Source organism: Blennius ocellaris (genome assembly GCF_963422515.1).
Source record: "Blennius ocellaris genome assembly, chromosome: 2".
NCBI lineage: Eukaryota > Metazoa > Chordata > Actinopteri > Blenniiformes > Blenniidae > Blennius > Blennius ocellaris.
In genome coordinates, this window is record NC_137651.1 from 7,091,047 (window position 1) to 7,235,225 (window position 144,179).

Here is a 144,179-nt window from a genome sequence, read left to right on the forward strand (position 1 = left end):
TTGTGGAGTTTTTATGTTCTCCCTGTGCCATTCTCCTCAGACATGTGAATTGGGGTTTCCAAGCTGACTGTTGAAGGGAATGTAGTTGTGGTTCTTTGTTGGTCTCTGTGTTTGGACTGGTTGGATAGAAATCAGAAGCACATATACAGGGGACTGAAGATTTTTTTTTTTTTTTACAGGCTATCTGTGAGGGCAACAAGGTTAAATAAAAATAGGTTGGAAACCACTGCTTTAGACAATTTGAATACACTCCCAGTGATCAGGTTGAGAAGCTCTTTGTTGGCGAGCCATTTGAGATCTTCTTGTGTGATTTCTTTTCTAATCACTGAATATACAGCTAAAACTTTGCCTTTCAGCAAAAAAAGAAATCCTCATTTTGCTATTTAGTGTTTCTACTGTCATGATGAAGCTGTTGATGAAGGACTTCATTAGTTACTATGGTTCTCTTTTACAAACCCCTGTGTTTTCTGTGGTCGAGATCGACCACGTGTTTCGAGGTTACTTCTGTTCTATATTGGCTGATTAGCTCGCCGGTTCTGGTCGAGAAATCATTCTAGATGCGTAGTAAGAAAGCAATTTCATTCAGTTTGAACAGTCCATGGCAAAGTAGTATCAGGTTTGCACAGTCCGAACGTTCAAGCTTACAGTTTTGTGGTCTTCTAAGGGTTATAATACCTGGCACTCAGTCTTTGCAGGCAAGTTAAGATCATAGTGACCATGATGATGATGATGATGACGATGATGAAAACAATGTTTGTAAGTAATAGTAAGGCGTTGTCAAAGGGGGCGTGGCTTATTGGCCAACATTGTCCAATGAAGACAGGGGAAGGGTGCAGAGTTTGGTTGTTTTTGTTACCCCCCCCCCCCCCCCCACCGTCGTCTGTGATCATCATCTTTATCACTGTCATCATGATCAGTTTTGTGGTAATGTTCACAGCTCAGTTCATTTTGTGTAAATTCTGTGCTGGCTCTCCTCTTCGTCTGGCGATATTACGATGGCATCCTCCGGACATTAAAAACAAAAGACAAAAAATGCTGCAGGCAAGTGTGATGCCAAAGTTGTCTTTTGTTGATTTTTTTTTTCTTCCCCTCCCCCCCAACACTGTTCACTCCACAGCTGTATTGAATTTGTCTCTTGTAAAATAAGTCAGTGGCAGCAGGGAAGTGAGATGCTGATGTCGCGCATGTTTGTCTATTCAAGTGTGTAATAATGTCTCGTATTGTATCTGAGGATTTTCTGTGGGTGTCCGTACCCATAATCGTGTGTATGTATGAAAATGGGTGGTTTTGTGGTTATATGTGAGTGTGTGTGTGTGTGTGTTCCGGTCAAAAGTCTGTATGTGTGTATGTCGTTAAGGCACGGCAGGTGTTTTTGGTTTTCAGGGCAGTCCAGAGGAGATCACTGCAAGGCCAGGGTGTCGGAGGGAGTGGTGGCCGGCATGCACAGCTTTGGGGCAGTCTGGCGTCAGGACGCGGCCATTCTCCCCCACACTTCCTGTGATGGACAGACGGGCCTTGTTCCGCATGGCTTCGGAAAATGACAGCTGTGTGAGGAAAGATGGATGAGAGGGAAGGAGAAGCAGAATGGAGATAGCAGAATGCAGATATATGAAATAAGACCCGTCTTGGCGACAGACAAACTGCATTTATAATGCAACCAGTAGCATAAAGATGCAACATTTCCTTAACAATTACATGCACCAACCAACAATCATGCACGCATGTGCCTGTGTACACCCAACAGAGAAGAACATGTCTGAAGGTGCAATCACACTATTAAATGGAACAAATTGTGTAAAGGTTATGGTTTATTGCAGGTTTGTGTGCATTTTATTGTTATCTACAGTAGTATTTTTGATCACAAATTTGCACAATATTATGCCTTTCCAGCTATCGCAACTCTCCAAAAATGTATACGCTATGTTTTACATCAAATTCTAAGGTTGGTTGAATGCTGAAAATAATATTTCTGGTAGGTTTTGGGATCTGTAGCCATTGGAAATCACATTCCTCTTGCGCTACATGAAATGCTTTTAAATTGCACGTCTTTAAATCTGTAACTTCTATAACATTTACACTTTTCTATGCAGTTGAATTCAAGTTTACATCATGAGTTGACATAGTCTGAATTGCTCTCCCAATATGTATTTTAAAAGAATGACAAAAAATTTTTTTATCTTGTAGTGAAAAGGCATCACCATGAACACCCCAAGATTTGTAAAGCACCTGAGGAGCGTAACACAGCACAGCACATTTTAACTCTATGATTTTGTTTCTTTCAGTGTCCTTATGAGCATCCAATACTTTGACTCCAACTGATTTACAATTTGAACTCTCTTTTTAGATATAAATACATGGGTTATTTATATATGGGATTGAGTATAAAGACTACTGAAGGACAAGAACTGCTCCACACTACTTGTCTACGTGCTTTTGTTGCTGAGGTTATGATTTGCTGCATTGGCTGCATTCTTAGTTATCAAGTTGTATTCGTCAAACAAAATAGGCGCACAGAATGAAAAAAAACAATGATCCGGACGACTGCTTATAAAAGCTCCACAATAAACCTTAATGTTTTTTTTATTTTTCTTGCATGTCCAAGTTTGAGAGGCAGAGAGGAACTGATCACTTTAAAATAGCGTAAAAAAGTGTGACTGCACCCTAAACGTAGACATTCAAACATCACTCTGCAAATAACACCTTAAAAATTGAAGGCAAGGCAGGCAACAATCAACATTCAACAAACAAACAGACAGACAAACATACATCGTGGACAGGAGGGTTTGGGTTGTAGACATCTGCATTTCAAAGGTGACCATGCATTCTTGGGTTTTGGGTTTCAATAATCTGAGAGATTGAGGTGTGGATTTCACAGGATAGGTTTGGGAATGTGAGGATTTTGTAAAGACAAAAGGGGAAACATAAAGGAGTGATTTGTCTATTGAGGGTTCAGATTTATAGAGAGGGCGTGACTGACTATACTGCTCAGAGTCGGGTGACACTTCACAAAGACAGGCTACTCTGTGATGCTTCCGCTAAAAGAGCTTTCCTGAAAACAATGAAAGAGATCAAATAATCGAGCAAATAATCTGAGGAGCAGGAGGGATATCACGGGTCAGTTTGAACACTATCGTTAAAAAAACCCCCTGAATAATTTCATGCTGTGCCTGTCGACAACCAGACTCGGCCACTTTACAGAACTCATGAGTTTTAGATTATGTCACTACATTAAAAAAAATAATACAATTGTTTCATGAGACTACTAGATTCATGGACAAAATGTGTGTTATCTGCTCTTAAAAAAAGGTTTATCTTACAATATTGTATATTCGTTGTATAGGTATGATTCAGACAAAATCTGATTATATTTGTGATGCACATAAACTCACAAATTAATAGTGTTGATGTAAACTGGACAGTCTGATTTATCAATAAATAAGAATCGGACTGACACCTGATAGTGAAAACTGACCAGATTCAATCGAATTTCAAATACAGTACATACTTTGCCTGATTTTATTAAATACATTTCTGGTCAATTCTGAACTTCTTATATCTTCTCATGAATTCATACTTTTTTAATTTACTCTGGGAAATAAGACACATAAAGTCCTGCTATTATTGGAGCTGTATTACATAGCCAACTTCTTTTTAACAATTTCTACTCACAAATGACATCAAATAGGCCTGACGGAAAGAGGCTTAACTCCTCACTTCTACACACCCAACCTTCAGCTGCAGAAACACCGTTCACGTCTTTGACATCCTGGTGAGAGCGAATATTTAGCGTTCTGCATTAAGCCTGACCCTGCCCATTACTCCTTCGGTGATCACTTGGGATGTTTTAATGTCTCAATAGTTTGTTGAGCAGAACAATAAAATGAAGGTTGTGTTTTTCTCTCACTTCACTTAATTGCTCCTGCACACTTGTTAACAAGAGACGTGTTTTTACAACATCACTAAGTAGCCGTTCTCTATGAAGTGTTTGCTTCATCAATTATTCCTCTACATTAACACAAAGTAAGTAATTCGGCTGTTTTTTTTTTAAGTGATTGGGGCTTGAATAAGTCAAAGAGCCTGCTCAGACTGTCTGCAGCAGGGGTGCACAACTCCAGTTTATGGATGACGCAATAAAGGTGTGCAGGGTATGGATAATAAACCGTGTGAGCTACCAGCTGCGACAGCTTGGAAAGGTCAATTCAGAGGAAATACTAGAACTCCAGTTATTGTGCACAGATCATTTTTACACTCTGGCGGATTTTTGTTTGAAGTGAATTAAATTCACATACATATATGTACAAAATAATATGTGACACTCAGCAAACTGAATAAAATAGGAACATTGGATGAAGAAAATTAATTGATAATAAAGAAAAAGATCTGCATTTTGATTAGATGAGCATAGGTTGTCTAATATGTGTAGCAAGAATCAAATAAATAAACAAAAAGAGCAATTAAATACACCTTCTTTAATTTGGTCCCTGAAGGATTTACGCTTTGCTGATGGAAGGCATTACCTGAGTGGACAAGATTAAATCAGTATTTCAGGGGTTTGCTGGGCAGCAGAAACTTGGCTCAAGCTGTCAGAAGACCAAACTCCTTCTAAATGAGTTTGAATTGGCTCAGCGTGAACAGGCCTTAACAGGCACTGACCGAGCAGTGCGCTCACAGCTTTACTTCCCTGCTTGTTTTTTTCCTTGTGCTGCGCCGGCGCCCCAGGAATCACTGAGAAGTCGAGTTATGAAAGATAGTGTTGAAGGACTGGACGTCCGCAAACATAAAAATATCTTAGTAATGTTTTTCTTTGTAGGGTATCTGTCATGTTATGGATAAAAATATTTCAGTGCGGCTAAAATCCATGATAATTGGTGTCCACACGGTCGCTAATTAATTCGTAGCTTGAAGCGGACACAGATTTTTAATGAGGAATGCCACGCTAACAAACTTGTGCTGGGAGGAGAGTGAAATACCCAATTAGCCTATCTCTACAACTTTCTAATAGCCGAACTAAGAAAATACTTAAACACCAGTCTGGAAAAATGGTTTTGGTATTAAGTTGAAACTTTAATAAAGTATGTTTTTACTGCAAGAGTTGAGGAATCAAGCAAATCTGAAGCCATTGCTAAAGGATCAATTAGTTTTAAGGTGACTAATTCAAAAGGACTTTTGATAAGTTTGGCTCCAAATACATCATAAACTGAATGTGTTTTGAGTTTTGTAAATTTGAGAAGAAATCATTAAACTGAAATTCAACATTAGAGTTTAGTTAAGCTTTCATTTCTTTGTAATTTGAAAAAAAATATCAGCAGATTACAAGATGACAGGAATACAAATAAAAAAAGAGAGAAATGCATTGGTGTTGTGCATCACTGCTTCATTAATATGTTTAACGCATTGAACTAAAATTACAATGCAGGTGCCTCGCCAAGTCATTCGCCAAGAGCATCACCATCACTGTCATCATCATCATAATCATTATCATCTGCAGCCAAAGACGGTGGAACCAATTCTTTAGTCACACAAATCTAACCCCAACTGAGCCTGGGCAAAAAAAAACAAAAAAAAACAACCCAAAAACAAACCCATTTCTGAAATTTGTAGGGAAATGTTTGTCCAATAAGTGAAAAAAGTTTTCAGTTTTTCAAAGTATCAGTTTTTTAAAGGTACATTGGTTCCACAATGCTTGGCTGCATCCTCATGACCACATGGAGAACAACACTGTAGCGCATGGCTGCTGTGACAGCCTCAACAATACAAAATCTACAGCACCACCACCATGATCAAAACCACCAGTACCCCACCTATATGGGAGCCTCTAAATCCTACCCCTATATCTTGACCCCCTCGGAGCCGTACACGTTGTACCCCTCCCTATAAGTGGCTAGATTCTGGGTGCTGGGGGAGGGGCTGGGGCAGTGGGGGGGGCTAAGGTCCACCTTCATGCGCTTGGCTTCGGCCCGTGACTTGTAGCAGAACTCAACCAGGGCCACCAGCATGGCCAGGCCCAGGCCGCCCACCAGAATGTAGAAGACCCCGGCCACGTTGGACAGGCTCAGAGCCTGGGACGACTTGTCCTGGAGACAGGGGCAGGAGAGAAGCCAACAGGTGGCAAAGTGCGTGGATAGATGTAGGAGAGAAGCGATGGGTGGGAAAGAAGGAAAAAGTAGCAGGAGAAGAATGAATAAACAGGGAGGTAAAGGAAGAAGAGCAATGGGATGATGATGATGATGAGAAAGGGTTGAGTTTGATGCATGAAGAAGGAAATGGTGTGATAAGGACACAGACAGATGGGGGAGGAGGCGACGGATGGTCGTAGAAAAGAGAAAATATTGGAAAAAGCACAGAGACAGCAGGGAAGATATGTTAGGTACAAAAAAATGGAGATTGCCACAGAAAAAAACATTGCAAGACAATTTCTATTTACTATACGATTACAGCTCTACTTTCAAATGCTACAAAATACTGTTTGTCTATGAATTAGCACATCACATCGTTCTACATTTACAAAGCATAAAAAACATTTGCAAACTAACTAGTTATCACTACTGCAACAATAAGAGCTATGACACACATTAACTACTGGTGCAATTAATACAACTAATAAACATTTTTACAAGTCTAACAATGACATTGAGTGCAATTACACAAGAATGTAAATCACATATCAAATAATGTGGGTCGGTTTAATGCTGAGCGGTGATGACATTTTGCTGTAATAAAGTGTAAACGCTCCAGTAGATATCCTAAAGATTATAAAAGTAAATTCTAAATGATAAAAATAACCTGTCTTATCAAGTTTAGTGTACATGTAATGCATGCCACTCAACTTCAAAATTGTTCATTATCGTAAAAGGTTAAATGAATTTTAGAATAACTGTAATGCCTCATCCCAAATGTCCTTCATCCCAAATGTGTTCTTTGTTACATAAAACTGGCATTGATGTAAGAGCATGAGAGGGATTTGGAAATAAAGCATTACAAATAACTGAACGTCAAAGTTAGTCGGACAAGAACATTATTGATTAAATGTCAAATATTAAAGATTCAATGTGTTCTCCTGAAGCAAATGTGATTTAAAATAAAATGGAGTGGAAAGTGGTTGATGACAAAATTCAGTTATTATTCTAACTTTCATGAGGATGGGATTGCCACAGATTGCTACACAAACTGAGCAAGAATTTTGTGTTCATTCATGCAAATAATCCCTATAAAAGTGTGTTCCACCATCCAAGCAGTAATAATAGCAATGTTAGAGTCTGCAGGAATGCATTTAATAAGCAGTCAACTTTGATGGAGCACATTCAATAGGCATGTTTTGGGAAAATTGTGGTAAGTGTTTTGGTTTTTTTTGTAAATTTTTTTTAACAGTAAAACAGTAGTTGCACTAATCTGGAGCGTATTCAGGATGAGAGTTTCAGGCTAGCGTTCTGTGGGCCACAGCAGCGTGAGACTGACCTTACTTCCAGAGTCCTTGGGTCCACACTCTCCCTTGTCATACCACCATTTGTTTTTCAGTTTGTCTAAGACGCCTGCTTCGCTCAGTTTCAAAACTGCAAGGTTTACCGGGGTTCTTCGCGTGTAAAAATAACATAAATAACATCATAGGACATGTTATTTTATGTTATTAGGGTATTTCACATTTGCATTGCATAGCTCAGTCACATAGAGAAAAAAGAACTTTCATTTAGATCGAGTGACCTAGCGTGGATCCCACTGAGTACATGTGTGTATGCTCGTTTCAGGAGGGGCTGGGGGGAGCGAGGAGCTAAGGCGAGCTACAGACATATGAGTGGGACCCATCTTTGTCACTTCAGGTAACACACCCATGCTGCCCCAGCTGATCCCACCATGAAAGAGAGGGGGACACTGTTAAGACAGGACTATTGGCATCGGGTTTGCTCTGTGCTATGACTGGGAGAGGAGATACACTGACGCAGGCCAGATAAGCCACCTCTCAGTTGCAATCATCACAATCTCTTTTTTTTATTGCTAATAAAAGAAAGCAAGCCATGTTCTGGCATAGCTATAGAATTGAAGTGAACAATCTAACATCCCCACCCCCATCTAATATCCCTTTTATATTACTTTATGTCCGTATTGCCTTCTGTGCAGCCTGCTGGCCAAGATGTCATTGCAAATGAAACAAATCTCAGAAATTCAAAAGATGGGTTGAAGAAAAACTATACTGCAGTGACTCACTGTTGCTATCTATATAGGCTTTACATACTACGACTTTAAAAATGTATTCTTCATTGACAAGGCCAAAACAACTCACTACTCTCAATGACATATTCAGACCTTTATATAGACTAGATGCTCAGCAGAAGGCCCTTATGTGACTTTGGCAAATAGTTGACAAGTTGTTATTTTTACAGCAAAATATGTGAACATTCATGAAGACGGCTGGTATAAATAATGAATGCAAAACACCTTGCCATCATCAAGTTGACAATTGTTGACTTTGACTGGAATATATATAGTAAATTGCTCATGAATATAGCTGTTAACTTTGCCAAAGCATCCAGAGGATGACAAGGATAACAAAAGAGCATTGTAAATATTTGATAAAGAAAACTGAACTGAGAAAAGAATTGTGCAGAATTGTTGAAGTCAGACGCACAAGCCCGAGATGTAGAAAACTTTATCCCATAATTGTATTCTGCCTCTATCAATTATTCATCCCATCCGCCTGAAGTCAACCTGAACCTGAAACAATCCGAGAGCTACGATTTCACTTGGGCTCTCTCTTTATTTTCATCTCGTCTGTAGTGGAGCAGCAGCCAGTGATGAGGTTTAGTCTGTGGTTTCTGTTTTTCCTCATTATTTGACTCGCTCTCCTCTCCCCAGAGCTGCCACTAGGTGGCAAATATTCTTGTCTTCACAGCATTTTCTCTCTAGCTTTTCATCTAAATATCCCTCTTACCTCTTTACTTTTCCTTGCACTGGTGTCCTTTCAGAGGGACGTTACCATAACAGTGCTGAGCACATCAGAAATGATTATAATCATTATGAGACAAGCTTAAATTTTCTTGGCTGCCACTCACCCGCCAAAGTGGGCATATTTACCAGCATTAAAATGAAAATGAAGAGATATTTTTGGATAATTCAACATTACATTTTATGAAGGCGGGTGCAAAAGGCACAACCAATCAATTCTTTTAGAGAAGGTATTTTTCATGGGTTCCTTTACTAAAACAAAAAAAAAAAATATTGATTTCATTTGAGAAGTCGACTACTTTTGTTCCTGTGTAGAATTTTTTCATGAAAACAGGCACACACAGCATGTCTATTTTCACTTTCATGCTGCAGCAGTACACTGTGGAGCTGCTTCGCCGGGGCAGATGCATGTGTTACACTCCCAGGACGGGGGCCGTCACAAGCTGCTCAGCTGGTGAGCGGCCCCCGTCACCTAGTGGTGGGGGGGCAGACAGAGAGGGCTAACCTTGGAATCCCCTCCCCCGCTGCCACATTCTCCTTTGTCATACCACCACTTGTTTTTCAATTTGTCCAACAGGCCCTGCTCGTTGAGTTTTAGCACGGCCAGGTTGACCGCGTTTCTTTAAGTAAAAAAGGGAGGAACAGATAAGATAGTTTGGTCAGAGCAGAGGATGAAGGGACAAACAGGCGAGATGGACGGGTGCGGGGGGGGGGACAACAGCTGGGGGTAAAACGAAAGGGAGAAAGGAGGACAACAGGGAGTAGAGGAAGGGGAAATTGGGGTTGGTTGAGGGTAAAAGGGTGAGTTCAAAGGGAAAGACGCACCCCAGACAACACTCTCTCTTATTACTGCTCTTTGACTCTTTTCCACCTGTTGTTGTTCTTTTTCGAGTTGGATGTGTGTTTACTCCATCGGACTGCAGGCGTAAAGTGAATTAACCACATCTGTGCAACCTGCTGATGGTGCTCTTGTCCCTTCCCTGCTGCTTCCTTCCCCGATAGTCTTTACAAGTTGTTTGTGTGGTTATGTGGTTCCAACTCCTCCTGCTCATACCGCTTCAAGCAATTTCGTCTACAACAAAGCTCAGGGACACGGGGCCAAATGCATGGTATTCATGCAGTGTTTGCAAACTTAGTGAGCAATAGTTCCCATTTCATTACCATAGTCTATTCAAATCAATTGATTGAATTTCTTTTCCTTCTTTCTTCAGATATGAAAGTACACGTGAGAAACACATTGAACACTCCAGCATACATGAGGAGGTAAAGAGGGAGGACATCTTCAAATCCACTGGTGTCCACATGTCCGCTGACCTCACCTGGACTACAAATGTTTACCGCCAGGAGAGTAGACTGTACCTCCTCAGAAGGCTTGCCCTGCTCGGTAATCCACCTTAGAGACTCCTGAACCACTACTGCGATCTGTCCTTCGAGTACTATACAGTGGAGGACCAGTAGCAGGTGGTGAAGGTGGCATAGACATCATAAATGGATCACTACACCTTCCCTCCCAGACATTTAGGGCTCCTTTACACGACTATGCTTCAGAAATGTTTCATGTTTACACAGCATCAGCAGAAACACTGAAAACTATGTAGTGAACATGTTGCTATAAACCTTAACACTATGGAGAGTACCTGTATGGGCAGATGATGAATTTGATGCTATTAGGAGTGAATTTCAACTATAAAACAGTCAATATGGACTATAAAACTCTAATACGGACTGAGATTTTTGCCACTCCGGATACCAACATGTTAGTCACCCGCACGTGAGCAGAAGAACTATTTTCTGCAGCAGTGGTGCACGTGCACGGTAACAGTGCTCTGTAGCCTACACAACAAAAGTGAGAGCAGCCTCATTTTAATGGATCTCACCCACCATAGACACCACCCATTCCCTGTGCTCGTCATTGTATATATAGACTCTTAAAAAACAGTTTATTCTCTATTCTACTAACTCTCCAGTAGAGTGTCTGAAAACCAAAGCCCAAGAAGATGACAGATTGTGTCAGTGTGTCCCCTGTTTGCCTTCCATAAATTAAATTTATGTGTGTCTTTCTTTGACTCGTGGCTGCTGTCCTCCTTTTCTCTGCTGACCATGCTTTTGTTTGTGAGTTGCTGTAATCATCTGGGTTGATCTCCACAAAAAGGTCACCGCAGTCACAGCGTACTTGTTTGCCAGTCCGTCCCCTTTGTCTATACACTTATCTAGAAATCAACTTGAGGCCTGATGGTAAACTGCAGGGAGGAGATGGCGTATGTCTGACAGTACCGTATGTCAGTTCAAGATTGTGTGAATTAAGAAAAAAAATAAAAATAAATTACACCCAGTCAACAAACATGACAAGATTGCCTGTTCACAGTTTAAAATGACTTTCCTGAGAGATGATAATCAAAAGATTCGGGGCGAGAGAGTGTCCTCTGGAGTGATCTAATCTACAGGTCATGACTAATTTAATCAACAGAAGAGGTGTGAATGAAATACAGTTCAAACATATCTGTAAATCAGGATAACAGTCAGATATCATCAGTCATGTCAAAAATAGCTACACTTCAGAGAGCATACAATATTATCAATTTTCATTTTAATGATCAGAGCACTCATGCGTCCTATCAACATCACCAAGTCAGATTAGCGTGATTAGTGCGCCAGGAGGAGAGGCAAGCTCACTCGACATGCACGCTCGCAACAGCCACATGGGTGCTTTTGAAAAACGACCGTGTTTCCGCTGATTGAGAGAAGCCAGAGACAACCATGGATAGTCCAAGAAATGTAATATGGAGGGGGGCTTAAAAAGGAATCCATCCACATGCTGTCTGTCACTTTTCCCCCATAAACGGAAAAACTTTTTTTTCTTTTAAGGAAAAGAACAGGTAAACTACAGGGTGAGTGGGGTCTTGAGCAACTTTGCACCATGTGTAGAGGGAAGTTATAGGACAGGATGTGAGACTGATTTGTTGTATTTGTTTTGCCTTTCGTATTGCAACTTGGAAATGCTGACTGAGAGAGATGGAGGGAGAGAAGAGAGAGCAAGTGGTCCAACTTTGCTGAATTTAGTCAATTATTTTTCCTCAGTAGGCACTTGTCACAATGAGAAGACAAAGCCTCTCTCGGCTGCTGTCACAGTCACCTGAAAAGGGGATGATGTGCATTGCGAGCATATTTCGATGAAAACTATTTTGACTGTTACTGTAATTTTAACAAGCCAGCGAGCATGTGTCTGCTGAGAGAAAAACAACAGAAAATGACCAGTTTCAGAACTTAATTTCAGGTGATTTCTTATCAATTTCCTCCATCTTAGATTCTCGTTTCTCAGTTTAATGCACACTCTTGCATTATTAAACATAAACTACACGCTAATTTGTTATTTAGGTTTTAATTCTACATGATGGAATCAAATTCAAATGAAGAGCAATTATGTGTTTTGTTTTATTTAGTTATTGGATGTTGGGATCCTGTTTATTTTAATATTGATCTTTTTGTCCCCCCATTGGCCAGGCCCCTCTGCTTCCTGTTTCTCACTTGTTTCCCCCATTTCTCTATAAATTCCCCCCATGGCTTGTGATGTCAGCGCTACAGTCTGTGGTGCTGCCCCTCCTCATGGTAAACAAGTATGAAAATCATCATCATCATCATCATCATCATCATCATCATCATCATCACCATCATCATCACCATCATCATCATCATCATCATCATCATCATCATCATCATCATTAAACAAAAGGACAAGACAGGAGACAAATGGACAGTGTTACCTTGAAGGTGGCCCTGCGAAGAGAAAAAGTGACTGGATGTGTGACAGCAACAAAACGGAGGATGCAGTCATAAGGAGGTGCACGAAGAGACAGAGACAAACAAATGAAGCTGACATGCTTCTAGTGGAGCTTGTAGGAAAGAGGTCAGAAAAGAAATCATAATGGCGATAACACTTAATAGCAAAAAGAGAAAGCAAGCCAGAAAAGGAAAGCAACTTAGCACAGTATGATGAAACAGACACTTTCCTTCAACACACTCATCTATAAGTCACTGCTGCTGGGTGAAAATATGTGACGGCGAGTTTGTTTTTGTCATCAAAGCGCAACACAAAATTCTCACTGAGGTTTACAGCCAAATTATATAACCGGTGATTTTTAGAAGCGTCAAATGTCCAAAGAAAATGGAAATGTTTGAGTTTCAATGGTTGACTATTTTTCACCTGACAGCAGTGATACTTTGATCTCAGAGTAGAATAAAAGACACAGCAGGGTAGGTGGAATATCGCAGCAATAGTACAGTATCAGCATTGTTACTGTTTCCTATTGTTACACTATTCCACCCACCTTAACTGTGAGCCTTTCGGTGTGGCAATGCCATATCCTTTGGAGTCGAGGTTCCCCCCAACTTTCATGGTGTCACACGGCTTGCGCTGCTCCGTGTATTCATTCATGGTGGACTCCAGCAGGAAGGCGTACTTCCCCTTGGACTTGCGGACCCTCGCCACTCCTTCTGCTGTGGTTTTGGTGAACACCGTCGGTTCGGCAGACTTCATATAAGACCACATCTTCTCATATACAGCTATTTTGGACCTCTGGCATGGCGGGAGGGGAAAAAAGGAGAAAACAGAAGTTTATGAGGATCAAATAGGCAGGTCTACTCCCGGGGAAGAATCTGGGTGTCGGGGGATAAATTGCACCCTTTTTTTATGAAATCAAGAAAAGAAATAAATAACTATCAACCATTTTGAGCTCTATGAGGTCAGCTTATCCACCCTCCCCATTTACAAAACCACTGATTCAGATATGGTCCCCCCCCCACACACACTAATGGATAGGGCATTGTATTGCTGGATACAGTTACATAGAAAGAAAAGACATTGAGAAAAAGGTGACCATGAAGAAGAAAAAAAATGACGTTAAGTTTTTGACACATCGCATCGCACTGTTGCCCGAAGCATTAGCAGCTTTTCTTGAAAACAGACTGAATTATTCAAATCAACATGCGGTTTTTATGGAGACAGAAAGAAAAGACATCAGAGATTTAAATCTAAGAGAGGAAGAAACATGAAAGAAACAAATCACAAAAAAGCGCCCCAAAACGAAACACTAGTTTTTGGTTTTGGATTGCGAGACTACACTGCATTGAGACACTCTTAAATATGTTTTTTTTTTTTACAGCATTTCATTTACGGCGGCACTATCTTATTATGTGAAGTAAAATGCCGCAGCAGATTTTCACTCGGAGAGACCTTGAATAAAATTGTGCCGCTGATGGCAAGCTCTGTCTTCCATCTTCCATTTTGATCCTCTGGCATATAATGACATTTATAACCACATTTAAAATGTAACACTATGTCTCCCTTGACAAGTCAAGCATCAATCTTACTTTAAATGAGTTTAAGACGGGAATGGTGGCATGCTAATCGGCTGCGCAGTTAGGAATTCAGAAGTGCTTTTCAGAGGACATCTGTGTGGGTACAATGCATTGCCTCTATACCCTCCAGAGGTGTGTGTGTGTGCGTGTGTGCATGCGTAAGTGTGTAGCTATGTGTTGGTGCAAACTGATTTTTTTTCTTTTTGCGCTTGTATGTGAACTATGTGTAGTCAAGAGTGAAAATAACAAGCAGAGGAGTCAAAACTGTCACCCTGAACAAGCGTCCTGTTTCTTTCTTCTCATCCTCTCACGGTGATAAAGTGTAATTCTGTCGCTCCGCAAGCAACAAGCCAGGCTCTCAGCCACTGAAACCAGCACCCGGGGGATGGTGCATGTACGTGCCCGAGTGTGCCACTAGCGCGTGACGGACACCTATCCCATAATAATGTCACTCACATCCAAGAGGACCAATAGGTCCCACCTCTCTGCACCCCCCCCCCCCCCCCCCCCCCCCTTATTTCTTACTCCATCAGCCAAAGTCATACATTCTCATCAGGGATTTGTGATGCTCCTCCCCTCACACCTCCAGTCCTTCCATCCATCCATCACAAAAAGTGAGACTGATAGCAGTGCTGGTGACGGCTGTGCATTTATAAAGCAGCGTTCAGCATCTGAGGGACGGACAATGTGACAGTGCAGCTTGGCCCCTTTCAGACTTGTTAACAAACGGACGGTGCAGGTGACCTTCACGCGCCCACAATATGGACACACGTTTAATATATGCATGCATGTACTGTATATCCTCTGTGTGACACATGCCACTCTAAAATCATACATATGTTGTTTAACACAGAACGTAGACACACACACACACACACACACACACTCACACACGCTAACACACATGCACACAGAGATAATTAATGGTGGTTACGAATCCCCCTCAGCTGTGTGAGAGTAAATTGCTTTTTCACCCTCCACAGATTTCAGCCCCGCTCGTTATGTTGATGATGCCAGAGCCACTCACAGAAGCACAAACTGTCTGCCACATCCTCCCCCACCCCCACCCCCACCCCTTCCCCAAATACAAGCACAACTCAACACATCCGTACAATGCACAAGCACACAAACCAATCTCAATAATGAAATGATGACATAGCAGGGCCGATTTCCGATTTCAAAAGTGATGACGCAGGTTTTTGGCCAGTGTAGCAGAAAAATTAGGTGTGCATCGACTTTGTTTGCATGTGTATGGGGCTACGTATCAAAGAGGTTATATAATTGAATTCACATGGGTGAAAAGGTCAAGGGTTGATGCCACTACAGGTCTCCTCTGGGCTACCTGTGTACTCATTATTGTGTCCTGTTTCACAATTTAATTGCAACAGCATCCCTATAATGTATTCTGCACCTGCTTTGTCCATGTTTGTATCCTACCATTTCACCTCTACCTTCAATATCCCAAAATGATTCACCTGGAATCACAATTAAATAATACTTTGTGGGCCCTGGACAAAAGTAGTTCCAACTCCCACCCGAATGTGGTCACAGCTTGGCTTAAGTTTGTTAATGTGTCACATCAAACCATCTTCACAACATTCACCAGATGAAATGTCAAATTTGTCTTGTAACAGTGAAACCATCATGCAATAATTGTTGAAACACTTGAAAATACTGTATATAGGTTTCAAATGTGGCTCAAGATCCCACTGACAAAAAAAAAGACATTAAGAAAACTCCTTCATGAATAAATTACTAGTGTCAGCAGTGTTTACTTGGGTAATCAAAAGGGATTGTCAAAACAATTTGAAATAGAATTTGATGATAAATTCCATATCGCCCTTAATCTTTGGTAATAAATGCTTTCTGTTAAACTATGATCTCTGACAACCAAGTTTTAGAAAGAAATTACATGTGAAGTCAAAGTCAGACCTTCGTCTTCTAAGCCTCTTTCAATTCAAGATTAGAAAGAAGCAATCCATTCACTCCCACCCTCCCACCTGTACTATTGTAAATCGGTTTATACTGTTATTAGTCACCCATCCTCATCCTACTTCCAGTCAGAGCATAATTCTGCTTTTTGGCTTTCACCTGGCTTAAAAAGAGACAATACATCCCCCATATCAACTTCTTCTTACTGGATTAAATGTTGAAAAGTTAACTAAATTTTTACATTTGCTATTTTTATAAGAGCAAAACAAAAGCCAGTAATGAATGCCTTTGCCAAAACGAGTGATCACATTTCCCCTGTGCATCCAAAAGTATAATGTACTGGAGATGGACCCTGATAAACCATCACAATCTCCATCGTGGCGTGAAATCAGCAAGTAAACATTTTGTTCTCGAAGTTGTTAGAAGCCAAGCATCAGGATTCAAGTGAGTTTGACAGAGGCCAGATTATGACGAATCAATGAGACTGAGACAGAGCATCTTCAGAACTGTAGCTCTTTTTCTCCAGATACTGAAGCGGTGCAACCTGATTGAACAGACAAGCTCCTGTAAGCTCAAACTGCTGCAGAAGTTAATGCTGGTCATGATATACATGTCAGAATACACAGGGACTCATAGGACCCATTCAGACCTGGCATTAACATGTGTTGTGTGTGATCCGAGTCCCAAAGACAGGCATGCACCAAAACGCTTTCACTCAAACTAATCTCAAGGTGGTCTGGGACGTAAGTTTTGTAGTGTGAACATCAAGCATCCCGACAGTGGCATACGTAAAAGTGCATCAGTGGACACAATGTTTTTGTTTAAGAGAATGTGTCGGTCTGAGTGATAAACTCTTGAAAACGTTTCAAGGAAACTATGGAAAACAACTTGGACATCCATGCCTGAGGGTCTGCAGAGACAGAGTACATTACGGCAGCCTGGTCAGAGGATACTGTCCAATGCAAGCTGGATGGCTCATAACTGCGTGGAAGTGATTTAGAGGCGGCGACACAATATGATCTCAAGTGGTTAGCCCAAAATGCATGATACGGACAAGTGTAAACAGGCCATCGTGAGACGGGTTAGTTTTACCCTACTGATGTTGTGTTGTTGCAATAGCGATCTACCACATTTGATCTGATCCCCCGAATCACAAGTTAACACCCAGCCTGTATGGGCCCATAGCGTGTTGGGTGTGAGGCTGCAAAAAAAGAAACGCACACAATGGTAGGCCATAAAGTTATGGTTGATTGTGTAAAGTTTAAAGTGAAGTCATTTGTGTATGCACACAGCTGGTTGCATTTTAATACGAGTATTAACAATGAAACCAGCAGGTGTCATTATTAAATCGTCATCCTCCACATCATCCGAGACCTCCTGGCTCCTCTGCAGCAAATTAGCCTGACTTCGTAAAAGCATAAAACCTCTTAAGCAATCAAAGGAATGAGCAAAGTGTGATCAGTTCATACCCTGAAGAACTCCTTAGTGGAGCCTGAGTCCAGGGTGCCGTAGGCGATCTCTGTCTGCTTGGCCAAGTCCTCTGCACTCTCTATAGGCGACACCATCCTCTCGACAGTGAGGAATGCAGCCAGGTTGGCAGTGTAGGAGGATATGATGATAAGAGTGAAGAACCACCACACACCTCCAACAATTCGCCCAGACAGGGACCTACAGGGAAGAGAGGCAGGAGCGAGATATTGGGGGGGGGGGGGGGGGGGGGGGGGGGGGGAGGGGGTGAAAAAAAGGCAAGTTAGAGATGGAAAGATGAAGGTGGTTAAGACGGAAGCGGTTTAAGGTAATATGGAAAGATGGGAGCATTAAGGTGATGGAAGTAAAGAAATAGAGTTAAAAATTAGCAGCAGGATGTGATGGTGAAGGTAAAGACAAGGGTAAATGTTAAAGAAAAAAAATGATACCAGAGAAAGAGAAGAAAACAAGAAGGAAAACACAATTACTGGTAGTTGCAGAGCAAAAGAGATGCAGTACAGGAAACAGTTTCAGAAAGCATTTTAAACACAACTGACAGGACTACAAAGTAATTGTATTTTCAATCAGAAAGAATTCAGAGCAAAAAATAACAGAGGCTACATGAAATAGGTTGTTTATCTCTTTACCTTTCTCCATATATGCAGTTTTTTTCAACCTCTGCAACTCAGGCCTGATGAAACAAACCTTGTTTTTAATCTCATCTTTTTTTAACAAGCATATATATTTTAACAATATAGATATTCTGCAAATCCACCAATGCTTTAAATGTTTTTAAAAAAATACTTTTTAAACAGTTTTTGCATTTTAAAATGTTCACAGTACCTGTGGTGTCCTGAAATTTGGTTAAAGACTAAATGTATTATTCTTATTCTTAATATGAGAACAATAGAAAAGATGGGGAATCATTTAACATTCCTAAGGAAGAAAACTATGTTCCTTTGTCAAGTCTCATTTAATCCGTATTAAAATTCTAGGATAAATATGAATTATTGTAATTTTATTCCTCTATATTCATTTTCACATGGCAGTGTTTTCTTAAAGGAACAGAGTTGGATCTTATGTAAATGTTTTTTCATTTTTTAAACATGATCATATATTAAGGTTGCTTGTTTGGTTAAAGATTACAAACACAAAAACCTCGTCATCATATTTAAAATTTCACATTAAGCAGACCAACTTAGAAAAGCCCAAGTTATTCATTTGTAGTTGATTTCTTTACGTTGTAGCTCAGTCTTTGGTTTCCACCAACAAATGAACATTTGGCTTGTATAACCAATGATGCTCTGTTATCTGGCTGATGCAAATCTCTGTTGTTAATATCAGTCACATACTGCAGGTTTTGACACAGCAGCTAAATCCTGGTGAAATCAGTGCTATGAAGCAAAGATGCACATGCATATGCAGAAAGTACTGAGCTGAATTAAACTGTAAAAAAAAAATTGTGACTTCAATATAAAGAACTTGTTATTGAACATAATTTACTGCTTTACTATAACTTAGATCACAGCCACTTTAATACCATTAGGCTGATCATCATATCTACATAGAGACAAGTGGAAAATCAAGTATTATGTTTCTATTGTTATGAATAGTTCAATTTTAATGAGCATATTGTGGAGGGCAAAGAGGAGTGAGAGAGCCAAGAGGTGCTTCAAAACCTGATTCGGCATGAATTCATAAATTGCCACCTATCCAAGTGACTCTGCATTTTGCTTCCAGTGAAGAACCAGCATGTTTCTTAATCCTCACAAATACAAATGCACTCACACAAACAAATATGAATTGATAGTGTTTGTCCTTGAGGCATTGATCTATTTGCTTTAATTAATGGCCCTGGCGTGTAATGTGATGGATCATCCTGTGAAAAAGTTGCCTGGTTTTATTTTATCATTATTAAGAGACAGCATAAGCATTTTATCAACCAAGCCCAACTTTGAAGTCGACCAGTAGAGACACAAGTAATTTAAAATCAGAGTTCACTTGTAAATACAAACAAATCTTGTTGATTAGATTGCATAGGATTGGTATTTTTTTATATTACTTGCAATAAGTTAGTTTAAGAGTGTTAGGTTTTAGGTGTTGTGTCTTCACTTCTCTTATGAAGGTCATTATTTTGCTGTACATGACACTGTAAAGTTTCTCTCTTTGTCCTGCTTATGGGCAGACTTTACAACGCTGGCAGCTCAGCCAGTGTCACAACACTACAACTATACAGCTGTATGCACATTTTGATTACATCCAAACAAAGAGAACCTCCATTACTCAGCTACTCTTGAAATAAGTAACCAAGTTTCAGTTCCTTGCACAGTATTGCTGTTAAAGTTTGTTTTTTCTTTCTCCCCGGGACTAGGTAAGAAGAATCAAAGGATGGCATAATGGAGGTCAAACTCATTTTCATGGGTTCTACAAGGTCTCCTGGAGAGACTAAACCATCTGATTGGTTAGCTGGTAAACGAGCTGCGACAGCATTTTATTCTGTACCCACAGAGTGACTTTTTGAATTGAGTTGACATTGAAACAGGTAAAAAAGGGAGCAAAAGAGGATGACAAATGCAGACAGCAGGGAGAAAGAGAGCGGGTTCAACTGCAACACACTTATCTGCTGTCCAACCCTCCATCCATCCATTCATCCATCCATCCGTGACTGAGCTTTACAAACTTTACTTTAACCTCATCTGATTGGGCATTCATAACTACTACAAGAAACATTTAATTAATCATGTATACTCCAGTGTGTAATGACAGTGCATCCCAATGCATTTGGCAACTTCACCCAGGGGACCAATAATTACTGGCTGCTGTACAAACAAGGAATGAATTACATTATGCATTGTATTGAACAGTTTTGGTAACATTTACTATTGCAAATGAATTAATCCATTTAAAGACCAACACTGTCTAAATGATCATTGATGACTCTGTAATGTGCAAAATGAAAGGCAAATACTTTCATTATTCTTAATTCTATTTTTTTTTTTACCATAAGGGTGAGAAATAAGGAGGAAGTACATGATGAGCGTTCGAACATCTGTTGAGAAACATTTATATTGTTGCTGTACAACTCTGTATGGAATGCACATTAATCTTACAGTTAGCCACCTGTTCATAGGAAAGGATTACGTTTGAGCTGGCTGTTTAATTTTGCAGACATCACAAATAAAATAAAATTGTGAGAATAATAGAGAAATATAAATGGAGGCCGTTAAAGCGAACACTGTAGCACATAACAACTGGCGGCCACAAACCAAACCACACGGCTGCACCACAAATAGTAGTATCATCAATAACAGGCTGAACTTTCATTTGTATTCCTTGATGAATTAATTCCTCTGGTCCATAAATTCACTTGGATCCACTGTATGCATACAGTGCACTCTGAGAACAAATGTTGTTTGAAACTGAGACAAGAATGCATTAAAGTTTTACAGAAATGTGAAATAAATCAAACTCAAAATGCTAAATTTGTTGCGACTCAAGTACATCTGTCATGTCAACCTCAGTTCAGGAGAAGGTCTCAGGCACCAGAGACGTTTGTGCGTGGCCTGACAAAGAGAACTCTGGGGTTTGGTCATTTTCTCAGTATTGAGTTTTTTATTTTGGCAAAAAGTGAGGGCTAAAACGAGTCATCAATTTTAGTAAAACACACATTTCTTTGAATAGAAAGAAGTTAAAATGACAGGTTTAGTGTCAAATCTTTAGTGTAACAGCGATATTCACACTATATATAAACAGCAACTAGATAACTATCGCAACAATTGTGCTTTTTATTGCATGTGGACCCCAAAAGGCCATTTTAACCTAATGTTGCAATAGCTAGCACTTGCTAGAACTAATTTACCTTCATCTGCAGATAAAGTATGCAAATAAAACACAATTCCAGTGAGAACTGATTAGATTATTTTCCCTCTTATTCTGTAACAGGGTGATACAGCAGTCATTTCTTAGTAGAGGTGATAAAGCACTACAACTTTCCACTTCAACCATGCTCAGGATTCAGTCACAAACTCTGACAAAAATCATACTGTGAAACCCCAGTTTGGTTTCCTCTCGTGATACACTATAATAACAAAAGAGACTATTACTTGTTACATAGGCAATCAGCATTTATGATAAAATAAAATCACAGTGAGATGCCACACTATATATCCCTGGAGCCTTTAATCTAACAAACAACGTCCCAAATGGTTTTGTATCTCTGAGGTTTTGATAGATAAGCATCCTGCTGAGGGAGGGGAAATAGATCGGTTCAGGACAGAATGATTAACATCCTGTCAATTTCCAAACGTGCAGTCCTTGATTTGTTTTGTGTGTGTGTGTGTGTGTGTGTGTGTGTGTGTGTGTGTGTGTGTGTGTGTGTGTGTGTGTGTGTGTGTGTGTGTGTGTGTGTGTGTGTGTGTGTGTGTGTGTGTGTGTGTGTGTGTGTGTGTGAATAGCAAAGGGAGAAGAAGGTATTAACCAGTGTCTGGCCTTGGAGCAAAGTCAGAGTACATTCATCCCCCCGTTCCTTGATTTAGATGAGGCCATGTGCAAGTGCACAAGTGTAAATGTGCATGCGCGTGTCAAACACGCACCTCTATTTTCTGTGATGTATAAGCATTTTGCTACACATGGGGGATCTTTGGGAGTGATGTCTTTGATTCTTCATGCGGCGCGTCTGTGTGAGCACGCCGCCTGTGTGTGGGACAGTGTTGTGTGTGTTGGTATGCAACAGGCGAGTCTTTCTATAGCGGGTCATGTATCATCTATGATAGCCAACAGATTGCCTCCCCAATCCTCTGTGTGAAAGATTAATGGCATGCAGGTTCTCTTTCTCTCTTAGACACACACACACACACACACACACACACACACACACACACACACACACACACACACACACACACACACACACACACACACACACACACACACACACACACACACACACACACACACACACACGTACGTCACTCTGAGCGCTACACTTTTGTTTTCATCCAATGTGTCAGGATTTTCACACCTGACAGAAGTCATTGTAATGTCAGGCAGTGAGTGTGAGTCCGTATGTGGATGTCTTTGTGATCCAGCGGGTGTTTTATTTCATATCAACTAAATCTTATTCAGAGATCACCTTTCTTCTAATTACCAGGAAACCATAATCGATATTCCATACGCAATCTTTTCTTGATCCAATTGAGTTCATTTTGAGTTTGTACATGTACTAATGTACTTTATTATTATTATTATCATTAAATGCTATAAGGGTAAAGCTTTTAGTTTAATTAAAGTCACAAGACCTCAAAGAAATTGAATCACATCTTGGAGTGACTTCATGATCATACTCTCCCCTTGACTCGACTGCCTAATCTAACTATGGTTATTAATAGTGGGCATCTACGGCATAAATATTTTTGGGTGTGTCACGAAAGGTTTCAAACATTAATAGCCATAAGTTCCTTATGTTAGCAGACCTTAAGGTCCAAGGCTGTGGCTCAGTGATGTTCTCTATGGTGCTTTAACAACTGTTGGGAGTCACATGAGGTCATGTGGTGGCAAAGAGACATTGATTGTGATTGAAAGTGGCTCTTTGAAGCTGGATAGTAAAAAAAACAAAATAGAACAGCTGATAATGAGAGAGGGTGTCTGAACCAACTACATTTCAATATTTCATCAATACAACCTTCAGTGGTAAATGCCAGTCTGGCTGCTGATGCACGGAAGCCACATTTGCAATAATTGCTGCATTTGTCTATTCTATCAGATACACACACCCATTTTCTCAAGATGACATGAGGATAGCTTATTGGGAAGAATTGATAAGGTGACAGTGACCTTGACTTTTAGTTCAAGTGATTTATGTTCAAGAGAGACTATAAAACAGTAAAAAATAAAACAAACAAGCTGGTAGAGATAACCTGAAATCATATTTCTTCCTCTTTTTACAGAGTGGATACAAAAAGAAAATCGATATAACAATCAGTACTGTGAAAACTCCTGAGAATTAGTACCTGATTACAGAGTTATTTCTTTCAAGGGTAATGGAGGTGTTAAATAGTGACCACAAATAAGGAGTAATAGGTTCGGAGTAACTTTTGTTCTAGTTTTGATTGCAAATTCCAATTAAAATGTCTTAATATTGAGCATGTATCTTTATTATTCTCATGTTGCTGAGCTGTCAGCACTGTGTGGGTCAGTCTGAGGACTGACACACTTTTCAACTTAAGTTATATTATTGAGCAATTATTAATCAATTTATAGTATGTAACACCATAACATCGTGCTCACAGTGTCCAGTGTTGACAGCGTACACATCGATGGGGGATTATAATTTTTCATCTAATATCTGGCACTTCTTGTAACTTTAGTCTTGTTGAACATGACTCTAAACTGGGGCTGCTCAGTTAATCAAATTTCAATCACGATCACAATTTAAACTGTGGGCTCTGCTGCACATCGAATCAAGCACTTTCTCAATAGTCAGCCAACCACCAGGGGGCGAACGTAAGGGTAGGGCTTCATTAAGCTGTTTCACAAGCAAGCGCACCCTGCCGCTTTGAGTTATTCAACAGTGGACTGATGTGAGAGTGAAGCGTAATGTCGGGAGCAGAAGGTGACAGTACAGCAGCATCTGGAAGTTTAATTTTCAACTGACATAATTGTTCACATATTGTTTATTTTAAATTGGAAGTATAATATAAAAATATGTCTTCCCTAAAATAATGAATAATCTTGATTATTAATCATGATTTCAATATTGATCAAAAATAATTGTGAATTACATTTATCGTACCATAATACAGCCATAATCATGTAGCCCTACTCTAAACCCCTTTAGATCTTCTCCCCATATACTGTTCAAACAACAATAACAGACACATTCAAAAAGCATCCAATTTGTCAAACTGTGGTCCAGCACAAATGTTTCACTGGAACACAGGAAATGATGAAAAAAAAAATGAATGCAGATGGAAGACATCTTTCTGGTTTATTCACTTATTTGATTTTGCAGGGACTTCAGGCGTGAAATAAAGCTAATTGACTAATTGATTGAAACAGAGAGATTCGACTTGGAGAGGAGAGCAGGATAAAGGGTATGAAAACAAACAGACATGGAGAAATTTGAATAATAGATTAAAGATGACTTGCCGCAGAAAGGTAATGAAAAGCATAATGATAGAAAAATAACCCAGACTATAAAAGGGAGGTTGAGATGATGTCGCACATCCAGAAAGAGAGAGGCGCTGAAGAGATTATGCGCAAGATGCAGCTTAAGGATTATTCGTGAAATTCATAAATGCCATCGGTGACCTTGAGACCAGTCATTAATTACTCAGGGAGAAGCCTTAGTGCCCCACTGCAGTTAGTTAGTCATTCCATTAGCCGGATCTGTTGCTACCATTAACTATTCAACACACCCACAGCCATTTACTCAATACTTACACATGACACTCACAAACATAGGCTCATGCACAAACACACAAGCACACAAGAGAACAAAGCTGTAATTTCAGATGTTTATTGACAGAGACAGATTCAGTCCCTGTGAGATGTTCTCTGTTGATCGGTTCACCTCTCTTCCTCCTCTTCTCCTGCTCAGACTTGAAGCATTTCCTCAGTGTAAACACTCTCACTTTTCTAGCGCTTAATCAGCTCTGATTTTAACAATTCCAGCACCGTCACCTCGTGATCATTTATTCGCCACCCATCGTATTATGACCAGGCCAATCACCGACATCACCAACCGAGAAGCCTGAGCTGAAAGATGATAGGTGGGAGGTGCGAATGCCCTATCAAGGTCACTTTGACAATGTGTGCGAGGGCGTGTAAATATGTGCACGTCTGCTGCCAACCATTTACCTTGTGCTTGAGAGGAAAGGTGAAGAAAACACAGGCTGACGTGTTTGCAGGAGAAAGAGCGTGTGGGTTTTTCAGAAAGAAAAGTTACCTATTGCCCTCATGGGCGTCGAGAAGTGATACATGTGAACAAACAAAGGTGACGATCAGAAATGGTATGGATGGACGGATGGACGAGAGATAGATAGATAGATAGATAGATAGATAGATAGATAGATAGATAGATAGATAGATAGATAGATAGATAGATAGATAGATAGAGACACACAGACAGACCAGCCCCAACAGAGTTGAAATAAAGTGGTAGAGCTCAGAAGACGGGTGTGTGTTAAACTGTGTCTTCCAGACTGCAGAGATGACTGCAGCACTGAGACAGAGACTCTCACTGAATACCAATAGACCCACAATGGCAGCTCAATACACAATACACATCATGCAGAGCATATAGACTGGTCCAGTCAGTGTGAACACATTAACCACTTGACCGACAGACATTCATAAAGCTTGCGAGACAACAAAGTGCGACGGCCGTTCTAAAAGGGGAAACTTATATGCTTAAGTGGCTAATCAGACAGATTGCAAAGCTATCAAACGCATTAACATTCATGTGTAAACCTATACAATAGATGGAGAAGCATTCAACCGGTCAGTAAGGTTGCATTTCTTCCTGTAGAAGCTGCCTCCTCCGATTTATTCCTGGCTCCACAGTGAATATCAACCTCGATACTCTGATCCATGCTGACTAGTTGGGCATGATACAAGTGGCAGGATGGAGAAGAGGGAGGATGAAACCACAGCAAATATTAAGCATCCCATGATCAATGTGGACACATGGGTGATGAAAAAAGTAATGATATGTAGAGAAAAGTCTATTGTGAGTGAAAGTATCATGAGCATGCGAGTGGATATCAACTGAGGAGTGAAAACAAGGGAATATTACGAGGATGATACAGCTTGCACAATTTAAAAGGTGGAGGCACGGTACACTCTGGACACGTCGCCAGTCCATTAACAGGCAAACACAGAAAGACATGTGTGTGTGTATATATATATATATATATATATATATATATATATATAAAATGACTTTCCACCATCCCTATCCTGTAAACCCATAACTTATTAACTTTAATAAATTGGCTCAAAGGCCACAAAGAGGTTAGGTTTTGGAATTAGAATGCCTCTGTGCACTGATCTGTAAAAATGCTCAATGAAAAAGTGAATACGAAGGCAATGATGTACTGTATGTGTATCCACAGTGATAAGCCCCTATCTCACTTGGCTTCGACAATTCATGACGAGCTGAAGTGACAAAAATCTAAGACATCTGACATGTTAGTGACGAATCACCTTGAGTGAGCACCTTCTGCATGTTGCAGAAATGCTAAATGCTAAATGACTGTCTCACTCCCTGGGAAGTTTGGCTCAAAATTTGCCTAGAGTTCACATTCATGTCATACATGAATCCTTCTGCATTGCCATGATACGAATATGACATTCCTAAACACAATTATTGTTATGGTGATAGGGACTCAGGCAGAGGAATTAAAAGACAGTCCAGTGGGGTGATGTATAACAGAGCCTACAAACGTTTGAGGTATGTGGACGCTTCAGCAGTGGAGGTGTTATATAAATGATAACCAGTTTTGTTGAAAGATTCAGAATTGTCATTGAGGATGTTGTTAGGTTTTCAAAGTTTGAATGCTCAGTGAATCGATTTAACCATTGAATTATGTTTCCAATTTAATAACAGTGTTTTTTGTGATGGTCAATGTCAGTAATTAAAAAAAAGCATCAAATATTGAGGCAGATGTAATGTTAAAGTATCAGCTAGTGGTGCAATTGTGAGACAGACCGGAATATTGAGCCCCAGTATTTCCAGCAAAACCAAATGATGATTTGCCTGAAGCATGTTTGTGATACATGTTTTACATTGGATGAGTTGTGTTTCGGAATTGCAGGTGTGGCGCTTGCTTCGGTGTGCAACAGTTGTGCGAGAAAATGTAGATTTCTGTCATCAGATGTCAGGCTGTGTGGAGCACAGGCCTTGTTTACGTGACATTTTCAAGTGAAAATAACATTTTGGGGGGGAGTTTCTTGAAAGGACACTTTTGAAAACATTTTCCAGAGTTGAATGTTTTCAACGCAGCAAGTCTGAACAAAGAAAACACAACTTATTGGGAATGCTGAGTTGTGACCATGTGCAGTCAATAGCTTTTCTGTCAACGCACAAAGGGACTGAGAAAAATAACGATAAAGAATTCCAAGAATTTTTGCTGTTCTCTCTTTGAAATGTAACTTCTTCAACAACGTGAGTATTTATTACACCATATTTTGGTCTTACATGTGCTCGACACTGTGTGTTCCAAGAGGAACAGCTAAGAGAAGCTTGAATGTGCATTGTAGTGTGGTTGTTATAAAAAGCAGGAGTGACCTAGTACAAAACTAGAGATTTTACACTATTTTTCACATTCCCGTGTAACCCGTGGCAATGATTTGTAATTTTTCTGAAATGAATACAGAAAAACTATCTTGGTTCCAGTAGATCATTCTGAGTCCCTTAACCTGAATGAAGATTAGACTGACAATGGCTCATTTCTTGCACTTTCTAATTTGCAGAAACTAAATCAAGAAAGGTTCGAGACATGGTGGAAACATCTGCGGCAACTGTAAGACCATTTTTTTTTAACCAGGAAACGTGAGTTTTTAAACAATTCGAGCAATATGTTTGCAAGGCCCTGTGACTTATTCAACAAAATTGTAAATATTTCAAAATATTTTGCGAACTCCATTGCAAAGTCCATCTATAATTTGTCATAGCCTATAGAGAAGGAGTTTAACTTGCAGTCACTGTTTTAACGCATTTTGAATCACGTCTAATAGTACTTGAAGATCATTATTGCCATTTGGATCACAGCTGAACTGAGTATGATCCCAAGCACACTCACAAATCCATTTTGGAAACATTAAAAATTAAGAAATACTCCAGTGGGTAATGAGATGGCCAAGTCAGGATAATACATATAACCTTAGATAAACCTCTAAAACAATGCGTGGCTTTTGAAGAAAAAAACTAAACTGAAGGAATTGTATATGTGAAAGTTGTCATCATGGCAGTATGACGGCAAAAGCATTCATGAGGAAATGGGAGTTGAGAAAAAAATGGTTCTGAACCCTCAAAGTGGGAGGTTTTAGAAAGCTCCCAGAAGCAGTTGCTGCATCTTTCAACACTGCTGAAATCTTGTTGAAAGTTAAGAAACCCACTTGCCTCGTGTGACTTTTTCATCTTAAATTTGCTCATATTCTGAGACATAAATCACCCCCCCCCCCCTCTCTGTCTCTCTCACCACATCAGTAAAACACATGTGCCATTTGCAAATATGAAGCTTTGTAGCAACAGTTAGAAGGATTGTCAGATATGTTAACGGCACAATGTGAAGCCAGTACAGCAAATGTGTATGAATTGCAGAAATTGTATCGCCAATGCTTCCTTTTATCTCTCTTTCAGTTAATGTGTGAGATGATAAACTTTTTTTTTCCTGTACCCCGACAGCCATGTTATGCCATGCACTACTAGAGGTGGCTGTGTTTATTGTATGTTATTGTCAAATTAATACTGTAAACTCGGAAAATTGACCTTTACCACAAGTAACTATGCCAGATCCCATCTGGAATGTACTTTTTTCAAAATTTTATTAACTGGCCTTGTGGATTATAATTTAGGCCATTTGGTTATCAGCTGTGGAATAAAAACCGTAAGACGGATGAAAATATTATGTGTCATCGTTTTATCACTGCGTTGTTTGCAGAGGTGTATTGAGGGCTATTAATTACTGTTAGTTTTATAAATGCACGATTGAAAATACTCCCGAAAAAGTGCAAAGTACTTTAGTGTTAAAGAACTGAAATGTGACTTAAGGTATCGGATCATTTGAATTCTATTTATTTCAGGCTTGATGCTTAGTGCTCTGGTCTCATTGGAAGAAGGGTTGTGGGTTTGAATGCAGGCCAAGCCTTCTGTGTGGACTTTGCATGTTCTCCCTCAGCATGCATGGAATTTCTCTGGGTACTCCAATTTCCACGGATGACATGGCATGAGTCTAACTCAATTTGGAGCGAATTAAAATCATAGGAAAAAATATTAATTCCGAATTCATGTCTTTAAAAGCATTGTTGATTGCCAATTCAAGCACAGCAAAACAAAATGTTATGGTGTTACAATGTCAGAATATACAATGTATTGTATATAACATCTGAAAAAGGTACAGATATATCATTTAGAATGGGCATTGTTTTGGTTAAAAGCAAACTCAAAAGAGCTGCACAGCACTATAATACATCATGTAGCTGTAGCTGTGGCACATTTTTGCTGTCAGGTGCGACTGCAGTTGCCATTATGATTGTGCAGGCTTGCAAGGGTGAACAAGAGAATGAGGAGATAAAAAGGAATTGAAGGAAGGGGATAGAAAAATGATATGACAATATGATATGCATGACACATCTCCTTTTCCCGGGACATGATATAGTACTTCTGCAAAGCACATTGTCACAAAAGCTCATCCATCACATGTTTTTTTTATGGCCAAAAGCCTTGCAGGAAGACTTATTTCATCCCTTTATCAGTGACTCTGGTAACCGTTTAGCTCCTTGACCAGTATTACATTATCTTTTTCCACTTCTGTTTTCTCATCTCTCTGAGCAAATCCCAATTTTAAGTAGTGGAAGGACTTGTGAGGAGAGGTTGGATTCAAGATTAGTTTAATGTCAAATACACAACAATCCCGCAAGTGGCACACCGAATGCAAGGAAATTTGGCTTCTTAAATGACGAGCTCTAAGCACCATATCAAACAAGAAAAAAAAATTCCACTGCATATAAAAGAGAGGACGCACATAGTAAAGCATCCCGATCCCCGCAGCAGGCACTTCAACTTGCATCAAGACAGATCAGTAGTGACGACAACAAATTTCTCCTCGTTCAAAGACCTTCAGTACAATCAGCAGCTACAGGTCAACGTAGAGGAGGACGTAAGGTTAAAATGGTAGGTAGGAGGAGGGAAAGAACTAACACATGATAATTGTACTGCAGGGATGCTCAGTCACTCAGCGGTAGAAGCTTCAGGTGAACAAAAGAGTGAGCAGAGGCGTGACAGATTAAATAGATGAGTGCTTCCTCTTTTATTATAAAACTCACATCACAATGGTACAAGTGCCTTGATGCTCGCTGGACAAAATATAGGCTCACATCTGACAAATTATTTGTCCTCTGGAGCCACAAATGTTGCAAACCAGTTTTATAAGCCAATAACCCCTTTGTGTACACGCCAAACCTCCACATCTGAGTGTGTTCTGAAGAGCCTCGGTGCACACGTGGTGAAGTTTTATGAGCTGCAAACCCTTCTTGTGACCAAACCACTTCTAGTCCTGGAAGCATTAATGAAATGAATATCTATGGTGCCACCCTCATTGCTACTCCTACTGCAGTCCACGTGTAAGTCTCAAGTGGTCTGCAGGCAAACAATGCGGAAAATATGGAAGAGCCTTTAACACTCTCCCCTCAGAACGAGTCGATTCTTATTCTGATCTGGTCCTGGGGGCTTTTCTATGCAGAGTTTGCATGTTCTCCCCGTGTGAATGTCAGTTTCCGCTACATGCCTCCCACAGTGAAAACTTGCATATTTGTTGAATGCATGTGTTTCTATGTGTTTTCTGAGGTTGGTTTTGGTACCATGAGATAGATGGATGGATGTTCAAGGCTTAAGGATATATCGTCAAAAGAGTTAGCTACAAAATAATGTCAACATAATCAGAAAGTGCCACAACATTGAACTAGTATTTATCTTAATCAAAACAAAGTGACATTATTGTGTCATCATCCATATTGCCCTCACTGGTACGCGCTGTGCTTTGAATCTCTTCTCTTCCTACTTTGACTTATTAAGAGTCAGTGATTCAATTGCGACTTTATACTGTCAACATTTTAATTAGGATACATTCACTTCCAAAGTCGGCTGTGTACACAAAAAGGAGATAGCATATTCACATTCAAATCTGCTACATTTACCCATCCATTCACTGAATTTGAGGCACCACTGAATGCAGCAGCAGTTCTAGTGATATGGGGTATCACATGAACCTAGTCTCAAGACTTTTAGACATGATAGGATTTACATGATAAATTGATCAGAAGAGTTCAATTTCCTATCTGAAATGTCCAGCAGAGAGAAAGAATGGAGAAGTAGATTAAAAAAACAACAAAAACAACAACAACAAAAAAACTAGATAAGTGACAGCTTTCTCATTGTATGGAAATAATCTGGCATTTGTGTCTGTGGCAATCTCTTTAGAGAAGTTGTTCTGTATAGGAAGTGACAGGAGCTTGTGATTTCTATGATGGACACTGGCTTGGTGTAAACCGTCACATTATCACCATGACAGCTGTGTCTTATGTACAGGGCCTGTAAGTGAGGAGAGATCAGCAAATGTGTTGTATTGTTGTGAAACTGCAGTAGACGTTTTTTTTTGTGTGTTTTTTTTCTGTAAGCAAAGTTAGCGTGCACCAGCGTCTGTGTATTTATGTGCACGCCCTGCATGACTGTGCGCTTTTAAGTGCAGCTGGTGTGAGCGCTTTCCATTTTGTGTATTGGGGGTAGAATTGGCCTGTCAGTCACAGCAAAGTGGGGAGGAGAGGGAGAAGACAGGTGTCTGTAGGGGGGGAATGAAAAGGAGAGAATATGAAAGAGATGGATGAAAGAGTCGAGGAGAAGGGCAGAAGAGCAGAAGGGGAGGAGGAAGAAATTGAAGTTTGGGTCACTGATGAGAAACTTTTGTTCTTTCCCTTAAAGAGAGGAAAGCAAATGGGAATACGGGATACTCGAGCAGAGTATTTGAATTCACTTAAACAAGTGGCAGTACTGTGCATACCTCTAACAATTTAAGTAAACTTGTTAGTCAACTAATGCAACTAGTTACTTTAATTTTTGCTTGAATAGTGAAAGCCTGACCAGGGTTTTTTTTATTTCATATGAAAAAAATGAAGATCCAAATAAAGGAAAAGTAAATGTGAAAATTAATCCAAGCACTTAACTTCTAAGAGCCTATGTAGTAAATGTTGCTGGACTTCCTAATGCATTTTTACAGTGAAATATTGTGTTGTTTAAGGCATTTTCAGATGTATCCTCTTTGAGATTTTTATATTACATTCAGCAACAAAAATTGGGCGATCAACGAAAGTGGAGTGACTACTTGGCCAAGAAGGTCATGTTTTCATCTGTGTGTATTTATTCATTCATTGGGTTGTATGTACATACTGTATGTATTTTACCAAATCTTTTCTCAAAAACTACTCAAGGGAATTGCATGACATTTCCAGGGACGATTTGTCATCATCCAAGGACCAATTGATTCGATTTTGTGTTAACGGCTAACCACTTCTGAACAAATCCCCAAAAGACTGAAGAAAATAACATTTCTCATAGAAAGTGGATGAGAGAGGCACCTCAATGGAGAAGATCAAACCCTAACCCTTTACGTCTTTAGTTCTTAGCCTGGAACTGTCACATTTTCAGTTATAAAATGTTTTAAACTCCTGCTATTTCCTTTTCAATGTGCATTCTTCTTGAACAAAATGGCACAAAATAATCAGCTCCATTGAGGGGTAAGATAGGTATTACCTTATTTTCATAGCTTTAATTGATGTATATATGTGAAGAGTATTCATGTGATAATGAAATTACCATTTTTTATTTTTTATTTTAATGACAGTTAATGTGAACTCTTCCCCTGTGTTGTGGAAAAGAATCTAGTCAAGACATGATTAATAACTGTGAAAACAGAAATAGAAACCTTATATATTTGTATTTAAAATGGCGAGTTTTTGTCCTACAACCCAACAGGACCCACTGGCTGCTTCATCTCCACTCTTATGCAGTGAAACGTTTTCATTAACATACATACTGTAGATAGTAATTTTTAATATATCTCTCACGCTCTCATCATCTATCACTCCTTTTTCATTTGTTTTGGTGTGAAGCTCTCCCTGCTGCTCCTTCTCTCTTTAGATTTGCTTCCCAAAGGTCTTAAGGATGCCGGCTATGAATATTTCACTAAACTGCATTCTCAGGTTATCAATAATAAAATGCCATATTCTTATAAATATTCTAAAAATACAGCTGGACTCTGCTTCTTCAGTTGCATGAAAAATTCATACACACCTAGAAAACTGCTAAATCTTCCACCATAACAGACCCCATATGGACACAACAACCACTGGACTGTGTGTGGTTGTTTTTATTCTCGCTTTTATGTTTTTGTGTTTGTACATATTATGCCGTCTCTCCAAGCACATCCCGAGTAGTTGTTGGGATATCAGCCCAGTTCCATGGAAGCCAGAGGAGTGCTACAAGCGCTGATTCACATTGTCAACAATCTGAATCACTCTGGCTAAATACTACAGGACTCTTAACATCACAGACAGTTCGAAAGACACACAGGCACTCCTCAGCCCACGCACACGTTCGCATATTTGAATACTTTCTTTCCCCTCTCAGTCTGATGAGTCAGCGCACCCGAATGCACTCGCAGATCGTTTCCCTTACTCACCGCGGTGAAATGTCGCAGCCCTGTTGCATGAAGGCGCCCAGCGAGAACCACAGGGAGTTGAAGATGCCAAATTCATTGGGAGGTTGGTCGGTGGGGCCCTGCTCTGTGGCACCTTCCTCCGGTTCCTCTGCGTGCCATTCGTATGGACTGAAGCGACTCACCTGAGACAACACAGGGAGGAAAGGTCTCAGACAGTCTCAAACACAGCGACAACATGTAGAATTGAAATCAAATGAAAGGCGTTCCACACAAACACAACTCTGTGCACATCTTGTTAGGTTGAGCTTTTCATCTGTGGAATGACTTTCCCCTGTCCATCAGAGATTCCTCTTCCCGGTCTGTTTTGAAAACACGCCTTAAAACCCACCTTTTCCCTTTGGACTTCGACACCGCATGAGCTATTTTTGACTTATTCTATATGGTCTATACTCATCTTTTTAATGTATTTTATATTAACCATGTTTCTATACCCTTTTAATTTGCTTTATTGTACTGTCCGTATCGTTTATCTATTTCATGTTAATTTTGTGAACTGTACAATTTTACATGTTATCTGTTGTTTGTACAGCACTTTGGTCCACTGTGGCGTCTTTAAATGTACTTCATAAGTAAAGTTGGATTGGAATTAAGTTGTATAGGTGACAAATGTCTCATCACTCAAACTGAGTACTGACATACGGATGTGCTAGATCTTTGAAAGGTAGACCGAAGCAAACAACAGACAAAGCAATTTATTATACAATAATCAATAAAATAAAGGAAACTTGAAAACCTTTTTTCACGGCTTCTATCATGAAATGTTGCTTAGAATATTTTAGACACTTCAATGCCATAAGAGTTGTGATCTTATGTATGTTAACGTGACTCTCCTGCCTACTCTACTCTTACACCGAGCATCTCCATGTCTCCCTTCACCACGTCCATGAATCTTCTCTGAGGTCTTCCCCTTCTCCTCCTGCCTGGCAGCACCATCACTACCATCCTTTGTCAAATATATCCACTATCTCCCCTCATCACATATCCAAACCATCTCAACCTGGCTTCTTTCTCTAGCTTTATTTCTATACTGCGCTATCCATCCTGGTCACTGCACATGAAAGTCTCAGCATCTTCATCTCTGCCACCTCCAGCTCAGCCTCCTGTCTTTTCAACTGTGCCACTGTCTCTCGACCATATTTTAGAGCAGGTCTCACTGCTGTATGTTAAAGTGTCTATGAAAAAGAAAATCATACATTAAATTTGGAATATCATGTGGTCATCTCATATATATTTTTGTCCTTGAGGAAAGGATGATTATCACCATCTATTTAAGGCAGATCATTTGTCATATCATGGACAAGAGTTAAATGGGCCACGACATGCGGTGAAGCTCACTGGTTAAGAAATATTTTCCCCTGCAACTTAAACGTTAGATTTATTCTTCCATCCCTGAAACCATGGCCTTCAATAAATCTATTGTCACAGTCTTGTACATTAGCTTAAGTGCTGATTTGTACTTGCAATCACTTACCAGAAACAGCACAACACTGACTCCAATGTAAGCGAACACAATGCACATCCAGATCTCGTAGGCCAGCGGGTCCAGAAAAGAGAAGACACCTGGTTTTGACTTCTGAGGCTTCTTGATCATGATAGAGATTCCCAGTGACATAAAAGGCTTGGAGAAGTCGATCACCTCCTCTCTCACGAGCGTGATGGTCAGCGGTGCCACTGCAATTTCAGCTTTCTGCAAAGTGGAGGACAGGCAAAAGAGAGACATCAGTTCAGCTGCATTCTAATTAAGATCATTTGCAACAAATTCTGTGGAACAAGAGTGATGTTTTTCAGGTAAAATAGGGAAAGTGAGAAGGGAACGCAAACCCAGAATAACAGAGGAGTAAGTCATACAGTATGTAGGCATGAAAGTGACACATCCAGAATTTTAATTAGTCAGCAAGGTCTGCACGCACATTTGCATAGCTAAGCAGGCATGCACACCCATGCAAAATCCAGAGGGGTGAAAAAAATCTATTCATTTAAACCACCATCTTTTTTCCCTCCACCAATAGCTGCATGCATTTACACCGCATCTGAAGTCCCCACTGAAAAAAAAAGCTTCAACCAAAGCAGATGAAATGCAAAGTGGTGCTTTGCTACATGAAGTGAAGACATGGCAGAACAAGGAGAGGAGAAATAAAGCACAAGAAAGGCGAGGAAATCAGAAGCCATGTGGAAATGAAACACAGATGAGAGTGCGAGGGAATATCAAAACCCACACAACTCTGCCCACATCACAAACAGATGAAATAAATTAAAGCCAGCGAGCCAGAGACCAAAGACACAATGAAGGGTATCCAGCAGACAAAGGGCTCCAATTTGACATATGTATATTCTTAATGTGGTGGAAGAGTGGCAGGCCAGTGATCAGAAAGGACTCACAGTGTTTGGAGCAAATCAAACCTGATTAGTCAGTGCAGCGGTTCTGCTGTGTCACATTCCGCTATGGATTCTGGAGGTAATTAATTCTGTGGCTTTTCTGCAGCAACGTCTTTCACTCTCCTTCAGAGTGATGCCTGACATTGCCTTATGCATGTTGATAAAGTTTGCGTTCAGGCGATAATGCAGAATATGTGACTTTGCATGGGAGTCCATGGCGTAATTAGCCCACTTGGACAGTTTTTCAGGAAATGAGTGAACCTCTCATGACACTGCGTCTCTGCTGGAAACTGACACCATAACTAAGGACACACGGAGCTCGAGGCAGGGATATGTACTGCATACCACATTGATTTCAACACTTCTCAACTGTGGTGTGGCATAATGATCTTGCAGTCCATGAGACATCAACAAAGATTACAAGGTTTATATTCAATTGCCAGAAATATATTCAGCCTGGAGAGCATAATGTGCAAATGTGCAATGGTGTAACTCCATTATGCTGATTTCTGAGCTGTTGTTGATTGATAATGAATTCTTCTTCTTCTTCTTCTTCTTATTATTATTATTATTAGTAGTAGTAGTAGTAGCAGTAGTAGTAGGTAGGCCTATAAGTTTAAACTTCCTCCTCCTACTTTCTGAGCATGTGGAAACACATTAGCAATATGATGCTTATTCATGTGTTTTGTTTATTCATATTCAAAATAAATAAATAAAAATCTGAAAAAAATCTGTTCATTTTGCCAATAATTATATTCAAACTGTGAAATTTCAACATATTTAAATCTGTTACCCATGAACTATTATTATATAACTATTAAAGTTGGTGCTTATACATTGATCACAAATACAGTCCCTTATGATGTTTCATAAAATACAGTCTGTCATGTGCACATCACAATCAACATTTTTGAGTGTAGGAGAAAACTGATCAAAACATTTCACTTTCAAGGATATTGTTTTTTTTTTTCTAGATGAACCTGTAAATCTGTAATGTTAAAGGGAGGTCCATATGTTCCATCCTTACCCCGTACACAAGCTCCCCCACCATGCCGTTCCATATCTTCGTCTCCGGATCCCTGGCTCCGTATTTCCCATCTGGAACGATGGAGATCTTGTATTTGATCCCAATGTGTTTGGCGATCTCCGAGGCCAAGTCCACACAGTACCCCTCATACTGGTCGTTGCCTTCATAAAGCTCCCAATTCTTCTTCAGCATCACATAAGGACCCTCCTACAAAACCAGCATAAAGGGAGAAACACAACTGTTGGGAGGAACATGAAAGCAGCAGTTTGTTTGGAGACGATGCATGAGGGAGAAAGACTTATTAACATCAAGCCTTTACAGTAATGGACAAATTCATTTTCTTCAGGTTCTACAAAAATAAGTAAAAAAGAACTAAGCATTAAACATTTCTAGGCCAAATAAAATGACCTAAGTCTCATTTTTGACATGGGCTAAATATATTTTAGGGTTAAACAACATGGTCAACTAAGGATGTAAGTGCTTTATCCTGAAGTGTTTAGAAAATGTTGAGTGAAAACACATTTGATCATAGGTATAAAAGGTATCAAAGGTTTTAGAGCAATTTATAGCAGGTATTGACAGCAGAATATTGATCTCAATAGAAGTGTAGCTTGTGCAGCCCACAGACAATCATTTTACAGTACAAACAGAAATATGGGAGGACTACCTGTTAACACACATATACAATGTTTCAGATATAAAGAGCCAATCTTTCCTGACAGGAACAAATACAGATGTCATGAAATAAGAAAAATAAATAATAAGAACTGGGTATAAAAACGTAATGTCTGAGCTCGATGTTTTTTTTTATATCTTGTGTTTCTGACTTCCACAGCCTTGTTTTATGCTTTCGTCTGACTCTGCATGACTCCACTGGGACCTTCACTTGACTTAGTGTTAAGAGAAATGCTGAGAAGGGAGAAATATTCAAGAAAACAGAAAAATACAGCCAGGTGAGAAAACAGAGGAAGAGTGCCGCTTTTATAATGTGCCATAGGAGGTTGGAATGACTTCTGTGCCTGAAGTAATGAAGAGCAAAAAGAGAGTTTTGACTTAGAGTGAGAAGGTCGGTGCAACTGGGATGGGACGAGAAATGAATGCATGCAAGAGGGCGCGTGCACGCACGCGTGCACGCACACGCACGCAACTGATGAGTGACAGGAGCAGTGAGTTATGGTATTATGCCTGAGGCTTCTCACCCCGTAATCCAACTGAAACCAAGCCCATTAAAACGTTATCAAACCCTTTTAATCAAAGACTAATCTCATCTAATTAATCACACAGGCTTTTATATTATTCAACACAGCAAAGCAACAAAACAGTTTCTGAAGATGATTAAAAAAAACAATCCACAATAACAACAATATTTTAACAAAAAGATAACATTCTGCACTGAGTTTTTCATTCAGGAAAATTGATTCACATCCGGGGAGAAAAAGTAAGAGTGTAAACACAGAAGACTTTCATATTGGAACGTTTCAAAAGGGATCAAATGAGCAATAAAAATCACTGTCACAAAGATGTGAGAGAAATCAACAGAAGAATCTTCAGCCCAGGAAACTGAATTACATTGAAAACGAGTTTAGCTTGGAAATAGGCAGATGGGGGGGATTAGAGCATCCTCACAATGAAGGCTGAGCAACACAGACCAAACCTACAAAAACATGTTGGATTTATGCATTAATCCTCTTTAACTTCAGGAAACAAATAGCTTGAAATCTAAGTATATGAGTAATAGTCTATAATCTTGTTTAATCTAAAAGTCAACTTGAATCATTTCCTCATCCCACCTTGTCACCTGACCAAGCCTTTTACTGCATGCAATATATGATGAGTTGGCAAAAGCACCTTCACACTCATCTAGAGTAAGGTTATTATGAATAAATTATAATAAAGAAAGTCTTGATTGAAAGAAAGAAATGTATTCAACATATACAGAATCACTCGCTTGCCATGCGTGACAGTTTGCTGACATGTTTGATATGTGGAGAGAAATTAGCAATATAGTAACATTTAAAGTGCTAAATAGTTGCTGAATAACTAAAAACAGGAAAACCTGAAGAATGGCTAAAACTGGCAAAATGTCTTGTTTTTGAAAAAGCATAAATGCAACATGACCTACAATTTATGTATATTCAGCACAAACCATGTGTACAAGTTTATAGGCTGTTTGTACAGGTTATATATGCCATAGAAATATTTTATCGGATGGAAATAAATAACTGCATTGGTTTGTAGACCTCTGTCCTCATTCAAGTTCAATACTCTAGAATATTACATTACATGAGCACAAAACGTGTGTTGAACATAGAAAATGGTGTTTTTATTAATCTGAACAGGTTATGCATTTCTGAAAACACCGCCAGAGTGCTTTTCATATTGACTCCACTTTGTTCAGTGAATTCCATGATTTGCCAACAAGATGATGAATGAATGAAATAAAACAATATGAATATTAGTTCATATAAATATTGAAAACAAGCAAAGTTAAATAACAAAACAAAAATAAACCAAAACACTTTTAAGAATGCATTGCCACATTTCTCAAGGGCCATTATCTCCTTATTAGTCAATGATTTGTTAAAACAAATACAATTCTTTAAAAATAAACAACACAAATGAGGGGAAAAAAATCCATTAATTTGTGCTGCACAGCACTTTCCATTTTTATCACTGCCACTACCACCTCCATCATGAATCTAAATCTGCATAAAAATCTGTTCTTTCGTGTTTTGTTGCAGAGCATTAATTTTTTATTTATTTATTTTTCCCTGAAAATGTCATTATCAAAGACATTAGCAGCTCCGGGGGCATTCATTCTAGTGACTCAACATGAATCATAATGTTAATGTGAACAGTAAAATATTTTCAAGTAAATTCCCTCCAACACATTCACAGAGACATGAACAGAGGGGAAAAAAGCACCAGAAAACACAAGGCTGTAAAAAACATGTCCAACAGAACAGTACATTTAGGTACAGTTTCAGTCAAATAATCATTTTATTGAGTTAGTAATCTTCCTGTACATACTTTAAAATATATTCACAATGTGGATACATTGCACAATATGACTGGATATTTTTCAACCAAGCAAGTTTACAATATTTTTACAAAAGGTGATATGATGTCGTCACCAAATATAGGTATTTTATGTGAAAAACAACAAAAAAGCTACATTAGGCACATTATTTTCAAATAAATTTAAGACGTCAGTGGTTGACTGCAAATTTTGTGTCATTGTTTAGTCAGTGTTTAGTCATTATCTACTCATCCGGTGAACAGAAAGGCTCAGCACCACATAGAATTGTGCTACTTAATGTACATTTAGCAGTTTCAAGGTGAAAATGTATTTTCTCCTGGAGTCAATTTGAAATTCCAATTATTCTCTTCCTATCATGATTTCTTTACAGATAATAAGAGGGACATTGTCATAACTCCCCTACACCCCATGGCCAGGCAAATTCAGCTTCTGATTTAATCACAAACTTTTTATCGTTTATATTAATTGTGCAGCTATAGTTAAAAGGTGGTTATTTGATCATACATATACAAGACATGCAGCATTTGTCTTTTTTTACTCTATGGTTTTCAAACAATTAAGCCAACAAGATATCACCAGTTATTTAATGAGCTTTTATTATCATTATGCTTTATCATTGAAAGCTAAACTGCTGCCAGCTCCAAGTACTCAGTAATCATTAATTGTAGGTGATATACATTCTGTGAAATGCTGGAATCGATAAATGCAGAATAGTAAACTCTGCTATTTCTTCTATATGTAAATGTATATGCTAATTTGTGAAATGTTATTTGTGGGAAAAAAGGAAAACCTTTCATGTGTGTACTGCAGTGCCATCACAGAAGGTGTATTGATGGTTCCAACATAGTTCACTGGGTTACAAGTAGAGATTTGAAGGTAGTGAAGGTTTGAAGGTTTACTGTACTCACAAAGAAGTTGGCTGTAGTGAAAATGAAGGGTTGGGTGATACAAAAAAAATCAATACAATTCTCTTCATATCTTTTTATAAATCCTTCTGAAACACAACATTTCAGCGGCAGAGACCTTGTGTAGTAAGTAAAACAAAGTTTTACATGCCAGAAAGCCAAATCTTGATAGTTAATGAGCCCTTTTCTACATCTATTTATAATTTTTGCATTGACTGCTGAAATATGAGGGCTGTTTTTTTTTTCTCTGCTGAACACTTCAGTTCCAAGTGAGTCAGGAGCAGCACAAACAAGGTCTTCTGTATTGATTATTTGTCCTCACATTTCTGACGAGCTGACCAAGTCCCACAGCGGACTGCAGCTTATTCCTTCAGGTTCCTTAGTCCTTCAGGAAATGTTAACTTCAGGCTTTTCTGCTTTGTTTTTCCTCTAAAATAATTGACTCCCAAGGGGAATAATCAGTTTAATTTGTGTTAAGGAGAATGCATTCATCTCAGTTACAAAGTCAAGTGAAATCACAGAGGGCTACTTTAGTATTACGCATGCAAAAAAAAATACACCTACATACAGATACGCACATGTCAAATGGGCACTCCAGCAACAGAGTCAGTGTGTCATTTTAAAGCCTATTTGAGGTTTGTTATCAGTTTGCACCAGGCATTTTTGTCATGGTGAGAAAGTAGTGATGCCAGTGCCGTGAGAGAGTGTATGACATGTCCGTGCCCGTATTTACTGCTGGGAGAGAAAAAAACAAAAAACAAAACAAAAAATAAAATCATGTTTGGGCATTGGCTAATGTGGCACTGTGAGTCAGAACAAGGCAAGAGCTGGGACTGAGTGCGAAGAGAAGAAACACAATTTAAGATGTTGAAAGAAAACAAGAAAAGCCTGGGAGAGAGGAAAAAAGTCTACGGAGAGTGGGATATGGAGTGTGGAAACTATAGAAGAGAGATGAAGGAGCAGATCAGAATACAAATACAGGTCACTAAGGGGAAAAGGGAAGATTGAAACGGGAAAAAAGGGAGGGATTAAAATAAAGAGCGAGTATAAGAAAAAAAAATTGACGAAAGGGCAGGAGCAGCGGAGAGATGACGGGCTGAGAAGACAGACAAAAAGAGGGAGAATGGGTGGCTGACAGAGGGGAACGAGCTTTGTAGAAGCAAATGGTTGGAGCTGATAAGACATGAAACACTTCACACTGGAGCCAAAAAGGCAGACAGGACTTGCGATGTAAGCCAGTTAGCCGGTCAGCGTAAAAGACGGACACCCGACTGGACGGTCACCTCACCGTCCACTCATTCATTCCACCTGCCAACAGCAGGCTCCATCACCTCGGCATTTAAAAGGCTCGATTGTCACGCGGCAACTTAGCCGGCCACCGAGACATTTAATCAGCGCACGAGCCGTCATTTCAGATGGTCGGAGAGGACAGCCAGGCGGTCAGTTAGTCACAGCCTACTTCAGTCAGTCAGTTGGTCAATTGCTTCATTTATTAAGTAATTACCACAATTACAGTACATAATCATCTATCCAGTCACGTATCCGGCCAGTGAGCCAGTGATTATCTCCCAGCTCTCCAGCCATAAAGGGAGCAGGGGCAGATCAGCAGATAGTGAGACGGTCATGCATTCAAGCGTTCGAAAAGTGACCAGCGGGCACAGCCGATCACCGCAGTTTGTTAGTCACCATGTCAGTTTGTCTGACACAGAATCAAACAGTTTACCAGGAAACTCGTGGGGGCCAGCCAGACCACCGCAAAAAGCCGTTGAGCGTCACTTCATTGATTGTATGAGAAGGTCACTGAGCAGTCAGTCAGAAAGAGCAGTTAGATCATCAATCAGTGTTGTGATTTGGAGTGTGTGGGGTGCGGCAGAGAGCTGGGGTCTGGGGGATGCCTATTCCCAGCATGATGCTGGTTTTCCTTTTCATTTTGAAGTAGAAACCATAAAAAAATGTATTAAAAAATAAAAAAATTTAATTGTCAATCAACCAAAGATTGCCTTGTGGTGTGAGGCAGTGCGTCGAGCTTTGTCAGGAGCGGCTGATCGTCCAAAACCTTGAAAACTTCTCAGATAGTTGAATTACTCTGAAAGCCACCTGAACGCACAACACTTGTGTCTCATCACAAACAAGCAAAACAAGTTATTTTCCCCTTCACTCTAAAACTTTGCTCCCTCATATCAATCAGAATTTAGGTAATAATGCTTGTTTTCGGTTTTCAGAACGAGGCACATTTAATGCCTCATGTAAATCTATCGACGCTCTATGTCTGAGGCTGTGTCTCCTGCTTGGAGCAGAAATTACTTTGAAAGACAACGTGAACCTGAACAGAAGTCACATGACACACATTTTCACTGAAACGGCTCATTCCTATGAGGTGAAAGGCGACGCAAGGCCACAAGAGAGACTTTTCCGTGTGCTGGAGTGTTATATTTGATGTGCACATAAGTGAAGGCTAATGGCAACACACTTAGGAATCAATGACCATCCAAGCACTTTGCTTATATAGGTGGTGTCAGTGCAAAAGCACATGTGCATATTCTCCCTATTGAGTGAAATCTTAAGAGCCTGCAGTGTTAGCATCTCTGTGTTGGTGTAAATGGGTGTATAACTTCTCACGTGTCATTTCGATGGTGGCAATGACTGTTAACAGCACAGCCTTGAAAGTTGAGGGTTTTTTTGTCAGGTTTTGAGATTTTTTATTTTTTTTTAAACACTATGCTTTTTATAACGATCAGAATGTCACTGTTAAAGTAACACCAATGAGAGTTGAGAGTTTTTTTTCGGTGTTTCTCACTCCAACATCTTACTAAATTGGCTGTAAGGATTTAGAACGAAAAGTTTGAAGTGAAAGAGTGACCAAAGAGGAGGGGCTGAGTAGATTTACAGAGTGACACAGAAAAATTAGGACACGTAATGAGGAGGAGCAGCATCAGAAGTCATTGTGCGCAAAATGCAAGTAAAGTTTACGTGAAGTGTTATTCGACAACACTTTTTCTTGAAGGTTCTGCTGAGGTGATTTCCCCTGCAAGCACAGGAGCAGTGAAGACGATGGCGACGGTGGCGCCGCTAAAAGGACTGTAAAGAATCTGAATTAGCAGCTCTGTTCTACAGTCTGGTGATTTTGTTCAGCTTGAACGTTAAAACTTGACAGATGCAGAAGACTCACTCATCCAGGTGTGGCGTCTCCCATACGAGGTGGACAGGAGCAGAGAAAAGATTGCTACTTCAGGCTTCACAAGCTCAAAACACACTGGCCATGAATCTCCTGTTTGTGCTACATGTCGTCGTTATTGCAGGGCAAACCTCCTCAAAGCAAATCACTGACATCAAAAAAAATACATCATCCTTTTCTTTTCTTTTCCTTTCTTTTTTTTTTAACAAAATGTACATGAAGATAAAGGCAAAACAAAAAAGAACGTTTTGGTACAGCGCTTTAGAGAAATTCAGTCTGTCTGTTATGAGAGCTTCCCGAGGGTCTGCCACTCAGGTGAGTCTGCATTTCAGTCCCTTTCCTCTGCCTGCAGACTCGGCATCAGTGTCGCAGCAGAGGCTTCCTCATCATCAGAGGCTGCAAAGAGGAGGAGGTGGCTGAGCTAACATTAGTCAAGGCCTGCTGAGGTCACCATCCACAGAGAAATATGCAAGGAGTGCAGACAAGGAGGTGAAAAAAAAAAAGACATGTGGTGGTTGGGAGGTTGGAGAGATGAGTCAAGTTACAAAGAAACAACAAGGTGAAGAGAGACAGGAGAGAGAGGATAGAAATGTTGAAAAAAGGTCTGACGACAGACTGACTTAAGAGGATAGACATACAGACACAGGAAACATACATAAAGGATTACCCTAATCTAATAAGCATGTTAATATCCTATACAATACATATGAATACAGTGAGAAACACAATACAAGCCTTAAAAGCAACCCTGTTGGAATATATCAACAGTATTTTAACATATTCTAACAGTAATAGCATATTAGCATCATGTATACATATTATAAAGAGGGATTTGTCACACTTTGCACTCAACTCATCTCAATCTGTTGATGTATATTTGTATTGGCTTTTCTTGGTTCTGACTCAAGGCATTAGGGCTCATTGCGTTTTCTTACACTGTGTGTTGAAGTGTGTATGTCTCAAGGTGAAGCCATCGCAGGCTTCACCTGGTTATCCAGCAGAATTCCTTCTTTGTTGAACTCTTTACGGCAGCATGTGTGGTTGTTTTCTCCTGGGCTGGCTTGACCGTGTTCATCATACTTGTGGCCACCGGAGGCACTGTAGACTTCCACTGTGTCAAATCGACATCTCAAGCCATTTATAGGTATCTGCGTCAGTGCTCGTGTAAGCACAATTACAGATATTTTTGTCACATTTATGAGTTTAGTGGATGAAGTAATGTGTCTTGAGAGAAAATGCTAAATTACCAAAGCTCAAGCATCTGTGGCTTGTTTTATCTCCAGGCTGAAATTAGTCTTTTGAGTTGCTTTCACTTGCATCATTTTGCATGCCCAATTGAATTAAACTGATTGCCTTTACAGGAAGGGGATGGCCACCATAAAAAGGCTGCAGATGGGTGAAGTGAAATCAAATGTAAGCAGAGGATGTGCACAAATCTACCGATTAGCCCCCCTTCATCCTTGTTTGCAGTAAAAAGAGGAATAATTAAACTGGGATGTAGAGCTGTGTCTATGTGGAAGCCATTAAAAGAGACTGGACTGAGGTCACTTCCAAATGGTGATCTGAGGTCAGTTTTAGATTTGCCTACTAATGAAACATTAGTGTAATCTTCCAGCTGGACCAGTGCCACTCGCTCCAGGCTGTGCTGCGAGAACACTCTTCAACTCAGTATAGCTCATCCATTTTTAACTTGATTTTTCTTAATGGGAACAAAAGTCTGCCGTCCCACTTTCTTGTTCTTCACCTGGATTTCTGACTCCAGATTAATGTTAAAATATGTCTAGAGGGGGTCACCTTCAGCCAGAAGGTCAGCTAAGAGTCTATGAGTTTTAGAATAGCTGCTTTCTTTAACTTAAGGTGAACAATATGTGAATATACATTTTTTTGTTTTGTTTGGACAGCAGACCCACTGCTTATCGTTCAATGTCATGCTAATTCTGATTTTCCACCCTCATCTGTCAGGTAACCTTTACACAAGTGAGTATACATGATCTTGTAGGAAAATAGCTTCATTTGATGTAAAAACCTTGGTTGCATTAAATCTTTTCTCTCATTTTGCACTGCAGGGAACATTTCAACAATGTGTCTGATTAATATTTGTGAAGTTTGTGAAATGCACCTTAGTATGAAACTATGCGCTCAATCTATCTGTATTGCACACTCTGTGGTAAATAAACAAAACTTGTTACACCATGTACTAATACCCAGCTTTGAGTTATTTGCATTCTCATAAAGCCAGTAGGTGTCATGTGAAAACAGGTTTTCACAGAAATCTGGCTTTTATTGTATACAGAACACTGAAAGTATGTAGAAAAATATAACATTTCTTGGGATTGCACTCAATGAGAAGTACTCGATATGAACAGTTACATTGAACTGTGCATTTAATTTGATTCCAAGGATATGTATTGTTGTTAATGAGTAAATCGTATGCGGGGTAATTTGGTACATCAATGAGTTGTGATGTTGCACAGAAGCTCTTCTCGATGTTCTGCAATTAAAAGGTCATCCGTTATATTATTGTGATTTATTAATCGCATTGTAGCAGTTTTGTGTTGTGACATGTGGACATAAAGCAGAGATTTTATCTGTTGTAGATCAAAACGTTTGCGTATTACTTCAAATTCGAAGGAGACTTATGAATAAGGAAATCATATTACATGATGTTACTCATAAAACTTTAAGTATCGAGGGTTACTACTTAATCACAGCCGCGTGAGTATTTCTGTTGAAGAGCACCATCTTCCATACAAAAAACAGATCCCAGACAGAGGATAATTGAATGCAGGCAGAGGGTACATTACCATGATGGTTGTGACAACGACTGTCCGGTTCTCCATCGCTGAGCTGTCATTGGACAGAGGATTTTCATTCTGGACCAGTACGAGTTTATCTATGTCATTCCAGTAGCCAATCTGAGGTAAACACAGAGAAAAGGAGGAAGAGCAAAAGAGAGAGAGAGAATAGAAATGACAATGACAAGGAGAAATAGACTTTTATGGATTTCCAATTAATTTAACTCCAGCAGAATTCACAGCAAAATAAAAATCACCGTGCTTACAATAACATTTTGATGGGAAAGATAAAACTGAAAGGTTAAAAGAAAGATGGAATGAAAGTAGGCTAAAAGGAACACCGAGTAAAAAATAAAAAAAAGTCAACAGAGTGATCGCATTTCAGCAAATTTCCCATTGGAACTGTAGAAGATATTGAGTGTGAGCCCAGAACCTTCAATAAACACACATTGCTGTCAAAGGAACAATTCAGATGCTGGAACATGATGTTAGTTCTTTATTATTGGTGCAACATATATGTTTTTTTTTTTTCCTACGGAGAGGAGAAACCTATTGCTGTTGCGAGGATCGATTAGTTCTGAACTCTTCTCATTGACGCCAGCTCTATTCTTTTATGTACCTCCAAGTTGTCAGGGAGCCGTTCTCTAATGCATACTCCAAAAAGTCATGAAGACTTATATGATACATTTTTTGGTTTGAATGTAGTTATCTACAATCGAAAAAAAGATAGCTATTGATTAAGAATTATGCAAATGATTATGGAGTAAATTATTATTTTAGTGATGAGGATGGAAAAAGACAACTGATTTCTTTAAACCACAACATTTTTTCAAACACAATTAAAAAAGTGATTAAAAATAAGTGATAAAAAAGTGAAGCTGAAAAAAACACATTGGCTGACTTAATAATTTAAAAAAAGTATTTTCTTTTCTTTTAACAATGGCTTTTGCCCATACAGTATAGATCACACTCAGAATACATCAACGTGATATTTTTATGCACTCAGGTGGTTCAACTTATTATCTTTCTTCTTAAAATACTGAGAAAATCCTACCTTGCGAGGTCCATTGCTCTTCAGTTCAAACACATCCATGGTGTAATTCACTCGCCGACCGTAGTGATCAAACTGAATGTTCCCCGTCAGGCCCTGAATGCGCACCTAGAAATATAGCAACTTTATATAGCGACAATATAGCAATATTAAAGAAACAAAAAAATGTAATGCATAAGAGAGAAATCAATGTTAAACTCTTTTAAAAACTATATTTAACATCAGCCTCATATGACGATAAATATATTCAGATATTTTTATTTTCTGTCAGTAATTCAATATGTGTTTTTGACGATGCATATTACAAATGTTTGTAGCTGTTTGTACACTAAGTAATATGCTCAGTGTTTGGACAGTCACGCTGCAATCGTCACTGAGGTCTCTGTAATGACTTGTGCAAAGCTCCATTTCTGTGCTTTCTCATACTATTTGATATTTTTTTCTTTTGAATTATAAACAAACTAAAAGTTATTGTTATGAGAAGTATGCATCCCATTCTTGTCAGTGAAACCAGGAGTTGGTAAACAGTCAATTGGTGTTTCTGTTTCGAGAGCAGCCAATCAAACTACATTCGTAACGGGGAACTACTTTCAGGGAGCAACAGAAGAGAAATAGAGTGTGTTTGTAATATGAGTAAGATAGTACACGGTAAATAGTTCGGCTTATATTGGGAATCTTGTGACAAACTTGAAGACCTTTAATCTCCACATGTGTAGGTGATGGCCAATAACACTGCTACACAGTAATATACGTTCAGCTGTCACGGTAGACCAAAAAAAAATCAAAGAAGACGTAATCAGTAAACTGTTGGTTGGTGTTATAGGTGTCTATGCTGTATTGTGGGTTAGTGTGTTTATAAAAAAAGAGATCTTCAGCAGAACTGATCAAATCTGTGAGGTTTTTTAATTGTTGTTTGGATATTTTTCTTAATTTATTAATATATCATATAATAATCGGCCTGAACTTCTTGTTTGTCTCTCCTTTATTGTCAACGTACGTATATACATATTGGGTTGTGGCCAGCCCAAAATAATGATAATTGAACAAGAAAATCAGCTTTCACAAGGTTCAACATTCACATTTCGAGAGTTGTAATAAGAGAGTGAAGTCAACCCTTCATGGTAATGTCAGTTCAGGTATCTGAGAAATGTAAGAAGCAAAAGTTCAACGTGTCAAGACTCAAACATGAGTTTTGGACTCCAGCCGCAGTATGTCCTTTGTCACACCACCTGTTTTGGTGATTGCGACGTTTTGTAAATTTGTGTTTGTGCATTTGTGAACATCTGTTAAAGCCTTTGCCACTCTGTTCGGAGCGAGTTCAACAAGTTGATATGGGACTTGTGCTGACCTGTTTTAGCGCACGCTCCATGTCTATGCCTTGGTTCCAGGGAGCGGCGGGATTGGCCAGGCAGTCGCCAGCATTGCCACGACGACTGATGTCGATTTTTTGGCGGCGAAGGGTGCGGAAGGCCTCGGCCATGACGAGAACGCCATCGTAAGTCAGAGATGATGTATACTGAAAAAAATGAGACATAACAGTTTTAAAACTTTGTTTGACGAAAGCTTACAAATCAAAACTAATTAATAATGAAGCACACAGTTTGATCATACGCGTCATTTTCAATTAGTCGAGAAACTTCTCGATGAAGAAACAATATTGAAATTCTTCTTTTGCATATTTTATGAGCCACTATTTGGGAAGCGAGTCTGACGTCAAGGAGATGAATGTCCAATCTCGTATTTTTCAAACCTTGCACAGCCACACAACTACAAATAATAGGCTGTCTGTATTTATTTTTTTGGACTGATCTATTTGTTGCCAGTTCTCCTACCTATCAGTCAGGTAGTCAAAACTACCTGACTGATATCAGCATTAGTCTATCTGGCAGTTGTTTTGCTTCACTTAAACATTTGTTACCAGACACCGTAAGCATTCTGGGAGTCACAATAACTGCATTTACAAGGTTAGCTATATACATTAACACAGAAAAAAAGCAATCAGATTTTAGTTTCAGGTTTACACCCGATTTACTTGATTTAGTAGCACCGTTGTCTCCGGCATCGACTAGTTGTGCTATGCCATCGGCATTTTTCGCAAAACACTTTTCATCAAGCATGACATGGTCATGTTTCCTAGCAGATATGTGGGGAAGTTGTGGCCTGGATATATTATAGAAGTGGGCTTTAGTTGTAAAGATCTAATCTCACTTCCGACAGGTTTTAAGCAAGCTTCACAGGAAACGTGGCTGCTGTGGCAGCCCACTGATTCTACTATGTCGTTAAGATGGAAACTATGCATATGATCAGCTGAATGCAGAAAAGTAATCAATAATGTATATTTTCCATCAAAGTTCCATCAGTAGGAGTTCATCTCATATGCTGTTTACAGGGACTCACATCTGATTATAAGCAGGGTTACACAAACGCCCCTGATTCAATAATAATAATTTAATTCAGAAAGTCCAATTATTTTCGATAGATGCATTGTCATAACTCAATTCTAATCAGTTCTGTGTTTGATCAGAGTGCTTACTACTTATTCTCTATTGTAAAAGTTGTATTTGATTCATTCATATGCTAAACTTATAAAGCACAGGGCTAAAAATACACACCTAGTCCCTTCTGACTGGTTTTTCAATGTAAAACCAAATGCTATCAACGACACAGAGACTTTCTGATGTGAGATTAATTTCTGATATGACAACCCAGTCAATGGCCACAAATGACTCCCTGCGTCAGCATGTAGACATTGGAAATGTGCACACATGCGGACCAGTCCCACAATCTAGTGTAGCATTTTGACTTTTATTAAAATTCCACATTTAATGCCAGTGGACATCAAAAATATTATAGTAATAGCTGTGTAAATGTGATAGTCTTCAACAGTGTTCACAGGAAAGGCTCTTAAGACAACTAATAACTTGACAGATATGTTTACATTTTTTGGCAAACCATTCAATACCACCACGACGCAGCAGTTGACAATCTGGTCTCACAAATGGGACATTTCCTGTTCAAATCCAGGTTTGTCATTCATATTTTGAGTTTGCATGTTTTCCTGTGCAGTCATATGTTTTCCCAGAATACACCGGTGTTTGTCCGTCTTTCTGTATTTCCCATTGGCACACACCACCGTGAGTTGGCTATAGTCATATGAAAGATGCACGAATGTAAACCCGATTTAAAAAATGCATTTTGTCATGAACTTATATTATTATAAAACAAAGCAAAAAGCAGTTTAAAAGAGTTTGAATGTTTCACTGGATCCAAAAACAGCTCTTGGAGGGGACTTATAAAACAGCAACAGTACTAATATTTAACAACAACAACAACAACAACAACAAAAAGGTATTTTAAAGGAACACCCAAACAAGACAATAGGTGACGAAGAAAGATAGAGATGGTAAGAAATGATCAGTATCTCGACTCTCTAATGAAACTCTTAAAAGTGCCAGGGTACTTGACAGATTGTTTGACAAATTCATTAAAGGTAAGGCACAACGCTGCAGGGGAACAATAACACACAGTCCCGAGTAACCCCCCCCCCACACCCAGGACTCACGCAGACACTCACAGCACCACACAGACTGAGGCAGTCAAGCACACAGCGGGCTGCCTTCACATCATGACGGAAACAAGTGGAGAGATGAAAATGGGAGGAAAAGAGGGAAGTCGAGTGAGATACTCCGCTGATGCTCTTCACGCCTCCGCAGGTAGTTCCTCTCTCACTGACATCCCTTGATTTGTATCCCACAATGTGTGTGTTGGAAGGCTGCACAAGCATGTCACCCCACTTTCATCTGTACCCTTTGAACGTAAAGAAGCCTTTAGGCATGCGACTGACAGATGACGACGATGGAATCCAAATCAAAGAGAAAAACAACAACAAAGCTGAGCTAACTAACTCACAGTTTTCTGTTTCCATTAGGCACAGGACAGTAAACACCTTCAGGACACACAGGAGCCAGTATTAACTAAATCAAAAAACTAATAGTTTTTTATTTATTTATTTTTTTGGTAAATATTGATATTTACGAGACATTTAGTTGAATGTAAGCTTACTCTACCGTTCTATATTCAGGGAGTAGATTTATAAATCATTAATGCATTAAAACAAAGCATGTGCAAGTTCTCATACATGTATATATGAATAAAAATGAATGTAGCATATTATGAGTACATATCTACCTTGAAACTTCACATCAATGTTGCCTTTTGATTCATTCATTCAGTTATCCGCTTATTGAGGTATATCAGGTTTATCACAATGCACAATGTAGTCTCTATATAAAATTCTTTTCAAGAGCATGCAGAATAGAAGTTGGTTATATATATATATATATATATATATATATGAGAAATAAAATAAAATAAAATAAAATAAAATAAAATAAAATGAAATAAAAAATAAAAATTAGAAAATAAAAAAACTAATATTTGACAAGCATCATTTATTTCTAAAATGAACTTTGTTAATTCAGCAATGCTGATAAAGGCAACCCTGTTATATACAAGTACCCAGTGTTGCAGATGTGTTTTTATTCTGATCATGAAAGAAAGATAAGATGAATTAAAATTAAAGAAACACAACACAGGTTGCACAACAGCAGCAAGAGCTCACTATGATAACAGTATTATCATTCTTTGCCATGTTAAGGGTCACCTGCACTACATTTTCACAAAATCTCCAGTCATATAAAAGCTTGAACATTTCAAATCCTCAGAAAAAAATATCAAGTCACCTCAGTGGTTAAGAGGATTTGATTGATAGTCAAAAGCAGCCGGCTCAAAATTCAGTCCCCAGTGTAGAAGGGACAAATCCCAGAAGTACTTTCCACACTGTACGTTATTAGACCAGATTTCTATTTGGCCCGAGGCGACCGGTTGGTCCAAGGGTAACTGGGGCTCAGCATTTTACACAGCACAAATTAGCCTGGAGCAATTCGAAGGCATCTGTTGTCACTTGAGGTATCTGATTTTCTGTTATTGTGTTAAATCATTAAAAACTTGTTTCTGTGTTTGCAGAAGAGAAGCCAACACGTCAGTTTGAGGCTTACAAAGATAATTGTTGGACGTACACATCCAGGTGTCTGCGCCTCTGCTACAGTGGCGTTCACTCTTTCTTATCTGTCTGAACCATGATCAATAAGTGCACTTTAGTTAACTGAAGACTTAAAAGGCATGGGGCAAGTGTTGCAGTCCATCTCTGATAATGAGAATTCATCAGGATATACTGGATATAATGATTAGGCGATTAAGCCTAACCCCATGGTGAAAAAGGAACATGAGCATGAATGTGCATCAAATCATGGAAAGAAAGATGCTCAAATGTGTGCATTTGTGTTATATATAGAACTATGAATATGAGCCTAATGTTTTTGAGCCAGAGAGAAACAGACTGAAAGCTGCAGCATGATTAATAGTGTTTAGGTGGACACGCTTCTAGGTAATATATGCAACTACAATTGGCCACAGGTCAGTGGCCTCACAAGAGAGATACAGTAAGAGACATAAGAGATGGGTGTAGATGATAAACGTATCCACAGAACAAAAGAAGTGAAGCTGAGAAAGAGACAGTGGAAAGAATGGCGAAGACGGGTGAACTATCATGCATAGCAGTGATGGCAAAGAAGTCTTTAGTCTGAATAATCAGTATGCATCACATTAACCTTGACACTAAATCACATATCAGCTCTAAAATCCAGGCGTCATGCTCTGATTGTCTAAGAAAGTGTACCAAATCCACCATATTACCCTGAGAAAATGCAGCACAACACACTGTGACTGGATCCCTGATTGAAAATTCACTATGTGACTCTTTTATGGTAAATTTAAGGCACAAACCACAATTTGCACATAAATGCAACTACTTCTGTGTGTGTGTGTGTGTGTGTGTGTGTGTGTGTGTGTGTGTGTGTGTGTGTGTGTTGTGTGTGTGTGTGTGTGTGTGTGTGTGTGTGTGTGTGTGTGTGTGTGTGTGTGTGTGTGTGTGTGTGTGTGTGTGTGTGTGTGTGTGTGTGTGTGTGTGTGTGTGTGTGTGTGTGTGTGAGTGTGTGCCACAAATATCAGGATCACTCTAAAATAAAACCAGTACCGGTTATCTCTGGAGTGCAAACTCTGAATTTATGAACGGCTCAACATGTTTTCCTTACCTTTGGAGGACTTTCAGATCCTGGGTATTCTCGCTGATCCAGTTTATTCCAGCGCTGCATCAGTTTTATGACGATGGGCTTGCTAAAGTCAACCAGCTGGAAACCAGTCACGTTCGCTCCACCATGCATGAACCTCTCCAGAGATATGTCCTTAAAACCCTGAGACGGAAAGAGAAAAGAACAATTTTCAGAATGTGATGGCAGAGGAATAGACCTGGAATGCAACGTTTCCCAAACACACTCCTGTATCTCACATATGATAGTCCACACACTCGTCATGCCATGCGCTCAGTTTATCACATCATCTGAAACTCTGCTTGACAGGAACTGGGTTCCTGCAAGCTGCAAGTATGACTTTATGCAAAAGCAACACTTCAAATAGTGAAGTGGCGGTAAAGAGGGATCAATTTGGGATTGGGCCAGAGGCGGGGGGGGAAGAGACTGGGTAAAGACATGTGAGGGTTATCCTGTGTTGATGGATGCTAATTGCTAAAAGCTCTGAGAGCCTATCTCGCCTGACCTGAGCTCATTGGCCCCTTTTTCACTGCCGCTGAGAGAGAACTACTGTCGAACAGATTTTAGGGATTAAAGTGGAGGCAATACTTCATTTATTGACGTGGATTCCAGCAGCCGCCCCACAGCTGTGACTTTGTCAAGGAGAAATAAATGGTAATTCCCGGAGAGAACGGGAGAATGACTTTAGATGGAAATAATAAAGGACGAATGCTGAAGTGGCAAATATAAATGTTATGCGAATGAACGCAGAAAATCTACAACTTTGGGTAAATGCTGGAGTTGCGGTGAGTTAATAATATCTTATCGTAATTATCTTACAGCTAATTGTTATTTTTTGTTTTAACTATGTGCTCCCTTGTATTTGTCTCTCTGTTGCTTGTTTAAACCAGGGGTGTCAAGCACTTTTTAGTTCAGAGGCCACATACAATTTCACCTTGAGTGGGCTGGGCCGGTAAAATAGTACAATATTTACTTTTAACTTTACACTTCAACATTTTTCTTTGCTGTACTGCAGTTTATACATGATGAAAATGTCTACATTTTCACAGAAAACAAACAATTATTGAGAAAAATGATTGCAATCTCAACATGAAGCCAATTTTTTTTGACACTTTCATGTCCCAGAAACTGTTGCATACTGCATATTTTTGAAAACTCGCCCTCAATGTTCTTAGAGACTCCACTACTCTTAAAACAAGTGTTTTAAAACAAAAATCCTTAATTTTTTGAGATTTTATTTGAATTTGCTTGGTGGTTTTCCTGGATTGGAGATGCTTGTGGGCTGGTTTTAGACCATGGGCCGTGTGTTTACTGAATGCTCAGAGATTCCTGGGGAACCCCCCCCCCCCCCCCCACACACACACACACTTTTTAAATAAACTGACACCACATGATCCCAACACAGGAGTCTGCAACCTGCAGCTACAGAGCTGCAGGTTGCTCTTCAGTCGATCTTTAGTGGCTGCCCGTTGCTTTCAGAAAACTATTTCTAAATAACCATTATCTTATTTTTCATGTTGTTGCACAGCAGACAGTCTTTCAGACATATTTTGTAGCAATTCAAAGCAACAAAGGTGACAAAAGTCTGAGTCACTCTCCCACCATGCCTTCTATGCCTTTTACTGCAAAAGTGAAATGTTGTTTCCAACAGCATATTTATGTGAGCAAACCATAGAAATGTCTGAAAAAATGTCCTGGACAAATTAATTGACTGAAACATTTAAAGCAGCGAGACATGTGAAATATATTAAATGTATTAAACTAGCTCTAAAACACTCTTCAAAATGATTTTTTAAAAAGCAAAATGGGCTTAATCCTCTCAACCCCAACACTAGATATAAATATAACAATAAAAAAAACAAAAAAAAACAACACTGATAAAACAAAAAGAATAATCAATTGCTGAAACTTACTAGAAACACCTGGACAGATAAAATATCTAAAATTGAAACTGCAAAAACTAGTTAAATAGTCCAAACTGCCGAAACAGCAAAAACTGCTTGAATAAACAAAATAGCAAAAAATAATCATTTAAAACAAGACACATGTATAAAAAATATAAAATGGGTACAGTTAAACTTGCTATAACTGCTAACACCTAAAACTGTGAAAATGTGAAAACTGCTATTTTGATTGTAAAGTTTGTAGACCCCTCAATGAACTCTCTTCAAAATGTATCTGAAAATATGAGGTAATGCGTTTCAAGTGTGCTTACCAGGTTTGCTATGATGTAATGGTAACCTTTCACATGTTTCCCCACACTCACAGCCTGGAAACAGAGAAAGAGAGAAAACATTGTTATTTCTCCTGATATGGAAGAAGCACTAAATATAAATAAAGGTATTTCCTTCCATCTATTAGCTCCTGCTTCAGTAAAGACTGTGACAATAGTTATTGAACGAAGATTGAGAATTCCAGCGTCTTCCCTGTGTGTGAGTGTGTGTACGTGTGTGTGTTGTCCCTTTCCAGGGTGTATCTTAGCTTTTGACCTTCATCGAACATTAAAAGAGCTTCAGCATTAATGACGAACAACTTATTCTAGGACATAGCTAGCCCTGCAGTTTGCCGTTTTTTGTGTGTGTCACATGTGAACTGAGGTGCATAAAGAATTAAAGCACATCGTGAGTTGTTTAACTGAAGAACCCTAATGTATATTCATGTTAACATCCTGCATAAACCTAATTAGTAAACAGTTCACATTTTGTGTTTTTGTTCCTCTCACCCACACATATCAACAGCTATACTGACACACACACACACACACACACACACACACACACACACACACACACACACACACACACACACACACACACAGATCGCAGCTGGCAGGAGCAGACAAACAGAGCGGTCTCTGTCTCAGTGCAGGGACGTTAGCCCAAGCCAGCGCTGCAGAGCCCACTGTGATGGGAGTGTGTGTTTATGACCGTATGCCTGTCTCAGTGTACACTGCAGTGTGTGTGTGTGTGTGTGTCTTCACTCTCCTCAGAAGCCAATTAAGATGTATGTGTGTCCTGGGATGCCAGTGCTGGCGTGTGTCTGTGTGTGCGTCTCTATGAGTTGCCTCCAGTGCTGGACATGTATTATAGTACAGCGTGTATTCGTGCTTTTCGTATGGCTCGGCACGTGTGTCTGCATGAAGGATATCTTCCTGCGTGTGTGTGTTGAGCTGTGTGTATCATTGAGTTTGTCAGATGTGAAGACAGGTGGCAGAACCAATGGGACGCTACACTCCAACTCCAAGTCAAAGGGTACATAGATACACACGCACACGCACACATACACACCCACACACACACACACACACATGTGTGCCACCTGTCAGTGCTGAAGTCCTAAAAATCAAGCAGGACAGATAATATAATGGATTTAGACAAGCGTAAGGTGTCAGACTGTAAGCTTTCCATGTTCCTTATGCATTTCGCTGGAAATGGATGGGTGAGTGGACAGTATCATGTCATTACTGCCATGGCTTCCCAGATGCAGCTGTTGGGGTCGGCTCATTTTTCATTCCACAAGACAAACTCCAGGGGAAAAAACAAACAAAAAAAAACTCAAGTCTTGTTTTCTTTCCAGATGTCAGAAAGCATCAGGAGTTGCTGCTGCAGTGAGATGAGTGGAGCAGACAGCAGGCAGACAGACAGCAAAAGTGCAGTAATAAAAAAAAAGCAACATTATGCAATGCTGAAATAATTAGCAACATAATACTGGCTCTAATTCTCCCAGGGTCTAATTTTCAGTGCTTTTACCACAATCTCCTCGGTGGTTTGAGGCCGGAACAACGTGTCATTGAAGCGTGGTTGTACCTCATTATTAGAAGTTAAGTGCTGTTAAGTCTGGGTCACTGATGTAATCTCTGAACTCTCTCTAGTAATCGCAGCATTAGTAACAGTGTCATATTAAAACTACAGTGTGGCATCCATTAAAATTGTATCTTATGGTCTAATGTCTTACAGAATTCAGACAAGTATCAAATATCATCATGTATCAGCCATTGTAAAAAACGTGCACAGGCAGGTTGGCCTCGCAGCAGCGATGTTCTGGGCATGAATCAGCTGGATAGAAGGACTTTTATGTGTGAAGTTTGCATGAAGCCCTCCCTGTGCCTGCATAGGTTTGCTCTGGGTTCTCCGGCTTTCACCTACAATAGGACGACATGCCTTTTTGGTTAATATATGACTCCTGTGAAGGATGAAGAATGGCACTAGCAGGAGAAGGCTCCAAGCCCTGCGGCCCTCTTAAATAAAATGGATTTACAGTTCAGGGTAATAGGTATACATCAGCTCAGGACGAGATAATCAATGAATATACAATTTGCCAATTAACCTCAAATGTGTGTTTTTGAACTGTGGGAAGAACCTGGAGTACCCAGAGGAAAATGCACACTCAAACTGGGGGGAACATGCGAGCGTAAAGCGTCAAACTGAAGCGGAGGCAGTGCCTCACTTCATAGCAAAAAGAAACTGCGTTCCCTTTTGGACTTTCTTTGTGGAGTTTGCATAAGTACTGTATTTCCCCTCAAAATCAAAATGACATGACTATTAATTGAGTGTAGGTTCATATGTGCACATTGCTGTTTTTCCCACTGTTTTCCCAAGTGGTGACCTGTTCAGGGTGTCCCCTCTTATTCTTCAATAGTCAGCTGGAATTAACTCCAGTAAAGTGTTATACTGGACAGATGGGTGGTGCAGAACATTGATGACAAACAACCTCACATTGAAGTGGCAGTCTCATATGCCATTACACTATTGCACTGATATATAACTGTGGTCAAGGTCATGTGCTACGGCTTCTTAAAATGAAATTACCTGTTCCAGGATGCTCTGTAGTCTCTCAGGCTCCAGGTCAATGACGTACTTTCTCTCCTGCCGTCGATCCAGGTCCTCCAACAGCCTGCGGTACGCAGCCTCGTTGAAACTCTCCACGCAGATTGCGCTCACCTGTTTTTACGTGTACACGTGTATGAGGAGGAGTCACACACAGTGTGTCAGAGGAAGGTTGCACACACAGACCGCAAGCTAGTTAATGAGCATGTTGAGTGAATTAATAACACAAAGTATATCAAGCACTATGCGATTTATGTGCATGTGCTATTTGCTTATGTGGCTATGTAAATTACACATACGGTGTATTTCATCACAAGTGTATTTATTTAATTTTTTTGGCAGGTTCCCAAGAACGTGTGTTTGTGTCCTGACCTGCCATCCATTCTGCCCCGCTCTCTCCATAATTGCCTGCAGTATTGCATAACCTACACAACAGAGAGTAAGAGAAGGAGAAAGATAATTAATGCAACATTATTTGGCACGTGTTGGTTCAAGGTTTCAAGGTCTTTGTTATTAACATGCGTCCACATGTAAACGGAATATGTTACTCGGGGCGAGCAGCACAGGGTACGGAGAATAAAATAATAAAATAAATAGAAATGTGGAATCTGATTAAATAGTGCAGCAATACAGACAGCATAAAAAATTGTCCCGTTTGATGGCAGGGGGTAACAGTAGGGCTTAGGCACATTGATCATGAGGCACACAGCTTCGAGAAAGAAGCTGCACTGGAACCTTAAATACTCTGTTAGCTGGGCGGGTGGAGTCACCGATGACAGGATGTGAAATAGTAATAAGGGGGCATTTATTGAAGACAAAATGTCCAGGCACAACTGCAATTATTACTCTCAACCATGAATGTATGACCCATTACAGCGTACAGGATTTTGACTGGCACCTGCTGTTTGTTCTGATCATATTTCATTTTGTTCTGAAAAACAATAAACTATCAGTAAAAAGTGTTTAAATCATATGTTGAATTCATATCAAATAGATGTATGCAAATTGCTGATATCAGTAAAACATTTTTCATTTGTGCTTTTTAATTTTGAGCAGATTTGTCAGATTATCACTTTTACTGGGCAATACCTTGAAGCCTTGTCTTGAAGAGTCGGGGGAAAGCACCAACTCTCTTTATCATTCATCAACCTACTCACAGAGTTCACGAAGATAAAGCATTATGAAGGGAAACCGTTTCATGTCAATTTGTCCGTGAGGGATATTGTTGAGAGTGACATTTCACTGAAATTGAAAATCTCACTGCCTCCTTTTCAGCAGTGAACTTTAAATAAAATGCAACTCATATGAGACCACTCTGCCACTTATTAAGGACATAGCCTGAAACCAAAACAAGGAAAGTACTTTTTAAACAAAATTATGGAAAACAGCTGCGACTGGGGGGGGAGTCTTTGTGCGCCATGAGCCCTCGAAATTAAATTTGGCTGCTAGAAAAACGTTCCAAAAATAAAGCCTCTTGTTAAACATTCTGTAAGAAGTGCTGAAGCAAAACATCTTTTCTTTGCTGTTGATATTGACTTTTGGTTTAAGATCCATGGTTGAAGATACTAAAGATACACAGTCTCGTCAATGACACATTGACTACCAGACGTTTAACTGAAGGTGAAGCTGCAGATTTAAACATTTTATGTAATCCTTTATGCAACAATATAAGAGACAGTGACTTACACTGTATAACACAAAACAGTTCATTTGAGAGGCCATAGCAAGTGTCAAAACAACAGTAAAGAGCAATAATCCAATAATTACAGTCATGGTGCTTTATATAAAATTGGCAACCAGCTTCATTGTTTTCCCAATAAACATTGTATTTCCTACCATATTGCTAAATGTATTGGTGTTGTTGCTCTGAAAGCTAAGCTTGAAGAAGCATTCGGTAAAGAGGCTATGAAACTATCTCACATCCAATTTTATCCGACACATATACAGCGAACGAAGACAGATAAGGCACGCCTATAATGCAAAATGACACCAACTCCACTTTGACCTCTGTCGTCACTATGATTTAACCATGTATTTTGGATTGTAAGTAAATATGAACGTGTGATGTAAAGTTGCAATTATCTGAGTTTTGTTTATGACATCAGCATACACAGGCACAGAAGAATATGCATTCATGTACTGAACCTGGATTTGATAAATGCGTTTATGCATTCAGATTTACATCCAGTTGTGCTATATGTTCAGTTATATGTGTGGGTGTTTGTCAGCTGGCTGTCTGTGGAGCAGAGTGGAGCAGGGAGCATAAAACAGATCACAGCGTTACTGCCCATTTTCCAGCACATTACCGGCAGCAGGGCCTGATGGGAGCCTATAATGAAGGGCCCTGCCTTGGCCAAGTCACGGGTGAGTACAGACCAAACTCAACGCATTCATTCTCCGCTCCATTTCTCCCTCCTTCCACCTCCTACTCTCAAGTCTCATCCCTTCTCCTCCCGCTTTGTGCTGTACATCCCCTGAGGTTTGTGATCCTGTCTGTCCTCTAGCTCCTCCCTTTTGCCCTTTCTGTAATCTCCTCCCTGCCACCCTCCACTACCACCCATCTACTCCTATATTCTCCTCTTCCTTCCCCTTCTCATGTCACCTTGTTTGTTTCTCCTCCTCCTCTTCTCTTGACTCACATCCACCGTCTGTCGATCTGGCTCCTGCTTTGCTACACCAACTCGGCTCACCTGAGCTGTCGTTGCTACTCATCCTTTTTTTCCACTCTCTCTCTTTCTCTCTCTGCTCCCAGCGGACACTAACCCAGACAACATGGGCCACAACAAGGTTGCACACACAAACACACACACTGTGTAGCTCAAAAATTCCCTAACACACCACAATACCATGGTCTGGGGAGTTTGCGTCATGTTTGACCGGCCTTTCTCTCCCTGTGGCAGGGAATTAGTCTGTGCCTGAGTGTGTATGTGGGAGTGTACATGTGTGAGATAAATTATAGCCAAGCAGTCCCATGACAGTGGTTAGGGACTGAAGGGCATCAGCTGTGCAGGCTCCACTAACTAACGTGCACTGCGTTATGGCATGGTTAAATTAAAGGCAGGTGAATTCTGCAGGAGCAGAGGCCAGGCGGCCCGAGCGACTGCCTAAAAAGCACTGAACTACACTCTAGTTTCTGCAGCTGCATCCCTTTTCAGACCCGTTCAATCACAATGGCACATCTATACTTCCATAACAAAATCATCCGAAATTTGTGAGTAACATTATGTAAAAAAAAAAAGTAAAATTACGCCCAAATAGTCCATGAATATGGAAGCCCAAAAAGGACACATTTCAATGCCATTTTATTTTCTCTGTTTTGCCGTGATAACAAGTTCATGTCAGTGGTTTTCTCGAGACCTCAAATTGTTTTTCTCATTTGTCGTCTTGAGAAAACAAAGGCCACCTCGGCACGATCTGATCGTTTTCTTTATGAAATCGGTGCTTTGCAATCACATGCATTTGTGTTTCACTCATGAAAATTTATGTTGTTTTCTTGAGATAACGAGAAGAATCATGCGAGATCTCGAAAAAACCCACTGAAATTAACTCATTATCATGGCAAAATGGAGAAAATTAAATGTATTTAATCATGACCTTTGAGAACTTCCGTACATTAAACAGATGAATATGAACTCATATTATAATGATATTCTATTCCAAACGGAAACCAAACGAACAACTAATTCTTCATGTAGAGTGTGCTATGTTGTAAATCTATGTTAATCTTCCACAACAGAGTTCTGAATTTCGTGGCCAGGAACCTAAGGCAACAGATGTCCACACTTTACTCTTGTTATCATGGTATAGCAGCAGTTGGAATTCTCTGGAAGTCGAGTCACAAATGCCACTTCAGCTACAGTCATTTAGGCTGCTCTGATACACAGTTTATGTGGATTATTTTGGTGAGTTGCAATAAACTCATTGCATAATTTCCCCAAAGTCAGATTTACACTTCGGCCTGAGGGGGGCCTGTTTCACTACTCTACATATTTGACTAACAGACAAAACCCTCCATACTTTATTTAAAACAAAAGTTTAATAAAAAGGTGATGAGACATGACTATTACAGCATTAATTGTTTCACAGAAGCTTGTTTTTGAGGGCAGCTGCAACTTTAGGAATGTTTCACTTGATGAAACAAATCCTTCTGCTGGGGGACAGTGGGGTGAGGGTTTCAGTGAAAGAATGTTAAGATCTAACTCCAAGAGTCAGCAATCCATGCAGTGACCTTGGTATTTATCTGGGCAAACAACAGTTGGAAGACCAACAATGTTCATAGTGCACAGTTGAACCTGGGATTTTACAGTATGCCAGCACGAAAAAAAGTTTAATGATAATGAGGATGTAGAGAGGGAAATACTCAATAAACGTTTCACTTCAACTGCATGGAAAAATAATAGCTAAAATTGATCTCAAGGGATGTAGTTTCAGTTTTAATGGCTTTATCCACTCATGTGAAAACACTTCGCTCTATAAACTCCACTGATGTTGCTATGCTCCTTTATTCTCAAAAAAAAAATAAATCTTCACTTTTTTGATTCCATTTGATTCCATTCGATTTCAATCTATACTGTGCTGATCAAAGGAAAGTGACTTGTTTGTTTTTTCCACCTTAGGTGTTCCAAACATCTTCCTTTTTGGAAAGTTTGATTATAAATGACAATGGGGTTACATGGTGAAGGGTACCAGTTTTTTTTTCCTTTGGATTACACCGAGGTATAGATAGTTAGTTATTGTCACACTGGTGACGGTTGTGTGGTAGCCTGTGGCAGAACTGTTTTCTTTGTGTGGAATGGCAGTAGGAGAAATATGAGATGAGAGGTTGTACAATGCACTTTGAGCATAACGTGCTTATAATCTGTTATTTTAATGTCTTGCAGGTGTGTTCGAAAAGCAAAACCTCATAATCTAAAATGGAAAAGTTCTGTAATACAGTTTCCTGGACAGATTGATAAATCCATGTGCACTTCTTTAGCAATATCTCACTCAACACTTCACATAGAGGCATACAGTGTCAGAAGACAGAGTGTAACGTTTTCACTTTTGCAGCGGCAGCTCGTATATGCCGAGTTAACATATTAGTCTCAGTGCATTTACCTCTGTCTGTGTCGTAGAGGAAGACAAATCGGCTCCAGTCGTAGTGGTCCAGCAATGAGAGCAGAGCCCCTCTGATGGACGGCCGGAGCTGCAGCGTGAACTGGCCCTCTCCTTCAGTGGGGAAGCTGGGTGTCACCAGGCTGATGTGCAGAGCCCCACAGAAGGATGTCAGCGTGTTCACTGAGCGCTTGTCATAAAGGCCAAAGATGGCGAAGACCCCCCTGGAATACTGGGAACAGACTGATGCACGGAAGAGGGAGGACAGGAGGGTTTGGAGGAGACAGGAGGTGAATTCAGGGATGGAGGGAACCAGAAAAAGAAAGGAGAAAAATGGTAATTAGAGTATGCTTGTGATTAATTGTGTGGATAAACACAGCAGCAAAGGACTGAGAGTGAGGAAGCAAACAAAACACGTGGACCTTTGATTAAATTCACACTGAGGAATCTTGTTAAAACAATTTTTTTTAAATATGAGCAGCAACTTCAGCTTGTGTCAGCCATGCACTGCCCTCTTGATCCTAATTACAGCCACAGGCTGCATATTTTGAATATTACTTGTGTGTGTGTGTGACTGATTTCCACCCCCCCAAAAAAATACTAATGAAACTGAAAATATCATGAAAATGTAATATATAGGAGATGTTTTCTGAATAAAAATCTCCCAGAACCAGGTATTGAGATGCCACTTGACACGCTCCAGTAACTGTTACAATTACGGAAGTTTTCTTGAGCTTGCTAGTCGTTACATCTGTTGGAAACATCTGTGGAGGTGCTATCTCTCACTGTCCTGGTCTACACCTGGAGTAGCAGTGATGTACTTATGGGCCAATATGTTGGCTTATCTTTCTAAGAGTCATCCAATGTCGTCTGCAATTTCGTAAAGTACAACAATAGTTGACAGACCAGAACAACAGGTGCGCAGCTTCATTTAACTTCCAACTCACTGCAGTGAATCAATCATTACCCTTGACTCTCCCAGTAACCACAGTTGTTAAGAAATAACTTTGTAAACTTGTAAACTTTAACATCCCTATGATCCGTCCTCGCCCACACCTGTATGGCGAGGCAAAGCTCTTGACTAATCCGTGAGCTTGTTTTACATGTGAAATTCTCAGTTACAGCTATTGTAACGCGGTTTCTAAACAGCCTGAAGCTTTGAGGCATAACAGACAGTGAAAGACAGTGACTCCTTCTGCTACTTAGCTTTCATTCACTGCTTTGGTTTGCCATCTATTTGTACAGTTTGACTAAAGCTGTGTTCAATGATTAATTAAAAAGTCTTGCACATTACACAAATCCTTCATTATCATGTGTTTTGGAATAATTGGAGTGAAGTCTCGAAGGCATAATGATGTATCAAGTATTATTTTCGTTTTAACAACTTAAAATTTCACTATGTCCTCTTTCGTCCTTTTAATTTCTACAATTTGTTCTTTCTTTAGCCATATTGATCCATTCAGTTGGACTTATTCAAGCCGGCATGATTTTAACTTCAGCTCTGTATTGCCTCATAATTCACTCTCCACCGTTGTGATTCGTCACACTGGAGCAACAGAAAAACTGCGGGCTTTGGTTTTGGCAACAGTTGGACAATTATTCTGAAATCTGTCTTCTTTTTTCCGTTCTCTGAACGCCTCGTGCTTCGCATCATCTCAACTGTTTCCTGTTTTCAGGGAAAATACCCCAGCCATCCTGCCTCTTTCGGCTTCCACCATGCACTTCCCTTCATCCATTCTCCCTCTCTTCATCTTTGACTGCCTCCTCTTTCTGTTCCTCCCTCTCTTCCTCCTCCCGGGACTCAGAGTAATTCCATTATCAGCTATAAGCCTCAGTGGGGGTAAACACTGAGGGAGACGCAGCTTTGACGGTTGGGGCTTGTGGCAATTAAACAAAGCCGAGGCCCCTGCACCCAGGAGGCGATAAGGCGGGGATTTAGTCTCGATTATGACAGCAGCTAAATGTCTTCAATTCAGAGAACTAGCATACTAGCCGTGCTTAGCATGCGTCATTCAGCAGAAGCTGAGTCATGGTGTCCTTAAAGTCAATGTCTTACAAAACTGATTCTTACAGCATCGATGGATTTGTTTTGTTTCAGAGCAGACCAGCCTGATAGAAAGCTCCAGAGATAAAGTTGTATGTGATAAACTAATAAATGACATCATTATACTTTACAGAGACACCTGAAATGTATCTGGGATGGGCAAAGGTGCTAAATAACTACAGATTGTTTAGCTTATTTTTTTTTTTTCTTCTCAGGGATCCATTTAACCATGTACAAAATACATTGACGTTAAAGAAAAGATGCTTTGTACCAGATTGAGCTGTTGCTAGTTTCCCTCTGCAATCTCTGGGCAGGAAGACAACATTATAATACACATTACAAATATAGCCTACAGTAGCATAAGTACATGTATTGATGCATTATTAATATTAGCAATAACCATTAAAATTCATCACCTGGTTTCCTAAAATTTATACAGACTACTAAAAATCTTATGCCACTACATTATGCTAACAATTTTAGAATTGGTTGTCCTCTCAATGTGCAGGCTGGGCAAAATTATATACATATATGGCTTCCCGTAAGTATCAGAACATTCAAAAGAAGGATTAAACAAACCGATAAAAGACACTGATGTAATGAAAATAAATATGATGGAAGGAAGTTATGTTTGACCCTTTTATTTATACACTGGTGCTGCAGACAGGTTATGGCATGCTTACTCCCAAATGACCAAAGAGCAGAAAAATAGAGCTATGTGTCTATACCAGGGGTCGGCAACCCGCAGCTCCGGAGCTGCATGCGGCTCTTTCGTCCCTCCACTGCGGCTCCTTGAGCCTCTGTCCCACTGCAGTTCATCCCGGAACGGGACGTAAGGAGGCAAAGCGCACTCAGAGCGCAGTCCCGCTACAAAGAGTGGGGTAAAATGTAGGCGGGTTGTGAACGACGCAGCGATGTAACGTCATTACACAACAATAATGGCATGAAGATCGTAGAGTTGCGGCTGCAGGTCATGACAGCGGCTCAACTGGTATCTGAAGCCGGGAGCTTCCTGTACCTTTCACAGAAAAACTGCTGCGCTGCAAAGCGCCGACAATTCCGGGAGGTTCATTGCGGACTTGTTGAGAGTGACGGAAAATTATAGTGAATTATACATATTTTATAAAACTAAAGGACATTGAAAGCCACACCACTCACACTCATGGTTCAAACAATCCCAGATCTCCCACATAAATCTTCCATTTTAATAATGTGTAGCAATAAAGGAGCTGAGAGCTGCAATGCATTATGGGAGTGTCTGTTTGTCATGTTTTAAATGTAATTATTGGGGGTTATATTAGGTTTGTAGTGTTGGTAATGATTGTGTTGTGTTGTGTTTTTGTTCCTTAGTTCATGTAGTTTAGTTTATTAGTTGTAAGTTGGCAACCAGCAGTGAAGAAGGTTTTGTGTGTCGTCTCCTCCTGGCATGGTCTGCCTGTGGGACTGTCAAAATAAAATGTGTGTTCAGTGGGAAATGGGACCTAATGGTTCTTTGAGCATTAAACGTTGCCGACCCCAAGTCTATATTATTGTCATAATGACTGAGACAAGATGTCTGCAGTAGGATCATCAAATCACAAACAATATTCACCTGCACACATTTGTAACATGAGTTTCTTGGTACCATCCATAGCATAAAGTGATCATGAATAATGGCCAGACATTAAAAGCTTGGGAAACGGGGCAAAAACTCTCACCTGTGGCACATTTTATTTGGCAATTCCACAGCCATAAAACGAGAAATAAAGCCAGAATACAGTTAAATATTCAGAAGATAAAACCTGGAATCGAAATACAATGAAATAAAAAATGGTAAAAATTCAAGCTTACGGCGGGGAGAAACAGGTATCATATTAAAACAAACGGGAAAATTCACGTTCCCTCTTCCACAGTAGAACTCAATTGATGAAATATAGTCCTTTGTGGCGATAAATAACAATGTAGTGACAGCCTAAGGACAAAGGAATATAAACAAAAAAGACTTTGAGGACAGGACCAGGGCAAACTCCACTCACTCACTTTTGCATGAACTTTTGTTTTAGAGATCGGCTTGTTTTGAGGACAGAGAGTAAAGAAAGCGTCACAATAAAATACAGCACTGCAGCACTGCATATATGAAATGATGTACTGCATGGAGTGCTGTTTCTTTCAATGCCAACTCATGAATTTTCTTTCAAACTTGACTTAAAATTTCTGGCCTAGATGCAGATTGTGACATGACTGTCTCAAAATGTTATTTTTCACTTCCCACATGGATCTCCATCAAAAACCTGAGGAATTATTGATAGCCTTAATCCCAAAGCATTCTATTTTTAAACAATACCAAGACATCTGCAATCATATTCTCACAGGCCCAGAGCACATAAAGAAAAATCTTTTTTATCACTCATCTACTGTTGCCGTCTGTTTCTCCGTGCTATCACCTCCTCACTCCCCAGACCCCTCTGTGTTTCTATCTGCAGTGTCTGATCTTGGCTTTGCATCCCTGACACTCATATCTCTTTCTTTCTCCCACGTTTCCCTTTCAGATGCACGCCTCTGTGGGCTTGTTTCTCTGCAACACCCCGGAACAACACCACACCGCCGCAAGGCTGAAATGTGCCAGACAGTGGCGTCATTGTAATAAAATGTGTGCTAAGCTTGCTTCATAAAGCTTTAATGAGAGGAGGAGACCAGCGGCATGGTGCATCATCACCACAGTAAAACCGTTGGACACAATAGGTCTCCTGGGACTTCTTTTGCTTTTACCTCTTGTTGCCTCCCACTTGGTTGGTCTCCCAGCTCGTCCATATGTTTGTTTTTTTATGAATAACCTCATGTATCTTTGCATCTTAATTGCTCCATCTGTCTGTCAAGCCTCTATTTTTCCTCTGTGCATACGTCCCCATAAATCTAATGTCCTTCTGTATTACTCAACGCGACATAACCAGTGCCTGCTTCTCTCCTTGTCCCTCTGCAGCTACCCCGGCCTTTCTTTGATTATCTTTTATTTGACTGTCTGCATTTGGAAAGCACTCTTCATCTTGTGCATACTCTGCATATCTCTTAATGACTTGTTTCACATTGAAATGTGTCTAATTTGCATAACAGGGAAAATATGTTGCAGTGACAGTGTGGTATAGCTTTCGCTGTGTTACTTTGGTCTAACCCATGAGTTTTCTGTCTTGCCGCATTTCTCTCAGCCAACATTCCCTCTTTATATCACTCCTCTTGGTGCTTTTGTCTTTGGACAGGTGTCTTGTGTGTTTTTCACATGACAGAAAGAAAAATATGCTCTCAGAAATGAATGTCACTATCCACCCACCCCACCCCTGTACACACACAAACACACAGTCACCTATACACGTTTTAAACACCCTCCACTACTCTCCAACACATGCAATCTTCAGACATTCTGCCCCGTCGCTGTAGTTGCTTCTCAACCATTAGTCTGAATAACAACCCTCGAGCTGCAGGGATATTCTCTCACACAGCTACAGGAACCCTGCAAAAATACCATGAGCTCTCATTACCTGCAGGCAAAGGCCAAAATAAAGGAAGCACCTGAGTAAATGAGGAACACAAGCTATTTCAAAAGCCATAAGGGGCATTTTTTTTTTCCTGGCATAGCTCGTGGCAACCCGCAGTGCAGCACAGTGATACTTGGAGGAAGGAGACCAAAGTAAATGGCAATAATAAGCTTTTATGTGCAATATAATTAGATAAACATCTACTGTCCAATGCCTTACATTGACGTTCCACCTTCAACCCATTCATAGCAGAAACCTCAAGAGAAGAAGTTTTTAGACGGTATATATTTTATTTGAACACAGCGAGTGAGCTCATAACCTTCATTTAGAGAAAACTTGAGAGAAAAGCAAAGGCATTTTTACAATGACCTGAACTCTTTTTCAGATTGACTTGTTTAAGTCAGTCTCAACCTTATATACATGAATGTGGGAATAACTTCCTTAAAATATGTAGTTAAATAAAATGAGGTGAGGTTGCTTTGCCACAGTTAAGTAGTAAATGGAGCAAGTGTTGTATTGGAGGTGCAACTCAGGACAAAGTCAAGTTGATTTTGTTCATAAAGATGGCCCATAAATCAGGAGGAATCAGGTTATTTTTAGCCCAGGCTCTGAAAGATGGATGATGTGTCAGAACTGTGGATGTATAGCTGCCACTTCCTCCTACTGTACAAGTACCCTACATCTCCAGTCCTTGTCAGAAAAGGCTTGCCAATCTGGTGGCTGGTTTTACATTCCTACAGAGTTAGATAATTACATTACTGGACAGACCGTGTGTGCCAGAATACCTCTGCAGCCTTCTATGTGGGCAAGATACTTAACACTGAAAAATATTTTTCAAATCCTGAAAATCAACTATTGGCCAGTATGGTGTCTTTCATTCTACAGACAAGATAATTCCTTCAAAATATACAACTTGTGTTTCGTCCAGTTAGTTTATCATAAAGGGTTTAGAAACTGAACAGCCAGTCAAAAGAGGAAGGGACGTATTGCTTGGCCTGCCGGAGCCGACTGGGTCTTAGACCTTCACTGAATCTTGGGTGAGTCTCTTATGACTGCCCATCCAACGAATGTCTGTTCGATGAATGCTCCTGTCTCACCTGACTGAACAGCTTCTGTTCGGCGATGCATTTGAACCTCAGCAGGGGGAACAGGATCATTCTTCTTTTTTTTTTTTTTTTTTTTGCAGGCTCAGACAAAAAAGACAACGGTGGTGATCACTGTTTCTCTAAGATATAACTATGAGAAGTGAAACTGAGGTATATTACAAACTGTAAAAAAACCCCAAAAGAAACAGTAACAGTCCATCCATGAATCTGTCTGTCTATGATTTAGATTATTAGTTTATTAAACCATTTAATTATTTGCCTTGCTGGGCAGATGCTGGCTGACGGTACGCAGGGTGCACACTGGACATCTCACCAGTCCGTCAAAGGACTCTCACTTGTGTTCACATCAAGTCAATTTAAAGATGAGCATTCAACTAATACCCACACTGTATCTTTGGACTGTGGGAAGAAAAAAGAAAAAACCCACGCCGAAAATGGGAATCCCACACAGGAAGGCCTGCAAGCCTGGAATTGAACCACTGATCCTCCCAATTTGCAGGGGATTACTTAACATTTCAGGTTTTAAACAATGACTGTGGTCAATAAAAAAACAAAAAGAACACATGAATGTAAATGTTGCTTTTATAGTGAGACACTGAAACTCTTCTACTTTTCGACTGACAATAGCAGCTGCATTAGGGAGAAGCATGAAGAAAGACAAGAGTCAGGGAGAAAAAAAGTTTGGAGATCAATAGTATCTGGCAGAGAACACAGTCTGAGTATGGATTTCATATTTGTTCTTCTATACTACAACATAAAGAATGACACAATAGGAAACATCCCAGAAAAAAAGCAGGAATTTGATCACATATGATGCATTTAAAACACAGCATCACTGTTTGTCATGAAGTCATGTACAGTATGAAAACGAATCAAACTGTGAGGATGTTTATTTGTTTAAATTATTTGTGCATCTTTGGTAGTTCAATATATACATATCTTCAAGTCAAACAACTGCTAATTATCCTTCCTTTCAGATCAATTCTTTTCTCCAGACCATTATTTTACAAAGTCAACACATATTAAAAGGTTTTTAGAGAGTTCTGATAAATAAAACTGCCCAACTATTCAAAAGGCATCATCCAAGAATGTAAGTGTGCACTTTGAGAAAAACAATCCAAACAAGACTTGTGACGTATCAAATTGTTTTGGAATCATCCTCCCAGAGAAACACTTACAACGTAACATAGTTTGTAGGAAATCTCCCCACAGAGTTACATTTGTTTGAGATGAGTGTGTGGTTATTGGCTTCTATCTGGTTTAATAAAACACATCTCCATCATAAAACATGCCAATATGGAGCGTTTAATAGTTGAGACATTTTACTGACACAAGGTCTCTAGTGAGCTCATCAACAGAGCTATAATGACAAGATTAGAGATAAAGCTTGAGAATCAATGGTCTGGCAGGGGTATTAGGCCACCTTATGGATTTCATATCGCATCCTCTCTACTAGGTCGTAGTTTACAAGATAACTGAGCCACGGTAGCTTCATAAACATGACAGTGATTACTGGGAGGGATAGAGTGCTGTGTGTGCGTGTGGGTGTGCGTGTGCGTGCGTGCGCGCGTGTGTGTGTGTGTGTGTTTGTCTGGTTTGCTGTGCTTGTGTGAATGAGGGCATTCATCCCTCCGTCTGGCTCCTTCTCCTGTCTATCTTCTCTTTTTCTTCCCTCTTGTGCAAAACTGCCTCAAGCAGAGAGGCTTCAGTTGTTCTCAGCGAGTAAAGGGAAAAAGACATGCGGCGAGAAGAAAAGCAAGGGAGGAAGAGAGTAGCTCTAAAACTCACACGGGGGTCCTGACTGTAACACAAGGGTGTAAAGCCTGACGAGCAAACAGCAAGGAGAAGGAAGAAGTAAAGAAATTAAGCTATTTGTGGGCTATATGAATGTTGGGTAAAATGAATTAGGTGTAACAACACAAACGTATCCAAACATGTTCTTTCATCTTCCTCTGAAACCAAATATTGAGTTCTGTCTTTATTTCCTGAAAATATTTGTATAAACTCGATTGTACTCAACTGAGACTGATGTAACCAGAGTCTGAGCATAAAATACATCTCAAACATGATGCTAAAAATCAATAGCTTCCTCCAATGTGAGTGGGAGACCCTGGGAGTGTCTCCAACAGCTCTTCAACAGGATAAAGCGGTATAGAAGACCTTCATTTTTGTCCCCATGGTAATAACGTTAGTGTACAATCAGGTTCAGGTCCCCACCAGCACTGAAAAGTAAAGATACACGCACGCACGCACGTACGCACACGCACGCACACACACACACACACACACACACACACACACACACACACACACACACACACACACACACACACACACACACACACACACACACACACACACACACACACACACACACACACACACACACACACACACACACACACAGACACACGGACCAACCAACCCATGCAGAGAGCTGCCTCAAAGGGCATTGTGTCTTTTTTTGGCACCCATGTCAGGATACAGAGCTGAATATTGGGTCAGAGGTGAGGGACAGCAGGGGAAAAGGCTCCTGGGTAAAACTGCCACACTCCACTGGTACTTCTTTATTCTCTTTGATTATATCTTTCCAGCTCTCTCCACCTGTTCTTCCGCACCCCTCCTCTCCCATCACCTCCTCCAGGGTCTGTTCCTCAGGCTTCAGGAATAAAACTTCTAAAAATAAGAGCACTGATGTGAGGAGATGAGGACAGGTGCTAAAGACAGCGAACGCTACCTGCGTGACCACTGGTGCTTCTGTAGCTTGCACGCATCCTTTTAGTGTCTAAACTAAATCCCTGTCGAATTAGGAAGACAACATGTAATATTCACTACAGAAAAATTATATCTTGACAACATATCTGACAACTTCTGACTTTGAATAAGTGCTCTAAGAAATGCACCGACAATAAAGAATAGACAAAGGTTGTGTGTGTGTGTGTGTGTGTGTGTGTGTGTGTGTGTGTGTGTGTGTGTGTGTGTGTGTGAGAGAGAGAGTGTGAGTGATGGTTTCAGACATATTGCTCACAAAGACTGGAGGTATTAGTTTTTATCTAACACAGTATTCTCTGACACCTCATTTACTCATTTCTCAAATTGGTTTCCCCTCCATTGACTAAACTTATATTGCATCAGTCTTTGACGATGTTGAAATTGTATTACTTTAATGTTTGCTTTACTTTTTTGTCTTGACAGTTATTCCATTAATAAACGAGTCTGGATGTCTAATATATAATGCTGCCAAGATTAAACTGTTTACCCAGAACAAAGAAATATAAACAATTAAAATCGTGGGTTTGCAGTTTCATGAAAAACTGATTTGCTGAATCTTCTTTGATAGCATAATGTAATTTCTTACTGTATCTTCTCTTGCAATACAATTTCCACTTAGGGCAACAACAGTATAATTAAGAGACAGAAAAGAAAAAAGGTATTCTCTTGTATTAATATGCATTTCATAATTTCGCTGATTGACACGGCTCACCTCACAAATGTACTAAATTTCAGGTTTGCTTGAGATTGCCCCTATTTTTTTGGTTGAATGCTTTTTAAGCATTTTGAAAGCAATGTCTGTTTACATGGAAATTGCAGAAATGCTGAAAATGATGAAGTTAACATGCCAGAGGCTTTCACTATGAACCGTGATCAACATATCCAGGATCTCTGTCTCCTGGGTTGACTGATCCAGACACACGCGATCCAGATAACTGTTACTACGAAGCAGGTTATTAACTATCAAACTATCAACCTTGTAACTCGCTAGTTCAACCCAGACCTATGTGTGCGTGTTCACATGAAAGGGGCGGAGTTTTCAGCATCTGACCAATCACAAACGGAGAAATCCTGCAGCACAGTTTGCAGATTACTGAAGGAGCAGTTATTCTCTGAGAATATGAAGAATTAAAACACATCCACCAGGCTAAGAGCAACACTGCTGCTGTGTCCAAAGCCAGAAGATATTATATTAACACATTATACCATATTAATTCATCGCCGAAATAAACGGACGGCATGGCCTGCCGATCGCTCAGTTTCACTTTATTACAGCAGAAACGTGTCAAACTGAACTTCCTCACTGCTCTTCTTTTAGTTTCCATCCAGTTGTTTTGAGGTTGACTTTCTCTTGTTTGAATATTAATTCATCACTGCGACGGCACGGGTAGTTCTGCACTCCATAAATTCATGTTTCTGCAGTTCCGTCAGGTGTGATCATTAACCTCATGATTACAGATCAACCCTCGAGGAGCGAAACAGACTTGGAACAAGTCAAGAATAAAAACATCCTTCAAACCCTCAGTGCTGAGGATTTATTTTATTATGTCAAAAAGATCGCTCAAATTAATTTCTCATCTCCTCCCCTCTCCTCTGCAGCTCAGCGTGAACTCACGCATCAATCACCATCACTTAAGAATGGGCAGGTCATTTTCCAAGAGCTCTGATTGGTCAGGAGGCGGAGCTCTGACCGCTTATCGAGAAAGTAACCTGCTCGGGAGCAGGTTAGACATTCAGCGTAAGTTGCCGGGGTGATTTACCCCGGTGAGAAGTGAGCGAGTGTCGTAGTACGGAAAACCGAGGGTTAATCCTTGAAGTTATCTCGATAAGAGAAAACCCGGCGTCGTAGTGCAGGCCTCTGGCCACTGGTTAATGTGGGTGTTTGTGTTTTGTTATAATAAAACACATGCATACATGTGTGCAGAGAAGAATATGTTATAAACATAAACAATGGACATTAGTATGGACAGACGGCAATGTTGGATTACTATTTCAGGTATTTCAACTATTAAACTACCAAGTCCAAAAAAATACGGACTGTGAGTCATGACTCTCTGGAGGCAACATTGTTGTTACTGTCCATCTACTCGCACATGTGCAGAGGAACTGTTTACTGTGGTGCACACGCTCAATAGCAGCATGTTAGAAGGTTGCACTTCCATCTGTTTATACAGAGGCTGAGTCGTATCATTTTGAAAAAGTTCCACCTTGGAAGCCATTTTCAAAAAGTTGCGATTTCCGTGGCTGCTGGGGAAATGGTAAACATAAATGCAACCAAAGTTTTGTGTTTTCAATTGAAAACGTTGCGTGAACAGGACTTTAATCATAATGTAAGATCATGTTGTAATTCATAGGCAATAATGAAAAACAAACTAAAAAAAGCAAAAGAAAACAAGACAAAACACAGTGTCTCTTTTTATGATACTTATTTTGAAATATGTAGTAAATCCTCTGACACAGTCGACAACTGTCATAACCGTTACACTGAAGATTTTTTATGACATTATTATTACTTTATCATACTTATAGCAAAGTAATTAGCAAAAACAAGTGTCTTAATAAAGTAATAGTTTTACTGTCGATTTATTTATTTTAATCATTTAATCATCTTTTAATCATGATTTTTTATTTTTTTTTTAATTTAAAGAAAAACAATTGCCAGGAAAAAAATAAATAAAATGAATAAATAAATATGCTCATAATTATTTACAAAGCTGCCTTGTTGGATCATATAACATTGTATATGTATTGTAATTTCTTTTCCTTTTTTTTGGAGGGGGGGGGGTAAATTGAAAAACTATTCAAGCAAAAGTGATGTTTCTTTTATAGGAATTAATGACAAGACTGTGAAATTATCATTTCATCAACAGCCAATCCTGGATTTCATTCCATAATATTTCATAACCTGTTTTATTGTGGTGTGAAAATTCACACATTACAGAGTGGGCTTCAAAAATGACTTCTTAATATTTCAAATGTGGCAAGTCTTACTCAGTATTAGTCAACAGTGAAAATGGAGAGTGACGAGACAAAGGGGAGCAAGACTATTACATGCAAAAGCCATTAAACATTGATGTGGCTCGTAACTTGCGCTTTCTCTCTCAGTCCAATGAGCCACGGATTTGACCAATCAGCACTTCTGTTTCGGTAAAGTCGAGTGGGAACAAACACATTTTGGTGACATCTCATTAGTGTTTCAAGTTCATATCTCCTGACTCAGCACATTACTTGGAACATCAGGCTCTTCTGGCAAAGGCGTTGCTCTTCACATCAAAAAGGTGAAACATTACCCACAAAACTGCTGAAGTCGAGTATTCAAGAAAGACAAATATCCTGGAAAGATACCAAAGCATGCAGGAGGCCTCCATTCACCACTATATGCTACATACACCAAACAGCATTTTACATTACAACCACTGAACGGTGAAGAGCGTGGCATTGGTTATCTCTGTCTCATAGAAATTGTTAATTTGTCGGATATATTTGCCAGCAAGTGAACATTTTGTCCTTAAAGTGGAAAAATAGGCCAGGATAAAGAATCAAAAGAGGCCAATTTTGACTGCAGCCGTTGTTGGACGTAGGAAATGGAAGACTGGTCGACGTAGCCCAAACCAACGGATGAGCGAGGACTGGAGCCCAAAGTGCTGCAAATTTTAATGTAGGTTCTGATGGAAAGCAGTCACAATACACAGAGAATCACACTTTTTTGCCTACATGTGACAAACAGAGGACTTGCACAATATTACATTAATTGCATGGCTGACTTCTATTGAAAACACTACCAAAACACAATTGCGCGCTAATTACCCAACTAGAGAATTACATTGTGTTGGCATTTAGGAAACTGTTTATCTCAGGACTACCAGAACATTTCAGCAGCTATTTCAAGATATACTATAACTTTCTAAATCACATGACCTTTAAGCAACAAAACAACACTTGTTTTGATGAAAACATTATTAAAAATCTCCCCAGGACGTGTCCTCACCGAAGCATTTTATCAGTGTTGTAGCATTAAAGCTGGCAAACAGGCTCAAGGCGAAGCTGTGGACCAAAGCAAATCTGCTCACAGCATGATGCACCAGTACATCATAGACGCAAACACACCGACGTACACGAGTGGAATGACACATGCAATATTGACAATGTGCAACAGAAACTTCGGCTCACCAGGTCTGATAAAAGATAGTATGAGGAAGAGAGCGGTAGGTAAAATATAAAAGAGAGCAAGAAGGAAGGAAAGTACATGTCACCTGTCATAATGCTATGCTGTGTACCCTGAGGACACAGTACTTTAAACTGGTGATAATCTATGTGTGCATGTGTGTGTGCATGTGTGTGTGTGAGAGAGAGAGAGAGACTGTGACAGAGAGCCTTTTTACACCAGTCATCTTTAAGCACTACTAACAGTAGCAAAAGCCCTCTGGGGCTGTCCAGCACGAACATAGTCATTCATCACACACACACACACACATGCACGCACGCACGCACGGACGGACGCACACACGCACGCACACACAGCTGATATCAAAAACCATTCATCACAGTGGACAGGACTAGGAGAAAGAGCAGAAGAAGAACATGAGGAGGGCTCACTATGGTCGACTCCTACTGTATGGAACTACTGTGCTTTCATCTCTCTCCGAGGCAGCGATCACACAGAGAAATCTGCACAAACTGTAGACTTTCTAATGATACAGTGCACCTTACATCCAGCTCTTTCTGGTGATGTGTGGTTTCTATTTTTGTTAAAGTTCTGCAGCTGTGCAGGAACCTTCAAAATATTCTCTGCTTGATAATTTCACACTCAACAGGCTCAGGTTACATAAAGCCAGACCTGGTTTACCTATAGGTGTTTTTGAAGTGGATGCCTCTGTTATTACAAACCTCTGTTTGATTCCGTCTTAAGTGCGCCTGGGAAGCATGGTAAGTGCTACAGCAATCACACAGAGAGCTAACTAGGTCATAATGGCAACAACAAAGTATAAAGTAAGCTACAAACTACATGACTAAACATCCAACTATTAATTTACTTCTTCATTTATTTGTTGCTTTATACTGTATGCTGATGAGAGAGCATTATTGTATGATAACAAAGGAGGTTTGGATTAATAGTGAATACGAAAGAATTGGGCATATTTATCTTAGATATCCATATCAAGATGAGGAAACCATATGATACATTTTGGAAAGGTATATATATATATATATATATATATATGTATATATATATAAATTGGTCTACAGAAAATATTTTTCCTAATTTTCTGTCATATGTTATCTAGAATTGTACCCACATGTTATACACTTATTTTAGTCACATTTTTTTGTATTTGCATGCATTGACCTCCGTGTGTGTGTGTGTGTGTGTGTGTGTGTGTGTGTGTGTGTGTGTGTGTGTGTGTGTGTGTGTGTGTGTGTGTGTGTGTGTGTGTGTGTGTGTGTGTAAAGGTCATATCTCTGATTGCAACCAACAAAAGTTTTGTTGTTTTATAGCAATGACCATAACGTTTTCTGATTCTGATTACTAGAATGACAATAGCCATCATTTTATCAAACAAACTTTTGCTGTTTTCAATCAATTTCAAAAAGATTTTAATTGCACACAGATTTAGTCTGGTTGTTCTTTGCCACATGTTGCACTATATATAATTTCCACATGAAAACAAAGATGCAGCCTTGCACCTCTGAACAATAAAGACAGCCAGACGTGATAAAAATGATGCGTTTGTAGCTGCAGAAGAAACAAAACAAAAAAATATGCGCGCTCGAAACAGGAAGTAGGCAATTCATCCCGAGAAGTTTGTTGTGCAGAGTCAACAACAATGCGCTGACCACTGACTGGTGCATAATGAGCCAGACAAAGCGACAGATTGAGAGGCTGTCAGGGATAACCGTCTCTTATAGCTGAGCAAGTGTCGCCTGCTGCTTCTGTAAAAATGCCTGTGTCTCTATTTGATGCTTATCTCTCGCATTGTCTCAGCCACTATGATAATAAAATGTATGATGAAAAAAAAAAGGAGAGGGAAATAGAACAGCGCACTGGAGTGACAAGACCAGCCAAATCCTGAAAATGGCCACCACTGTATCTGTGTCTGTTGTACTTTTCTTTATCAACTTCAAGATAAGGAGAAATATTATTGAATGTCTCTAAAAAGTAATAGAAATCTGTCCTCACGCCCATGCATGTGTGTGTCTGGCAGACACAGGTGTTTTGTATGCGTTGCCCTTCCAGCTGGGTACGTCCACAGTGATTGAGTGGGCTCACAAGATAAACATAGCAGTAATGTTACAGAGGAAATGACATCCCACAACACATTTCTTCTGCTGTCTCACTTCTCATCTCACGCTTCCTCAAACTCCCTTTAGTCTATCCATCTCACTGTACTGCTGTGTTGCTCCTCCTATCTTCCACTGCTCCCTCCAACCTCTAAATTCATAATATGCTTTCTCAGCCATGCCGATGACTTCAGTTAAACCTGTTTTCAGTCATAAAGTCAATTCAATTCCTATCAATTCAATGAATGATGTACCATGGAGCCATCTATAATGGATTATGGGCCTCTTTGGATCCCTGTGTCTGCATATGACATGTCTGAAGGTTCATTGGAATGAAAGTACATTCCAAATTCTGCTGATGGCATTGAATTGGGATTGCGGACAAGCCATTTGCACTACAAAATTTGGAAGTGCTATTACGAGTTAATCCCTCAAAATATAACCCAAAATATTAGTTTTTACCTCATAAATGATGCCAGGAATAAACTTACATTCAACTGCCGTCAAGAGGTGCAGTGAAGAGTGAAGACTGTCTCTATGATGGCTCCTGCCAAGGGTCATAATGTTACATATGATAATTGTATACTATCAGCAAATGATCTCTAAAGTGCAACCAATCATTTTCTCATTCAAAATACATCAAACGCATCCATTTTGTGTGACCGCCTTCCCGATGACAGCCGGGATGGCGGTCAGCAGCGTCAGTATGTTGGTGGTTGGACGAATCAAACACAGGACTTTTACCAATAGGTCTTCTAGTTTTGCTTTTTACATATTCTCACACATACAGTGTGTAACCTTCATTTGGCCTCATTATTGACATGTAATTGTGCAAACTGTGGGTATGGATCCAATATGTTCAGCAGTGACATATATTATTCCTGATGGAGTTGAGTCTCTCTCAGTCCAATAGATAACACATCGACTTTGACTGCATGTCAGAGTACTTGTTTCATAAAATGTTGGAAACTGTTATTCACTCATTCATCACAGTCAGCGTGGAATATTGCACTTTGTTATACTAATGCTCGACAAGCTCCACTTCAAAACGCTACTCTGGGGTTACTCAAAAAGACCACATTACAACAGTTCATAATGAGCTTCTAAGATTTTAATCATTACCACTGGCCTTCTGAAAGTTTGACTCCCTATAAACCAGTGACAACCTGGACTTTTCCAATAAACTATTCTAGATTATGTTTTGCTCTCAGTCCCATTAAAATAACCCGTCTACAGAGTTTTGACAATGATGTGCAAAACCAAACTTTTTGATTGGTGCTTTTCGGTCATAAACTTCTGCTTTTTGTCATCAACTTATTTTAACTGTGAAATTGCGGCCATGCTTTAAAAAGTCCATCGCAAATGTTGATGATGAAGAGACAATGGCAATGAAGAAAAATACATTAAATATAAAATATTTTTATCTCAATTTTCTTGACTTATTAAGTATTTTTGATGAATACACAGGACACAGCAGCTTTTCATAAAATGTCAATATTGGATACCCTGGAAAGCCAGAATGACTTGGACTTAAATCCACTTTTATTTCGGCTATTACATATTAAAAGTTTAATTTTGGATGGCGGACCTTTAGTAGATTCCTCCCCTCATTGTTCTCTGCCCTCTTATTCTGTGCACACACAGCCATGAAACACACCACCTTGCTAATTATCTGTTTGATGGGGCTACTGCAGTACCACTGGCTTTATCATGACCATGAAAGGAACGTAGAGGTATTTTGTTACTTTACATAATGAACTAGATTTCTAACCTATATACCCAAGTTGGTCAATTATATTTAATTGTGTTGATAAATTACAATTATTCATTTCAAACTGAGATTTTGTGTTGGGGTACAGCAATAACTCACTGCATGCACAGGAGCTGTGTGTGGAAACCCCCTCCGCTGGCCTCTTTACTTTCATCTCTGCAAAGGAAACGCTGTTTCTCAGAGCATTAAAAGCTGAGTGTATTTTTACTCAATGTGCCAGTGTGATTAAAGTTAAAAAACCAATTTTTACCAAACGAGCTTGGCTCTATAAGTACTTACATATCGTCTCATAGCAACAGCTGAAACTATGACTAGCACTCTCTCCAAGCATCTGTTAAGTGCTGTTCCTAGCCTTTAAAAAAAAGAAGAAAAAAAAGAAAAGGAGAGCGAGAGAGAGAGAGAAAGACGCTTGGTGGACACAAGTCTTAAGTGCCTCATATCTCTCTCAGAATGAGCAAAGACATGTATTTAATTAGCAGTACCAGAATGTATTTGTCTGTATCTATTCCAACTCAGTGATATCCGTCCTGGTCCTGCAGATTAAGACGATTCAACACCTCTTTACCAAAGATGACCTTGCAGCCTCTGACCTGCTGATAGAGTTAAAAGAAAATATAAAGGAAAGGATGTGGAAAATATCACTGTTCATCTATAAATAATTTTAATTTATTATTAATGATGTTACAAAAATAAACCATATCACTACTTGTCAGATAAACGTTGAATACTGTAATAGAAAAGGAGATAACATTTTTTATCACCGACTCACAAGTTGTACAGACATCTCTACAATTGCATAATATATCACAGTGCACAATACACTACAGCTGGTTCTAACAGCACATTACAAAGTAGCATGACTATGACACAGCTCTAAGACACATTTTCAACTTTATTTGGACTTTATCTGAATTATTCACCAGGAGGCATTGTTAATAATGGCACAATGATGAAAATTCCACCTGTTTTCATTTGTATAGTTCAATGTTTTGTTTTTTCCAGATTTCTTTGCACTGAAACTGAAGATTATTTATTGATTATAATTATAATCATTTTAACTGGTTTGGCCCACTCAAGATCACTATGAGTGTTATGTATGGCTAGACGAAAAATAAACAAAGAAATAAAGAAATAAAACAAAGATAGAAATACAAAAGACCCAACCTGATATATGTTCATGATGGATTACAAAAGTAGCTACATATATATTTGTACTTTAAATCTAAGTAACCGTACCACATTTATTACAATGTCATTTATTTCAGGGAAAATAAAACAAAACAAAACAAAACAAAACGGAGGAAAGAAAAAAAAATTAATGCGGAGCTCAAAGAAAAACTATTTGTATGTGTCCGTGTGGAACATGCAATAAATGAAGAACTGGGATTTAAGCTGAATTGTCACTTAAAGCACAGACCAGACTGTGGCTACTGTTTGTGTATCTTCTGAACAGCCAGCAAAAGTAAACACAGACTGTGTAAGACAGAAGGTTTGGGAATCCAAAACCAACACATTAATCATTTAGGAAAACTTGTGAACAAATTTGTCTGGTAATGACATGATACTTCCAGTGCTAATGTAGCTGTCAAGGACTGAAATGAGCCCCGTTCACAGGGGACTTGTCCTGGCATGTTGTGTTAGTGAACACTGATTAGCTCCACAGATGACAATGTGCATATTACGGTTCATTTTAGGAACGACAAGTTGATGTATTGTAAATGGCTGGCTTGTATTACTTGAAGTTAATAATGATGGCAAATTTGAGAGAAAAAATACACCTGGCAAAGTGTTTTCCTCAAGAGTCAATGAAGTACAGGAGTGGAAGAAACACATATGTTTGAACAAGTCACGCTAATTTCACTTTAAAAACCTGCTGAATTAAGCTGTCCTTTAACTCTTTTACTTGTCTCCATAAGCACAACACAACCTTAAGCTGGGGACATTTACTGAGCTTTACTGAAGGTAAGAGCTTTCAGGTTGTGTAGTAAAGAGCAATGATAATCTCCTGGTGTCAAGATCATTATACATTTTTATTGTGCTGTACATCACACCGCGTGTGATCGTCCCAGTGTGTTTACTTAGATCAATCTTACACAGTGCAGAGCATAGTGTGTTATGCTCCGTATGATATGATGTGTAAGGCTTTGATGTGTTTGTTGGGTTTCTCTCTGTAAAAAGCATGTAGAAATGACTGTGTTGTATGCGGTGCTATATAAATAAAGCCAGATTGAATGGAATGTTTTGAAACGTAACACAAGAATTCAAGTTTGCATACATACTTTTGGAACAATCCTGTTTGGATTATACTGCCCGAAAACAAGGCAGAGGGCATTTTGTCATGATAGACGGGATGGTTGCCAAATAGAATCACAAACACCGACTTTTCTCTGGATGATTCATTGCGGTGACATTGATGTGGTCCTGCTTGTTTTCTGGCTTGCTGGTTGTATTTCAACAATTTATATCAGTTTTTATCCGATGTTTAATACCTATTATCTGTTGATTCTGTAAATGCAAGACAGTTTCTCTGGATTTATATAAATTCTGTCTGGTTCAACTGCTTTGTCAATCGCAATTTTTGTTGTTTTCTATGTTTTCATAGCATCAGTTTGAAGTGGTAAATCTGATGGTAAATTGATTACTTCACAATTCAATGACTAAAATTATAAGGCAAATTAGGTGAGGCCATGTTCCTTTTGTCATGTGAACCTCTCTTCTCTCTTTCCTGACTTCATTTAATCGGGCAAATTATTAAATACGTTGAAAAAAATGACATTCAGTCAATAATTACAGTTGGCCAGTGTGGTTACAGCTGTAATTACAACTTTGGTGTTTGTAGCATAATAGGTTTAGCTTAAATTCTTCTGCTGCACTAAAAAAGCAAAGTAGGCTTTTAGATAATGTCTATACACTGGTGCATGTAACTAATATTTTATTGTCAATGTTAACTTGACAGCAGAATTATTCCATAAATAATAATGCCTCCAACATTATTGTCAGAGATGAAGCTATCAGATAAGTACATCATTGTATTTTGGTCCTTAAATTGTTAACAATTGGCTCACGAAAGTCAATGATTCACACTTCAATTGCTAAAAAAATGAGAATAAGGGGAAACAAGAGACTGTATGAATTATGAGAATTAGACCTCCATCTCTACTTGTCCGTGTGAGTGCACGCATCTTCTCAGAGTAAAACTGTCCTTGCTGTCCTCCAGGGAGTATCCTAACACACTAACTAGAGGGTAGCTGCATAGTGAACAGTATCTTTCTCCGAGCATTATACATACACTTCTGCCGATGACACCTGAGCAGACACATGCATACCTTCCTGTTTTCCATGAATCCATCCATCAGCTATAGTTGATCCAAGTCAGTTGGGTGACACAGAGAGCGAGTCTATCTTTGCAGTCACACAGTACACCGAATAAAATCTCCACAGGTCTAACACAGACACACACAGTCACACACGTTCACTCCGACAACCAATTTAGAGCCATCAGTCACCCTAACAATCATCGATTCAAACTGTGGAATTAAGCTGGAATACAAGGCATCAACCCAAGTAGACACAAAGAGAATAGGTCAAAAATAATATACATGGGAACCAACAGAGAGGTCAGACTACAACAAACATCAGTTCCATTGAGACTTGACTACTTTGTCATGATTAAATAACCTGTAAGCTTTAACACATGTAAGCCGGACCGACAATAGTCGGAGGAAGAAACCTCAGTTAACTCAAAAGTATTTAAAGTGACCTCTGAAATATAACTGAACTATTTTCTAGCTTGCCCTTGGTTCATGAGTGGAGTTTTATGTTGCCCTTTTCCGGGGAAGGGATGATGAATTGGCTTAACAAATCTTGAGGTTTGCTGGATGCTCTTTACACCCTCGCCCTTACAAAATATCGCAATTTGTATTTGATCTTTTTACTGACGTTCTTGTCGAGAGAATTACAGGCAGTTAAAAGTTTAATGAAACAGGCAGGTACGCAACAACAGGAGAGAGAACAATTCTGGCAGAAACACAGAAAAAAAAAGGCTGAGTTCATTTTAGGACATATTTTAAAGATCTGATTTGGACCAAATGTTGGCTGATATGATCATGTGGGTGAAACGTTATTTATAACTTCTGTAAACAGCCACTACAGAGATGCTTCTATGTATGTGTCTAAGTGAGCATAGAGATCAGATCAGATCAGCTAAAATCTTTAAATTTGTAGTTATGAATATCTGCAGTTTGGATCTCTGTGAGTGATTCTCTCAGAATTAATGCAATTAAAAAACATGGATTTTCAAGGCTACAGCTTCCCATTGTTATTTTGTCATTGGCAATGACTAAAACTATTAATATGACTTAAAAATGTATCAGTAGAAAACTGTTCAACAAGTGACAGTAGCAGAAAACAGAGAATCACTGAACATTATTCTGAACATATACGTAGAGATAATAATCCAATAAGCCATTACATTATGACCACAGGCAAGTGAAATGAATAACACTGGTGGGCTCTTAAAATTGGCACCTATTCGTGGGTGGGATATATGAGGCAGCATGGCAATGTTTTGTCCTTAAAATGGGCTGGATGGATGGGTCGGAGCATCCTCAAACCTGCAGTGGAGAGCTCCCAGTCTGCAGTGGTCAGTGTCTATCAAAACTGATGAAAGATAGTTCAAGCAGTAGGCCAGTGGCATGGTCATTGCTGCACAAGGGGATTAAAGATTGGCCTTTGTGGTGGAGAGAAACCTTACAAGGAAAGTGGTTCTGTTTGAAATGCAACGCACAGAATTACACCACGCTGAAGTAATGTCAAGGTGCCCATCCAAAAGCCTTTAGAGGGTATTTAATTTATTGTGTGATGTTCTTGTAGGAAATATTGGACTGTTTGGACTGCATTGTTGGCGACCCTGTACAACCTTTCATGCAAATGTTATTGGCTGATGTCAGTGGCTGCTTTCAGCTGGAATAAGTGCCCTTCCCTGAAGCTACAATGGTTCAACAATGATTTCAGGTACACCAAGAAAAAAGAACAAACAATATGATATGCTGACTTGGTTTTCTCAGATCTCAATCCAATCCAGGATCTATAGGATAACATTTATCTTCTTCACCAATGCACCAGCTTGTAACGGAAACGTTGATGGTGTTTAAGATGCAGAACTGCTATTTTACCTTGAAGAGAAAACTGAAGAAGAAATTACATACAAATCAGTGTTACACTTTAAGTTAACTGAAAGCCCAAAACAAAATGTTGATGAATTTCTGCATTTTCAAGCTACAATCAAGACTTCAACATGCAATAATCTGCAACATATCTTTCAAATCTGTTCTCTCTGTAACTGGAAATCTCTATATTGGCAACAATAAAAAAAAACATAGAGTAATCAAATGGATGCACTATGAAGCTGTAATGTCTACAGTTAAAGTGCATTACAGTGGCACCGTGCAAGTTTTGCCACAAGAGTAAAGTTGAACTGCACAACTTGAGCACATGGATTCCTTCATAACATTTGCTTTACACAGTGTGTTTCAGGGACTTATTTATTTTTTAGGGTAGGGAATCTAATGCGGGGGATTTTCTCATTGACTATAATGGATCAAGTTTATCAGAGGCGCACAGCAGTAGTGTGTCCTCGTTCTAAAGCCGTCTGAAACACATTTGTCCTTGACGGAAAAAATTTGTACGACCAAATGTGAGACGGACTTCTTTGTTTTCCAGTTTAGACAGTGCACCAATTAATGCATTGGTTTTAATTAGTAGTACAGCCAGGACGAGTACACACAAGTGAAATAAATTCAAGAACATTCAAGTGAAGATGGGTGCAGTTTAGCCATGCAAGTTTGCTAAAGATAATCATTGTACTATTAATCAGCTTGGGACTAAATCAAAGACAAATACCACAGAGGGATGTTGTTTTCCAGCTTTCCCATGTCTTTGTTTTAGAAGGTCATTTTAGTCTTTTTTCAATGGTAAATACAATATTATTCCCCAGATGTTTATCAAATTGAACACCGGTGCCGAACAAATCAGTCTCATCGTTAAAGATCCCACATTGCAAGTGGCAAACTTAAGGAATCTGCTGCTAACCGCAGATACCACAGCTCACCTCGGGGGTCAAGTATATTCGAGGCCTAAACAGGTCAGGGCCATTCAGTCTTCCCAATAATTATTACAACAGTGTTTATTAGTAGTAAAGCCACAGTGGAACAAGCAAAACAAACATCAGAACATTAAAACAGATGGAGTTTAGCTTTTTGAATTTTGTTTCACATGATTAATGTTGAATTAAAATAAATGGGAACTTGGATAATATCAATGAAATAAACAAGGGAGGAAGGATACATTGCAGCTGCTTTGTCATCAGAACACACACTCAAGAACATTAGAGTGCACAGGGGGATTATTTCTCTGTGTGTTTGTTTAGTTCAGTAACTTGACTTTCCCAGTAACAGAACTATAATATTGAGACTCCAAAACACACCACTGAGCTTAACTGGTCTACACACTTGATTGCACATACCTGTACATGTGTGATGATGTGTACATATTGTAACTTCAATGCGCACACTGTTATCTGAGCATCAGGCATTCAGGATATGTGTCTCACTATGACTTTGTCTTTCTCCAGTCTAAGCTGTTTGCACACAGATAACCACAAACAAGCAGGGCAGATAATTGTGCACACAAAAAAAAAAAAAGAAAGAAAGGAGAACACATGCAAAGGAATGCTCGGGATGAAAACAGTGTTAAGGTGTAGAGTTGAATGTGCAAAATGTGACGAACACAGATGCATACTGGGTTTTTTTGCTATAAAATGCCAAAGAGAATAAAAAGAATAATGCAACGGTTAATATTGCCAGGCATAATTCCAACGCTGAATCTGGAGTGTTTGTAATATGTGTCTATTTACTGCCTGTTCGCTCCAGCTCTCATTTTCTCTCAGTTGGCAGCATTGCATGAAGCATCCATCACAGGCAAAAAAATTCTAGCTGGGAACATGTAAGTCTCCTCATGAAAAATAGATTGACTCTATAAAAAGAGTACACAATCTATATGCTGCAATATTTTCCAGTTGATCCGACAATTGTTGGAACTTTTCTGTTTTACAGAATGCGTGGGGTCTGAAACAAAACAAACAAACAAAACCCCAATATTATTCTGGTGTCTAAACTGGGACAGAAGTGTTACTTGGTTGAGGTTAGGAGTAAACTGTGATGGTTGTGAGGCATGCCAAAACTGCTAGACAAAGCATGTCAAACGTGTGTGTGTGTGTGTGTGTGTGTGTGTGTGTGTGTGTGTGTGTGTGTGTGTGTGTGTGTGTGTGTGTGTGTGTGTGTGTGTGTGTGTGTGTGTGTGTGTGTGTGTGTGTGTGTGTGTGTGTGTGTGTGTGTGTGTGTGTGTGTGTGTGTGTGTGTGTGTGTGTGTTAGATTTCTGGTTGCACTTGACTGTCTATGAGTGTGCGTTTGTGGTTGTCTGTATCTGCCCTGTTTATATACATGGTTGGCTGCAGCATAAAAGGATGGATGTGTGTATACGTATGTGTGTGTGTGCCCTGTGATGCAGTGGCGATCTGTCCAGCGTGTACTCCGCCTTGTGCCCAATGTGAACTACAAATCAGCTTAAACACCCACATTAAGTCATATAGAAGATGTATATGTATGAAGAGACAATCATAGTTTCACTGTCACAGGCGCTATCCATGGTGCTGATTATGTCTTGTCCCAAAGCAAACAGGAATGCATTGAGGCATATATTAATGCTCTCTTGAGTGTTCCTGCCTGTGGCTACATACCATGTAGCATAAAGGGCATTAATACATATCAAGGAGCACAGTAGTGGTATTATATCTCTTTTTATAACTGCATTTATGTCTGTCTATCAACAGCGATATAAACGGCCGTAATTCTGCATCGCCCAATGCATCCCTCTTTGTACGTGGACAACAAACTCTGCAGATCCAATCTCCCTTTCTCCTTCTACCCACAAGACTGTCCGGACAATACTACCTTCCCATATGGAGAATATTAGTCTAGTACGCCATCTGTACAACCATCCCATCATACCCTTGAGCGTGGGACTGGGTGTGTGTGAGAGCCTGTGGGAAAATGAGAGTAGGACATGTGTGCTTGTGCATGTGTAGAACTGTGTGAATGAGAGAGCAAGAGAGACAGAGAGAGAGACACAGAGAGAGAGAGAGAGAGAGAGAGAGAGAGAGAGAGAGAGAGAGAGAGAGAGAGAGAGAGAGAGAGAGACTTCACAGTCTGTACAACACTGCCATGATAAGACAATAACTCCTATTTCCCTATCTAGCATAGATTGCCATTGTAGCTGTCTCTGTTTCTTTATTTGAGGACAAGAAAATCAAAATGTTTAATGTCCAAAGACAGGAGGCCTGTGTAAGAGTAAAGCCTTTTTTTGTGATCCAGTCATCTTTGTTGGAACAAATTGGAAACAGAGACAGAGCGGTATTGCAAACTAGTTCAGCCTCTAGCTTCTAGTTGCTCCTCAAATGGTTGTCCACAATTTTTGTTTGTGGACTTTATTATACAATCATGTCAGCAGTTTTTATTGTGTAAACAAGACCTGAGGCATATATATCCTTAATTTCAATGCTCCTGTTTGCGCTTGATATCACGACTGATGTCATTCTCAGTAGATCACTCAATCACCAAGTGCATGCAAACAGAATGTGTAATCAGCCTGGGTGAGGTGAGCATGCAATTTAACATCTGCTGACTTAGCAATTCAGGTCCACAATGTTCTTCACGAACCATTACTTTGTTTACTTTTCTTGAATGAGAAAGTGGCCAAAATAAGTTTCAGCATGTCAGTCTGGTCTCCTAGCAGCAAATGAACTTCTTTTAGATGTATGATGACAAATCATTGCTGGAGTGGAGAGAGAACCTGTTTTAGTCAGGCATTCTTAACTGGGAAACTACTCCACAGCATTCGATAGTTACAAACACCAAAAATGCCTGATTTAATGTCAAATATTGTGTAAATCTCAAATGAGTATTGTGCGAGTGTCATGGGCATGGGGCACTAACTTCCTCCCAGTATGTTGAGCATTGGTCCTTCAACATGAATGGATGAATATCGCAAAAAATTATTTTGTTCTTTTGTATTGGTGAAGTGGGAGCCAAGAGGATATAGGCAGGAACAGGAATTCATGTGGGAGAAGATTGTTGATGCAGAAGGCCACAAAGCTGAGTAGAGAGAACCTTCTTTTGAAGGAATTTTTCCTCATTGGGCTGTTTTTTGGGGGGGACAAATTACTTCCAATAAAGGTGGACTTCAACCCTGTAGCCCTCCTCTGCTGGCCTATTTAGACCTCCTGAGCCTCTGCTGTTTTGCCTCATCCTCACAACAATATTTTGTCACATTGTTTTGGTCTCCAATTGAGATGCCATAGCCTGGTGACATCACAATATCTCGTCATATTATTCCATAATAATTACAGAGAAAGAAAGAAAGAAAGAAAGAAAGAAAGAAAGAAAGAAAGAAAGAAAGAAAGAAAGAGGTCTATACAGATTCATGTTCATCCTTTTGGGAGCTCCGTAAGAGTAATTACCAACTGAGCTTGAACAAGTACTGCATTGAAGGTCTTCAGAGAGAAGTGTTTCCCCCCAGCTGCTCAGTCAACAATCAATAATAGATGCTAATGAATGGTATGTCGGTACCTGAATTAAAATGCATAGCATGCTCTGGATGATGAAAGGGTGGATGGGCATAGACAGCTTGCAAATAGAGTAAAAAAAAAAAGAAGAAATCATATATAAACTCGCTTTTATATTTCACTTCCTTGCAGCTATAGTCTAGACTCTGCTCAAAAAATATGGCGCAAACAGATTAAAAAAAAAGCGCTTTCTAGCTTCAAAAACAAAAAAAGAAGAGTTTAAAAAAAAGATGGGCAACAGCATTGGCATCCTCCAGGCAGTTGGTGATCCCATTTAGTAAGCACCCTCTGGTGACTCCTCCAACTAAAAGGGCCCCAGATGGAAATGCTTTGACCTTGTTTTGAACTCTTGCTGCACGGCCAAAAGGTAAAATGTGAATGTTCGGCTCATTTACATCCCGCTTGAGAGCACAGCGCTGATTGAAAATGTGTCACTTCAGTCATGACACATGTTAAACATGTTTGACATACACGGTTTGATATCAGTGTGGATTATAGTCATAGTAGAGCTCCGCTTACAGTATTTGGATTTGGTCTAGTATTGTAGACTCGTTTGGAGGCTCTTTCTGTATGCCTTCTCAATACAATTTTGTGGATCTTTGGTATTAAATACATCTGTCAGGTCCTTCAGTATCAAAGCAATGACAAATGGAAAAAAAAAAAAATAAATCTTTAAAATCATGTCTCACAATAGTGGACATGATTTTAACTCAGGTTGGCCAAGGGAATATGGTTAATGTCATTAATTTTATTAAAGTAGATCTTTTTGACTCAAATACAGCTTTAATATAATTTTACAAAACTGTCAGGGAGAGTGAAGTTTAGTTCACTGCCCCTTGTTCCCTTTTGTATTATAACAGACAGAGTAATGATACTTATCATAGTCATGAGGAGCTGTCAGCACCCACAATGCGATCATCAGGATGACTATACAGGAGACACTATTACCACGCTATTGTTAAGTCAAAAGAGAGCACTTATGTTCTCTGACGTTTCTGTACTTTTTAAATATTTTTGGGGTAAGAATGAGAAGTCTTACATCGAGCATACTGTCAAAGCCAAGTTCATGAAATCCAGAGTAGCAGCACACAATCTCATAAGAAGGCCAACATGTCTGAACAGGCCTTGAGATGCACAGCCAATCATTAAAGCTCTATACTGTTACTCTGTGAAAAGCCCTTTCAAAGTCTGTTTTGCTCACAAGCTTGCTTGGAAGCACACAGGCTGCACCATTACCCACTGCACCAACAAGCACCGGGAGACTGAATTTTTTATTTTTTTTAGCTTTGAAATATTTCCATGTGATTAGAGGAGAAAGACTCCTCACATACCTTCTTGCTGTGCCGTGTGGTCCCGGCTTGAACTGCCAACTCAAGAGTTCAAGAGTCGAAAGGTCAGAAAACTGAATGTTACACCACGTGGATAAAAACCCACGAGTCTGTTTCCAGGGTAAAACAAACAAAAGACACAGCAGCAATAGGGATGCAGACAACTGGGCATGTCCTCACAGAAGAGATATACATTAATTTGTTAGCAAGTGTCAGGGCTTCACTTTATGTTTCTATACTTGTAAAGGGAGGAGGGCAGACACATGGGGTGCACAGGGGTAAAAATAGAATCAAGGGAGTGTCCATCCATCACTGTGACTGTCTGAAGGGCCAGATCGATTGTGTGTGTGTGTGTGTGTGTGTGTGTGTGCGTGCGTGCGTGCGTGCGTGCGTGCGTGCGTGCGTGCGTGCGTGCGTGCGTGCGTGCGTGCGTGCGTGTGTGTGTGTGTGCATGTGAGTTATTTGATACACTCCACTACCTCAGAAAGCAGAGCCGGAATGTGAGCGGGCAAACTGTGATGTGACTTTTGAAACGGAGACATACATCTTCACTGCACTCTGACACGAAGATGCACTTGCACATGAGCACTTGCAGCTAAACCAGTGTTCTTAAGGAGAGACAAATACCGACGCTGTCATAAAAAAAAGAGAGACAATTGAAGAAGATTTGGAAAGCCAGTAAACAAAAAAGGAACATGTCCAAACACACCGGGCTGCCATTTATCCAACTCGCAGAAAGGTTACATCACTTCCAATCCTGTCATTGCTGAGAGTGTGTATGTGTTTGTACGTGTAACTATTTGTGGAGAGTTCATGTATACCTGTTTTCTTTGCAACTCTATATGTAACTGCATCATGATATTCATCTCAGATTGGATAATTAATTAGTCTCCTGTAATTCCATGAGAGCATTTCTCTCTCTTCATGAGCCTTGTTCCTGCTCTGATCAATTTAATAGCTTTTTTTTTTTTTTTGCTTCCTATGCTGTCTCTTCTTATTTATAAGTGTGATGAATTACCTTCTGGTTACCTAGGAATCTATTACCCTTGCTGAATACCAATGGGCCATGAGGGAGGAATTGGTTCAAGGCCGACAGCAGCTATAAAGTTTTAAAGAATGTCAGTAGTCTGGAAGAGAGAGAACATAGATTTAACCAATAACGATGAACATCAATGTGCATAGAGACATGCTAGAATTTGAAGAAACAGTGAGAATAGTTTAACTTGCTGGATTTCATGGGCTATGTTTTCCTAATGGTGTAATGTAATTATGAATCTACATGTGTGTTAATTTGTGTGGGTGTGTATTTATCACTATTGGTAGGACCGAAATGTTTCTGCCATTTCCACTTGGACAAAAATCCTTATGGGGGGAATTTTTCCTTTTTAGGAGAAGACTGAAGTATGTGTTGGCTTAAAGTGAGTGTGAATGCAGAGTTCCCAAACAGCAAAAAACAAAAAAAACAAACACAATCTGTGTCCCTATTTTACTGAATGTGTGGGGCCTGAAACCCTTAAACAAAACAAAACAAACAAACAAAACCCCAATATCATTCTGGTGTCTAACCTGCGACAAAAGTGTTACTTGGTTGAGGTTGAGGTGTGCTGTGATGGTTGTGAGGCATGTCAATACTGCTCGACAAGCGTGTCAAACGTGTGTGTGTGTGTGTGTGTGCGTGCGCGCGTGTGTGTGTGTAAAGGTCATATCTCTCATCTCTAAGTGAGCCTCAGTGACAGAGCTGAGTGGCAGCACTCATCAATATTAACTAATGCCCTTCCTTTCATCCACACCATAAATCCATGGAATCGAACACACACTATAGGTTTTAGATAGGTGTGTGTGTGTGTGTGTGTGTGTGTGTGTGTGTGTGTGTGTGTGTGTGTGTGTGTGTGTGTGTGTGTGTGTGTGTGTGTGTGTGTGTGTGTGTGTGTGTGTATGTCAGATACAACAAAGGGTATATCACCAACAGGATGCAACACAGCTTCTATTAAATCCAACTAAATGGCATGTTACATTCATTTATTTTGACATAAATCATTTGTTTGTCGAAAACTTTCCCAACAGCCAATGACGCCATTTCACAAGACTGACCGTGTTTATTCTTGTCCCCGTGATAACGAAGGTCCAGGATACCAGTCAGATAATTTACGTTGTTTGTAAAGGTGTGAGGAAGCATTATTCCAGAGGCATACTGGCAAACTGACAGCATCATTAGAGACATCTCTACGGAGGAAGTCTAAACTCTGCTGTCCTTGTTTCCCCTGGGAAAGATTTGTAATCCGGTTGAGGTCAGTTGGACGTGAACACTAATGGTACTGAGCCCCAGCACACTGGGAAAGTTTTGTAAACCATCTAAACTGGCTGTAGTGGAACCTAAACGAGGACAGACTCAGCTACTGCACAGATTATAGCTTGTCTGAATTTCCTTTCTGAAATACGTTTTGCTGAACTCTTCCAGTAATGACTGAGACTGCCCTAAGTGACGCTTTTCTTCCAATGAGCTACATGCTAAATATTTTCAGGGCTCACAAAGTAGCAATGCTACATGTTTCACATGATTGAAATATCACCCTTATTAAAAAAGAGCTGGAGCATGTGGCGCTACGCACTGCCCTGTCCTGTACAAAACCATTGGCAGTGAAGGAAATCCTCTTTTTATCTGAACACCTCCTCGTGGCCCACAAGTGACACGCTCACCATGCGTATGATTCTCAGATGTGGTGCGTTTCCATACAAGAAATAACGCTCCAGTGGACAAGTTTTTAGACATGAATGCAGAGAGTGTTCAAGTGATATTCAGTTTCAAACTCATGGACTTTGTGGTGTTTATGACCATTGATCCAGCTTGTGGCAAAAGTCGAGAAGTAAAGTGTGAGGGTTGTCATAACAAACACAAGATAGACGAATACTGCAGGTGACAGATGAAGGTGTGGGTTCAAGTCGTGCTTCAGCAACTGATGTGTCGGTTTGAGTTTAGATGAACCCACTCGGCACACATCACAGCTTTTGTCCCACACTGAAAGCCTGTTAGCAGCTAATGAGTAATGAGGAAGAGTAATGACAGACAGAGGTGGCTGTGAGGAAGCTGACGAGAGCGTGAGAGAAGAAATATTGTAAGTGGTGGCCATGACTCAGAGAAGACTACCAGTGAGAAAGCAGGAGCAAGTGAGAATGAGAAAGCATGAGAGAAAGTCTGCAGATGGAAATCTTTGATCAGAAAATGGAGAAAAAAAGAAAAAAAAAACAAGAACAGCAGCTAAGCCGAGAGAGTGAGGAACAACAAAAAGACGTCACAGACAATTACAGCGAACATGGCTCCATTCAGTATAAACACCCTTGTGTTTTGCTAAGGCGACACGTAACACTTAAAATCCTCTGTCATCTCTTCTTGTGCTTTTCATCTTCCAAACGCCGGCGCGTGAAAAACAAACAGAAGAATCAGACGTTTTTTCTTTTGTTTTTTTCTCCCCCCTTTGCAGCATTGCTATCGTGCCCACTGGGAAAGTAGAGGTCTTAATGAAACGCATTACACAGAAAGAAGCAGTTGAGGCTCTTACTGCCCGAGTGCATACAAATGTGTAGGTGTGGGTCAGCATGTGTGTTAAAGAGACACAGTCATCCTTTCATCACAGCAAAGTCAGATTACCTGGAGGGAGCACTGTTATTCACTGAGTCTAATAATATTATACACTGTTCATTACCACTGGGGCTTTCACAAACAGGCATGAGAATTCGCCTGCAAATCATTTCAAATAAACAAACAAACAACATTAATCCTCAGACATAAATCAATCATTCCTGACGAAAGGAATATCTAACATGTTTTCCTTCTATGGTTAACCGAATGTGACCGAGTGCTGACAGACAACACTGCAGCGTGTTGTGGGTGGATTTTTCTGCACCAGCTTCAGGGTTGATAGTCTGTAAAAAACCTGCAATATGACTCTCTCACTCTGTCTCATCTTGCCTCAAGGAACTGCTAGACCCATAAAATAAGAATATCATTAATATGAGTTTCTGTGCAGCCTAAGTATCAGTACGACTCCCCCAAATAAAGATCCATTGTCCTGGTTCCACCTTTAAAACTGGAGGACTTTGTACTGCAGCTGTATGAGCTACAGCCTTTTGGCACTTTTGTGCTAAATATTCTTGATGTGATTGAGGCTTTTTTTTTTTTTTTTCCAGCAAGACTTCCTTCTGAATACCACAGCTGCTCTGCCAGTTCCACTTCACTGCCTTTCCTTTCGATTAGACTTTCTCCTACAGATACACACCCAGCTGCCACTACTGCTTTGGAATTTCTCAGAGATGTTTTAACATATTTTTATGAGTGAAATGTCCTCAAACATTTCTCAGGAATGCTTATGTTGGTTTTAACTTACCGTGCAGGCACTTTTTTTTTGGAACATTTTGCAGAACTATTCTGATTTGAGTTCATTTCAGATTGATGGTGCCATATTCCACATTCTATTTTGGGCTTTTCAACTTAAGTAGGGGCTCTTTTTCCACTTTGTATCCATGAGGAGTGTAACTGTGTTTTTAAATAAACTGCAGGATCTTGATTCAAAGGATTTTGGTTCAGAAATGAATTCTGTCTCTCCAAACGTGCTCCAAATTGACAGAGGATTTAAATGTATTTATTTACCATCTTGTATTCACAGTGAGTTAAGACTTTAGTAAAGTCCAGAATTTTTTTTTTCCCACAGCATACATTTTTTGAAATGTTTCTTCAGCAGCTTTTTGAAAATCTGGGCATGAACCAAACTCTGGGTTAGGTGAACCTATCTATCTTGTAAACTGCTTTATCTTGTTCAGGGTTAGAGCCAAGGTTCACCCTGGACAAGTTGCTAATCCATCACATGGTAAACACAAATACGTAAACAGGAAACCGCAGTCTTATGTCTACGGGCAACTTGGGATCACTGATTATATTCTAAATTGCTCATGTTTAGACTGTGTGAGGAAAAAGTAGTACCTGGAAAAAAAGACCTTCACACAAGTTCATTTCACTGATTTTCTTTCCTATATACTGTTGATTCTCCTGATCAGTGGGTGTAATTGAAAACATTGGAAATGAACCCTGCCGATTTACAAAGTTAAACACTTGTAATTTAACACCAGCCTCCCTCACAGTCTTGTTTTTAGTTGCCGTGTCTGTGGAAATTAAATAGAAGTGCAAAATAAAACAAATACATATAAAATACAAACCTGACCTGAGTTATTGCACTCTAAGCCTTGTGTAGTTGTGGGTTTAGTTTAGAAAGGCATTTGTATGTAAACGCTGTTTTTCACTTTGTTGGTTGTGGTCGTACAATTGTTTGTATTCTTCAAGGTAGTAGCGGTGAATATGTGTGCCAAGGCGTGCGTGGATGGACCCAAACGCAGACTCACGTAGTTCCATAAAATCAGCTTTATTGCAGAAAATATCCAGGGAACACAAGGAAACGTGGGAAACAGATGCGACAAGCGATTAGCCGACAATGACAACAGAAGAAGAGGGGTTTAAATACACGGGGAAAGGGAGGCACAGGTGGAACAATGGGAGCACACAGAGGGAGAAGGCCATTGGTTAATTGGAAAGATGAGGTGAGACACACAGGGGCAGACAGAGACCTGGCAATGTAACAGTGGCAATACTGACCCCAAAACTAAACTAAACCAAACTAAATTATGTTATATTAACATATGAATAAAATCCTAAAGACTTCTAAAACGTAATTCAATAACATTTGTAAGTTTGTCCATAAACCAGAATAAATGATCTCTCAGAATGTTTGTTGCTATTAATGTGCAGCAACACATATTATTTCATTTTGTTCATATATAAATGAAACTACAAACATGCATAAAACATAATTTTCTTTTTTGACCTGACCACTTATGGCATTAATTTATTTCAAGGTGAAAATAAATTATATACACATGCAACCTTTGTCATAAAGGCCATAGCTAACTTCAGCTTTCCCAACAGTAACAATTATTATAATGCATTTGTGAACCAGCCGATGATTTTAGCTCTTGAGTACCAGCAGAAGAAAAAGCAGCCAGAGTGATCTGTTAGAAGTGCTGACAGGCCAGACACCTTCAACTCTTCAGAAAATAATAAACATTACAGCCGAGTGGAAAACTACTCATGTCGAGTGCAGTATAGAATCAGACACTGACTGAAGTTTCCCTCCCACCTTTTCTTTGTTATCAAAACAACTTCCAGATACACCTTTCTTTATATTTTATCAATGACAAAATATCCCAGAAAGCCAGTTTTATTGTATTGTAATGAACACACAAGTCATCAAATAAAGAACAAGTCTGCCTACACTTGCACAAGTCCAATCTAATAGATTACATCAAAAAGTACCCGTGTTTATTTCACAAATGGCAACAAAAAACTGAAATTGACAAGAAACTTGTCAGGAGTCACACACACCTCGCTCCAGCACCGGATCCTCTCTGGCACTCCTGCAGGCAATCAGCTAATTGATTGTCAAGCAGTCTTAAGCCCTGCAGGGAGGAGGGTCCGGTGCCAGAGGATTGCTAGTCTTCACTCCGTGTGGAGGTGCATCGGTGTTGTCCTCCCCGGGGGGTGAGTGTCCTCCCCGGGGTGGTTCCCGTTCCTGTTCCGACGCCGGCTCCAAGAAGTTCCCCGTCCGGGTCCCGTCCCGGTTCCAAGAAGCTCCCCGTCCGGGTCCCGTCCCGGTTCCAAGAAGCTCCCCGTCCGGGTCCCGTCCCGGTTCCAAGAGTTCCCCCCCCAGAGATTCCCCCGGGCCCCGTCCCCGTTTCCAAGAAGCCCGCGAGTTCCCCGGGCCCCGTCCCCGTTTCCAAGAAGCCCGCGAGTTCCCCAGGCCCCCAATGCCCGAGATCCCCGAGAGGCCCCCCCTGAAGATTATCACGGGTCCAGTCCCGGTTCCAAGAGGCCCCCCAGAGTTCCCCCGGGTCCCGTCACCGTTCCAGCTCCCCTTTCCCTGTTTTCACAATAAACCTTACTGTTTGCAGACTACTTCCTGCTTGAGGTCTGCTTTTGGGTTCAGGACACTCCACACGCCGGCTCCCAGCCGTGACAAAACTGCCATAATTGAATCTGATATTGACTGTGTATCGTAGCCTTCAGTGCTTCCCATTACAGAAACAACATTTTGAGGCCTTAAAAATGTCTCTGGCTTTTGTTAGTGTTGTGATATGTCAGTTTTACTCTCTGGCAGCGTACGTTTTAATGAAAGCATTGAAACATACTGAGACACAGTCTGTTTTATCGTAACACAAATTGGAAACAGATTACCTGGAGCGTATGTGTGCGCCCATTGTGCCGCACCGCATGGTCTAATAATACTGCTTTACTTTATCGCTGTCACCACTGAAGCTGGTAGGAAATGGTGCAATGCTGTGATCCTTAAAGGAGCGCTTAATGCACTCCACATGACAGTACACACACAAAAACACAGAGAAAAACATTCATGAATGGTGATTAATGGAAAAAAAACAAAACTGTTGCAATACTGATACCCGGGGGGGCAGATTTTGAGAGTTCTTCTCAGGCAGCGTGAAGGTGCAACAAGGGTGTCACCTGAACATCATAACAACAAAGATTACCATTGACATCTTCCTTCGACATCTCACTTTGGACCACAAAATAAACTTTAATTCTTTAGTTAGCATATTTATTTAGTTTTCTCGCTTGGGTTGACTGTTTTCTCATTATGAAAAGGGTTCATGATGCTTGTTAAAATCACACTGTCAACAATACTTTTTTTATGTCAGGTTGGACTTGTCCTGTTAGACTTCTTCACTACAGAGAGTGAGCTGTTTAATATCCTAAGAAACTTCATAAGTGCCAAAAAAAGATACTACTTCAGCACTGTTAATCATCATACAGTATTATTATGCATTTATGTATTTTTTGCAGTGAAATTTATACAGAACTATCCAAAGAATAAAACTAACAACAGTCGATGATGCAAACTTCCTGTTTGTTCAAATTACTTTCACTTTTCAGTTTATTTCCTTTTTATATAAAGATGATCGGTGGCAACATTAAGAGTATAAATTACATTTAGTCTCTATGAGGCCGACTATTTCTAAATTGAAAGCACAAAGTACTCAACTTCCCACTACTTTGTACATGACCTTCTACTCACACACAGAGATGAAATAATGAAATCCTTTTAAAAATACATGAACATTTACATAATGGAATTCATTAATTTGGTTCTGACATGAAGTATGCAGACTGTAAGAAGTGGAACTAAATTTCCCTCATTAGCATTCATTTCTAAACTGACTGAGAGACTCCCTGAATCCTCATTTAACTCCTCAGGCTTTGTGCCGGTGTGCAGGGATCTCTGGTTGTGGAACTGGGAGTTAGTTTCTGATCTGTACTACCTATAGTCACATATAGTCTGCAGTGTGTGGATAATCCTTCTGTGTAAAGTCAACTCATTCGTTTGGTTTATTGCTCTCTGTCTATCCTTGTCTCTCTTACTATCCTCAAGCCCCAAATGGAGAAGCAATAAAGCAACTGCCTCTGAGTTTAGATCTGTTAAAGTTTTTTTTAGGTAACAGTGGGATTTTTCTTCACTGTTACCTTGTCAAGTGGGATTATTTGCAAAGTGCCATGAGATTGCCATGTATAGTGAATATAACATAATTGAATTCATGTCAGTTTGCTACACTGGACACATCTGTTCACAGCAAGTTTATTTTGCCCTTCCATGCCCAGTGTGGTTCATGCACAGCTGACCTCTCTCAGGTCTGCTCGACATAAAACACAGAATGGTTTAAATCAAACATCACTGATGCTTATGTTGAACATAAACAACTGTGTTTCCACAACTGTTTCTCCTACCAGTGTTTTGTTATTTCCCCAGTCACAGCAGTCCTTAATAAACACATACAATAGCTACCAATATAGTACAACTTAAAGTACAACTCCTGAAAAATAGGTGGTTGTTTTAAAGCTGTTTCTGCAGTTTAGCAGTGCAAATATATGTGCATACACCTATACTCTATGTGATGACATCTGCCAGATTTGCATGACTGGTTAAATAGGACCCATCTAATTCAAGAGGAATGGTAAATGCTAACTGGATTTCACTTATGCACTGCTTGAACGGTTCCCAAAGTGCTTTACATTGTTAACCACATTCATCCAATGACACAGCAATGGAGGCGGCTGCCATGCAAGGCAGGCAATCCATCCATTTGGGGCCATTTGGCGTTCAGTGTCTTGCTCAAGACATTTTGCCATGTGGACAGATTGGGAATCAAACCAGCAGCCTTCCAACTGAGAGACGACTTGCTATACCAACCGAGGCACAGCATCTATGCAGCTTGCAGGTTCGGGATCTACAACATCATAGTGAATGCAGTATGCATAAATATTGTAAAAGTTAGTCATATTTAGCAGTATTTCAATACAGTCATTAGTAACTATAAAGTGTTGTGAAATTCAGCTAAAATACATGAAAGTCAGATAGTTAACTTGGTCTGTTTCAATTGCTTGTTTCAATTAATCCCACCAGGGGAATACAAGTTTCAGCAGGCATGCAAAACTTAGCACAACATCTGTTCTTGAGAGGAAATGAATCCATGAACAACTGTGAACGATATAGCAGCGGGGGAAAAAAGTGCAGCTTCAAACTCTGAAGACGCAAATATAATTAGACAGCTTTCTAAAAAATTAAGCCAATGTTTAATTATTGGAGTTTGATAAACATCTCCTGCATTGTGGAAGCATGCTTAAGTCAGATAATGCTAAACGATTGGCTAAGTGAGCAGGGCAGCGAGAGACAGCAGCTTTACGACAATTTTCATATACGAATAATGAGTTTCAGCAATTTTAATCTGATTAGTGATACGTGACTTTATGCACATTTTTGTCAACACTGACGTTAGGCATTTATAACTTAAAAAAACAAAACAAAAAAACCCCCACAAAACATTAACTGATATTACTCATCTGTAGCAAATAGAGAAATCTGAGAAATCCCTTGTAATATTTAAATGAAATTTAAATCGCCATGGCAATCCAGGATCGCCATGGAGTGTGAAAAAATCCAGATAATGTATCCTGATGCCTTAAGAGGCATTTAAGGTCCCGACTGAGTCATTCGGTGCTGGTAACATGAATAAACGAAGGCTTGCTGCAAAGTAAATCTCCTTCCCCTGCCGGGGTTTCAGATACCATTTCACTATATTTTCCCCAGTGTGGTCATTAAGAAGACATATGACCATGCAAAACGTCGGCAATAAAGATGATGGTACAGTGCTAATACTGAGCACCTCAAATCATCTACAAGATGACTGAGCCATGCAAGAAATGACGAAAGCACACAGAGGAACACTACATGCAAGGAAGTCTGAAATATACAGCCAGGGCGGCAAATCACTGTGTATATGTGACAGTTAGAGAGAGAGAGAGAGAGAGAGAGAGAGAGAGAGAGAGAGAGAGAGAGAGAGAGAGAGATCACAGTCTGTACAACACTGCCATGATAAGACAATAACTCCTACACTCTGAGAGTGTAGGTGGTGGCTGCTGGGTTGTAGTAAAGGTTTCAGGAATCTATTTACTCAAAGCTCTGAGCAGAGAGTGAAACATTGATGAACTCTTCAGAATTGTGTGTTAATGTGTGTATATAAACTGAGCTCATGTGTGCATGTGTGTCTGTATGGTCAGCAATGTATCAACATGTTTTCAATTATTTATCAGTATGGAGTCCTGTACTGTAATTTTAAGGAGACACGGTGGGGGGAAAAAAAAAAAAAAAAACAGTAGAGAAAAAACTAAAACAAACTAAAGCTTGCTTCAGGATTTTTATTGTCTTACCGTTACATGTTTTTACGTGTCCTGTATGAAATTCTGGTTTCCCAGTCTGGGTCAATGTCAAAAACATAAATAGGAGAGAATGACATAGAGTACAGTGGAAGTAAAATGTCAAACAGAATAGAACGTATATTAAACAGGCCCAATTGGATGCAAATGTATCAACTAATCTAGTACTAAAGACTGTGAAGAGCCATAGATGAGCTGGTTTGAGCTGTGACAGTGGAAACAAACTGCTTGAGATCAAGTTGAGCATTAGTGTTGCAAAAATGAGTTAACCATTATAGCACTTGTGTGGACAATTTAACATTTTTACAAGAATAACATAATGCAGCTCATCTTTTTTTTCAGTTATTTAACATAGTTACTCTCAGGGTGTATGCAAATTAATTCAATACAACTCTGCCCACAGTATTCCAGGGATTTGTTTTGATAAAGCACAATTTTTGACATAACATAATTTGCACATGCAAAAATTAGGTAAATGCTCCATTTTCAATGAACTTTAGTGGAAAAAACAAGTTTATTAACTGTGACGATTGGTTAAAAACCAACAGCAAAGATTTCCACTTGTGTTTGGATCACAGAGGTTGTTAACACCTAGACCTTGTAATTTGAAATCTTTCAAGCAGTATTGGTGAAATGACTGCTGGCGTGACTCAAAGGATGTGTAGTGTATCCTATACCACTGACAAGTGTACCGTCACGAGGCTGGTGGTGACATCACTGTCTTTACTACATTGTAAACCCAAAAAAGCTCAAAGAACTCAACATTTTTTGTGCAACAGATTACACAAGAATATTTAAGTGGCGTTGTTAATTGTTTTCAGTTAATATAAAATAAACTATTCAAATATTATCTTTAAACTTTTAACAACATCATTGCTGAGAAACACAGAGAAGCAACGCGGTGATGCCACAATGCTGACAGTCAACCTGCTGGTTGATTTGCCCTCTGTCAATCACTCGTACCCTCGACATGTTGCCAGCTGTATTTTGGAGAGATGGGTGAAGAAGAGAAAGCGGAATGGGCAGAGAAATAGAAACTGGCTCCACTGATATGCACTCCAAATGCCCTAGTTCAATGGTGTTAAACATAAGGCTCGTGGGACAAAACTGAGGCTCCAATCTCGTCCAACAAACCACCAAGCAGATGGTAAATATTTTTTTGGGGAAAAAATAAATAAATATATATATATATATTTATATATATATATATTTATATATATATACATACTGTATGTATACATACTATATACATACATACTGTATGTATATATATATACATCGTTTTCAAACAAAAGTGGACACAACACAACACTGAGACCCGACCTGTGCTGTCTGTTATGAGAACGAGCCATCTTCTCGCTATCAAATGACCCTCAAATCTATGCTGTCAACACAAGTTCATAAAAACATGCAAACAACAACAACTGTAGGCAAAGTTTATTTTGGGGACATTTCACTTTATTTTGCATCCCAGGATATGATTAAAATTGTCTTTATGTTGAGATTTTTGACATTTTCAATAATAATTGTTTGTTTTTTTGTGGAAAAATATTGCCGTCATGTGCATTTTTGCAACATGATAAATAAAAATGTTAATGTTTAATTTTAAAGATAATTACAATACTATTCTCCCAGTCCAACCCACTCATGATGGAATTGGGATTTATGTAGCACTCCAGCTAAAATAAGTGACACCCCTGGTATAGTTCATCCTCAAAGAGACACAATGAAAGGTCACATAACTGTTGTAATTCACTTGCCCTTTTGTTGACTTATTATTGTTTTGGCTGCTCTGTATCTTAGCTGCTACTCCCCTGTTTCAATTCCACTACATATCCTTATAGTTTTTATACTTGATTTCCATTTTCATCGTTCTGGTATTAATACTGTTAAGCACTTTGCGATCTTTTTCTGTGAAAGGTTTTATATATAAATATATTATATATAAATACATTTGCCAGTATTGTGCCTGAACGAGTTCAATGAACTCGTTCATATTTTGGGCGACCGTGAACTGAACGTACTGTATTTCTGCCTGATGAACATTACTCTCACTTCAGTTCGCTCACAGTTTAATGTGGTCTAAGAGGGTTGCCAGATTTCTTGAGCTTTCCCGTCTAAAACCCGGCTAAAGCAAACTGTGAATGGGCCCTAACATGTAGGGGGAAAACAGCCAATCAGGCAACAGCAGCCACCACAGAGTCACACCGCTGCATGCGACGTATCGTGGAAAAAACAAATAGAAGACAGCAGCACTGACAGACTCTGCCTCCACAAATAATACTTCATCTTTGCATGATTACTGAAAAGAATTTCATGAAAAGGTCAGTGATGATACAGGTGTTAAAAATCTTACCTTTTTGTGTAAACTTTGCCTGCCGGGTTTCAAGAAGCAACTCCGAACATCAACAGCATCAACAGCAAACCTGAGACGGCACATTGAACTGAAGCACCCGGTGAGACTTTCAAGGGATGTGCAGTGACTAAAAATATCAAAAGATACAGCAACGGCGAGCCAATAATGGGCTGAATATTGCAGTTTTATGACCCAAGTTCGAGAACTTTTCTTTGGGGAAACAAGTCAGGAAACAATGTTTTCACTTCAAACTGAAAAGTGACATATATAAATAATGTTTAATGTTTTGCACTTTGAATGTTGCACTTTGAGGTACATCTTAAGTGTCTTACCACAGCCTGGTTCCAACCTCAGATTATGTTTGTGTTAGTGCAAGAATTATGTCGACACATCGTCTGGACTTTGTTGTTAACGGTATACTGAAGCTCACAATTGTCTCCTTCAGCGTTTTACTATTCTAACTTGTAATTTGTTTGTAGAACCTGCCTGGTATATTTTCCTTTGCACCTTAAGCACTACTGTCCATTTTTTGTTGTTTTAATAATTCCTCATTAAAAAGACCATTCAAGCAGCAAGTCTTTCCTCGTGCTTTGGAGAACATACTGTAGGGGTGTGAAGCTGCAGTTGGCTACTAGTGTGACTGAATGGGTGGCAACAATTGGGAAATGCCAGTATTCTGAGGGTAATATTTCGCAGCAACATACTGACCGAAAAAGAATTCTGAACGAGTTCATTTTGGAACTGAATTCTGAACTATGAACTGAACTAGTTAATTTTCAAATTTGTGAACTGAACTTTGAACGAGTTCATGTAGAAACTAAACTTTCCCAACACTGCATTTTGCCAACTTACTGAGGATGACAACACAAACACTAACACAATGAGGTCAGTAAATGCAAATTGTTCATTATTTAACAATGCTAATGTTTGTTTTCACTGTTCAGTTAAAACATATATATTTTAATCAAATCCCTCTCCCTAACATTGTTTATATTATTGTTTCAACAATGTGAGCTAACCTTGTGACATTATCAGTCTGCTTCAACTGAGACTAATGGAATTTTGCACCTGTTGCATTACCATTCATTCATTCATTCATTCATTCATTCATTCATTCATTCATTCATTCATGTTCACAGCCCTGCTGGTTACTTCCCATTTGAGTTGTTCGCTCTCGTCATGTTGTCAGGATTCTCTGTTAATGATGAAACTAAACTTGTTTTTACACAGAGAGGGAATCTCAGAAAAAAACAGAGGCTGATGATCAAAACAGACTTTGTAGAAATCGACACCAAATCATAACTCCACTACAGAACAGTGCTGAAGCTGTTTTCTGATTTAATATTATTATACAACACAGGCCAATTGTACTTATTTGACTACACACTGCTGGGTATACACATTTAATATACACACCATCTGATTGACTCAAACACATACACATCAATTACACAGTAACAGCAGTGTGTGGCTATACGTCTAAAACCTGAAATGTACTCTTCTCGTGAAGAGTAGATATTTCATCAGAATATTTTAATAGTTTAAGTCAGAATGCAGTAACTGATGATGTGAACAATTCAAGCATAGATAACCATTTTCAATGAATTTAATAGGAAGCAATCAAGTGCAAATCCCTTTTCAGGTATCTGTACATGAGTATTTATTTGAGTTTTTACCTTTAAACCCTGAATGTAAACACATATATAGATACTCTCCACCTTACATTTTTCAAACTGTTTATTGTTTAAACCTTCACAGATGATGACAAGATTAAAAAGTCACACAGAGTTGCATCATGACATCTGCCCCTCTCCATCATCAGTCATTCATTTGCACAATTGAAATCAAAGAGTGTCATTTTTATTGTTACTTTTATAGACATATGTCAGAGTTAAGGAGAAGAAAGAATCAAAGCTGCTGACAGCAGCCTTTATAGTCACTGTAGGTGTGTAAGTTTCAAGTGTTGAACAAATTTTAATGTCATCCAAACGAGTTGAAAGCTGAGACTTCCTGTCCCTTCCTGTGAAATATACATGAAGTTCAGCTAAGTTACTTTCAATTTTTTTTTTTTTTTTTTTTTTAACGTACAACCTTGATACAAATTAAATCATGACCTATGGCATTCCTAATGATTAAACTGATTTAATATCATTGAGTTATGTGCCACATGCACATTTACATTTTTCCTTTGACAACTAAAGCACATCTCATAACCTGGACTTTCTTACTTTTACGTAAGTGAACAATTGCAAGCACGTTTGCCTCCTCCAACAACCACCACCTTGTTTCAAAGCCTGTTTGCTATTCACATGTCTGAGTTAATTAATTTTGTCCTTAATTGTTGAGTAACACAAAGACAAAGCAGGACTGACACATCAATGAGAGCCAGACTCCCACAGTTGGTCTCAGTCACACTCCGAAGACAATCAGGTGCAGCCTGCATGTATATGCAATCTGCGACGGTCAATAATACGTAAACAGTATGGATTGGTGAATGATTCACTATTGGCACAATCCATATTAACTCACAATGACAAATGAGGCTTTGCATAGCTGCAAAAATCAAACACCCAAACCATAATAAAGTTCACATAGTGCCCACAGCATTGATGTCGATGGAATAGAATAGAAATTCATTAATCTTGATATTTAGAAAATACATGACAATGAACATTTAACTCCACACATCAGGAGTCACATTTGGAGCTGTGGCTGCACCACATTATGCCTCTCATCTCTGGCACCTCAGATCAAGCATAACCACCTCTTTGTTATAAATCCTTTCCTCTCCATTTCTTTCTTCACCATCCCTAATTCATCTTATCACTTACTGTCTATCTTCATCATGCTCTGTCTCAGTGGATTCTTTTCACCGCACACTCACACCAGGCCACATCTATATGGACTCAAACATCACGTGCACACAAGCATACCATTACTCATGTTAATCCATATGCATTAATTGCTGTAAAGAAGGAAGACTGGTCCCTGGGTGAGAGGTGACACACAATAGTACACAGATGTAAAAGAGAGGCAGAAAACACACTCCCACACATTATGTTTCTCGCCATACAAATAGAGATAGCCATGTAAGCAGGAAATAGCAAAAAAGTGACAGCAGATATGTGAATGTGTGACCCTGGTTCAAGAAAATGAGTTGTATTCCTCAGTGAATAGGGGAAAACGATGGGGACCAGGGATTTTTATGATCCATTCACGCTTTCTGAATTCTAGAATAGAGGAGCTCGAGCCAAGGTCAGAGGCAGAATTCCCTATTCTAATTCGGTGCGTTGCTCACCACCCGGAGCAAGAGTCAGGGATTAATTTAGAGATCCATTCACCACGCTTGTGTGAGAGGAGAGAGAAGGCAAAATGTGATGAAGGGAAGAATGGAAGAAAAGGAGAAGGGAAGTCTGAGATTCACTGACAAGGGGGTGGGGGGATGGAGAGGGGGTCTGGTTGAGGCAAGAAGTGTGGATGGAACAAGAGAGAGAGTAGAGAGAGAAAGAAAGCAATTGAGAGAAAGACAGAAGTGATTGCGCTTGTTAAGTGAAGCCTGTGGAGACTGAGAGAGCAAAGTGTTCTCATAAAACAGCTTCATTTACCAAACGCACCTCTTATTTCCTAATGCTTATGAGTTTTGCGCACAAACACACACACACACACACACACACACACACACACACACACACACACACACACACACACACACACACACGCACACACACGCGTCTAATTTTCTTCAACAGTCCAATAACATGGGTTTGAAGTTAATTAGTGACTCCGTTTGTTTGAATGACAGTGTCTGTGATTGTCTGTGATTGTCTGTGATTGTCTGTTTGTCCTGCGATGGACTGGTGATCTCTCCAGGGTTATGTTCCCAACGTGCAGAGTCAGCTGGGATCCGCTGCAGCATCCAGTGACCCCAAGTTGGATAAAGTGGTCGAAAAAAATGGATGTATGCTGGGTAGATGGACAAAGGCTTGGACATTGGATGAGGCAAACAGGTTTGGGATGAATACTCACAGGAAAGAGTTGATAGAACTGCCAAAATGAGGAATCTTAGAAAAATAGAGGAGAAGATAAATATAATTCTCCTTTCATAATTTTTGATCATTATAGAGCTGTTCCCATCAATAAAGACATCACTGGGGTTACGTAACCTCCCAGTAAATTCGGACGTGTATTTTAACGATGCTACATCTTGCTTTTATTGAAATATTCAAACTAAACCTTCCATTCGTTTATGTCTCAAAATTAGTTTCAAAGGCAAGACAAATGCATTTGTATTATTAATGTATTAATATTATATATATATAATTAATTATTATATTTATTACGTCAATGACTTTTAAAGATAAGACAGCGGGATTTGATGGAAAATAGTATAAAATATTGTCAAGCTGACTGCACGGTAGTGCAATCTTCCCAAAGATTTATATGCTTATGCTTTTCTCTGAAAGACCAGATGAGATCTTTTGATGCGAGGATTTTCACATTCCTGAAATGTTCTCCTATATATTGCTGTCAAATATGTTCAAGATGAGCCAAAAGGTGATGTGGTAATGCATAACTACAACTTTGTTCTGAACATACATCGGTCCTGTGGGTACATAAAGTTCATCAAGTTTTTCTTGGCCGAGTGATGTTTCCCTTAAGAGTGCCTGAAGTTGCTGTACAAGTTCTGGCAGTAAACTTGCAAACTATAAAGGGACATGTCTTTTCCATAGTTACCTTGGGAGAACATCCAGTTTGATTCAGAGTCCAGGGACTTTCTGTCTGGGCTTTACACAAGTTATATATTGTTGACTAGTTTTCACCAGGTGCTGTGGCTACCTCACAATCCAAATGCTTGCATGCTTTAGTGCAACGTTGACCAAAGAACCTGCCTGCTGGGAAAAATGTGCATGAATGTGACTGTATCTCTGGATGGATGGATGGATGGATGGATGGATGGATGGGTGGATGGATGGATGGATGGATGGATGATCAAACCATAAGATTGAAGAAAAGGGATTGGGGCATACATGATTATTTTCGGACATGAGAAACAAATAAGACTTTGAAAGTTTTCCCTCAACAAAACCTTTTACTCAACATGTTCATACTCTTCCCTGTATGTCAGAGGAGAAATACCCGATGTGTTTTTACTTTACAACTTTTCAATGTGCGGAACTAGAGTCAGCTGAGGATATCTGTGGGCTGGGATAGTGTCTGGACTATTAATTTTTCAATCATTGTAGGATGTATTAACTAATCGAGTCATTCATGTGGGTCTGTAATGCAGTTGGCAGGAGAAAAAAAAAAACTTGGAAATTGCATTACACAGTTTTGATTTATGCTTGTGTGTGACTTGCATCTGGCTGCATTTAAATCTTATAATAGTGCCCTCCAGGGATTTTAAATGTCTACATTTATTTTGCCCATGTAAAATAAACACACATCATAAATCTATTGCCGGATGAACTTCAAAAACCTCTCACATTTGAAAACAGCCTTTTGAGCGCCATTTCTTTATTCTTGTTAAACATATTGATATAGTATTGTGAGGAGAACCACCATATTGTTGTTTAATACTGTATTGATTTTGCTCGCTCTGCCTGGTTAACAGCCCCAGTGGTCGATTTGTTAAAGCTAAATGAGATAAGGAGGTAAAACATTACAACACAATCACCTGAAAATTTAACTAAAATAAGATGGATGAGCCAGATGACTGTGCTAACAAGGGGATGTGATGTGAAATGATACCCCTGAGAGAAATTCAGCTTTTTGCACAAAAACCAATCTACTGCCATAACATCTACACAATGAAAACTCTCCCGATTTAGCAGGGAGATTTTCCTTTCAGCATTTTTCGACTATCATCATAACATAACCCCAATACACTCTTCAAAATGTGCAGCCCCAGTATTCACTTTTGCGCACATTAAATCAAAATAAGCCTATTCAAACACAAAATGAAGCATATAAACAGAATAACCAGAAGTTTTATTTCCTCTTATTCACACTGGAAGAGGAGATACAGTTGCTGTCCTTCCTAAATACTCAAACACACAGGTGGAAAAACAGAGAGCACCTTTCTGTAATGTAAGCTTTGAATTATAGTGTCATAAACCCTTTTCCACCGATAGACATCTGAAAGAAAATAACCACATTTCTCCCATGCTATTATAAAAATATAGCTCCAATGTTGATAGCAAATCACCATGTGAGGACATTGAGCAAGCCTCTGACCACGATGATGCCTTTGCCTGATCTAACATACTTCTTATTCAACTTTCAGCTCATTCAACTGAAAAAAAAGTGGCACCAATACACCAGACAGACTGAAAGAAATTAACCCTCTTAACTATAACTATACAGTCTGTACACCTTTATTTTGATTGAGAATAGTCTATGACTGTACAATGAGTGGGTCATAGAAGGTCAGCATACTTACAATATAACAAACAAAGTTGTATTTTGAGGCCTAGGAATAAAGGGGTAAAAGCTTGTAGCTATATGATAAAATGTGATTGGAATATTTACCTGGAGAGATCATTTTAAGCTCAGACTGTCAAAGACGTGCACCAAATTGGACAAATTGTATCTTAATGTGCATTTTTAATCTTATAAAGTGCTCCTGCATTGCTTATTTGTTCTTTTTTCCATTATATTATCTCCGTAGAGAAATACGTGAGACTCAGATGGTTCACTGCCAACACTGATTGTGGTTAATTTCACTGGAATGAGCCAAGAATCTTCTAAAGGCTTTCCTTAAACAAAACTCACGCTGGCTTTTACACAAGCTGCTTCCTATTGTACTCTCAGTCTTGCGTGCGTTCTATGCAATTGAATCCTGGCGGCGCCACTGAAGGCTGGAACCATTTTTTTTAATCATCTCAATTGTGGACTCTTACCTTTATACCATATTTAATGTTACCATCAAGCAGGCACCTGTAGCTCGCAGACTGCTCTAACTGGTTGGAAAACAGTGTAATCAATGTTTACTTGTCAGGGCAAACATCAGAAGAAAATCTTGCTGGATTTCGGTTTGAGACGACGTGTGAAGGATTAGATCTCAAGTCCCAAAGAACAGACAGGGATGGTGAAAGATTAGCTGTCATCCTTTGAAAGATCAGAGAGGACACAAGTACCAACTGTTCCCCTCTATTCTGAACACAAAGGACCCATTTTCAACACTGTCTGCAACTCTTGCCAGACTCATTTTTATCTCTGTAATAATTTGGAGATGGTAGAGATAATGTGGAGTATTGCGAGCATACATATGGAACAACACTGATCCAAAGATGTCAGAACAGCCAAGATCAACCCACTCGACTTTGTCTCAAAAATGCTCCACAGTGAGGATTTTTTGTTGAGAGATTTTCAAATGACACCTTACAGAGTCACAAACCAACATTTTGAAATGGCAATTTCTTCAACAGGCCAATTTTCCAACAATATCCACCCGAGAAACTCACAGCAGCTGCTTTGCACGTCACAAAATTATAAAGTTACAGCTCCACTTTTTAAATAACTTCAGTTCCTTTCCTAATGAAAGCAATCGTTATCCAACAGTACAGAGAGATTAGCTGCAGACTGAAACAAGGAGAGAGCACAGTAATGAGTAGAGAAGGAAAGAGAGTAAATACGTCAAGTCTCATTTCCAGTCGCACACATTTAATGACTTACATGCGTTGGTGACTGCGAAGCTGTTGGCAGTCTCTATGTTGTCCACATGCGGAACCAGGTTAAAGGGAGCTTCCGTAGCATTAGGGCTGGTGTTGTGAAGGAAGATAGCGAGTCGAAACGCTGTGTACTCCTGATCAGTATTCCTAATGAACAATCCACCTAGAGAGAGGAGAGAACACATGATGGAGAGGGAAGGAAGTGAGTTATTGCAGGGCGGAGAGGGGGGAAATATGGTGGGTGGGAGAGTGAGAGAGAGAGAGAGAGAGAGAGACAGGAAGAAGGTGAGTAATGTGGGGAAGCAGAGATAGATGGGAAGGGCAGAGGAAAGCAGAGGAGGAGAAAAAAAATTGCAAACCCTTCATTAGCATCATTATAAAAGGTAATTTGTCTTTTACTCGTGCTTCACCTTTCATTGATGAAATCTCAGAAAAAAAGGGAAAAGAAGAGTGAGAAGAAAACAGACAACTAAACTGACATGAAAAGTCATCAAAGAGAGAATGAGGATATTAAAAAGTGGAGGATATTAAAGAGGTCAAAAGTATAAAATAAAGGTGTTTGTGACAAAAAACAGAAGCACTGAATGTCACTTATAGTTTAAGAAATAAAATGTGAATAGACTATAAGAAACCGCTGACTATTAAGAGTTAAATGAACAAAATATAATGCTCCATTAAAAAAGCGGGACTAAAACACATGGAAATATGTGAAATAGCACAGCCCCGGCATGACTTTATTAACCCACTTAGAGCTCAAGTGATGCTTTCAGTGTATTTCTAAATGTCCTACACAACCTTCACAAAAGGAGACGTGTCATGTTACATGAGGTTTTCAGAATGTGGGGGAAGTGAATGCTCCTGGAGCACATCACACTCCAAACTCTCTCTGAATGGACATGCTATGTCGCAGTCTTACCAAGACATGATTTTTCTTTACAGGATTGTTTTTAATACAGGATTGGAGCTTTTGATATCTGGTGAAGATGTGATATGTGATAATACTGAGCAGTGTGCTAAGAATAAGTTATGGACAATATATTGCAAATAAACGTCTCCCTATCACTGTCATTACTTGGATATCGGCAATTCCCACTTCTTGATCACATTTCCTGATTTTTCTGCTTATGTGTCTCTGGTTTGAGCCCCGTCGTGGTGACTGGATTGATGATAGATTTTATGTGGCAACTTTCCGTCTGGCGCGATCTTCTCTGTGCAACTTTAAATGGCTTCAATGAATAATAGATATATTGTCCGTGAAGCGGGACATGGAGGCACTCCAAGGTGCAAACATGAGCACTGACTACAATGATGGTAAACCACTCTGAATGCTGCGTGTGTGAGTTACTCCGCAGATCTCTGCCTTAGTCACTGCTTGAATGAAAAAAAAAAAAAATGTCTTGATAGTGGCACTTTACTCAGAGGTGTGCAGAAAGACTATTGACCTCAACATGTTCAGATGGAGATGAAGGATTACAAAAGTATTTCTGTCTGATAGTTGTTTTTAAAAAAAGTACTCTTTTCGGGGACAGAAGACGCATTGCAATGAAACGTTACTGCTTTCATTTGAAAACTTCATGTAAGCAGGTCACTGGGATGAACTCATGGCTACATGAGTTTTTAACTGCCCATGCTTTCCTCGGTTGTATCTGTCTCTTCCACTATCATGATGCTCACTAAGCTTGCGCACTTTAGCATAGACTAAGAGGCCGGACACCGAGGGGCAGCTGGGCGACATCTGACATATGTTGTTGTGCAGAGCTTGAGTGTACTACACTTTAAAAATGAAAATAATAATAATAATAATTATTGAAGCACAATCTGTCTTTTAGCATTTATGTATTGCAAATGTTGACATCACAAAAATGATAAAATTGTGATATATTATGTATCCATATGAAGGACTTGCTAAAGTTTCTTGCATATTAACATATTAATATTCCCAGCTCTTGTGATCAATACACAGTGAAAAGTACAACTTTTTTATCTGAAATATCTGGTATGTCTTTACATATACATACATACAACCACTGTAATTTGGTTTAAATTAACCGTTACATTTATAATAATCACATTTAAGTCATACTTTCATCACAAATATGCTACAGACAAAAAAAACTCCCAATGACCTCTTGTTTTTAACACTGTGACCCCCCCCTCGCTCTTTGTAAAAACACTGACGTATACTCATATATATATATATATATATATATATATATATATATATATATATATATATATATATATATATATATATATATATATACAGACATTGAAATGACACAAGAAACAATGAAATGAAAAAGGAAAAATCAAACCAAATCATAACTAATGAAGCCAACAGCATGAAACGCTAACAAGCATACATAAGAAGAAGGTTGGAGAAATTTGATTTACTTTAAAAAGACATAACGAACATAACATAAATAACAATGACTCAAATGGTAATTGGGGGAAAAGTTATTTTAAAATGTACCTAAGTTAGGTACTGGTAAATGGATTTCACGTATATAGGTATTTTCCACCACTTGACAAGTCCCCAAAGAGCATACATTGTTAATACCATCCGGCCATTCACACACACCAGTGGAGGCAGCTGGATCACTCCATCCATTGGAAGCAGCTTTAAGAATCAATGTCTTGCTCAAGGACACTTCGCCATGTGGACAGGTCAGGAATCGAATCTGCAACCTTCTGATTGAGAGATGACTCACAACGAATGTTTTTTCCCCCCTTTAGATAAATGTGAAAACTACGGACAAGTTTTATTCTGAAGTGAATCTCAAACATCAGCACAAAAAGCAACAATTCGCAAAAAAAAAGTTTGTCTTATGGTAAGATTTCCAGATTAAAATTAAAGCAGCTGCATTTGTTTGCTCAATATCAGAATATTAGAAATACAATTTTTGCTAAATGAGATATACTTTTATCAAGATTGAAAGTTTGCTTTAATAGGAATGAGGGCTATTTTCAGAATCTAACATGTTAACAACCTGAGATGAGCCATTTCAAATCGTACTGCTGTAGATGTAGAAAGGCATCGGCTATATTTGTAATAGAAATCCAATAGATCACTTCAGCGCTTCTTGATAAGTTTGAATAAACAGATGCGATTTAGCTTTAATTGAATCAGACTCAATTCAGTTGAATTGAATTACACTGGCAGACAGCTAAATCTTGACATTGCATTTCGAGAGAGAGAAGAGGAAGGAGGGAGAAAAGATGACAGGGGAGGAGTCAGGAGGAAGATATTGAACTACTTCATAACATGTCACTTATATAAGTGTTGTTCTCACTTACTGTTTTTCACAAAACAGTGATAGAAACATGTAGACATACCAAACTTCAACAGAAGGAAGATGTGTGGTCAAGTGTAATCATCAAAGTTAGGTATTAATGGTATAATTTCACTCAAAATCAAGATAAGATTAGATTAGATGATTTTATTGTACATGAAATATAATGTAATTCTGTTGGCAATCTGTGACAGTAGTGGGATCACAGTCATTGTGAGTATTGGAAGTCACAAAAGAACATTAAACACACAAACACAAATGCATATATTCAAGTAGCAGCACAGATGCATGAGCAGTAAGGTGGACACACAAAGTGCATACTGGACAACTAAGTCTGAAAAACATCCATCTCACAGATCACTATAATGCGATGACTGTTTATCTAAAGTTTGAAATGCAAGTGTATTTTTCTTGGAAAATCAATCATGAACCACAATTCGAATTGCATTTACGTCAACTGGATGAGGAGTCTGGATGTGTCCCGATATGACACGTTATTGCACCAGTTTCAAAAAAGATTTCACAAATGTCTCTCTCTCCCCTTTCCTTTGGTTGAGTATTGCACCTCTGTGTACTTTTTGTTAACATTACACTTATGTGCAATGCAGAGATATGCAAATGCATCCTCTAGTGAACTGAAGAGCCTGAGAATCAAGTAAATGATCACGTATATGAGAGTGTTTGAGAAGGATGGTCAGTAGAGAGCAGAAAGGATCACCAGTGTGTTTCACCATCACATGTGTTTGACACAGCATGAAGGTTCAAGCAAGCATGTCCACTGTGTGCACCGATCATGTGCGCGCGCTTGATCGTTGTTTGTATCTGCGAGAGTTTGTAGCATACATGGTGTGTGTGTGTGCACATCTATCACTGGGTGTGCACTTGCACACATGCATGCACGGACATCGGATGGAACTATGTGTGTGTACCAAGCAGAAAATGTTTAGCGCATTAAGTTTATTGGCAGCTGAAGGGAGACAGAGTCAAGGAGCCGAATCTCATTATAGGACCTCCCAGCTGCCCCCCACAAGGAGTGATGCACTGCATTCATTATCACACACATGCCTGCATGAATGCCTGTGCTTGGGAGAGAGGGGGGGGGGCATGTGTAGTCCACATGCACTGTGCAAGCCAATTATTATCTCGATTGAGTTAAGTTTATCACTGATCTTCTGTAAGGTAAGAAAGACAGGCTTATCCCGCACTAACACGGGGATACTGGAAAAGGGCAGAGAGAGAGAGAGAGAGAGAGAGAGAGAGAGAGAGAGAGAGAGAGAGAGAGAGAGAGAATGCTGCAGTGTCTAAACATTGAAGAAGACTAGAAGGGGAACAAAGCTCCCTGAAACATTCATGGCCCACAACAGCTTTTAAGATACACTCAAATACAGTAAAAGGATGGACAGACTTTAAGAGTTTGTGTGTATTTATGAACTATATGAGTCAGAGCAAAGACACACAGCATCTTGTATAGAAAACGATGCGCCATCAGAGGAAATGTTCTGTAGTTGTGTATTCTTCTGTTTCAACACGACTGAATGCATTTATTCAATTTTGGGGAGTCTTGGTGCATCTCCTTTAGTGTTCACGTCAGTCAGCCCAGCATCTTCAGATATTCAGTGAAGTGTGTCTGTGCGTAAAATCGGAGACACTCCAACTCACCTATCTGCACCGAGCTGGGGAAAGCCCCTGCCGCGAGTCCCAAAAGGGCGGAATACACCCCAAGAAAGTGCCAAGCAAAAATATTAATCCTCATTTTTCTTTCCTTCAATCGTTTCAGAAACTGTTGAGAGACATCGAGACGGAGACGGGGGGTGCGGAAGAGAGAAAAGACGTCTTCGGGGGAAAAAGGGGGGGAAAAGAAGGAATATTTTTTTCCCGTGTCCTCCCGGTCAATATTCCTATTCCATGGTGGTTTCGTGGGGTTTGTTTGGGGCTTCTTTCTTTTTTTTTGCTTCTTTTCCCTGCAGTGTCCGCCCGGCAGAGAGCTGCGTGTCCGGCTCACATGTAAAGATGGGGAGAGAGAAAGAGTGGGGAAACTCGCTCTGATGATTGGCGAGCTGGAGAACAGTCTGCATGGAAGCACTGGACATGCGCGCCTCTCTCAGAGAGAGAGAGAGAGAGAGAGAGAGAGAGAGAGAGAGAGAGAGAGAGAGAGAGAGAGAGAGAGTCTGTATCTGATAATCCGTCCCGTTTTTTCTCTTCAGTCTGCAGTCTTGAAGTTGCAACCCTGCTTTATTGACGTGGCATGGCCGAGAAAAGCGCTAAAAAAAAGAGACGAAAGGAAAAAAAAAAAAAAAACGGAATCACGCGTGAGTTTGCGTGGTGTTTATCCGCACTTTTTTTTCGTGGAACCTCTCTGTGGACGCATGACGGCATTTAACCAAACAGAAGTCAAATTACTTGACCCCCACCCCTCCTCTATCTGAGTGCAAAAGGGGGGAGTGCGCGCTGCGCGCAGGGAATAAACCAGCGAAAGAGTTGCAGAAAGCTGCGGGTCTGTGGTGTTTTGATTGATTGGGCGAAAGCAAACAGAGAGTGAGTGGCAGAAAGCTTGTGCTTGCGTCTAATTAATTGCATTACAAACCTCCATCCTTACGCAGCGGCCGACGCCGCTTGTCAAGACTGTGCGTCCCACCAAGAAAGCGGCGCTCACACCGGCTGACAGAGGGAAACCTCAGGGCTGACGGCAACATGGGAATCTGCTCAGATCGTTATTCAAACATCACAACCCTTCCAATGCGCAAACATCTGGTCACGGAAAGAAAAATATCATTATGAGAAAAAAAATCCTGAAGCAGTTACATGGACTCAGCAGCTTTAAAATAATTAAATAAGCCTATATGGTGGTGGAGGTTGGAGGGGATCCATAACCTGGATGGCCACTTTCTGTTAAAGTACATTATGTTACAGCCGTTTCCCTTTCCGTGTCTTTTAATACAACCTTCCGGTAGCGGATCGGTAAAACCAACAGACGGTCTGGGATCGCGCAGTTACACGGTGGAGAGTAGTTTATTTATTTATTTATTTTCCAGATGGAAAAACGAAAGGGATACTTCACGGCTTGTCCCACTGAAATATGCGCTCTGTCCTCTTCTGATGGGTTTGCCCATGGCCGCAGCGCTCGCGAGCAAATCAAATAGTATGGCCACAATGCAAAAACAGTTTGCATTGGGCAACCTTTGTGACTTACAGTTAACTTGACTGGTTCGCACAGTTGTCATTTTATAACTGAACATCATCTGAAGATGACATGAGCAAAAGCAGAGCCTTTTATACAGTGTGTGTGTGTGTGTGTGTGTGTGTGTGTGTGTGTGTGTGTGTGTGTGTGTGTGTGTGTGTGTGTGTGTGTGTGTGTGTGTGTGTGTGTGTGTTTTCTTTGCTCTAAATCGAGACTTGTTATGTTTGAAATCTATGAGCACAATTACCCTACATGTATAGTGAAGGCTACATGTCTAAGGTGACAATGAGCTTGCCAATCAACACGGAGGACAAATAATACTCAGTATTACAGAAAACTCTCTCTTGTCGGAGAGCCAACATTATTTGTGAAAATATAGTTGACTCAAGAACATTTGCAGGTCCTTGTGCACATTAACAAATCTCAGTAAGGACTTATAAAACATATTGCACGTATCCACCTACATATCCATCTACACGCACTGAAATGTTTATACACGTATATAAAGCTGTGTGCATACACACAATGTTACAAAAACAAAGAAAAACCTCCAACAAGTCCGCATTAACACGAATCTATGACTGCATTGGCAAATCAAATTACAAATACACTAATATGATAGACTCTGTCCATGGTGCTGAAGTCAAACTGCTGCAGGCAGCCTGCAGGATGAAGGGCTGACATTTCCCTGCCCTCACACAGGCTGAGCACACACGGTTTGCATGTATTGATGAAAACAATCACCATGCCAGAAGGTAATGTTGATTAGATACTTCCCTTTGGATAATGGTGTGTTAATTGGGAGAAATCACAACAGCACAATAGCATGACTTTTACTTGGCCTTGAGGTGACAATATGGCAGGTTCATAAAACATGCTCAAATGTGGGGTTTTACAAGACATTTTTCTTTTACAGTTAAGTGGTATGGGTTAACATAGTTTAGAAAAAATCTGAATTATACTTCATAAAGGGAGATTTCTACTGAGGTGCAACCTATTACATAATGCAAAGTGAATTTGCAGCCATAGTAGATTTAATGTTCTTTGCACAGCATCCATCTTACCAAAGTGTATTAAAGGCAATGCAGTGAAACTTAATCTAAAGTAATTTTCTCAAGCTTTTCTTGGTAGATCAAGGTTAAGCCATCTGTACAATTCCTTTGTTTATTGTTGCTTTTTTTTCTTGTTTATTTCGGTGGTAATGGTAATTCATTGTAGTTCATTTTGAAGTCTACAGTCAGTGCAGATGTAGAATTATGAAAAATAAGTTCCATAAAATATTTTATTTGCCCAGTTTTATTTGATGATAGATGTAATTGTGGTTATACTGTGTGCTGTCACCATTTCAAGGTATATGCAACATAATCAGTTTAATACAGTGAGCGTTCATCTTCCATCTGGTTTTATATAACTTAGGGCTGTAGTGGCCAGAGCCTCTCCCAGCTGTCATCAGATAAAAGACAGAGTCCACATACTGGACAAGTCGTCAGTCCATAGTTAGAGAGAGAAAGTCCAACCCACACATTCACACTTACGATCAATTTATGGACACAAATTCACCAAACAACGTCTTTAGACTATGTGACAAACATTGGAAGGAAACACAAACAATTTACAATATCAAATGAATAAAATATGTGCTACATGAAGCAAGCTTTGAAAGCTTGTCAAATGCCTGCTCATCCTGTAATACCAATGTACACCACACTATGGTGTCGTGAGCCAGACCACCAGGAAGTGTGTTCAAGGTAAAAAAATACAATACAAAAACAATAAATATAAATGTGTTGCTTGATACAAAGTGACTCACTGACGGCATTGGTTCCACCATGTAAAGTGCACAAGTAGCCATCCTAAACCTTCTACATTTAAGTGACTTAATTAATAGTGGAATAGTCAACTGTTGGACCAAAGATAATAAAATGCTTTAGTTATTTATAGGATGAATATGATGCTTAGAGTTGCTACAAGATTATGCACCTTTCTATTCAATTAGATATGTCCACCGAGTACAGCCTCACCATAATTGTACATTTTCTTCAAGGTTTGTTTTCGTGATCATGCAGTTTCATGCATACAGGCACATAGTATGTCTGTCTGTGACCTCCCAATTATCATGGAAATTGACAATTTGGGATTTTGACAGTGAAAGAAGGCTGACATAATCAGTTGTTCATGTTTCCCTGTGGATAAATACAGACGGGATATGAATGAGCTTGAATTTCTTCATTGGAACCATGAATTACCTAAATCATATTCATCATATTAATTACAGTCTATCAGGCTTTTCCATCACAAGTTCTTATGTAAGCAACAATGCAACAAAATATACTTGTTGAACTGGAGGATTTACTTATTAAAGTGACAGAAGCGGTTGCCGAAGAATAGCTGAATGTTAACATTATTATACAATTCAGAGCTATAAAGTTTTTTTTTTTTTTTTTTTTTTATATTGAAGTCCAGAAATATCAAATAATATATTTCCTTTTCTGAAAATAAATTCCACGTTTTCTAGTTTATGGACAAATATAAATGTCTTTTTTTTAACAAAAACACTGAAATTGCAGCTTTTAAAGAGAAACATGAAGAATAGTAATTTACTGAAACGTGGCTAAAAGGCACAAGGTGGAGATGAATGCTGCAATCATATCAGAACAGGAATTGAAACATATATTGCTGTTTCTACACAGAGTTCAAACACGTGTCGATTCAATTGACTCAAATAATTAAATGTCAAGAATTGTTTGTCTCTGGGAGTTGTTCATAGACTGAACAATCAAAAAGGATCAATTGATTCACCCAGGCGGTCCATCCTCAGTGATTAGTTTATTCAGTAATGGCCTGACCAAATGATTGTAAACTAAATTAAAAAAAATGAAACAAACCTGTCCTGGTAGATGGAAAGAAAAGCGCAATGAAAGTCCATTTGACCAAAAAGAAAATTATTTTTCTTGCTGTTCAAGGATTGGGATTGCGAGGAATTATTTGAAAGATTCAAGTATTGGTCGAGAAGACAAGAACAGCACAATCTTGCACCAGCAACAGTGAATCAATTGGAAATGCATACAATATTTTGTTTGTGTCCTATAGAAACTGTGAATCTCGGATATTGCCTATTTGAGGCATCTGGCTTTTTCACTTGCATAGGAAACGCACAAAATTAATATCGATCTTGGACACATTATCAATGTATTTTGTGAGGAAATGCTGATAGTAAACTATTCTGTTTGATGGAGCATACAGTTCAGCACCATCAAATCTTATTTTGAATTTCGATGAGAGAATCATTTTTGTACTCGGTTCTCTGCAGCCAAAAAAAACACTCTAATAACACCAAAATCCTCAGTCGCAAATTTCTGAAATAACAGCAGTTCACAGAAAGTGGATCCTCTTAAAAAAAAATAGTCCTACATTATTTTGTTATTCGATAGAAAGACACCAGGTGTATACATCAGAGGTGGCAAAAGTGTTGATATTGTATTGACCTTATTTGATGCCAAAATGAGTGCGCTGCCATATTGCACAATTTTATCTTACTAATGTAAGGGTTTCTTGGGTGTCTCTCAAGTCTGCAGTCACTTACTTGTTTGTCTCTTCCTGTTTTATTTTGAAGGCTTTGTCTTGTCTTGTCTGTGTCTTTGTTCACTTTCCCTTACTGTTCTCACTCCAGCATGTCTGATTAGTGTTGATTTGTATCACCTGTCTGCTCTTCTCTTATGTATTGAAGCCCTTCTTCCTCCTGTCTCAGTGCTTGATCGTCATCGTTGCTCATCTTCGTGACCCCAGCCTTTTCTCTGTGTTTCCTGGTGGACTTTGACTCATGCCTGGACTTTTGACGACTCGCCTGTGATCTCCCCTTCGGATTTGTAAGCCCTTGCTCACTAATAAACTCTGTTTAACCTGCCATCTGATCATGAGTTAGCTTCTAGGTCCTCCTCAGTTCCTGACACAAAGTAATACAAAACAAAAACAAATATAATCTTTTTTAAATGACAAAAAGACTATTAAATAGCTCGTACCAAAAATATTTGCCCAAGTATATCTGTACTTGGAAAAATTTACTTAACTACAAAGAGTAAATATTTTGAAATCAGTAAAAATAGTAATCTAATACCACATGATGAGAAGTGGAAGTAAGCCAACAGTTCTCTGGTCAGTGTCTGTACATTTCTGTTCTGTATAATCCCTTTGTATGTTGCAGTCCTACAGTCCATATATCTGTATCCAATTTCAAAATAAATCCATCCATATATGCATTGCCTCCAAGGCATTCTCTAGTCTCCACTGAAATGAAGTATATTACTCAGTTCACATTTAATATGCTAACTGGTAATAGAAAACCTCCAACAGAGAGTCCGAGAAGAATGTGGTAATTGACACCAATACGGTCACTTTCTTCAAACCATGATGGATGTAAATCAATAATTAAGCAGTTCAAAGGAAATCTTTAGCTTTCATTTGGATAGCTCACCATGAGTCAGACCAGCAATTTTACTGTTTTCGGGTTTATTTGGTTTTTTCGCTGCTTGTCTCCATGTTGCATTATGTCCTAAATCAGATTAAGATTTCAATCATTATTGCAGAACATGACAAATAAAATGTCAAATGTCAAGTTTTTGGCCAGAATTCAAACATGTCACTGCTGAACTGGCTGAACGCCAACTGCTATTCAGCTGTCTGTAAGACTCTGCCAAGCCTGGCTCAACCAAAGCTGAAACTGAACTTCGCACAAAAAAGGGATTTTGTCTTTGGTAGCTTTTCTTATTTCTTTGAATCACTTTATTTTGAGCAATATATCATTTACTTTTGGCAAAGGCATTTTATTTCTTCAGAGGTGCCACGTTTGTATGACAAATACATATTGGAAACATTCACAAACCTTAATGTGAGAGAGCATTGCTACTATCATGAAATAATCTATCATGAATCCCTCCACCTTAATCTGTTTAGGGTTGTGGGTCCCAGATGACTATGGATGAAGGTCGGTTTCACCATGGAGAGATCACAGATCCATCACGAGGGAAACAGAGAGACAGACAATCACAACATCAAAGAGCCTCAAATGTATACTTTTGACCAATCTACATATCCGCCCTATTTATCTATCCATCAGTCAATCTATCATTGTACCCATCTATCATTCATCCACTGGCTGTTGCTAGAGGATATCGAGCCTCGAGCATCAAATTCGTCACCATCCTCGACTGAAAGGATACAAAAATTACCCCCCTTCCCCCACATTCATCTCCACTTATTCATTCACATATACACTGATTTGCACGTAGAAATATAACAATTGTCTGTAAATGCAGACATATAAATGTTCATTATATTGGATTTTGATGAAATATTTAGCTTTTCTTAACTTTAACCTTGCTGTTTTCGACCTATCTATAATCCTGGGAAGTCATTCGTGGCGTTTGTGCCAGCGGACACCGAGCCAACTTGTTACCACCCTGCTTGAAAGGATACAAGAATAACCCTCCTCTCCACTTTCATCTGGGGTTATTCATCCATCCATCTTTCTCTTTCTTGTGATGACTCATCAATCTAAATGTCCCCGTCCTCCTCCCCATCACCTCATCCTATCCCACCCTCCTCTTCCTACAGCAATTCTGCCTTACCCTGCACCTTGGCCATGTGTCCTATGACTCATCCTCTTGACCGTAAACTTCCCACCTCCATCTAAACCCTCCTATACATCCCACCCTACACACCATTAGGGCGATATCTAAACCTGCCATACTTTTCATTTCTCCAGTTACACTTATCTTTGATTTCCGTCTGGCCCCGATGTATGTTTCCTCCAACCTTCTGCCGTCTTCACCTGACTTCCTCACTCATCTCCTCTCAATGGCTATCTTGTACTTCATTGGAAACAGACAGAAAGAACATTAGCAGATATGAATCAACTGAGGGTGTTGCACTGTGAGGTTGCAGCTGGGGACTCATTGCATTACTCTAAGTAAGGTGAGGATCAATGCATGCCAATGGCAGCGGGTGAACAGTGCATTAATAACATGCAGGCGCTATTGTTCAGCCCCTGTGACTTCAGGCAGATTCCTACATTGGAAAGATGGATGTTTTGTAATGAGTAGAAAGCAGTGGGCCTGCGACACAGTCGAGAGTGCTGTTTTGCTCATAGTTATGTAAATGAAATCCCTAATGTTTGTGAAGAATACAGTATCTCTTTTTTTTAAAATTGTGAATCTAAAACTTTCCCTTAGTTGATACAAAAAAAGGAACATCTGTTGTACAGTGAAATTGTGATTTGATTGTTCTGGTGTGATTAATAAAGAAATACACTCTAAACAATAGTATTAACAAGTGATTGCAATATGTTCCACAGCGGCAAAAAGCTGAGGCAAAATCCCACGCACCACACAGTCGTGTGAGCTTTGAAAGGTTTTTGCAGAACACACTGAGGACTGACTGGAGGATGAAGCTCATTATACTAACAGACTCCTCTCAGTCTCTCTCAGACCTGTGAAATTAGAGCCCTCTGTGTCTGTAAACCGTGACTTGTAAATAAATGGTATTATGGTTTGAGTCAGTGACAGAGTGGCAGTGTGCCGCATCAATATGACTACCGGCAAGAATTAACGTCAGGCTAAATTAGAGGCAGCTGAAACTGGGAGGTAGCGAGTCATTCTGAGATTAACCCAACACAGTCATGTTCAGTAATGTCTTGAGCAGAATTAGTTGTTTTTTGAAGGACAGAAGTTGTCAAATATATGAAGCTCACATACTCTTATTACCATACATATACTTATTATTGCCATTCACACAGACGTATAAAGATTATGTTTGTACATAAAGAATACAGATATCAATATGCACATTTGTAAATATGTGGAATTTTATAGTTTGCGTAGGTTTACAGTGTGCTCTTTTTTGTTTTCTTTGTCTTGCTATCAGTTTATCTATATTTCATGAAGCACACTTCAATGCAGACCTAAAGAGCTTGGTTTCTTAAATGACTGACTGACTGATGCTTAATATTTCTCTTGCTGACTGGTTTTTACTCTATATTGTAATCAATTTAAACAACTCTTTAAAAAAGTATTTGTTCATTGGCAACAATAGAGAAAGTGTGTTTTGTAGAACTGTTTTGTAAATAACCTAAGATGCATGAATTAATATGAAAATCTTTTTCATCACAGGGGCATTTCAGTCTTTTTTCCATTCAGGAACAAACACAGTTCTGTGACGGCTTCTTTTAACTCCAAAATGTGTGAAATTGTGTCGTTTTAAAGGGAATGTCAGCAGGTTATACTATATTTTGGACTGTTTTGTTGTTGGGCACCTTTGAGAACTAAATTCCAATTTAGACATTCAGTACAGACGCGTTCTTCCTTTATCCCAGAGAAAGTCCTTGTACGAGCCATGCCTCGAGTCACACATTACATTTTCCTCATTTTTTGGGAGGGGTTTTGTGACACGTCAGAATCCTTCACAACATGGAGCGCTTGTGTTATTTCATCAGCATTAGTATATAATGATCGTAAACAAAAAACTGATTTTTCATTGTTTAGATTTTAAAACCATGTCATGCATTTTTCTTAACGGGTTTTCACAATAATCTGCATAAGCTTTTTTTTATTATTATTATTATTCTGCATGCATCTTAAGTTGTCCTCATTGCCTCATGTTTGAGAAATACTTTACAGACGGTGTGAAGCCAGCAGGCAGAAGACTTAGCTGGGCTACTTGCCAAAACTATTAAACGGCATTCCTGGGTGCCTGTCAGATAATGATTACCCTCTTGTGCGATGGTCCTGGATCTTCACACACCTTGTCTAAATGCTCTGCCTGGGTTCTGGCAAGGCAGAGCCAAAGGGAAAATGTTTGACAGATCATAGACAGCACTGTCCCCAAAGGCTGGCAGATGGCTGCAAACAGCCTTGATAACGCACACATGTGAAATCTCACACACAGACGGTCGCAAACACACAAACGTGTGTGTGTACCAATACATGCACACGCAGTTCCAATAAAATCCTTATTTATCTGAGCATGCAGAAAAGCAAAGAAATTGACATGTGTTGTTGTGGCTGCATATCCATCCTTTGTAATGGCGCTTTCACTAAGTGGACACAGGGTGTTTCTTTGTAGCTCCCTATCAGGTCTTATAGTTAGATTCATGCCAACTCCTTTCTCGTCTTGTCTTATAGTGCCATGGGGCCGACCTAAAACATCTGGGAGTTCACACTGTGTGTGGCTTCGCTCTGACACTGCACCAGGTTCGCAGTGAGCCAGTGTGTGCACGTGTTAGTGTGTGTTGGCTTCTCAGCAAGCCTGCCAGGCTAAGCATCCAACATCTGTGAGTTCAGATGTTTTCTAATGATATGCTAATGGTGCTGGAGGGAGGGAAGCACATAGGCTAATGTTGTGGTCAGAAACCTCGGCCTCTATCGCTCTATCTCTCTATCGCTCTCTACCTTCCTGCTTGTCGGAAATCAGCGTGTAATCAGCTGTCTGCATGATCTTGGAGCCAAAAGGGCACAGCATTTCAGGTTTGAGTAGATCTTTGATTCCAATGGGACTCGGTATAAGGAAGATCTGTAAATTCATGTTGTTTCTATCATTAATTTCTCATACTATCAGAATCAGCCATACTTCAGTCAATGTATGTTTCTTGCCGCATGTCCCAATCAACTTCTCTCTCCTAATCAATTATTATTGTCAATGGTCAATTTGGAATTCTGAATTAGTAGTGTGCATCTTTCCTCCTTCTCATCAATTTATTTGTCAGCCTGGTCAGAATCTGCAGCAACTCTCGGGTGGCGGTTCTTAATGTAAGTTGGGGTTTACACATATATTTCAGCAATAGTTTCACTTGCTTCTAAATCAAATTATTAAATAGATAAATGAAAAGCATGAGGATGACATTGTCTGCATAACTAGAACCACCCCATTGCCTCAAAACCAAGCTCAACACACACAACCAATGTACCAATGATAGCCAAATCCTGCCATGCTGTATATTGTAGTATCAGTTGAAAACACAAATGGCTGACAAAGCAAAGAGATGCTCAGAATTGAGATACTTCTCCACCACAATGAGCTAGTGGAGGTGGTTTGACTAAGTGGAGACTAGTGGAGATGATAAAGACGTTTCCTGATTTCCTTCCATTGGAGATGCACCAGGCAACTTCTTGTTAAAATGAGACCCTGAAGTGAAGTCAGCCCAGGAACCACTGGAGAGATTATATCTGTCTCTGGGGTTGGTGGTCCTCTCTCACAAGGAGACTGGAGGTGGTTGCAGGGAACAAAGACATATTCCATCCATCCATCCATCCATCCATCCATCCATTCAATGTACAGACTATTTCATCTGGTTATCAAACAGATTATCCACTTCTCCTGTTCTATCATTCAGTTCTGATAACCATAGTCCAATTGAAGGTGTAAATATGCAGATGCAGGAGCCTACAGGTCTAAAGCCCATATAGGTTGTAGGCAGTCAATAGAAAACCATCCCTGAGTGGTCTGTAACCACACAATCAGAAGGCGCAATGCCCTGTCCTCTCACTGCTGATTGTCATATTTTGATGCCAGCAGGACACATTTATGTGATGATTGTATCATCAGCAAATGTATAACAAAGGGCCACAATTTAACATACTGTCCTCAAAAAGGGATGTGCAAGGCATAAAGATAGCAAAGTCTGAAAAATGCAAAACTGAGGAGACTGCATCAGAACATCTCCCCTGTAGACCAACCACAGTCCTTGTTGCCTCTCTGCCTGCAGTGACCAATATACACAATTTACAGTATAGAAAAAGTAGTCCATAGAAAGAAAAGTAGTGAAGTGGTGACAGGGTCATGGGCAGTCAAAGCTATTCGATGCACATGGAGAGTGAAGGCTGGCCTGTTGAGTAGACAAGCCAGTTGAGCTAAAAGGTGTCAGAATACACAAAGCATTACAGTACATTGGTACTGAGGCGAAGTCGTGATTATCACATTATGGCTGATCAGTGTATTAAGTTGCATCATCCAAATAATAAACTTTATTGAGCCTAACTGATTCAATCAGCTGTTTAAATAGTATTCTTGGATATTATTCATGAAAATTGGAGAATTGATTTGAAAATATATTTGTGCAATATTGTAAATGTTCAATATTGTTAACGTCAGATTAAAAAAAAGTTACCATTTCTTATTTCCTGCTGTCTAGATTAGAACTCCCAATAATTTTTTTATTCCTTCAATTTGTAATGTATTTATAGCATTACAATGTCAGCAAATCACAATTCCCAGAGGGAAAGAGGTTACAGTTTAATTAGTTGTGCCGTTCATTAGTGCTATTGCTATTTTTATGATCATGATAAAACGGGGGAAGCATGGGGATATGTACATTTCTTTTCTGCTCATTTGTAGATGTCCAAGGTCTCATGGCTGTGACCTTTTCAGGGGCCATTCCAGCCCGTCTTTATGGGGTCTTTTATTTATGGAGATGTATACACAAAATCACTCACGTCCCTGTGTCACACATATAAACACACAAACAATGCATCTGACCATCTCAGTGTTCCAGGCATCCCCCACCGCCCTCTCAATAATAACCTAAGGCTTAACCCCAATCATGGCATACAGCTGTGAGTGAGTGAACGAGCGAGTGAGAGAGGAAAGGTTTTTCTGTGAGGTGAATGTGCCTGCAGAGAATTGGCCTGGGAGAAATTATTGGATTGGAAGGAAGGGTGGGTGGGGGAGGGGGGTTTGCGTCAAGGCTTTTCTGTCAGCGGAATACGACGTGTGATCTGGATGAGTGTGTGTGAGTACATGTAACAAGACACGTCCTCCCCACATGCTTTGTGTATTATATCAATGTCAATGTAGGCATGAAAACATTAAGCTTGAATTTTTATTGAGGTATGTGTAAGTTTGAAGGGTTTAAGTGGAGTAACTTTTAAGTGACTACACACCATCATCATCTGCATGTTTAAACAATGACCTTTATATACACACAGACATTTATGAAGAAAATCTTTCACAGCATTCCTCATTTACTGTACATTTTTATATGTGATCATGATAAAGAAAGAAATAAGAACAGTCTAAGACTAAGTTATTGTATTATTGTTACACTGAATGTAATTTAAAGTGTGGCAACAACAAATTAGAATGATAAAATAAGCTATGGTGAACTGGAACAACCAGTTGTGTAACAACAGTTGTAAGACAACAAATAAAGACATCACATCAATAATGCCTTTGTTGCCTTTGAATCCAAATATCCAAAAAGTCTTAGGCATGTGATCTTAAAGTTAAGAGTGTACTTCTGGTCTTAATGAGAGCTTGCAGCTCTGCTTTACTTTTGATTTTAAAATGCAATTATAACATGTGTCCAGTGTGCCGGTAAAGCAGCTTTCATCAGAGGATGTGTCAGCGCGAGATACTCCTCAAACCCTTCAGCCACTGCAAGCCCGGACTATGTTTAAATTAATCTCCTGAAAGATTTCTCCAGTGCAGTTTTCATAGTTCCCAAAGGTCAATGTATGGACCTCTATTAATGGAAGAAACACCTTGCTAAACAAAGCCTGTTTCAAAGATAATCATTATGTCATCAGAAATACTTATCGAGTTAATCGTTTCAGCTCTTTTGTTTTGTCATGATGTCGAGGTAAAACCCTGCCAGTTTTAACTCACTGCACAAATGAATATGTGTAATGGCCCCTTCAAGCAGTGTTGCCAATAATTTAGAGTTTCGAAAAAAAAAAAATGTGCCTTGTAAGCAAACTGCTCTTTTAAGGGGCAAAATAGCAGCTGAGTCCTGATAAACGAGGAAAAAAAACTGGGCCGTGTGCCTCCTCCTCCTCCTCCTCCTCCTCCTCTCACATAGATAAACTACATTTGGAAAGTGTTTTTAACTGCTAAACATCCATAAGTCTGTGAATATGACCAGGAGTCCAAACATTTGCAACATCTATATCTTCACATGTGCTCAGATTGTTCAGGTTGGTTTATTTATTTGGTCTATTATAGGACAGAATTCCAAAGGCATCATAATGAATCAAATGTATGAAAATGTATGCACATTATGTTTCCTCAGCAGCACTGGGAATGCATTTGTGATCCTGCACCATATGAGTTGAACTAAAAAAAAAAAAATCTTCTGTTCCCACACGACTTCCATAATTATAGGATTATCCAAAAAGATCAATGGATGACATCAGTAAAAGTCTCAATGTTTAACAATATCTAAATGTCTAAAATATATCGTTACAAAACTTAGATCTTATTTCAAATTTGAATGCTAAAAAGCCCAAATTAAATACATTACATTAAATGCAAAAACTTCAACCTTTGCTCGCCATTAAAAACAAAATAATCTTAAAATCTAATTGATCTATTATTCTTTGTTCTATACTGTTCTCTCTCCCTGGGGTTGCTGCGGACTGGATCCAATCCCAGCTGACATTGGGTGAAGGCAGATTACACCCTGGACAGATCTGCAGTCCATCACAGGGCAAATACAGAGAGGCAGACCATCACACACAGTCTTATTCACACCCAAGGTCAATGTAGACACACCAACTGACTGAACAGGCATGTTTTTGGATTTTGGGAAGAAAATGAAATACAGTACCTGATTGATACTCATGGAAAACCAGGAAGAGCATGCAAACTTAATCAAATTAAATAGGTGTGTCAAGCAATGCATTGAACAACCATTTAAGACACATCGCTATGCACAATAATAATCTTGACTTAATTATGAATGTTTTAAAATATCTGTAGTTTCCTCTCCAACAAAACTTTCTCCAGACAGATGCACACACATACGGACAAAGACTAACAGAGACACATACTGTATACATGCCAGTAATGTCGAGTTGGTGGTTTCATAGTGTTTGGTACAAAGCAGGTGCTCATGCATATTCAAAAGGAGGGAAGCGCTCCAAATGCCAGTTATTCAGCCGAACACACATTATACACATGCATGCGTGTGTATGTGTGTGGGGTAAAAGTGTATTTAAGGAATTGTGTGAAAGTATGAAGAATGTATAAGCATGCACGTATGTTGCTATAGGTACGTACTTAATGAATGTTATTTTTATCATTGTTTCAGATTTTTCATAGCTTAGCATCGGGAACCTTTCCATTGAGTATATGGAGAAGAACATGATAAGCTGAGTTTTGTGTATGCCAGCAACATTTGCAGAATACATTTTTCTTGACAATATTGCAACAAAATAGACATAGCAAATGAAATAAGTGGACTGCGCTTTGTTTGGCGTGTAACTAAATAAATGTGGCAATTGCCCCAATTCACTTTGGGAACGAAAACTTGGAAGTCATGCAGGCTCCTTCTCTAACTGGTTTTGTCAGTTAATAACACATATAATTTGGCAGAGTCAATATGTGTTAAGTGGATGTGGGTGGAACCATCCCACCCCTTAAAATCATACCATATTTACATCACATATGATCACGTTCAATCAGATTTATTCTCTCTAACACTTGTTGATGATAACTTACACATTGGGTAATCGTGGCTCGATCTTGTCACTCTGTGGGGAACAGAGGCCAATGCACAAAGAACAACACCATGTCTTGTGTAAACGGTGCTTAATGCACGCAAAGCCCTTATGTGAATGCACCTGTTTGTGCCTGATGTCACTCTGTGTGTTATTCTCAGTAGATTGACTTCATGGCACATGAAGTCAATCGCACATATGTGCAATTTAGATTGATTATGCATGATCTCAGTAAGTGACTTTTAGTTACAAATGGCTGTTGGAACCATAAAACATTATCAAAGATGTGCCATGAAAAACATTTTAATCAATTAAATAATGGTAATCAGAAATTCCAGAGGGCGTGTAACATGTTAAACCTATTAACATTTTTTTATTTTTTTTTATTTCAGCCTTCATAGCATTACAACTAGTCAAAAAAGAAATGAATGGTGGTTTTAAATTCCCCATTTCCTGTGTTTTTGGTTTAAAAAAAAAAAAAGAAAAAGAAAAATATAGGAAATAAGACATGCTTAGAATATTTAAACAAGCACCCCTATTTGATCTTGCAGCATAGTTTTTTTTGTTTGCATGTGAATGTTATCTTCACAAGGTGTTATAATTAATGGTCCAGTCTCACATTAGTTCACAACCTGACCAATTTGTAAATGGTGTGTCAGTAAAATAATATTAAACATGTAAATTGTATGCATTGCATGACAAAATTAGGGTTTACAGGTTACAACATAAAACTGACTGTTCTTTCACTCTTGCAGCTCGTTTGCTTTCAGAAGCTGCAGAATGTATTGAAGTAAAATCACCTGTTTGTTAGCAAGGGTATAAAAACACTCACGTCTAGATCTGTCATTTGGTGAGTCAGCAGGTATGCTTTTATCCATTCGAACAATCCGTTTAGGTGGAGACACTTAAAAATAAAATGCCTACCATCAAAAATAAAATGTGTCAAAGGCTTCAGAAAGTTCTATTGTTGATAAATGTAACATTTTCTTTAATGTGAAACATGTGAAAATATATGATGCATAAATATAATACATTGTGAACTGAGCATGTAATTCCTGAGAAAAAACACCACATTTATCTCAATCAATCAATGTCGCAAATAAAATGGCTTTAAAAATTCTGAATTCTGATTTACATTTTGGCCTTTTTTCACATATTTTTCTTTTGCCATTTGTATTGGCAGCAGACAGTATTGTTGAACTTCAGTGTGTCAACACCAAGCTAAATCCAAAACAATAATAGTTTAGACTGGAGTTATTAAACTCAACATAGCTACCTAGATTCCAAAAATATAAAGAAAATCAACAACAGAAGAGGTCTTAGACCTAGGACTGCACAACCAACATGTTGGAACCAAATAATGCGCCACACGCGGATGCCAACCCAGCACTACATTTAGAGCCAGACACGTAAGCAACACACAGCAACATGAGGAAAAAAATATCACTGAAAAACCACCAATAAAAATCCACAACAATTACTGCACAAAATTGCTGGTTATCTTTAAACATTACCAAAACATATTTACCCAAACAATAGGAGAGAAGGTCCAAACAGCCTCAAATGTGTACTGGCTACAGAATATTACAAACATACTTAAGTGACCAGAAACATATTTATGCTGCGGCCAAATGCAGCACATATATATTTACTAAAACAAGAAAAACAATAAAATCAGGGTTTGTGGCCAAACAAATAAATCAAAGATGAGTCATGGGCCAGCTGAAAAGTGAATTGTGGTACCAAGCACATTTCCATCTATTTTTTTTTAATTTATCCTGCTTTATCTCATTCAGGGTCACCAGTCCATCACAGAGCAAACACAGAAACAGACAATCATGAAGGAGGAGATGACTCAAACTAAACCACAGTGTGGCTGTAACTCCTTCCTACTAAAACAAAGTGAATTGTCTATTTATTCGCTCCTTTTTCACTGCAGTACATCACTTCATTGCAACTTCCACTCTAAATTTGGTAAGATTTGGTAAGAGTCACCTGATCATAGTGAAGGAGCCACACCTGAGAGAGAAAGAAGCAAAGAATGTGCGTCAAACCTTTTCCAACTTCTGGAGCTTTAATTGAATGATGCAGAACAATAAATAGAACATGGATGACACCTAAGACGGTTCACCTGAAAAGTCCCCATCTATTAGTGATTAGTGGGAAAAAAAAGCACAATACAGTCTTTCTGTCTCGATTTGCTCACTGACTTTACACACACCATTCTTTACTAAAGTCGATTTTTTTTTCCTCAAGGAAATTTCAGCAAAAATAACTGCTTTTCAGTATTTAATAGCTCCAAGACATGAACGCCTCAGTTTCAGTCACGGATCTAATACAGGACTGAAACTGTGATGTCAATTAGCCCTCCATCAGTGTAATTGCAAAACACTACACGGAACACTGATATTAACACATGTTGCAATAAAAGACTATGCAAAGTCCATGGCACACCCTCTGCAACTACCGAGTACAGGCTATGTTTCCCTTGGTTTTTTGTTCATGTGAAATAAACCTTAATAAACTGTGCTGGGTGGAAATGGACCCGCTTGTGTTTCCTTTCACATATTTTTGGAAATTCGATTAAACTTTGCACTCTATTTGGATGGAAATCTCGCCAGTATCGTTGACAGACCTACACAATGAAGACAAAGGAGCTCTCCAAGCAGCTAACGCAACAATGCCAAACTTCAGCTGGCAAGCATTTAGCCGAGTGTGTGTGTGTGTGTGTGTGTGTGTGTGTGTGTGTGTGTGTGTGTGTGTGTGTGTGTGTGTGTGTGTGTGTGTGTGTGTGTGTGTGTGTGTGTGTGTGTGTGTGTGTGTGTGTGTGTGCTGTACACTGTATGAGTGTTTGTATCTCTGAATGTGCTGATGGGAATGAAAACAATTCCTGTTTTCCCTCCCTTCCAGTGCTCTTGTTTGGCCCGTTAGTGGAACACAGAAACAGTGTTGTTTCTTAATCAACATGAATAATAGAGCACGTGTTTGTTTTCATTGTAAACCGGAAAAGCAACATGCCTGCGCCCCAACCTCTCCTACGTGTGTGTGCATTGGATAATGACAATACAAGTCATGTGTGCGTGCCTGTGTGTGTCTTCCATCTTACATGATGAAATTTATGCATGCAAGACCAAGCAACAATCAGTACGTACATCTTGGAAACCCAAGCAAAGTGAAGAATTCCAAATGATTTAAACTTATCAAGACTGTGATATTTCTCACAGCCTGACACTCGGGTTATTTTTAGTTTTTTGTTAAGACAAAAGGGTATAACACAATACCACGACAGCGGTTGTGTGTCTGTGTTCTTAACACCAAGTGATCCATATATTGTGAAGGTGTGAGCGCGCCATGTCTCGTCTCGAAGAGTGTGCGCAATTTCACCACAGAGGTTTCTCGAGATACAGTGCCGGGTAAATGTGTGAGAAGTGTTTCCAAATAGCTCAAAAATACTTGAAGCACTCTCTGAGTGGGGTTCAGTCAGAAACCTGTACCTGTCTTATATGTGTGTTCAACTATTTCCCCCTTGGTTTCAGGAGCACTTTGTCATTGTACTGTTTCGTGTAAAAGCTTTCAGTCCTCTTCCTCTCTTCATCCCTGTCGGTCATTGATCTCTCCTCTTTACTTCTACACCCTCATCGTGACTGCAATGATTCTGACCACTGAAGCAGCACCTCTTCACCAAGACCTGTTATGTCCTAGCAATGGATTTTGAGGAATCTTGAAACTGGTTAAAAGGATCTCTTACTTTTATCAGTCGTGAAGTACACAGGCTGATGTTTGTTCAGGGTTTTATTTGCAAAGTTTCTGAGAAATTCAACAACAACTCAAAACAGCATTCTGGCTGAGCTCTTGGACGCGGACCCATTAGCTCTGCAGCTTTGTTACACATCTCGGTACACACACATTTGCATATATGAGCACAGATACTTAGGACACGCTGGGGGCTAGGGGGCTGCGCTCTGGTGTGAAGAAGCAGCAGCAACACTTGTTCATTGACTAAGGGTGCTTTCAGACTCAATCAAACACTTGCCTGCAGCCACATCATCTTCCCTACTGGAGGTGAAGTTATTACAGCCAGTTTGATTCAACATACAACTATTTGTCGCAGTTTGGATTGGGGACAACACTGTCAACTGTCCACGTCATAAAATGTGATTGCATGTGTTCTGTTGCCAAAAGATTTATATGGCTTATTTTCTGCTGATGGGTAATACAACATAACGTGATGAAAAATATGTACAAAAAAGTCTCGATTATAAACATACATAAAATGTGTGGACATGGAACACTTGACGCATGTGTTGGCCCCTGTTTGACTTTTTTGTTTTGTTTAAATAGAGGGTAATATTACAGACATCTTAACGACCCCTCGCAGACAAAAACAAAGATAGTCAAATCTAAACACAAAGAATAACAAAGGCCACAAATCAGTTTAAAGGTCCCATATTAATCAAAGTTAACTTTATAATGGTTTTCAGTCAGTAATATGTGTCCACATAGGCTGTGTATGAGGCCCCAGAAGAGAAGGAGGGCTGTCACCTCCCTTACTTGCTTGCTCCACCTTTTAGCGAACGTGTGCTCATACAGGTGGATCAGAGACTTTGCCTTCATGACATCATGTGGGGAAATGATCACTCTCTCTAGTCGTGGATAATCCCTTTGACTCTCCTACAGGTAGATGAACTCTCCCTTCTAAAATCATCAGTGGGTGCAATTGTTTCTCCTCACGAATGCTACCAGTAAACAATAGTCATGGACAGACACATGGAATAGTCATGGACAGACGCAGCTTCAGCATTTAAAGGTATAGACACAGAAACAGCCTGTTCTAAGTAGAGTTCATTTGAGGGACTTTTGGACTGGCTGAAATTCAGAAACAAAGCCAGATTTGGGGAAATGCACTTTAGATACAATGTTGTTAAGCATCTGACAACTATATGAAATTGTTGTAAAACTGTATAATATGACACCTTTAAGATATTTTGACAAGTAGATTTCAAATAATGGGTGTGGCTTCCCCCGTGGCACACCAGAGAGGGTCTTGAACTGATAACACTGTGATGAAAATAGATAAGTGGATGGTAAAACAATCACATTTTCAGAACATAATTTGTAATCAGTGTAAGGTACACCAGTGAATAAATAAATAAATAAATAAAACATGACTGAGTGTAACAGTTATGTCAATTGCAAGTTGTATTTCCAGGATGTTATACAATATGAAGTATTACTAGGTTTGGAAGCCAATATGGTTCAAGTTCCATGAGAGGGGGTTCAGCCGCACACTTTAAAAGAACCCTGGTTGTTTTCCAAAGAGGAACAACAATCCCGTGTTCTGAAATATAGTTGGATTGCAGAGATTGCACACTCCTCAAAGAAAACATACCGTTAATATTGTACCGATTGAATTTTGTTCTTTGAGTCTATAAAAAAGCTGCTGCCCAACATCTGATTATTAAAACGAAAATCTACAATGGGACATATTTGTTTGCGGACTGGCATCACTCCATACAATCAACAGGATAAACAAGCTTTCCAGTGAGATACCAGATGGAAGACAGAATAAAGGATTGGAGGTGTTTAACTATACAAACTCAACAATCATAATGCACAATGAAAACATTGGTAAGACAAAGCTGTTTTTGGTGACAAGATGTGTGCATGTTCTAGTTTCAGAGAGATTAAAAAAAGGCTTATGTGGTAAAATGAATTGATTTATGGGCATTTGACGGCAAATCATAGATCAATATATCAGATAGATCACATTCCAATATCCCATAGACACATTAATTTGACATATTTGACATGTTTAATTATTTTACTTCTCATTTCTTTTAAAAAGCAATAGATGATGACAAACCAAGAGTTGTCAGATTGAGAACAATGAATAAAAGATAAATTTTTCACAAACAAATCAGAAAATGCACCCAAGGAAAGACTACTTTGACAATATAAAGTGTGGGTTGGGATTTAAGGAAATTGAAACTAAAACGTGACACTTCTATTCGTAAGCAAACATATTAAAAAAATGACCATCCTTACAACTGTCTCCCTGCATTTTTCTGCATGTGTTGATCATCTTGTACATTTCACAATGTCATTGCACTGTCATGCAATAAGTCAAAACCAATGTTTTGGGAATCAATAGTGCTAATGCATTTAAACATCCTCTTGTGGGTTATCTCTGCGGTAGAAACAAACAGGTGACTTGTGGAAGACAACATTTAGTTGCTTTGCTGATTAGTGACTCAAGTTACGCTCAATCACGACTGATAATGACTATAAGTAAGCCTTGGTAGAGACAGTTCTGAAGTTATTGACCACTCAGGAGTCTGAGCTTCGTGGGATAAGGCCCTGAGAGCCTCCAAGTTGAAAACCAGACCTGCATTACTACATCTGAACTAGGATTGCATGTTTGGGTTAAGATGGTGAAGTGCCAAATGTATAAATGAATATATTATTCACACTTAAGCAGAATCAAGCACTGTCTTAGGAAAAACTCCTTACAGAATCAAATGTATTCTCTCCTTATCCCATCTGGCTAATTTAGCTCCCTCTTTGGCTTCCTTACAAACTCTTTAAGTGGTGCTGATGTAGCCAATTTCACAGATCACAGAAAAAAAATGTACAGAGGCATCTGCAAAAAACAAGAATCAAAGCAATCAAATAGCCAATTTAATTTAATTGATTTATTTTACTAAGAGAATAGAAATTTATTTACAGTTTGAAATAAATCATTTATATTATAAACACAGACCTAAGCAAGAAGATACACACACACACACACACACACACACACACACACACACACACACACACACACACACACACACACAAACACACACACTTAATTAGTTATTTCCGTAGGTAGTGGGGAGCTCAAATGCCAACCATCCGTCAGTGGTCTAGTGTGTGTGGTGAACCCCCCACCCCCCCCACCCCCTCACTCTCTTGAGCGATCATCCCCCTCCCATCTCTGCTCTCTTCTCATTTTTATTCTCCTCTGATGTTTGTACCAATTCATTTCTCAGCTTCCCTCTTTTGTGCTTCATCTATTCTCCCTGCAATTCCTTTTTCCTGTTACTGAACTCGAAGTCTGCATCCCTCACCTTCTGTCCTCTCTCGCCCCCACCTTGCCCATTTTTTATGTTCCACACTCTCCTCCATCTCTATCTCTCTCAATCTCCCCACCTCCAACCCCCCCACTGACAGAGTTGAGCGCTGACTGTGAGCAGTGGGAGAAGTCGCTAACCTTTCACAACCTTTAGCCGCAGTGCAATCAGACTTCTCTTGCCCTATGCAGGTATTTCCTGATATATAAATATGTATCAAGATGATGAACTGGAATAACACCATAATATTTTGAATTAGATTTACTAGCTGGAACAGGAGCAATTCTATGACATTTAAAGAAAAAAAGAAAAATGCATGCCTGAAAAAAGTCCTTGGATGTTTGAATCATTCAATTTTACTGACTTTTAATCTTCTCTAAAATACTCCACTACCAAAAATTCCAAACACCAAAACTTGTCCACCAATTGGTACTCATGAACAATCATGGGCACCAGCCTCTGTCATATGATTGCAAAGGCAGAGTGGCTGCAGATTCTTCAATTTGAGCTGCAATGGTTGAGTCAACAGTGCAATTAAAATCAAGATATGTGCATCCTGTCCTGCAGATTTTTTGGCATATGCAAGAAAAAAAATCCAAAATAAGATTTTTGGGGCTATTGATGACTGAATTGTGAATGTTCTTTGAATTTGCCACTCATTGCCTTGTCCTCCCCTTATATCAGGAAGTGTTTCATGAAGGTCAGTCCTATTAACTGCTGAGATGGAAACTGGTTGCAAGTGATCAGACTGATTGCCTGACTGTGGAGTGGAAACGTCACAAACTGTGATGCATATGTGTTCCTTCAAAAATCAGTCTGCTTCAGAGCCACTGGTAAAACCCTTGAGTTTGTAATGAATCCCTTTGTCCTTTGTCCCTTTGACCTGTCTCTGGGTTAAATGAACCTGTGAGGTACTGGAACCGGGGCCGACTTGACAAAAGCAATTGGCCATGTGTGACAAGGCTGTCAAGACCTGTAGCATCACAGTTATTCCAGATGGACACTATGGATAGGATGCTCTGTGACCCTGTTTATTTTCAACCCATGCTCTTTGACGGCCCATCACATCGCAGACAACACTATTTTCACTGATGACATCATTGTCGAAGACCCATTCCCATCTCCAGAGGACCTCCTTGAATCAACATGACAATCCATTCTTGGGTGTCAGTATGTTTGCAGGCAGCTTTTTCGACGTGTAACTCCATGACATTCAATCCCCATGTTGGCAGGGGTCAGGCACATGCAGATGTTGAAGAGAACACACACAATCAAACAGATGTCCGGAATGATCCTGTGATGCTTTCAAAGACATTGTGCGCAACAAGCTGGTAACAGATACTCATTGCTGGAGACGAGAATTAGTAGAAACATTAAATATGATCTTTTGGATGGGTGCATGTCCGTACATTCATCTGTCAATCACTACATCTATCCCATCCATCATATTGAGATTGCAGATTACCATTTTTCTGTTTACGAAACCTTCTTTCCATTGGATAGAGGCTTATCACTGCCATCCATGATATATGGATGGCAGTGCTGCTTTTCACACCATCCTCCAGAAAATGCAGTCATATAGGTAATTTGTGCAAACAGCCTTATACAACTAATTTACATGCATTGCAACATCTAGTGTATATCAGGGAGGGTGCTGGTGGTGACGGCCCAATAGATCAAACATGTGAATGTCACCGAAGAGGCTGATGCTCAAATGTGCACTCAACATTGCAATATCACTACTTTCTTTCTCATCAAGCTGCGATCTTTTCCCATGCCAATCTACTTTGATGCCTCAATTGATTACCATTACTTGGCTTATATTACTATCTCATATTCAGTAACATTACCATGAAAACAATTGTTCCTTTCATCAGTACATTTCAAATGATAATTATACTGTTTTACAAATTATTAGGAATAAGAGCTCGCTACTTCTTGTAAGGGCTCAGAAGACATGTGTAAACATTTTGAAAATTCTGGTGACCTTTTTATGTTGATTAACCTTTTTTGTTGGAAAGATTGCTCTTTGTTGATATCATGTTTCACATCTGTATGTACTTCGAACGTCCATGTTTGAAAACATGACTTACAATAGACCACATGCTCATGCTAATATGTTGAGTTAGTTGCACGTTTTACAGCTGAGAAGCACCTCATGTTATATTTAGTTTTCCACTGTCAGCGCTCTCTGTGTTTTTGATCTGCAGAGTGATTCCTCCCAATTATTTGATTGTCTTTGTTAGCATTCGGATAAAGCATCTCCTTGCTTAGCATAAAGCCTCTCCAAGCTTAAGCATATTTGAAATACTTCAGTCTCTCCTTCAAGCTGCTTGCTATTCTACATGCACAATAACTGTTATTCAATCAGATCTCAGCTCCAGGGATTTCATCAAAACCTTCAGAATCTGAGTGTCCAAAAATATAAATTGATATCTCATTTTCAAAGCTGCATAACATCATATTTTCTCTCTTCTTCCTCAACCTACAGGCAAGGTAGGCACATTCCATCACTTAATCAGCGGTGGTGCACATAACACAGCCTCGACAAGACCCTCAATGGATTGCCACCATTTATCTGCAGCAACGCAATAAAAGATTGAACAAATGCCACCAATACTTTTCAGTAAGGTAACAGAACAAAACACAAAGCGATATCGCTGATGCATCTTGTGTATTTTACATGCAGGAGTAGAGTCGTTTATAGCATCAGATGATAGAAAAAACAACAACTAAACAAACAATACTTAGGTGTGGTGGAATACTCAATGAGGGGTGTGTGTTTGTAACTATGTGCATGCGTGTGTGCATGCGTGTGTGTGCGTCTGTGCCAGAGGAAAAGTCAATGCAGCCAAACTGGCAGGTGCACAAGAACGTTTAGTGTTACATAATTTAACATGTTTTTGTGACCTGGAAAGAAATAATGCTCATGTTACTCCTCTACAAAGAAAATGAGCTGCAGCACAGCGCATTGCTTTCTTGTTCTGTGTGTGCATGTGCGCGGGCGCAGGCACGTGTGTGTGTGTGTGTGTGTGTGTGTGTGTGTGTGTGTGTGTGTGTGTGTGTGTGTGTGTGTGTGTGTGTGTGTGTGTGTGTGTGTGTGTGTGTGTGTGTGTGTGTGTGTGTGTG

The 144,179-nt window shown here is 39.4% G+C and overlaps 1 protein-coding gene across 2 annotated transcripts; it reads right to left on the reverse strand.

Annotated features, from left to right (window-relative positions):
• Positions 1-1,379: 1,379 nt before the first annotated feature.
• Positions 1,380-119,026, reverse strand: gria4a (glutamate receptor, ionotropic, AMPA 4a; the record flags this gene model as incomplete). 2 transcript variants are annotated; one of them, XM_080509985.1, is made up of 18 exons in its annotated part: positions 1,380-1,544; positions 5,937-6,074; positions 7,456-7,570; positions 13,263-13,510; positions 17,694-17,892; positions 34,146-34,306; positions 35,656-35,871; positions 37,588-37,794; positions 47,512-47,622; positions 48,557-48,661; positions 49,902-50,069; positions 54,706-54,864; positions 56,936-56,989; positions 59,529-59,660; positions 59,919-59,971; positions 64,644-64,883; positions 113,985-114,143; positions 118,933-119,026. In XM_080509985.1, 18 exons carry the CDS (start codon positions 119,024-119,026, stop codon positions 1,380-1,382), a joined length of 2,724 nt encoding a protein of 907 aa, XP_080366111.1. The 2 variants fall into 2 exon arrangements, with proteins under 2 accessions (XP_080366111.1, XP_080366110.1); XM_080509984.1 differs by lacking the exon at positions 7,456-7,570 and adding an exon at positions 9,443-9,557.
• Positions 119,027-144,179: the final 25,153 nt, after the last annotated feature.